This window comes from Scyliorhinus torazame, chromosome 8, assembly GCF_047496885.1.
Source record: "Scyliorhinus torazame isolate Kashiwa2021f chromosome 8, sScyTor2.1, whole genome shotgun sequence".
Classification (NCBI taxonomy): Eukaryota; Metazoa; Chordata; class Chondrichthyes; order Carcharhiniformes; family Scyliorhinidae; genus Scyliorhinus; species Scyliorhinus torazame.
The window spans coordinates 252,778,771-252,893,059 of record NC_092714.1 but is presented as its reverse complement, the minus strand read 5'-3'; the positions used below and the strand labels follow the sequence as shown (position 1 = coordinate 252,893,059).

The window sequence follows — 114,289 nt, the reverse complement described above, 5'->3', positions numbered from 1 at the left end:
CCCACAAGTCCCAAAAGATGCGCTGTTGGGTAATTTGGACATTCTGAATTCTCCCTCTGTGCACCCGAACAGGCGCCGGAATGTGGAAACTGGGGACTTTTCACAGTAACTTCATTGCAGTGTTAATGTAAGCCTACTTGTGACAATAAAGATTATTATTATTAAAAGGAAGAACCAAACCACCTGCTTGTGTCACAGAATCTTTTACATTCACCTAGGACAGATAGAGCTTTTTCCATCCAGAAGACAGTACCCCCCACAGTGTACTTACTGGTCCTCTGTACTGAAGTGACAGCTGAGATAATATCCTCATTGGAGCGTTGATCAGGACAGGAAATCCTAATTGCAACGACAACCACTCCCTCCCCCTCCCAAGCCCACAGTTCTTTAGTTGCCCTTTAAATGCAGTGCAGTGTTCGATTTCAAGTATACCATAAATAACAATAGAGTAATTTACTTAGAGCAGGAAGGAGGAACCAAGATAAGAACTTTCACAGAGGGATCCTCAAATCCTTTCAACAGAAGAAAAAAATTGAACTGGAGGGCAAAGTATATATGGCTTTTCATTTATAGTAAGGGTGACCTTGGACAAAAGTTTTTAGATATTTGTTTTTACCCATATACAGTAGCTTTTTGCAGTAAGAATTATCCAAAGAAAAGTCATACTGGTCTCCAAAACGTTAACTGTTTCTCCACTGATACAGCCAGAATAGAGTTTTTTCAGCGCTTTATTAATTTTAGAATTATCTTGGAATTTCACAACAATGAACCAACAGTTAAAATCTCTTATGGCAAGGTTTCTTCCAAAGCAAATAGACCAATCTAAGACTCTGATAATTCTGCAGGGAGTTCAAAATTATATTACTGCAACATTATAAAATCAGTCATAGAAAAAAATGGAGATGCCATCAAAGCTCCACAAAGTTGTCATAATCAGGCTGTCTTTAACGATCTGGGTCAAAAAAAGATACTTCAGCACAACAAATGTAAAGATGCCTCAAGTTAGAGCAATACTACAAGCAATGCACAAATTCTACATCTTGATTGCAAATGGTTAGTCTCCACAACTGTTGCATTAACGCAAGCGGACTGTCCACCTATCAAGAACCGCAACATTTAAATTGTGACCCATCTCCAAATCAATTCTGCATCACTGGAAAATCTTCTTTACAACAAAATCTGAACACCTGATATATGGCTTGGTCTCAAATATTGTGCAGCAATTCTGTGAAGCTCCTTGGAATGTTTTACTATTTTAAAGGTGCTACATAAATGCATATTGTTGTCCCTGAAGAAATTGATTTCGTTACCATTCAAGGTAACCGGAACTGGAAAAATTGCCAATTGTGTCTTTCGGATGATTATTGTAACGTTCAGGCAACAGCTCAGAAAAACAAAAAATAGCAAACTGCGGGCACCTCAGTTCAATGCCTGGCATAGATTTCTTGCACAGGGAAATGCAATTGTAGTTCAGAGCTGATTACACATTTTGTCAGTATTTCCATCAGTGACTGTGCAGCTCTGCAGGTTGGATTACTGCACCTACATTTATCTGCAAATTATGTGTATTGAATATGTCTGTACATAACATGTATTTGTCTGTGTTGTATGTCATTGTAGACAAGATCGGTTTGTCAAAAATGTAGTTTTCCTTCAAAAGAAATCACTTAATTGAACCATCCAGTCTGCAAAGTAGACAGAGCACCTTTAGCCTTTCAAATATCAAATTATCAAAGATTATCAGCAATTTAAAATGTCACAGATGAGGCAACAATTTTATTTTCCAGATTACAGAAAAAGTGGCTTTATAACATCAGATTTAAAACGTATGTTGAACTTACAAGACCCTGGCACCAAACATATACTTACACAAGAGGTTGGCATGTGAAGGTATGTTTGGAGTAGCAACTCAAAAGCACGGTACTGTGTTCTACAACCCACAACTGAATATAATAAAATGACAAACAAAGTTAAATAAAAGTCACCTTGAACTATCTTCTGTTGTACCAGTAGAGGAATTTTAAAAAGGCTCCAACTGCCCTGACCACAAATTCATCAGAACACAAAAGCAAATGGAGTGGGAACAAGAAGCTGTTACAGTTACATTGATTCACAAAATATATTAGAAAAACAAATGAACTACATTTACATGAATGAGTTTGAAAGGCTTCTGACATTCAGGGCTATTCTCATTTTAACTGTAATCGGCTAAGTGGTTATGTCTCACGTCATAACAAAGTTTACGCTGTTCACCTAGTCCTCTTTTAAAAAACACAATCAAATTTATTTATACATGTCAGAAAATAGACTGGGAAATTACTGCTTTTTGATATCTCATTGGAGTTTAAGCATTTCCTCATGGATAAGATCAATATTCTGGTCAGCTCTGCCCCCCTGTCAGTCACACAGGATGTCCTGTCTCCCTATAGTACTGATTAAGCACTGCAGCAGTCCTATTTTACCAGTCTAAATGCAACAAATATCTGCATACAAATTGCTCCAACATAAACAATAAGATAGCCCCCTATAACATTGTCCATTGTCACAGAGCTGGGCTACTACAATTAGACTGAAAACAGTGGTGCAACTGTCAGAATGTGAAATTTTATCCTCCACCAAACACAAGAGCATGAGATAGTCTAACAGCATTTTATCAAGTATTTTACCTCCCTGTATGTTGATTCTACATGCAACATTCACAGCAGCAGACAGGGATGAGTGAAGCTTGGACTATGCTCCAATTTAGGCACCAACACATTGTGTTAATCAGTATGTAATAGTGGGATTCACCTCAAACTTTGTTTTAAGAAACAATTCATGGAATTGTCCATAGAAATTTACAAGAACCATACAGCTTCCTATTTGCATAGAAAGACAAAACAGTTAAGTTTATTCTACTCAGTGGTTCATTATACAAGTGTGTACACAGTTAATTCTGTATAAATAAATGGTCGTGTACAGGGTGATTCAATAAAGATAGGTGGTAGCGTGTAGAAGTTTACTTGGTGCATGTTTGTTCACATACATACCCAGTAATATAGCACATGGTCAACACGTCTGTACACACCAGGTGTTTTAATAAAATCATACGAAGTGTATATACACTGATTCAGTACAAATGAATCAGCATCGGCTTGTATATAAGGCGATTCAATGTGTGAGGATGTTTACATGTGGTGATTTGGTACAGGTAGATGGGAAAGTAAGCCTTTTATGTGTACATGCTCATTTGGTAGATTTGGTACACAAATACACGGAATGTTTCCAAATGGATGTACACAAGGGATTCTGAGAAAGGCAAATGGGTAACATACAAGGCTCTGTTTAGTAGGTGTATAACATTTTTCATAATGGGATTAGCTTGACCAAGATTTGTTTGGAGCATATGGTAGAAACAAAGCACAAGCTAATAGGAGATATCATCCCATTGCACAGCTTTGTCACAGAGTGGGGAATTAGTAAGAGTAATTTTTGAAAATGCACATAACTTGAACAGGAGCAGTCAGCCAAAAACATATTCTGTAAAGAATTCTTTAGTTATGAAACACGATGAAGATATTCCAAAGTAACGATTTGTTAGATTTCCCTAAATAAGGAATTTAACTTAGGAGAATGCTCAGAACCAGCCTGTAAAACCATTTAATTGCCTCACCGTAGGAAATACGGGGAAAAGCACAGCAAGTGTGTTTTGAAGATAATCAGGTTTAAAATATTTAACTGTCGTGAAAAATACTATTGTTGACAAATGTCATTTAAGACAAGTTGGTTCCAGAACCACTTCATAAAACAGAAAAACAATTTCTTCATTGATTAAAATAAACAATGTTTAAAAACGCTCGAAAGTCATGCGTTTGAGATGAAAACAAAAATCAACAGTGAAATGGACTAGGTATAAATGGTTAACATCTGATGCCTTTTCATGTTAAAACTACAGAAGTAGACAACATTTATCAAAGTTAAGGCACAGTCCCCATCATGCATCTATGGGCAAAGCACTACGCTGACTTAGGCTTGAAGCAACTAAACTGATCGAGAAAGCACAAACACAGGCAGGAAAGGACTGATATTCTCATTTAACATGAACCTTTTGAAAAACCTCCCCTTGAAAAGACATTTCGCTGGCTTACTGTATAATTGTAACATGTTTGTTTTTGGCTCATCATTTTATACATTTCACATCAAGGACACTTGAATAAAGGGGGCGGAGTAAAGGTTGGAGGTCAAACAAAAATGCACACACTTTCTCTTAAAGTCACAAGAATAAAACAAAACCCCATATCGAAGTTTGGAGTATAAATGGCAGCATTTAACAATCCTTCTTGGGGGGGGGGGGGGGCAGAAACAAATCTTTTTTTAAATTCTCACCCTACGGTTTGAAAAAGCTGTCGGAACTCTACAGCAAGCTATCAATTACATGTTTAACCAACCTATCAAAAATCATATTGGAGCCAAAGCCTGTATTTATGGTGTGGACATCAGTCCAATGATGTGCCATTGTTATCTGCAGGGACATAATAATTAATTCAGGTCAATATATATTTAGTGCAACAATGGAGATTGGAACACATTCACCAGCCAGGGTGAAGTGGAGTTATCTCTCAGGAGTTTAGGGAAATGTAGCATGAAGAACTAAGTCACATGTTACATTTGAACTTGTATTCACATGCAGGGTGGATCTGGGGGGGGGGGGGGGGGGGGGGGGGTCATGTATTTCTTGAAATCTAAACATCACAAAAAACTCACTGCAAGGGGCAAAGACAATGCAAGAATAAATCAGTTTAGCTGCGATAGGCCCAGTCTCCAGGTAACAAGACAAATTTCATATTTGATTCTGAACATTGTTAGGAACTCCAAAATTCATGCCTATTGCACTGGTAACAGGGCCCACAACAGCCTTTGGTGAAGGCATCCGACAGGCTGATTTTTATCTCATCCCAAATACCACAGCCACCTTTCCATCATATAGGTTTCTTCTAGCTTCCATCCAAATCTGACCAGAGCAAAAAAACTGCAGACATGCACCCCATCAGAGATAAGCATTTACCACTCTTGTATGGCTACAGTTTTTCCAAATCTCACATTCATAAGACTGCAAGGAGAGCCTCTCAAAAGGGTCAGCCACAACCTTTTTTGCTCAACTCTGATCAGTAGATAGTGATGAGAGTAGAGTGGTTTAGGGGTGAGAATAGATTTGTGATTTTCACAGTTTTTTTTCTCCTCGGAGATTTCCCAATTTTTCAAATCCAGCTTCATGAAGCTTTTGCTTTCCTCGCACGTGGTGAGGTTCCACTTTCTGTCTTCACTGTTCCATTTGATGTATTAGCTGTAAACACACATTATAAAAATAGACACGCATTAGATCCATATTTATTTAGAGATGGAATGGGCTAGAGACCTAGCACCCTTTACTTGTCCTCGCAACCCAAGATCTTATTTTCCTCCATTTGATCGCTTAGTTGATTTGACTCAGTACACTGGAACTTCCATCCATGAAAAACAGGAAGTCATGCTGCACCTCGACAGGAAAACCCCTCAACAGCCTAGAGGCAGTCATTTTCACATAATTGTTACGCCGCACGAGACCATTTGGCCCACTGTCTTCGCACCGGCATTCCAAACAAGCATCATGATTTAGTCCTATTCCCCTACCTTTTCCCCGTAATACTGCATATTGTTTCTATTCAAGTAGACATGTAATTCCCTCTTGAATGCTTTGATTGAACCTGCCTCCACCACACTTGCAGGCAGTGGTTTCCAGACCCAAACCACTCGTGTGAAAAAGTTTTTTTTCCACAACACATTTACTTCTTTTGCAAATTGCCTTAAATCTATGCCTTCTCGTTCTTCATCCCTTTATGAGCAAGAACAGTTTCTCCTTATCTACTCTGTCCAGCCTAATGATTTTGAACATCTCTATCAAATTTCCTCTTAGCTGCCTTCTCGCCAAGGAAACACTCCCAATCTCTCCAATCTATCCTCAAAATGAATATGTCTCATCCATGGAAGCATTCTTATAAACTTCTTCTGCACTCTCTCCAATGTGTTCACATCCTTCCTCTAGTGTGGTGCCAAGAACTGTACACAATATTCCAACTGAGATCAAACTAGTCTCTTGTATAAGTTCAGCATAACCTCCTTGCTCTTGTAATCTATTATCCTATTAATAAAGCCTAGAGAATATTAACTGTTCTCTCCACTTGCCCTGCTACATTCAATGATCATTGCACATTTACACCCAGGTCCCTCTGTTCCTGCACCCGTTTAAGAATTTTACTCCTCATTTTATATTGTCTCTCCATGTTATTCCGACCAAAATGCATCCTTCTCCACCAACTTGTCTATGTCCTTAAGTTCTACACTGTCCTCCTCACAGGTTCCAATACTTCCAAGCTTTGTGTCTTCCGCTCACTTTGAAACTGTCCCCTGATCACCAAGATCTAGATCATTAATGTGTATCAGGAAAAGTAATATCAACCTCGGGAATACTACTACAAATCATCCTCCAGCCCGAAAAATACCCATTGACCATTACTCTCTGCTTCCTAGTATTCGCCAATTTTATTATACTTTATGTAAGCTTCAAAAACATAACAAGAGTGACTGAAAAGTATCAAGTCCATAGGAACTGTTTTTCATTAGAGAAACCCATCTAGGGATGTGCTAAAATACCATTTGGTATAGGCACATCATTCGGAAGCATAGCATTGTCACACAACAGCTGCAAATTTAGAGACAGAATGCAACAAAATCCCTCCGAGTTTAGATGTGAGTAATGAAGGATTCTAAATCTACAGTAATATTAAACGCAGATAGACAAAGAGAACTGGAGTCAACTGGTGCAAATACAAGTTAATATTTTTCACAAGCATTTGATATTTGCTTCATAATAGTCAACTATTTGTAAGAATCAAGGTGAGTTATTGGACTGGTTTCGCTTTTAAACCATACTTTCTAACTGGCATAAATCATTTAGTTATTACAGATTGGGTATAACACATTCTAATCACTTCACTAAACAGAAAATATAACTCTGCTGAACAGTAGTGATAGGTTAAGCAGTTGAAAAATGATTATTGGAAGACATTTGTGACCACAAAAAAATGGAGCAAATTGAAAAGGAGTTGTGGAGTAGTTATTCGTTAAAATCACTTCATAAGTTTGGCAAATTAAATTATGGAGGTGATCATTTCTTCACTTAGCACTGCTGTACTAAACAAGACTACTTCAGTTCCTCAGGCAGCCCTGGTGGTAACCTTCAATGATAGGAGGTATTATGCACAAACTGCACAAGTGGTTGTCCACAGCACTGTCTGCCCTGGGGAATTGACACAAGTCTACATATGCAAATAACTTTCCCCCTCTAGATCTTCAATGGCACCACTCATAGTAAACCATTTTTAAAAAAATTTTTTAAAGTAAGGGACAGGAGATTTAACACAAATGATTCTGGTAATGAGCAGATATATTCTTTCACGACATTAGACTGTAAAAGTCAGGAACTGAACAGAGTATCATATTACTCAGCGGTGGATGCAATGTGATCCAAACGTACCAAAGTACATAAAAGGACACTGTGGCCTGAGACCAACTCTATTACTGATGCATACTGTGCGTGCCTACAAAATGAGGTACCACATAACATGATAGAGGCTTGTACACAGACAATGAAGAAGGCTCATTTGAGTGGATTTATTTTGTGTAAAGTTTAAATGGAACTACTCCACATAATGTGGCTCAAGCAGCATTACACACACTTCAGGAGACATCATAGAATTTACAGTGCAGAAGGAGGCCATTCGGCCCATCGGGTCTGTACTGGCTGGCTAAGTGAAGCCTTCCTACTCCTGCCTGGTTCTTACTCAATAGATCACCTTTTGGTATTTCATTCCTCTTTACTTGTTCTTTAAAAGGTAGCTGTTGAAATAAAGTTGTTGTTCCTCAGATCATTATTGGCCTCAAAATTATTGTCAGCTACAATAGCTGTAATAAAGCCTGGTCTGTGGCGTCTTATGAATGGCAACATAAGATCTGCAACGCATTTTAGATGCAGGCTATGAATTTCTAGAGTATCCTGACAGAAACAATCATATGTGCTGTATTTTCTGGGATTACTGCAAACTCAGCAATCTTGGCAGAAATTCAGGGTCTGAGAATCATGTTTAAATTTAACAAAATGCTCAAAGTGTCTCTGGTTTAGAAGGTTAAGTCGTGGAATGCAGGCTGTAGGAAAGAGGAAAAAGTAACAAATACTGACCCTTGCACTCCTTTTTTGAAGGCTTGTTCTTGGTATTAGCTACTTTCTTTCTGGGAATCTGATTCTGAGTGTGTTCCCTCCACTTCTTCAGCTGGAAGTTAATAAACTTCCACATCATCCACGCTTGTGTCAGGCAAATAGCTGCTAAGCAACTGATCCTATTCAAACATAAAAATAAATCCGTAGGTCAGTCAACTAAATATTTGTTCAAACTGAAACACTTGCACACAAACAAATGTAATCTAGAAAGTCGTATCATAACCATGTCATAATTGTTAGTACAACAGAATTTATCATTTGCGACATTCTATTTCAGCACCAAATTCATCTAGAAAGGGTCATTTCAGCAAAGCATCTTTTAATTTAAAAACAATATCGTTTTGGGTGCGTTGGTTGTGAAATGTATTTTGCGATGGAGTGCAGGGCCATTCTCCACAGTGACTGCCTAATTGCCAGGGCAATTGAGAACAGCGATACTCCTTTCCTGCAGAGAAACGTTTGTAAAGTTCCGAGGAAGAGCAACACCAGACAGTCATCATGTATCTCTTGGCGGCCAGTAACAGGTGAGCATTTTCTGAGGCTATTCAGTCAGCCACCTGCCTGCTATCCTGACTAGAAGATGATGGGAGACAGTGAATTCTCAAGGAGGAGGACATACAACAAAAGCTTTGGCTGTCCATTTAAAAAAACATTTTTTTAAAGCTCAGATCTATTGCCATGCATTTTACATTTGTTGCAGCTTTTAGGTCCTATATGAAAAACTAAAGCTAAATAAAAGGATAGACAAAATTACTGCTGACCTTTGTACATTGTTTCAATAACTTGCATTTTTGCACAGTGCCTTATCACATTTCTCAGAATCAGTCCAAAATTCCTTGCCTAGAATACGGAATTATTCTGAAATGCAGTTACTTCCATTATGTGGGTCAGTCGTGTACTAGACTTTGCAAACCGGAGGTTTCGTCAAAACATTCTGGGATCCTCAAAATAATGTATTGTGTTTACATAGGTAGCCAGAGGCAGGCTTGGAGAAAGCCAAGAGGAGCAGAGCGTGACAGCCACATGGCACAGAATGGGCTGTCTCACGAGGAGGGGTGCGTGCTTGGAAGTGCTAGACTAAGATTGCCATATCTGTAGGTAATCTGGCATCAAATACCTATTTTCTTTTAAAAAAGCATTATTAAACCATTCGTTACATGGAGCACATTGAAACTATGAGCATTATATAGCATTTTAATTTAGATTGTATGAGATACGGTAGAATATTGGATTAGTAATCCAGAGGCTTGAAGTAATGACCTGGAGTCACAAGCTCAAATCTCACCATGGCAGCTGGAAAATCCAAATTCATTTAATGAAATAAATCTGGAGTTTTAAAAAAAAGCTATAATCAATAATGCTGACTATGAAACAATCAGACGGTTCTAAAAATCTATCTGGTTCACTAATATACCTTCCAGAAGGAAAACAGCTGGCCTTAGCTACACACAACTTGTCACCGTAATGTGATTGACTCTCAACTGCCTTCTGATATCGAGATTCAATGGTAAAGCGATGAGCAATATATGCAGGCCTTTCCATGCATGCCCACATTCCATAAATTAGTAAGAAAAAGATGAATGGATTCTTCAACCAAAAAAGTTTGAGAACCACTGATACAGCCAACAATGGTTATTATGCACATAGCAAGAGGCTATGCACAAACAGCAAGGAGGCAAATGACCAATCGAGGAGCGTTAGCCAGGTGATAAACTTGTTCTCTCTGGATCCATGTCTGACACCAACAACAGTGCTGCACTCCTTCAATACTGCTGTGAAGCGTCAGTCTAGATTATGCGTTCTTCCGATCCCCGGATGGCAAATTTTATTTTCGCCAGCCTGAGAAATTCCACTAGATCGGACAGCCAATCTGCAGCGTTGGGCGGTGCTGCTGATCGCTAGCCGAGCAGGATTCTCCAGCGGGCGATCAAGGAGGCAACGGCCAGGGCAACCCCCCTCCCTGGCAGTTCACATTGGTTTTCCACTTCCAGAAAGAACCTGTTCATTTGAGTTCAGGTTAGGTGTGCTCAATGCACCACCTTTAACTATGTTAGGCTCAGCTGGGCAGCACATTCATTTTGATCGTCTGTATCCACCGTGAGAGGGAGAGTGAGAGTGGGCTCCGCCTCTGCAGGTCCTTTTTAACTTCCTCCACCAGACGTGTCAGCTTCCATTTATGGATCTGTGTCCATCATGGGCTATTTGGATCCCCAGGTAGCAGAATTTGGTCTGGGCCAATTTAAACAGCAGTCCCACCAGCTCTACCCCTCCCTCCTATGGGTTCACAGAGAAGATCTTGCTCTTACACGGGTGAAGCTTATTGCTGAGAAGGTGCCAAACACCTTTAAAAGTTTCATTTTATCCCTTCTATGCTGGTCCAGGGGTTTGAGATGTAGAGGGGCATCTCATCAACATGGAGTGAGACTCAATGCTCTCTGTCTCCACTTTGGATACTTTTCCACCCTTTGCCACTTTGAAGTCGACTGCCAGTTGCTCGTTTGCCAGAGCAAACAATAGCGGGGACAGAGGACATCCCTGCCTTGTGCCTCTGTGCAGCCGGATGTATTAGAAGTGGTGGTCTTTGTCCGTACACTCATCATGGGAGCACTGTACATCAGTTTCATCCAGAGGCGAATCCTAGCCCAAACCGTTCCAGTAGCTCTATGGGATACTTCCATTCGACTTGTCGAAGGACTTTTCTGCATCCAGGAAAATGATCACTTCTGGTGTTCTCTCCCCAGATGGGGTTATTACCACGTTCAGCAGGCGCCTGATGTTAGATGTTAGCCGTCTACCCTTGACAAAGCATGTCTGAACCTCCGTGACTATCTCTTGCACACAGCTCTCCAGCTGCCAAGATCTTTGCAACCGCTTAAGGAGTGAGATGGGCCTGTAGAACCTGCACTCCATCGGATCTTTGTCCTTTTTGGTTATCAGCAATATTGAGGCTTGGGCCAGTGTTGGGGGCAGGGTGCCCCTTACCAGCGAGTCTGTGAACATCTCCCGCAGGTGCTGATGCAAATTTTTTGTAGAAGTCCACCGGGAATCCATCTGGTCCCAGCGCCTTCCCTGTCTTCATGGAGTTGATACTCTCCATGACTTGCCCAGTTCTAGTGGCCCCGTCTCTTATCTTCCTCCACATCCGGCATTTCCAGTCTGTCGAGGTACTGCTTCATGTCAGAGTCCCCGTCCGGGAGTTCGACCGTGTACATCCCTCAGTAGAAGTTTGCGACGGCTTTGTTGATCTTTTCTGGCGCAGCAACTAGCCTGCCGCTTCGGTCTTTAACTTGAGCTATTTCCTTCATTGCTGTCTGCTTTCTCAGCTGCATCACAGTTTGGTATGGCAACTGCTCGGCCCAAGACTGTAAGAGACTACAGTGAGTCATGAACACATCAGAGTCCATCGTGCGAATCCGCCTCCCATCCACTGACTCTGTCTACACCTCCCGCTGCCTTGGGAAAGCAGGCAGCATAATCAAAGACCCCTCCCACCCGGGTTATTCTCTTTTCCAACCTCTCATCAAGCAGAAGACTAACAGATTAAAAAACAGCTTCTTCCCCGCATCTTCTCTACTGTTGTAGCTCTATACGCTGTACGCTTCACCCGATTTCTATGTATTTACATTGTGTATTTATCATACGCCCTATGATTTTCATGTATGGAATGAACTGCCTGGCCTGTACGCAGAACAATACTTCTCACTGTACCTTGGTACACGTGACAATAAATCTAATTTAAGGCACTGATTTTTTTCACAGAGTCGTTAAGTCACCTGACATTCCAGATGACAATCCTGATGGTGGTGGGGGGGGTTCCTCCCTTCCCCCCCTCCCACCCCCACCCCCCCTGCTGATTCAACCATATTTACCTTGTGGATGCGACCCTGTACTCCAGATTTTTCCTTTGTTTGGGGGCCATCCAAAATTGCTGTGATCACTGTACTTTCCATGTGGCAGTGTCCCTGCGCTCCAGTGTTTCCCTTTGTTGAGGGGCCATCAAAAATGACCACTGTTGATGTCAATGTTTTCGCTGCCAACATGTGCGACGTGTAGCCAGCATTTTAGCCATACACCCCCAGCTCCCCTTCTTGCCGCCGCCCCTCTCTTTCCCCCCCCCCCCCCCCCCCCCCCCCCCCAGGTCCCCTTCTTGCTGTCCCGTTCCCCCCCCCAAAAACCACCATATGCTCCCTTCCCTGTCGGGGGCGGTGCCACGACCTCCCCTTCACCCATGTTTCTCCTCACTGGCTTGCCAGCATCCCCTGGCATCAATCCCAGCCGTCCCCAACATGTGTTCTTTCTCTCCACTCTCCACCCTTCCTAAGCCTGTTTCAACATCTCTCCACTGAAACCCCCCCCCCTTTCCTGGTACTTGAAGCAAAGTTGAAAGCTAGGCAGTTCTGTCCCGCGCAAGTGTTGTTTTAACTTTAAAACAAGTGTGGCATCACTGTTGTTGCTGCTTTCCCAGCTCATGTTGACATTCCCCTTTAGTGTCCCTTGCGTTGCCACCAACATTGCCACTTCTGTTTCCGCAAAGGTGATTCGGTCACTAGGTCCCGACTGTTGCCTCTTGTGCTTCCAGTCAGCGCTCTTTTGTTCTCCAACGCCACCGTGAAGGGGGCCAGGGCATCTGTGATCACAGCCTTGACTGTCGCCAACATAATACAGCTTGCTGGCATCTCGGTGTTTCTAAAGCTCCTGAGTCATGATGTCCATCCACTCCCTTATCGGTGGATAGCCCAGCGTGGGTCCTGGCGGGCTAGCTCGTTTGGGTATGGTCAACTCCGACTCGCTCCTCATGTTCGCCGTCATCCCGTTCCTCCACTGCAGGCTTTGGCTGACTTTGCCAACCCTTCAGATCATTAGACCATGAGACATTGGAGCAGAATCAGGCAGTTTGCTTCTCCATTCAAACATGACTGATATGATTTGGTCCTGAGCTATTGCCAGTCATTTCTCGGCTGTTGCATTCTTTTACACCGCGTTCTCCGCGATCCCCTTCGCAGTTGTGGTGATCAAGCCGACTTCTCCCAAGATCCTCTTCAGTCACTGCTAACTGTTGTCCTCTGTTGGATGCCCCAATGTCCGGTAAAGTTGGGCACGGTATTGTCACCCGACTCAGAAGTTCCTCGAGCCTCAGCAGGGGGGAAACATTGTGAAGGCTTCTGCGGTGACGTTGGCCCCTTAGTGGTGGACCGAGACATTGGTTAGCTTTTTGACCAACAAATTGGTTAGCTTTTTTGGCCAACAAATTTAAGAGCAGTGGCAGGTGATTGCTGAGGATTTGGAGAAGGCAATGGAGGGGGGCTTTGGCCCCAATTCGGGCAGCCATGGATAAGATGGATCGGCGGATAGAGGTACAAGTGGCGACAATATAGAAAGTGGAGGTGGCGCACTCCCTCTGACCTTAGCGGGATGGTGAAGTTGAATATTCTCCTGAGATTTTTGTTTTTGTTCCAGTGTCTCCCAGTCTTTCTTCCCAAGTCTTTCTGTTGAAGGGTCAATAAATTTGGTATCTGTTTTTGTTTGGGCTGTTTGGGTTGGTAAGATTCCTCTGGTTCGTAGGACATTTTTGCAAATGGACAGGATTAGGTGCCACCTAAAACAGGTTAGGTTGGCACTACCTAATCTGTTATGTTACCACTGGGTGGCAAATATTGATACAGTGAAGAGGTGGTTCAAGGATCCAGATTCTATATGGGAGCGGATGGAGAAGGTTTTGTGCATAGGGTCGAGTCGCAGTGCCCGGGTTACTGCACATTTCCCGTTTTCCCCTGCCAGATTCTCTTCGAGCCCAGTGGTGATAGCGACTTTGAGGATTTGGAAACAGTTTAGGCAATACTTTAAACTGGGTTCTATATCACTGCTGGCTCCGATTTGCAGGAACCATAGTTGTGTGCCGTCTGGATTAGAGTCATCATTTAGCGAATGGGAAAGGGAGGGTTTGGAGAGGTTTAGGGACCTGATTTTGGAGGGTAGGTTCACAAGCCTAAATGAGTTGCTAGAGAGGTTCCTGCTTCTGAGGGGGAAATGTATTCAGTTACATGATTTTTTATTATTTTTTTTAAATGAAAGGAGCTTCTTTCACTCGCCCTAGTACCACTGCATTGACTTATGGATAGGGTCCTATCGTTAGCCAAGTTAGGGGAGGGTAAGATTTTGGATGGTCATGGGAAAAATGTTGGCCATGGAGCAGGCATCGTTGGAGGAAGTAAAGAGGAAGCGGGATGGTGAGCTGGGTTTGGTTTTTGAGGGGGGAAGTGTGGAGTGAGGCTCTTCACAGGGTCAACTTCACCTCCTCATGTGCGTGGTTAAGCCTGATCCAATTCAAGGTGGTGCACAGGACGCACCTGACTAGGGCGGGTATGAACGGGTTCCTCCCAGGAGTGGAGGACAGGTGTGAGTGGTGCTCCAAAGGGCTGACTAATCACACGCACATGTTTTGGTCTTGCCCAAAGCTTGTTAGTTTCTGAGACTCCTTTTTTTGATACAATGTCAGCCATTTTGGGCATTCAGCTGGAGCCATGCCCATTTTTAGAGTATCGAACTCACCGGTGCTGCAGACAGGGCCAAGGGCAAATGTCCTAGCCTTCGCCTCATTAATAGATCTGAGGCGAGTTCTGCTTGATTGGGGGAACCTGATGGAATTTTTCCACCTGGAAAAGATCAAATATACCATGAGGTGATCGGTGGAAGGGTTCTACCCAAGGTGGCAGCACTTCTTTTCCTTTTTCAGGGAACTGATGATCATCAGCTGTTAGTCAGGAGGGGGTTTGTCTTTTTATTTTTTAATTGAGGTTCTGCCTTCTCTATGGGGGTCAGAGAGGGGAGAGGGAGATTGGATAGTACAGGGTTGGGATTTGTCGTATTTTTTTGTTATGAAAATCTTGTTTGAATAAAAAAAAAAAATTTCAAATCTTTGCTAAAGACAAAGGAACATAATGGCTATCAGATCCAAAGACCATAAGTATAATTGCCTAGACCAGGTTTTGCAAACTCGGGGTCACGACCCGCAGGTAGGTCACGGGCAGGTGCCGGGAGGGTTGCAGACCAATCCATTGTGGCGTTCCCAAATGGAGGAAGAAGTCCCCAACCTTTTAAGAATGCCAGCCGCGGGGAGGCAGCTGCACGTTGGAGGGCTCCCGTTCGGGAACGGCAGTGTCGGGGGTTTACGCCCGGTCCTGGGGCCAGCGAAGGCAGTAAAAGTCGGGAGACAGCACAGAGGAGGGGAATGTCGAAGACCAGCAAACAAAACAGCCGTGAAAAAAGCAGCTGAAAGTCCGTCGGAGAGGGGAAAGGTCACCGCGGGGTCAGTAAAGAAAATGGAGGCTGGAGCACCAGGGGAGGCCGCATTGCTTACGGCTGAAGAAATAACTACGGTGATGGCTGCGGAATTCGAAAGGCAGTTTGCAAAATGCATGGAGACGGTGAGGAAGGAGATGAGGGAGGTTTTGAGTGCGCCGGTGGAGGAGGCGATTTCCCCGGTGATGAGGGCGGTGACGAGCGCAGTGGCGGAGGTGTGAGAGCAAGGGGAGGCGCTGAAGGAAGTGGAGGAGACGTTATTGCAGCACGGTGATCAACTTGCCTCGTTGGGGAAGGAGATGCGGAAGTTGATGGACGTTAACAAGGATCTTCGAGGAAAAATGGAAGACCTGGAAAACAGATCTAGGCGACAGAATTTGAGGATTGTGGGGCTGCCCGAAGGAGTTGGAAGGACCGAAGCAGACTGAGTATTTTGCCGCGATGCTGGCAAAACTATTGGGGGAGGGGGAGGATCCCTCCTGATATGAACTGGATCGGGCTCACGTGGAGGCCTGTAGCAAAGGCGAGTGAGCCGCCAAGGGCAGTGACTCTGTGCTTCCGTAGGTACAGTGTGAAGGAGAAGGTCCTGAGCTGGGCCAAGCAGAAGCGGGTGGTGCAGTGGGCTGGAGCTGGTATACCAGGACTTTACGGTGGAGCTGGCGAGGAGGCGGGCTGCCTTCAACCGGGTGAAGAGGGTACATTAGCAAGGTGCAGTGCGGCATTGTATATCCAGTGAAGCTGAGGGTGACTTATAAGCTCAGGGACTTTTATTTTGGAACGGCGGAAGCAGCGGAGGAGTTTGCGAAGGCAGAAGGACTGTGGCAGAACTGACAAATTGAGAAATGGCCATGTGCTGATGTAACCTCATGACTGTATTTTCTTCTTTTTTGTTTCACTGCGTGCGGGTGTAGGGGCTAAAGGAGCCAATGTTGTATATATTTGGACAAGGGAAGGCATGGGAATTTCAATCGAAATGAGGGCTCTTTGGGATGTAGGTGGATATGCGGGGTGTGTGCGCTAGAAGGGGATCTCTGGGCTTTCCTAGGGCCGGGCAAGGGGGAAAGGGACCCGGGTGGGGGCCTCCGCGCTGGCCGGTTTAAGCCGGCCAGTGAACGGGAGTGAGGTGGGGGGAGGGGCTGCGGCCATCGGAGCCTGGCAGAACAGGGTCCGAGTGGTCTAGACGGGTTGGAAAGTTGGGGGGAAGGAACCGAGGTTGGGAGAGTGAGTTTTATAGAGGCAGTGGACCGGAGGAGTTGGAGACTGGGGGGGGGGGGGGGGGGGGTGTACAACTCTTGAGTATCATGTACGGTACTCTTTCAGAGGCTGGATGGCGTTGAGTGTGTGTGTGTGTGGGGGGGGGGGGGGGGGGGGGGGGGGGGAGTGGACTCTATAGGTCAATGGTGACCATGGGCGGTCCCGGACTCCTTTTTCTCCTATGTTTTTTGTTTCCACCGTGGGAGGATTTGGTTTATTGGATGCATATATTGACAGGTGGGCCGTTGTTTGGGGTGGTGGGAGGATGGGATCATTGGTATTGTTAAGGGGATTGATTTTGTATTTGTTACCATTTACTGTCTGTGGGTGGGGTGTACATTTTTGAAGGAAAATGTGAAAATGGAGAATAAAATATATATATATTTTTTTTAAAAAGAATGCCGGCCGCGGGCAGTCAGTGATTGGTTGCAGCATTTGAGGGGGCAGGCGGCACGAGGCTGGGCTGTGTGGTCACCACGTACGTGCGCGCAGGGGGACTAGGGGATGATGGGCATTCACATGGATGTACGATGCTAACAGTGGTGGCCCCAGTTTGGAGCTGCACTCTGGTGCTCATCCTCTGCACGATGCTCGGCTCGTCCCCTGCCACCGATCGGCAGTATGCAACCTGCTGCCCCGTGGTCAAGCTGTTCAACGTCCGGCACAATGGTCGCTTGCACTCCCACAATGCGAAGTACTGGTCGGGAAGTGGTCAGCAGTATGTGACTGGGATGGACGCAGCTACTGGAGAGTGAGAGGGAAGCCAGGACACGTTTGTCAACGAGGAATATCGAACATACGAGGCCAGTCAATGCGGCTGACACATGTGAACACTGGAAAAACCTACATAGTCATCACTTTGTGTCGCCACTGTCTGGAAACCAGGAAGTAAGTGTTTTTGGTGAGAATGGGGAAGTAGATGACTTGGATGTTTGGTTACTGCAATGCAGTGGAACCAGTAAGAAATATTGTGACATTGTACGTGTTTGACAAGTTACTTCATCTCGTATAAAGTCATAGTTTGTAAAGTAAAAACAAGATTTTACTTTTTTCTATACTTGTTTAAATTTCTAATGGGAATATATTTAAAACAGTGTGTGTAAATGTAAAGATGCACATGTTCAACTGAAATGATTTTAGGTTTTAATTTTCAGTAGTAAAACGTCATAAACTTGGTGAAATCAGGTATTGGAAATAAAGTTTCAAAGTAAAAAAAGAATGCCGGCCGCTCCAGCCTTTAATTATGAAAGATGGAGTCGTTCCACTAGAGGCAGCGGCAGAGAGGTGGTCACATGCCCAGCACGTACACTGATGGCATGCACCCTGTATGTCCGTACTTTGGGCGCAAAATCATGGGAGGACTGATTCCTCCATTTTGCAGCTGCCAGCAAGCAAACAGGATTGCGTGAAGAACTGAAGATGGATTATTTTGTAATAAGGTAGAGAGAGCCAGAGACACAAACAGGCCAGGATCCAACAATTGAATCTGATGGCGAGAGCTTCTCAGGAGAGTCCACGGCAGAACAAAGCAGCGTTGGTGTGAGCAGTATCCAGGGCTCCAGGGTCTCTGGTGAACAAATTAGAAGAAACTGAAATCGGGACTAAAGCAGTATAAAGATGATTTCTTGAGGTGTGGCTTTAATTGTGCCAATGCAAATTAGGATGCAAAGCCCATGTGTGTTATGTGCAGAGAAGTACTGGTAAAAGAAAGTTTAAAACCTTGAAATCTTCAAAGGCATAGCAAGTTCGAGGACAAACCTCTTGATGTTTTTTCTAAGGATGCAGCAAAAGCTTAACACCAAAGGTCCTTCGCAGAAATGTAACACTGAATGCCAAAGCAAGTGAGGTCATGAGGACCAGCAGCTCACCTGCCGCCTTAGAGGTAAGCAATAATGTTATGTCGTGAAGGTCAGCCGGCTGGTAAAAGTGTGTCCCGGAAAAGAAGTTTGAAAGACACTGGCAAAGACTGACCAGTGAACTCCAGTTCAATTACACAAAGGCAGGGGTTCTAAGTTAGCCAAGGGAGCTGCCCAACATGCGTTTGTCTGTCGGTTTGCGCGAGTGTGCTTTGAGAAACAGCTTCTGAAGTTTCCCCGCACTGAAGGTGATACAGTAACCCAGGCAGAGCCCCTGCAAAATAGCCCATCTTGACTGGGAATGTCGCTCAGGCAACAGAAGGATCGCAGCCAGAAAAAGATCTGACATCTCTCTACCCAACACCTAAACAGAAAAATCAGTGACTGAAACCAACGTGCATCGGCCGCAATGCTCATCGGCTACTCCTCGCAATTCAAGGACTGTACCATATAACTTTTGTTAATATTTACTTAATATTGGACTCAATTCTTACTTCTAATCCATACAAGTATAGATGCGTGGGTTTTACCATCTCTCCTTACCTTTTTAGTCATTAATAAACTTACTCTAACTTAACCCAAAAAAGCCTGGTTAAATTGGCTCCTTTTTAAACTTAATTATTGGGTCTGAAAAAGATATCGACTGGAAAGGGTACCTTGTCAGATTACCTTTGTTTCGACCAACAGGGGATTGGTTGAATAAAGACGTGGAGCCAGTCATCCCCCCTCACGGATTTGTACAATTTGGGAGTATTCCAGTGGTACGGTGACAAATCAAGAGGTCTTGCCTGGGCCAACCACCTTTGGGGGACCTCACCCAGGGCTGTTGTCGCACAAGGTATCAAATAGAACTCACGAGTAAGTAGGTTATAGAAAGGTTTGGCTAGAATTAAGAGGTGAATAAAAATTCTTCACCTTTCCAAAAATTGGCAGAGGATAATGATTGTTTTCTCAACATTAAGAAAGCATCTGATATTGTATATTAACTGACTTGAGACATAATAGATTGAGAAATGTTGAAAACATGTTCAGATGGTAGTGTCAGAAATGAGGGACATTAAAGGGATCAACAGTGAATAAGGTTAAAAACAAAACAGGGCGGCACGGTGGCGCAGTGGTTAGCATTGTTGCCTCACAGCGCCAAGGACCAGGTTTGATCCAAGCCCCAGGTCACTGTCCATGTGGAGTTTGCACTTTCTCCCAGTGTCTGCCTGAGTCTCACCCCCACAACCCAAAAAATGTGCAGGGTAGGTGGATTGGCCGTGCTAAATTGCCCCTTAATTCAGTAAGAAAATAATTGGGTACTCTAAATATATATTTTTTAAATAAATAAATAAAGCACAACACTAGCAGGCACCTGGAAGAATAATGAGATGCGATTTGCCCAGTAACAAAATTAGTAGGAGTCTAAAGACATTGAGGTGCGAATGGCCATATCAGACATATTGTTTACCAGAGATCAATGAGGCTATACAAATGATAACTTCTAAAGGCAAGGAATTTGAACAAGGTAGACAGCAGAATCCACAGAGGGGAATATCAAAGAAATTGAAACAGGATAATTGCTAGCACACTCGCTGGGAAGGAAGCTAGTCCTCCATCCAACAGCCACGCAGGCCAGTTCCACCTGGGATCCAATCCACGGAGGTCTGTTCTCGCTAACATTTAGAGCCACGGCACATTGCAAATATGCTCCACTAAAAGACACAGTTTTGTGCCTTTGCTGAACAAGGAACTGACGTTTTCCCAGTTTTGACCACCTCACCCATATTGTGTGGTAACTATTAAATGGATTTGACTAATAGAGTTACTAAAACTGGAAGTTGCTTGGGAAACGGGGCGACTCAGTGAGTTAAGGAAGCGTGGGTACATTTTGGGAACAAGAGGTAACTTCAGATGACTGTGTTTAGTTATGCATATATTTAAGTCTTTTGTTGAGTGCTTTTTCTTTTACTTTAATAAATATTCTTTCTTAATCGGCTACACAACAGCTGGACTGCTTCCTCACTGGGTTGTACAATGTTCCTCACAGACTTCCCAACAAAAATATATCACCAACAGTGTTGCAAGTTAACTTTCGGGACTTTGAAATACTTGGTACATAATATCAGCGGGGTTCTTAAAATAGAGAACAAAATGTAACAGAAGAAATTCTAATTTGATCAGGCCCCAGGAATAATCTTCTTCACTATTTTTCTGTATGGCCTAGAGCATTGAATGGCAACCTAGACTAGTGAATGGGCTGCATGAACGTCCTTCCTTCATCTCAGTGGGACACAGGATTAAAAATTGGGCATGTTCACTAATTATCACTCTTGAATAAGATGGAAAACATTTAATACACATTGAATATTTCTTAACAAGTTATAGATAATGTTGAATTATTTATAAGTGTCAAGTGGTTAAAAACAAAAATATTCACGCTTGATTGGACAAAGAGGGAGCACACGGCTCTCTGTCAATAGTGTGTGCAATCAGCCCGCACCTCACGCGTCCTTGCTTTACATGCGTTATCAATTCAGTTATACCAGTAGAAAAAAGCCACAGGAGTGGAAACGTGTGGAATGTGGCAACTCCGCAAGTGGGCAACAATCAACAAAATATCTTGTGGGCTGCACTCAGAACTCTGATGGGCCGCATGTGGCCCCCAGGCTCAGGGTTGCCCACCACTGTTTAAGATTATGGATGGTACCAAACTGGGAGAAAGCACGATTTTGCAATTAGAAGTTTTTGACAGCACATGGCAGGAGCTGTAAACACAAGTGTGCTGTGGTTTAAACTTAGATCTGTATACTAGGAGAGTAAGGAATTTAATATTGATACCATTAAACTTAAGGTAACAATTGTGCTCACAGCTATACTTGCAAAAAGATAGTATGGCAATGGAATGGATTGAAGAAGGGTTTTAAAGATTAGTAATAGGGCGCTAATTATGCTAAACCTATTTACACTGGATGAAAATATGGTCTGATGACAAACCTATTTTAAATTAATTTATTTGAATTAAAGAGGGCAACCCCAGTGATATGCCACTCACAACACAGGATTTGCTCTCACTAAAAGGAAACAAATTACACAAAAGTATGTCCAGAAACAGTGTCCAGAGTGGTAGTGGAGAAAGAGGACATCAAGGCATGTAATGCCCTTGGGCAATAGGTTGACAAAATTGGATTTCTTGAAATCAAGGAAGCATAGTTAAAGCTGAATTTGCAATGTTTCTGTACCATGAATAAAAACTAGCAGATTATCAATGGCAATTTTTGTGCACAATTACCAGCAGATAAGAGTTACCAATAACAGCAATGTTATTTTGGAAAGCTCCTCAGCACAAAGAAATACTTAATGTCAAAAGGAGGAAAAATGAAATGTCACCTGGGTTGCCCTTTCACAAAAGCTACCAACTAGTTAGAAAATAAGTAGTCATCTTAACCAAAGGGGATGAAAAACACCGAGGCATGAACAAAATTGAAAGAGGGCCAAATGCAAGAGTGAAATTTTCCCGGTGAACCCACAAGGCAGAGGGGCAGAGCTGGAGGGTCTGCCGTTCAAACAAACCCAAAACAAATCCCGCTACCTGGGGATCCAAATTGCTCATGACGGGACACAGAGCCACAAATGGAACCCGAGAAGTCTGATGGAGGAAGTAAAAGACCTACAGAGGTGGGGCACATCCACTCTTCCTGGCGGGGAGAGTGCAGACAATCAAGATAAACGGGGGTCCTACAAAGAAAAAGAAACATGGGAGGCCTGGCTCTCTCAAACGTACAATACTTCCACTGGGCAGCTACAGCAGAAAAAGTGACGGCGTGGGTTCATGTCAGCCACAATGGACGCAATCATTAAAAAGTGGAGACAGGAAGGGGGGGACGGTTGATAGTTAGTGACTTGTACATGGACAGTAGACTAATGATGCTAGACGAACTGAGGGTGAGCTTTCAACTGCCCAAAGGAAACGAGCTACAACACAGAGATCAAAAAGTTCCTCACGGACGCCAGAACACTCACTGATAGACAAGTGTTGGTTGCGGGCCACTAAGGGAGGGGGGACTGCAAGGGCGACTGTCGGAAGAGGTACACTCCCTGCTGACAAGACAAGGGAAAATGTAAGGAAGACCTAGGGATAGCAGTAGGGTGGGGACTCTGGAGTGAAGCACTGAACAGGGCAAACTTCACCTCCACGGGTAGAAGGCTAAGCCTACTGCAACGAAAGGTGACGCACAGAGTGCACCCAACCAAAACCCAAATAAACAGGTTCTTCCCAGAGGTGGAGGACAAATGTGAACAGTGCTAGGGGGTTCGGGCCAACCACACCCACATGTTATGGGCCACCCAAGACTTGTCGGGCTCTGGACAACCTTCTTTGAGTCAATGTCCAAGATTGTGGGGGTGAGGGTGGGGCCATGCTCAGGTGGCGGTCTTTGGGGTCTCAAACCAGCCAGAACTCTATTTGGGGAGGAGGGTCAACGCCTTCGCCTCCCGAGTCCCCCGCCAAAAAGTCCTGCTCAGCTGGTGATCAGCAGCACCACTATTACTATTGAGCTATTCTGCTGGTAGGGACAGCTGGTTTTCAAACAGTCGTGCCAGATTGGCTTCAGCAGTCACAGGATATGGAATTTTACGCTCGTTGAGGAGTTGGTAGTGGAGAAAGAGGGCATCAAGGCATGCAATGCCCTTGGTCAATAGGTTGGCAAAATTAGATTTCTTGAAATCAAGGAAACATAGTTAAAGCTGAATTTGCAATGTTTCTGTAACATGAATAAAAACTAGCAGATCATCAATGGCAATTTTTGTGCACAATTGCCAGCAGATAAGAGTTACCAATAACAGCAATGTTATTTTGGAAAGCTCCTCAGCACAAAGAAATACTTTTTTATTATACATTTAGAGTACCCAATTATTATTTTTTCCAATCAAGGGGCAATTTAGCATTGCCAATCCACCTAACCAGCACATCTTTTGGGTTGTGGGGGTGAAACCCACGCAGACACAGGGAGAATGTGCAATCTCCACACGGACAGTGACCCAGGGCCGGGATTCGAACCCGGCTCCTCAGCGCTGTAGGCAGCAATGCTAACCACTATGCCACATGCCGCCCAAGAAATACTTAATGTCGAAAGGAGGAAAAATGAAATGTCACCTGGGTTGCCCTTTCACAAAAACTACCAACTAGTTTGCAAAATACGTGGTCATCTGGCGGAATTCTTCCCAACTGAAGAAAATAAAATTCACCATCCGTGCATCGGCGGGAGCTTCCACAAGACGTGGAAGCCGTTCACCAACTTGTTCCAAGACCTGTTCTTAGCCAGCAGTCAACAAAGCGGGCGCGGCGACGGCAGAGATGCGCCACAAAAACGTAAAGGAAAGAGTGGGAGGATGGGGAAGGGGCAGAAAGGGGAGATGAGTGGGCAGAAGCTGGCGAGACAGAAGGTAAGCGGCAGAGCCACAGAGGAGAGGGCCCGAAAACAGGGCCAGAGAGTGCCAGATCACAACACAGCTAAAAATACACATGTTGCACGCTGTACCGGGGGGGAGATATCAACCAACACCACCCCCCCCCCCACCCCCAAGATATAAAATGACTTCTTTTTTTTTTATAAAGTCTCACCCTGAAAGATAAACATAACCAAGACAGATGCTTAACACTAAAACATCAGCAATTCATAACTTGAGAACTAATCTTAAGATTCCATACCTTTAATGTTAAAATAACATTGCAAACATATCCTCACTGACAACAATAGGTACAATGTTTATTAAATGTTATACTTCAGTTGCTTACCGGACAGTCAATGTGTTGAAATTTCCATTTGCTACTGAGAAGTCTTGATTCTCTGCCCTCGCAAGTCCAAAGCCAAATGTGAGGACAGACAGAGTCAAAGTGAGGAGGCGAGCCATTACGAAAAGTAGAGCCCAAAGAGTGAAGCTAAGGAGAACACAACACATAGAACATAGAACATAGAACAATACAGCGCAGTACAGGCCCTTCGGCCCACGATGTTGCACCGAAACAAAAGCCATCTAACCTACACTATGCCATTATCATCCATATGTTTATCCAATAAACTTTTAAATGCCCTCAATGTTGGCGAGTTCACTACTGTAGCAGGTAGGGCATTCCACGGCCTCACTACTCTTTGCGTAAAGAACCTACCTCTGACCTCTGTCCTATATCTATTACCCCTCAGTTTAAAGTTATGTCCCCTCATGCCAGCCATATCCATCCGCGGGAGAAGGCTCTCACTGTCCACCCTATCCAACCCCCTGATCATTTTGTATGCCTCTATTAAGTCTCCTCTTAACCTTCTTCTCTCCAACAAAAACAACCTCAAGTCCATCAGCCTTTCCTCATAAGATTTTCCCTCCATACCAGGCAACATCCTGGTAAATCTCCTCTGCACCCGCTCCAAAGCCTCCACGTCCTTCCTATAATGCGGTGACCAGAACTGTACGCAATACTCCAAATGCGGCCGTACCAGAGTTCTGTACAGCTGCAACATGACCTCCCGACTCCGGAACTCAATCCCTCTACCAATAAAGGCCAACACTCCATAGGCCTTCTTCACAACCCTATCAACCTGGGTGGCAACTTTCAGGGATCTATGTACATGAACACCTAGATCCCTCTGCTCATCCACACTTTCAAGAACTTTACCATTAGCCAAATATTCCGCATTCCTGTTATTCCTTCCAAAGTGAATCACCTCACACTTCTCTACATTAAACTCCATTTGCCACCTCTCAGCCCAGCTCTGCAGCTTATCTATATCCCTCTGTAACCTGCTACATCCTTCCACACTATCGACAACACCACCGACTTTAGTATCGTCTGCAAATTTACTCACCCACCCTTCTGCGCCTTCCTCTAGGTCATTGATAAAAATGACAAACAGCAACGGCCCCAGAACAGATCCTTGTGGTACTCCACTTGTGACTGAACTCCATTCTGAACATTTCCCATCAACCACCACCCTCTGTCTTCTTTCAGCTAGCCAATTTCTGATCCACATCTCTAAATCACCCTCAATCCCCAGCCTCCGTATTTTTTGCAATAGCCTACCATGGGGAACCTTATCAAACGCTTTGCTGAAATCCATATACACCACATCAACTGCTCTACCCTGGTCTACCTGTTCAGTCACCTTCTCAAAGAACTCAATAAGGTTTGTGAGGCATGACCTACCCTTCACAAAGCCATGCTGACTATCCCTGATCATATTATTCCTATCTAGATGATTATAAATCTTGTCTCTTATAATCCCCTCCAAGACTTTACCCACTACAGACGTGAGGCTCACCAGTCTATAGTTGCCGGGGTTGTCTCTGCTCCCCTTTTTGAACAAAGGGACCACATTTGCTGTGCTCCAGTCCTCTGGCACTATTCCTGTAGCCAATGATGAAATAAAAATCAAAGCCAAAGGTCGAGCAATCTCTTCCCTGGCCTCCCAGAGAATCCTAGGATAAATCCCATCAGGTCCCGGGGACTTATCTATTTTCAGCCTGTCCAGAATTGCCAACACCTCTTCCCTACGTACCTCAATGCCATCTATTCTATGAGCCTGGGGCTCAGCATTCTCCTCCACAACATTATCTTTTTCCTGAGTGAATACTGACGAAAAATATTCATTTAGTATCTCGCCCATCTCTTCAGACTCCACACACAATTTCCCATCCCTGTCCTTGACTGGTCCTACTCTTTCCCTAGTCATTCGCTTATTCCTGACATACCTATAGAAAGCTTTTGGGTTTTCCTTGATCCTTCCTGCCAAATACTTCTCATGTCCCCTCCTTGCTCATCTTAGCTCTCTCTTTAGATCCTTCCTCGCTACCTTGTAACTATCCATCGCCCCAACCGAAACTTCACACTTCATCTTCACATAGGCCTCCTTCTTCCTCTTAACAAGAGATTCCACTTCCTTGGTAAACCACGGTTCCCTCGCTCGATGCCTTCCTCCCTGTCTGACCGGTACATACTTATCAAGAACACGCAGTAGCTGATCCTTGAACAAGCCCCACTTATCCAGTGTGCCCAACACTTGCAGCCTACTTCTCCACCTTATCCCCCCCAAGTCACGTCTAATGGCATCATAATTGCCCTTCCCCCAGCTATAACTCTTGCCCTGCGGTGTATACTTATCCCTTTCCATCATTAACGTAAACGTCACCGAATTGTGGTCACTGTCCCCAAAGTGCTCTCCTACCTCCAAATCCAACACCTGGCCTGGTTCATTACCCAAAACAAAATCCAACGTGGCCTCGCCTCTTGTTGGCCTGTCAACATATTGTTTCAGGAAACCCTCCTGCACACACTGTACAAAAAACGACCCATCTAATGTACTCAAACTATATCTTTTCCAGTCAATATTTGGAAAGTTAAAGTCTCCCATAATAACTACCCTGTTACTTTCGCTCTTATCCAGAATCATCTTCGCCATCCTTTCCTCTACATCCCTAGAACTATTAGGAGGCCTATAAAAAAACTCCCAACAGGGTGACCTCTCCTTTCCTGTTTCTAACTTCAGCCCATACTACCTCGGAAGATGAGTCCCCATCTAGCATCCTCTCCGCCACCGTAATACTGCTCTTGACTAGCAGCGCCACACCTCCCCCTCTTTTGCCTCCTTCTCTGAGCTTACTAAAACACCTAAACCCCGGAACCTGCAACATCCATTCCTGTCCCTGCTCTATCCATGTCTCCGAAATGGCCACAACATCGAAGTCCCAGGTACCAACCCATGCTGCCAGTTCCCCTACCTTGTTTCGTATACTCCTGGCATTGAAGTAGACACACTTCAAACCACCTACCTGAACACTGGCCCCCTCCTGCGACGTCAAATCTGTGCTCCTGACCTCTATACTCTCATTCTCCCTTACCCTAAAACTACAATCCAGGTTCCCATGCCCCTGCTGCATTAGTTTAAACCCCCCCAAAGAGCACTAACAAATCTCCCCCCCAGGATATTTGTGCCCCTCAGGTTCAGATGTAGACCATCCTGTCTGTAGAGGTCCCACCTTCCCCAGAAAGAGCCCCAGTTATCCAGAAATCTGAATCCCTCCCGCCCGCACCATCCCTGTAGCCACGTGTTTAAATGCTCTCTCTCCCTATTCCTCATCTCACTATCACGTGGCACGGGCAACAACCCAGAGATAACAACTCTGTTTGTTCTAGTTCTGAGCTTCCATCCTAGCTCCCTGAAAGCCTGCCTGACATCCTTGTCCCCTTTCCTACCTTTGTCGTTAGTGCCAATGTGTGCCATCATTTTGTAATAACTGTAAAACCTTACTGACAAACGTGATGCTTATGCTACAAAGGGTCATCTGGACTCGAAACATTAGCTCTTTTCTCTTCCTATAGATGCTGCCAGACCTGTTGAGATTATCCAGCATTTTCTCTTCTGGATGCTTCTGTTACCTTTTTCCGGTATTTATTCAGCATATTGTTATATGAGATATATCCTAAAGTTCCAGTTATCATTGGTGACTTGTAGCATACAAACCAAAAAGATGCATAAAGTATTTGAGTACTTTACTTTTCAGTCTCAGCTGTTAACAGCAAAGCACCTCACCCTCCAACAAGTAAAATATTTTTCTCTTTACTTCACTCCTCACTCTCAATTATAATTGATGACTTTTCACTGACTTTCCAAGCAATGAAAAGTTTCCCTTTATTTATGAGATTTAAATCTGTCGTGACTGTCAATATCTGCAATGAACCTGCTCTCAAGCTTTATCTTCTTCAGCGATAATAGTTCCAAGTATATCAAGACCCCCTTCATAACTTGGCACTCCATCCTCGGCATCAGCTTGGTGAATTTACATTAGATGCGATTTATGGCTTTGCACTCTTTCACTCGTGGAGCATCTAAAATTGCATGAAATACTTTTACCTAAAAATGTAGGCAACAAATTGATCATTATTGCTTTGTTCTTGTACCTTGTCCGAATTATAAAACCCAAATCGCGATTGGCCTTTCGTGGCTTTGTTGAACCACACTCAATTTCAAGAAATTTATATTCATACCCCCACCCCCTGTTCATCCGCAGGCTTCATGCTGAATCTGTATTCCTATTCTTTATTTCCCCTTCCAAAATGTATGATCACACACCCTTCCAATTACATTTCATCCACTGCAAGGTTGTTTAATGCGAACTTAACCTACTGAAGCTAGAGTCTTTATCAATTTTCACATCTCTGACTTTTGCGACATCAGCAAACATTTGGCCAATTCAAATAATTCTCTAAACTAGGGATCCCTAAAACCCCAGGGATCTGTGAAGGGTCTCCAGGGGGTCCGCTAAATGGCAGCCATCACATGATTGGTAAAAACTGGTTCAAACGCTTGAAATTTAAAAATGAGAGAAATATACCACAGCAAGATTTCCTGGAGCACTGGAAGCTGATGGCCTGTTCGGGCCTCAGAGAGGCAATTGTGCTGTTTGTGAGGGCGCGGGAGAGGGAGCGAGGGGCGGGGGAGAAAACGGGCGCAGGAGAGGGAACGAGGGGGGGGATGGGAGAGGGAACGAGGGGGGACGGGCGCGGGAGAGGGAGCGAGGGAGGGGACGGGCGCAGGAGAGGTAGCGGGGGGTGGGGTTGGGAGAGTGGGCGGGGGGGGGATGACGGGAGAGGGAGCCAGAGGAGGGGACGGGACGGGAGAGGGAGCCAGAGGAGGGGACGGGACGGGAGAGGGAGCCAGAGGAGGGGACGGGACGGGAGAGGGAGCCAGAGGAGGGGACGGGACGGGAGAGGGAGCCAGAGGAGGGGACGGGACGGGAGAGGGAGCCAGAGGAGGGGACGGGACGGGAGAGGGAGCCAGAGGAGGGGACGGGGCGGGAGAGGGAGCCAGAGGAGGGGACGGGGCGGGAGAGGGAGCCAGAGGAGGGGACGGGGCGGGAGAGGGAGCCAGAGGAGGGGACGGGGCGGGAGAGGGAGCCAGAGGAGGGGACGGGGCGGGAGAGGGAGCCAGAGGAGGGGACGGGGCGGGAGAGGGAGCCAGAGGAGGGGACGGGGCGGGAGAGGGAGCCAGAGGAGGGGACGGGGCGGGAGAGGGAGCCAGAGGAGGGGACGGGGCGGGAGAGGGAGCCAGAGGAGGGGACGGGGCGGGAGAGGGAGCCAGAGGAGGGGACGGGGCGGGAGAGGGAGCCAGAGGAGGGGACGGGGCGGGAGAGGGAGCCAGAGGAGGGGACGGGGCGGGAGAGGGAGCCAGAGGAGGGGACGGGGCGGGAGAGGGAGCCAGAGGAGGGGACGGGGCGGGAGAGGGAGCCAGAGGAGGGGACGGGGCGGGAGAGGGAGCCAGAGGAGGGGACGGGGCGGGAGAGGGAGCCAGAGGAGGGGACGGGGCGGGAGAGGGAGCCAGAGGAGGGGACGGGGCGGGAGAGGGAGCCAGAGGAGGGGACGGGGCGGGAGAGGGAGCCAGAGCCAGAGGAGGGGACGGGGCGGGAGAGGGAGCCAGAGCCAGAGGAGGGGACGGGGCGGGAGAGGGAGCCAGAGCCAGAGGAGGGGACGGGGCGGTAGAGGGAGCCAGAGGAGGGGACGGGGCGGTAGAGGGAGCCAGAGGAGGGGACGGGGCGGGAGAGGGAGCCAGAGCCAGAGGAGGGGACGGGGCGGGAGAGGGAGCCAGAGCCAGAGGAGGGGACGGGGCGGGAGAGGGAGCCAGAGCCAGAGGAGGGGACGGGGCGGTAGAGGGAGCCAGAGGAGGGGACGGGGCGGTAGAGGGAGCCAGAGGAGGGGGCGGGGCGGGAGAGGGAGCCAGAGGAGGGGACGGGGCGGGAGAGGGAGCCAGAGCCAGAGGAGGGGACGGGGCGGGAGAGGGAGCCAGAGCCAGAGGAGGGGACGGGGCGGGAGAGGGGGCCAGAGCCAGAGGAGGGGACGGGGCGGGAGAGGGAGCCAGAGCCAGAGGAGGGGACGGGGCGGGAGAGGGAGCCAGAGCCAGAGGAGGGGACGGGGCGGGAGAGGGAGCCAGAGCCAGAGGAGGGGACGGGGCGGGAGAGGGAGCCAGAGCCAGAGGAGGGGACGGGGCAGGAGAGGGAGCCAGAGCCAGAGGAGGGGACGGGGCGGGAGAGGGAGCCAGAGCCAGAGCCAGAGGAGGGGACGGGGCGGGAGAGGGAGCCAGAGCCAGAGGAGGGGACGGGGCGAGAGAGGGAGCCAGAGGAGGGGACGGGGCGGGAGAGGGAGCCAGAGGAGGGGACGGGGCGGGAGAGGGAGCCAGAGGAGGGGACGGGGCGGGAGAGGGAGCCAGAGGAGGGGACGGGGCGGGAGAGGGAGCCAGAGGAGGGGACGGGGCGGGAGAGGGAGCCAGAGGGGACGGGGCGGGAGAGGGAGCCAGGGGGGATGGGGCGGGAGAGGGAGCCAGAGGGGACGGGGCGGGAGAGGGAGCCAGAGGGGACGGGGCGGGAGAGGGGGCCAGCGAGGGGGGGGCGCGTGCGAGAGAGGTGGTGGGTGCGTGCGAGAGGGGGGGTGCGTGCGAGAGGGGGTGGTGGGTGCGAGAGGGAGGGGTGTGCGTTCGAGAGAGAGGGGTGTGCGTGCGAGAGAGAGGGGTGTGCGTGCGAGAGAGAGGGGTGTGCGTGCGAGAGAGAGAGGATGCGTGCGAGAAAGGGGGGGATGCGTGCGAGAGAGGGGGGGATGCGTGCGAGAGAGGGGGGGATGCGTGCGAGAGAGGGGGGGATGCGTGCGAGAGAGAGAGAGAGAGAGGGATGCGTGCAAGAGAGAGGAGGGGTGCATGCGAGAGAGGATGCGTGCGAGAGAGAGAGGATGCGTGCAAGAGAGGGGGGGATGCGTGCGAGAGAGGGGGGGATGCGTGCGAGAGAGAGAGAGAGAGAGGGATGCGTGCGAGAGAGAGGAGGGGTGCGTGCGAGAGAGAGGGGTGCGTGCGAGAGAGAGGGGGTGCGTTCGAGAGAGAGGGGGTGCGTTCGAGAGAGAATGCGTGCGAGAGAGGGGGGGGATGCGTGCGTGAGAGAGAGAGAGATAGAGATGCGTGCGAGAGAGAGAGAGAGAGAGAGATGCGTGCGAGAGAGAGGGAGATGTGTGCGAAAGCAAAGCTGGAAATACATAGCTTGTCAGTCAACATCTGTAACGACAACAGGCTGGTTATGTTATTACAGTTACATTATATTAATTAGTCCGCTTATTATTTGTCCTTTCTTGAACAGAAGTGGTTTATTCCCCCTGCACAATTTGCATACCCACGGAGACTTGGAAAAAATGTACCAAATCTTCTCACGTGTAACAGCAAAGGGTGCATACTATCAGGATCCAGTGGTTTTCTACCACCTTTTACAGTCCTAATTGCTTTTGTTACTTACCTTTTGTTCCACATCCTCTAGTGCCTGCATTCCTACTTCTATTATTTAAAAAACAGAAATAAATATCTCCCATTATACAGTCTTGCTGCACAATTAGATTTTCCTCCATCTTTAAGCATTCGCACCTCTCTAACTACACTTCTTTTTGTTAAAACAGTCATTATTTCATTTTATATTTTCTGCTAGCGTTGTCATATTTCCTTCAAATCGCTCTTGTTCTCTTGTCACTACTTTAGCCTTTACTGTGATTAGCTAACTTGGATTGAAGGAGGGGCCCAATAACTTTTCTGGATAAATTTGCTGTTTCATGGTGCGAACACATACATGCATGGCAAAATGAGAAAAATATCTGGTGTACTCCAAACGGTTCATACTCCTAGAAGTATGTCTACAAAACTACACTTACCCTTTCTGTTTGTTTTCATCACTGAAGTAGAATAGTCGTGATGCATGAAACAAGAGCTCCACCAGATAATGCGGCACTAAAAGAATCAAGCCCAGTCGGTGAAGGCTGTAAAAAAAAACAAAATCTCAAAACCAAACTTAAATAAGATACAAGAATGCTGCAATGTAACTTTTAATCTAAAGCGAATACCCACAGTGGAACAGTCACATCCATATAATGTATTTCATTCCACCGATCATCACAGGCATCAGTCACTTAAACAAACGTTGTCGTAAGCACTTTACATGTGTGAAAATCTATTGCAACATTGGACATTGTAAAGTTTGCACTCAAGAAATACAGTACGGGCGATACAGGTAGTGCATGAAATATTACAAAAAGGGTGCAATTGTTTAAAAACCCTCACTGTCCATTTGTTCAATGTCATCAATAACATCACATAAAAAAACACGACTGATCTGTTAGCTAGCACTGCCAGTAAGTGGATTGCCAGCATCTAACAAGTGTCATAAGTATGATTTCTTACAATGTAAGGCTCCTAGTTGACTATGTTTGATCAAGCAAATGTCAAACATTGATCACATTATATCCTAGAAACTAGTTAAAAGAAAATTCTTTACTACGTCCCGGCTGAATGATTTGGCATTTGGCTCAATATTCTAAGCAAAAATTGATCATGCAAATACATTGTACTGTATCTTAGCAAGCAAGCAATGTTTTATAAAGTTAACAGGGGAAAACCCATCTCCTTAATCCGAGGTGATTTTCAAAACTAGAGTATACCTTCCAATTGACAAATTTATTGTATTTTTTAGACCGACTCTGAAACAAAAAGATTGGAGAATGCGAAACTTTGTCAGTGATCCACGTTGGACCAAAGCAACAATCAGTATGGTCAGATGCAAGTTAAAATAGTAAGGCCCAGCCTGTAGGCTGCAAAGTAATCCATTTATTATTTTATTCTAATTTAATACAATGAAATTTCAATTGTACCTGTTCATATTATCTACACAAGTTTTCAAATGTAAATATTAGTAGGCCAAAGGGAGCAATGAAAGGTTAACAATGAATAGCGTGCACAATGGTCTGATTAGCCGCTTTCATTGTATACCGGTGTACCATTTGTCTTGAAATCTTTTAAGTTGGTTATATTCTTTAGCATCAAAAATTTGAATAGAAATAGAATGCAAGGAGAACAATGTGTAAAAGGAAGCAGAGACTTAGTGGTAACAGTTATGAGAGATCACTAGAGGAAAGGGATGCATGAGCAGTGCACTGATCAACAGGCCTTACGTTCTGCTTCCTTTCAAAAAAAGATTTTGGTGAGCTTAAGAACAACTCCAGAAAGTTCTGAAAAGGAACAACGAGGGTCATAAACAAGGGGGCTTCTTGCACTCCTGAACAGTGGATCAATGTGCTCCATGTTCAAGGGAACCCCAACTACCTATTACACTTTCCATTAGGGTGGAGGAGAGATTTCTTCGGCAAATAATCTGAGTTCCGCTAGACAGAAATAATAACAAAATTTGATGATTGTATTAAATTTTAAAATAAATGCGTCAGGCACATGCTAAAAACTTACTTTAATATATAGGCACCAGTGACATGGAATATGTAAAGGCAAATGTAGTACAGCTGTCGAGCGATATCCTCCTGCAAGATTCAACAATTTGAGACATATGAGGAACAGGAATTAAGAAATTGAAAAGACACCATATGTGCCATGAAGCAGGTACAGATTTGCCTCAATTCCCTAGAGGGTTTGTTCCCAATACCAGCCTCGTCATCAGAAGATGAAGCTGAAAAGGACTCAGTTGCTTTCCTAGAGGCAGGGTGAAGTCAGGGGCTTCACCTCAACCACTCTTGCACACCTTGCAGTAAAAATAAAAAACTGGATTAGCAGAGGCTTTGGAGCAGATCGCCGAGCCATTTGTCTGCTTTCTTACATGAGGAATAGTAAAGGAATTCAGAAAAGATACACAAAAATCAAAACATAATTTAGCAGCAAAATAAATTATACATTAACGATGCAATAAAAAGGAGCCCACACATCATTTCCTTGCATTCAAAATCATTCTATATAATCCTGCTTAAAACCAATTAACTTTAAACCACAATTTTTAAAAATGGTTATTTAATTCCTTTCTCAGAATTACAAAGTCAATGCACAGAGGACAGGACAAGACCTTAATCCATCTCCTTGCTGGTTTCAAATTAAATCCAATTCATGGCCCCCACAAAAAGGAAGTAGTAGATCCAATCTGAAAGAACAGACATTACACCTGATCTCAGGCTTGATCATACGCTTGATCTTTCAGTCATTATTTAATATCAATGTATTGTTCTCCATATTCTGGAAGCATTCACAAATGTCGGCAGATCAAGTCAACAACACTTTTTAAAAGGAGTGCAGAAAAGATAGTCAGCAGAATATTTCTGTTCAACTCATTTATTACAAGTTCAAATGCACACAATATATTAGTGGGTTATATTTCCACACAAATTACAAGAGAAAAATGTGAAATGTATATGCAAATTAATTTCAAACCAGTGCCTATTGTTTTTCTTGATCGGTTTGGGCATCTGACAGATAGGGAAAACCAGTCTTGTTCAGCATCTCCAAACTAAATGGCTGAAATATCAAATTAGGCAGCTTCAGTTTGCTTTCCATGCAGTGCATCACATTCTTGCCATAGGGACATATTCTACACACCAAAGTCAGAGCTTGGGTGCAAAGGCTTAGAGATCGCCAATTGTGCACAGCAGTAGTTTAACTCGTTAAATTCACATTAGATTGTCACCATAAAACTCTGGTAAAGGCTGGAACACTCTGCCCATGATAGTATTGGCCTTTTCTGGAGTCACAGTCCCTAGAGATCCACCTCCTTATCCAACAATCAAAGGAACCTATATAGCTGATTATTAACAGTAGCCTTTGAGTACTGCAGACTTGCCTGGGTCAAGGAATGTGGTAGCTGATCTGCCAAAATAGATTGACTGTTCCACTGACAGTCAGCCAGCTTGGACTCAACTCTAACTCACTTACCTCCTGCACAGGAATCTGTGTCACTAATTATTCATTAGACAATCAGTAAATATGGTTACCAGGAGCTGTATAACGAATGATAAATAAACACCATGAAACATCTAGCTCATTGCCACTATCCTCTGGACCTCAGCATAGATATACAACATAACTTGCAGAATGGTGGTATCATAAGATGGAAGCTGAACTGCACAGCAACTTTTGGCATCAATGCAATCCAGCTGTAGCAAATAGTAAATCCTGGATAAATGAGCATTCAAATAATTGTTTCCAGTCACTGCAGTGCCAAGCTTCTGTTTCTTCATCAGCTATGTCTGCCTTCTGTGTTTTGTAAACTAAGCCCATCAAATGTCAGACTTAGGCCATTGAGAGGTATGTTGCACAACAGTGCAAACACTAATGATAAATCTCACATGCCCCAAAGAAAGAAATGGTCACCGTTGCATTGCTCCTGCATTTCCATGGCGAGCTTGTTCTGTTGCACAACATTATTTACACTCTATGACATTATTTACAGTCTATGACAAAGTTAAATTAAAACAGAAACAACATTTCTCCATAGAAAAATGACCCAAACTTCAGAAAGGATAGGCACCAAGCCATTGCTTAAAGCTGAGAAGTGACTGAGAGCTTGGTTAAAGATGGCGAGGGTGATAGAGGGGATTGGGAAGGAGTTTCATGGAACAGAATCAAGGTAACTGAATATTTTAACTACTGAAAAAGGAAAAGTGCAAACAAGAGCTCAGAGTGAGATCATTAGAGAGCATGGTAAGAGCACAAGGCAGGAGAAGGTTGCAGAGGTATGATGGGGTATGAACGCAGCAGGGAGGATGGAAATGCCAGATAGGATGCAGGCAGTCAGGATGCTAGAAATTTTGACTTTGTGGAAAAAGAAAAGTGGGATACGTGCAAGAAAGAAGCACCAACAGCTGATGAAGGCATAAGAGTGGAGTAATGGAAGTATATAAATGGGCATGGTTGGTAGCTAATAGAATCAGATGCTGAAGCTCACTACTGAATCAAACAAAGCAGAGGTAAAGCTGTATGTCATCAGACTACATGTGAAACCTGACACTGGCAAGTGTCTTGAGCAGGAAAAAGGTATTGAAGGCAGAAGTGAAAGCATATTTTACAGATGAACAGCGGCATTGATTGTTGAAAGACAGAGGAGGGAGTCATAGGAGTTTGGAGATCAAATTAATGACAGGTTTGGGAAAATAATTTTGCTTTACTGTGAAGTTAACCATAGTGGAGTATAAAACAAGCAGGGAGACAGGGGTGATAATGGAGATAACGTGGGATTAAATATTCACAGCAGTGCATAAAATGGCGAGGTCAAGGGACTGGCTATGAGCTCAGGAGTTGATGTGATAGGTGAAGATAAAGGCAAGAAATTAAATGGATTGAGAGTCGACAGGAAGTAAATTAATAAGGTGAAACGATCAAGAATGGATCATCACTTGGTGCACAGAATGAGGGAGGTAGACTTGCCAAAAAAGAGAGTAGTGTTAAAATCTCTGGATGAGCAGCAAAATAGTGGGACGACTTCAGAAGCAGTCACACCACTGATAGTCATTTTTAAAATACACTTGTGGGTTCTACAATATTTGTCATGAAGGAACACGTTTACGCACCAGCAATGAACTAGGCGGAGAGTTCAGTAGAATTTACATACAATTCAACATTCCTTTTGAATATTGAGAATCAGTTCCTCAGATATCCAACACTGATTGTAAAGCCACTCCAAAATTGACTTTCAACTTACGGCGTGCTTTTCTTATACTATATTAAAATTCCATTGATGAATTTGGCTTTACATGTTTAGATCATTTTTGATAGTGTAAATAACAAATGGGTATACAATTACCTTTCTAACTTTCTGAAAATAGAGCTCTGGTAACGCGTGGAGCCAATAGGCAATCTGGCAAATGTAGAAAAATTTCACCTGAAAGCTGGACCAAATAATATATTGAGTACAGTATAGCAGTTATATAATCAATTATACATATTTCACAGAATCATAGAATCCCTACAGTGCGGCACGGTAGCCTTGTGGATAGCACAATTGCTTCACAGCTCCAGGGTCCCAGGTTCGATTCTGGCTTGGGTCACTGTCTGTGCGGAGTCTGCACATCCTCCCCGTGTGCGTGGGTTTCCTCCGGGTGCTCCGGTTTCCTCCCACAGTCCAAAGATGTGCGGGTTAGGTGGATTGGCCATGATAAATTGCCCTTAGTGTCCAAAATTGCCCTTAGTGTTGTGTGGGGTTACTGGGTTATGGGGATAGGGTGGCGGTGTTGACCTTGGGTAGGGTGCTCTTTCCAAGAGCCGGTGCAGACTCGATGGGCTGAATGGCCTCCTTCTGCACTGTAAATTCTATGTAAATTCTATCTATCTATGCAGAAGGAAGCCATTTGGCCCATTGGGTCTACACTAACCCTCTGAAAAAGCACCCTAGGCAGGCCCACCACACTGCCCTATCCCTATAACCCCATAACTCCACCTAACCTTTTGAACACTAAGGGGGCAATTTAGCATGGCCAATCCACTTCACCTGCACAACTTTGGACTGTGGGAGGAAACTAGAGTACCCGGAGGAAACCCACACAGAGGGGGAGAACATGCAAACTCCACACAGTCACCCAAGGCCGGATTTGAGCCCAAGTTTCTGGCCCTGTGAGGCAGCAGTGCTAACCACTGTGCTGTCTTATTTCAGTTTTGCAAAATATGGATTTGGTTTTAAAACAAATAATTCTATGCCCATGATCCTCCACAGACTGAGTTACTATGACTTAAAATGAATGATCAGTCAGAAGTCATTTAAATGAAAATCTATTTTGTGGCATCACATTTTCAAATAGAATGTGTACACAATCTGGTTGTTATTAACGTATTATATTCTCGCACACACGCCCTGCCAAGTTTGTTTTCTCATTCCCTCTCTTAAAAGCCTCGATTATTGCACTCAAACAGGAGTAGGCAATTCAGTTTCTTCAGTAAGCTCCAACAATCAACTGGATCATGCATGATCTCTATTTCAACCCCATTTAGCCAACTTTGCTCCACAACCCTCAATACTCTAACCTAATAAAAATCGATATAGCTTAGTCTTGATCATCTACAGCTGTTTAACACCACACTGGTATCTCATCCAAGTGTTCACTCTCCAAATAAGCCTAAGTAATTATTCAGTCATGTGGGATTCTATTTAACCCAAAATTGTCCTCAACAAATTTGCCCACATGCACACATTCTACCTGAAACGCTGGCCCAATACACTCATTCCAGGTTAAGCAGCGTTTCACTTGCACCTTTCAATTTGGTCTATTGCATTCGCTGCTCTCAATGTGGTCTCCTCTATATCGTAGACTGGGTGATCGCTTTGCTGAGCACCTTCGGTTGGTGCGCATTCAGGACCCTGATCTCCCCAGTTGCTTGCCATTTTAACACAAGACCCTGCTCCCATGCCCACATGTCTGTCCTTGGGCTGCTGCAATGTTCCAGTGAAGCTCAACGCAAACTGGAGGAACAGCATCCCATCTTCCGGTTAGACACGCTTTCCGGTCTCAACATCAAATTCAACAACTTCAGATGATTAACTCTACCCCACCTCGACCCCTTGGATTTCATCCCATTTCATTTTAACTGTCTTTTACATTTTATTTCTTTCTCGTCTTTCTTTATATATATTTCCCCCCCACCCCCTTCCCCCCTATCTTCTCACCCTTTCCTTACCGTTTCTCCCCATTGCTTCCTCCTTCCACCTCTCTCCCACCCATGTCCCCCTCCCCCACATCTACATCTGGCAGCTTTTAGCGGACAGGGGGTTCTGCGAAAAGGTGCTGTCGGTGAGTAAAGACTACGTGGAGCTGAACCACAATGAGGCGGTATCGGCAGCCACATTCTGGGAGGCATTGAAGGCGGTGGTTCCGTGGGGGAGGGGGTGGGATTATCTCATTCCAAGGTGCACGGTGAGGAGCGTGGACGATTATTGGATGAGATAGTCAAAGTTGACAGGGAATATTCGAGGGCCCCCACCGTGGAGGGATTGGCGAAGAGAAAGGTGGTACAGGGGCAGTTTGACAGCTGGCGACGTGAAAGGCTATTGGGCAGCGACGGAGGGTGAGGTGAGGTGCAGTACGAATATGGAGATAAGACGAGCCACATGCTGGCCCATTAGTTGCAGAGGCAGGCCGCATCCGGAGAAATCCTCAGAGTACGGATAGGGAAGGGGAGGTAGTGTCAGAGCTGGGAAGATAAATGAGGCGTTCAGGGACTGCTATGAGAAAATGTATAGGGCCGATCCAGGAGTGGGTGAGGAAGGGAATATGAGGCAGTTTCTGGATGAGCTGGAATTCCCACAGCTGGATGAGGAAAAGAGGCAGGCGCTGGAGGTGCCATTAGAGTTGAGAGGGTGATGGAGAGCATAAAAGGATGAAGTAGGAAGGCCCTGGGCCGGACGGTTACCCGCCAGAGTTCTACAAGGAGTTTGCAATGGAGTTGGCACCACATTTACTGGGGGCATTTAACGAGGTGCTGGAGCAGGGGGAGGTGCCAGAGACACTGGCGGCGATCACGTTAATTCCAAAGAAAGGGAAGGATCCGCTCGAGTGGAGGTCATATAGGCCCATATCACTGTTGAATACATTTGTGAAAGTGTTGGCTAAGTTAGTAGCGGGGAGGATAGAAGGGTGCGTCCCAGGGGTGGTTTCAGAGGACCAATTGGGCTTTGTGAAGGGTAGACAACTTTCCAGTAATATTAGGCGGTTATTAAATGTGATCATGACCCCGTCGTGGGAACAGGTACTAGAGGTAGTGGTATCTATGGATGCGGAGAAGGCTTTCGACTGGGTGGAGTGGCGGTACCTGTTTGAGGTTCTGGGAAGGTTTGGGCCGAAGTTTGTGGTGTGCGTGCATCTGCTGTAAGTGGTCCCGGTGGCGAGTGTACGGACAAACGAAATGGGTTCATGGAGTTTCGGTTTGCATAAAGGAAGGAGGTAGACGCACCCGTTGTCGCCACTGCTGTTTGCACTGGCGATAGAGCTCTTGGCGATTTGGATTTGTTTATTGTCACGTGTACGAGGTACAGTGAAAAGTATTGTTCTGCGTACTGTCCAGACATGAAAATAAAACATCGGGCGACATAAATACAGAATGTAAATACATAGATACAGGCATCGGATGAAATATACAGGAGTGTAGTACTGCTCAGTAAAGAAGATGTGGAAGAGAACAGATCAGTCCATAAGAGGGTCCTTCAGAAGTCTGGTAACAGCAGGGGAGAAGCTGTTTTTGAATCTGTCAGTGTGTGTTCTAAAACTTTTCGATCTCCTGCCCGTAAAATGAAGCTGGAAGAGAGAATAACCCAGGTGGTAGGTGTCAATGATTATTCTGCCCGCTTTCCCAAGGCAGCGAGAGGTGTAGACAGAGTCAATGGATGGGAGGCGGGTTCGCGTGATGGACTGGGCTGTGTTCACGACTCTGCAGTTTCTTACGGACTTGGGCTGAGCAGTTGCCATACCAAGCTGTGATGCAGCTAGATAGGGGCAGGTGAAGTGTTCAACACTCCAGAGTTGGATAGGGCCCACTGAGCCGCCACGGTCAGTGATAATCTGTTTCCATAGCTTTCAGAGGAAGGAGCAAGTCCTGGATTTGACCAAGAAGAATCCTAACATAGAGTGCAAGGGAAACACAGTTTGAATTTACCAGGACATTGGGGCCAAACTAGCAAAGTGGCATGCAGACTTTAACAAGGCGAAGTCTGCGCTACACAAGAGGTGCAGTTCGGGGTGGTGCACCCAGCAAGACTGGGAGTCACAATGTTTTTGTTTCCTGTTTCCCTGTGGGTGATGAGGGGAGATCTTATTGAAACTTACAGGATACTGCAAGGCTTGGATAGTGAGGACATGAAGAGGATGTTTCCACTTGTCGGAAAAACTAGAAGCAGTGGACGCAATCTCAGACTAAAGGGATAATCCTTTAAAACAGACATGAGGAGAAATTTCTTCAGTCAGAGGGTGGTGAATTTGTGGAAATCACGGAGTGTCTTTAAGACAGAGATAGATAAGTTCTTGAATAGTAAGGGGATCAAGGGTTATGTGGGGGGGGGGGGGGGGGGGGGGGGGGGGGGGAGGCAGGAGAATACAAATGAGAAAGATATCAGCCATGATTGAATGGCAGAGCAGATTTGATGGGCCAAGTGGCTTAATTCCACTCCTATGTCTTATGGTTCTATGGGTGTGGACCCTATGAGGGCTCTCACCAGCAAGAAGGTGCAGGCTAGTGAACGGGAGCAGGGTGGGGAAGGCCTGCGATTTGTTGGACCTGGTTAGACGAGGTTCAATGAGTCTAGCTTGTATTTGTTTTGTGGCCGAGGGGTTGGGGGAAGAGAGAGAGACAGAGAGAGAAGAGAGCTATCAGTGATCTGGGGTTTTCTTTGTCCTGTCCTTTGGAGGGGGCTGGTGGCAACCTTAGGTGGGCCTGGAACCTAGAAATTCATCATGGTGGAAATGGCTGATTTAAGGGCTAAGAGAGACCCCTAACAAGACTAGTTACCTGGAATGTGCAGGGCTGGAAGACCTGATGACTGGTAGATATGTGATGGTCACAGGTACGTTGGAGGGCAAGTCGGTGGTCTTTGTAAATGTGTATGTCCCAAATTGGGATGATCTGACATTTATGAGGCAGTTGCAAGATGGCGCCAGAGCATGGTGACTCTCTGTGAGCTCTTCCCCCACAGATCCTCTTCCTACAAGTATTAGAACCGTACTAACCTTTTAAAACTTAATTCCAACACTAACATTATCTCTAACCATGCTATTTTATGTTTATGTACTTACATTATATACTATCGTATGTCCTATGTTTTTCATATATGGAACAATCTGCCTGGACTGTACACAGAACACTTTTTCACTGTACCTCGCTATACGTGACAATAAATCTAAATCTAAGGTTGTTGGTCGCAATACTGGATCTAGATACTCATGAACTGATTCTGACATTTAAACTGTGTTTTAGACCTATGACTCCTTCACATATAACAAAAGATCATCTGCATACGGGGCGGCAAGTTGGTGCAGTGGTTAGCACTGCTGCCTAGGGCACTGAGGACCCAGGTTCGTTCCCGGGTCAGTGTGTGGAGTTTGCACATTCTCGCCGTGTCTGCGTGGGTTTCACCCCCACAACCCAAAGATGTGCAGGTCAGGTGGATTGGCCACTCTAATTGTCCCTTAATTGGGATTACAAATTGCCCCTAAAAAAATAATTGGGGGCCAGCTAATTGGTCCTGTCCCAAATTGGTGGCTTTGGGTCTCGCTTTTCAACACCATATTGGCAATTCTGAACACAAGAGTTGGAGCCCGGTCCCGTAGTAGCCATATTCCGGGTATAGGACGTGCCAAAGCTGTAGACAGGTGCAAGGGACAGGTGTTCTTTCCTTTGTCTTGTCTCGCTGATTGCTCTGAGGCGAATCCTGCTGAATACAGGTTGGCAACTTCGTCCAGTCCCTCTGCTTGGCTAGGTGACTTTAATACACCGGGAGAAGGTCAAATACACCATGAGGGGGGGTCGAGTGAAGGCTTCTACTGGAGTTGAATTTTACTATGACCCAAGGATGTGATACAGTACTGTAAGCACAAGTTCCATCTTCCTTACTCCTTTTAACTTAGTACATGTAAACACTTTTCTTCTTCAATTAAACTTACTGCTACATAAACAAAAGAGCCTTGGACTGGATTTCACACGCAAGGGTGAGGTTAAATCAACCACTTGTCTCGTATGTGTATGGATTTCTCCCCCACATCCCAAAGATGTGTAAGTTGGCTGGATTGGCCATGCTAAATTGTCCCCGAATAGGGCAGCACGGTGGTGCACTGGTTAGCACTGCAGTCTCACGGCGCCGAGGTCCCACGTTCGATCCCGGCTCTGGGACACTGTCCATGTGGAGTTTGCACATTCTCCCCGTGTTTGCATGGGTTTCACAACTCAAAAATGTGCAGGGTAGGTGGATTGGACACACTAAATAGCCCATTAATTGAAAAAAATGAATTGGGTAATTTATAATAATTTTTAAAAATCAATCACTTGTAGGGTGGCACGGTGGCGCAGTGGTTAGCACTGTTGCTTTACAGCACCGAGGAGCAGGGTGCCGATCCCGGCCCTCTGTCCGTGTGGAGTTTCCACATTCTCCCCCTGCCTGCGTGGGTCTCACCCCCACAAACCAAAAAGATATGCAGGGCAGGGTAGGCAAATTTAACATGCTAAATATTCCCTTAATTGGAAAACAAAAAGAATGTAAAATGTAAATTGTTAATTGTCACAAGTAGGCTTCAAATGAAGTTACTGTGAAAAGCCCCTAGTCACCACATTCCGGCGCCTGTTCGGGGAGGCTGTTACGGGAATTGGGTACACTAAACCTTTTTAAGAAATAAAATAACATCTCAACATTTCAGTTTTTCTAAAAACATTCTTCCTACCAAAATGAACAATTTTACTCTTTCCCACATTATACTTCAGATCTTTGCCCTCTCATTTAAAAAAAATCAATCACTTGCCCTACATTGTAAAATCAATCACTTGTCCTACATTGTAAGAGTCAGCTGGCAGGCGACAGACCTAAAAAAAGCCCGCCCCACAGGTACAACATACTGCTGGCAGACTAAACAGGCAGAAGGTGGGACCTCCACATCTCTGCCCACAAGTCCTGCCAGCCAATCAGATTGGCCGGCAACTTAGCAGTCCAGCAGCACCAGATCTCAGTAGTGGGTGCTGCCGGGAGTTCAAGCAGGCTCACAAAGAACTCCACACTAAAATAAAAGCAAAAATACTGCGGATGCTGGAGACTTGAAATCAAAACAAAAAAGTGTCGGGAAAATGCAGCACATCTGGCAGCATCTGTGGAGGGAGAAACAAAGCTAACGTTTCCAGTCCAATGTAACTCTTCTTTGAAATGCTTCTCAGTTAGGATGAGACAACTGATTTTGCAACCCCCCTCCCACCACCCTTAGATTAAAATCCGCCCAAGTTCATTTTTAAAAAAATCATTAACCAGCTAGAAAAGCACACTGACAGATGATTTTAGATTGAGTTCATCTGTCACGCCTCGTAGTTGAACAGTTTGCCAACAGTCCCTCATTGAAGCCTACACATGAAAAATGGCTACTTTTGTGCTGGTGCCCATGGAAGCATATGTCAGGAAAGTGGAAAGTTAATGAGATTAACAGTGAATTTTGAGATGAAAATAAAAGAAGAGAAAAGTAACAAAAGTAGCAGGTACCTAGAGGAATAATGAAAAATTATTTTCATTGCAATTTGCTGTGTAACAAGATTAGCAGGAGTGTAGACACATTGAAAACTTCTGAAGGCAGGCAAGTTGAACAAGGTAGATAGCAGAATTCACAGAGTGAAACAGCAAAGAGATTGGACATTATAACTGCAACTCATTGGGAAGGAAGCTAGATCTCCATCCAACAGTCAGATAGGTTTGTTCCGTCTGGGGTCCAAGCCCCAGTGGCCTGTTCCAGCTAATATTTAGAGCTACGACAGATTGCAGATATTCTCCTCTAAAAGATACAGTTTTGTGCCTTCACTGACCAGGAAGAGATATTTTCCCAGACTTGGTCACCGAAGCAGCATTGTAAGGAACTATTAATGGATTTGGCTTATAGTGTTACTGAAATTGAATGTTGCTTGGAAAACGGGGTATCTCAGTGAATTCAAGGAATGTGTATATATATTTTGGAAACAAGAGGTAAATTCAGATAACACGGTGTGTTTAGTTAGTCATATACTTAAGTATCATAGTGTATATTGGTCTTTGTTGTGTGTTTTTTCCTTTCTTTTATTTTAATAAATATTCTTTATTCATTATTTACGTAACAACTAGACTGGTTCCTCACTCGGTTGTGCACTGCTCCTCACATTATTCCAATCAAAAATAAACCACTAAAAAAGTGTTTCAAGTTATCCTTTGGTCACACTCTCGCAGGTAACATCAGTGGGGTTCTTAGCAATAGCACGGTCAATGCTTTCAGAAGAAGATGAAGAGGAAGAATAGGAGGGGGATCTGGGGTCTCCTCGTTACCCAACCTTAAAGAAAACAAGTGTAAGTGGAAACAAGAGTGAATGGAAAGTTAAAAGTGAGTGAAATGGCAGTGGAGCAAGGTGGTGGAGAGAATACAGGGAGTAAATAGGCAATTCAAAAAGGAAGAGAGTGGGTGGGGATGGATTGGTAAAAAGGGAAATGGATAGTGGAAATGTGGAGTTGTAATGGAAATGCGAGACTGATAAGAACAAAGAGGTTAGGGATGCACAAAAGTGACAGAGGAAATAGGAAGAGTTCCTCTGACAACGACATGCTCCGTGCAACTCAAAACAAAGAGGGAGAAATGGAAGAAGACAAGGAGACACAAAAAAAAGTTGAGGGAGTCAAACAGCAGTAGAGAGCCTTGAAAAAAAAAATCAATAACATGAAAGTATTAGTGGCGGGTAATTGTAACCATATTCTTGGAATTGTCACGGACAGATAGATCAATATTAGTACATTTTCTCACTGCTCAGTAGCCAGTTGAGATTAAAAAGATATTTATACAGGAAGTTCTGGACAACCATTACAATTTCATTTTCAAAACAGGAACATGCAATTTTCTTTCGTTCCTTCACAGGATGTGAGTGTCATTGGCTAGGCCTGCATTTATTGCCCATTATCTCACGGCCCTTGAAAAGTGAATATTAACTGGGGGAAGGGAAGGCAGGAGAAAATTCCTGAATATAATTATGACGACTACATGTTAAATTTATCGGATTTGGGGAGATAATACCTGTACATACCAATAAGTAGCTCAAACTGTCTCGACAATTTGCTACTACACAAGTAATTCTTGTTCAGGGTACCAACCACTCAAGTTATGCTGTATGTCTATCCCACTGCATGTTATGACTATGTCACAGAACTACATTCAACGCTATTGGGTTTGATGGCTTTTTACACTCTTCTTTTTCAAATGTAATTGTCTTATTCCCCTTTTATGAAAAAAATACTTCTTCCACCCAGCAGATTCCACCCCCCTCCTCTTCGGTCACTCAAGTCTTCACAAAACCACTTCCTTTGTCAAACAGGAAGGGCTCCATTCAGTAAGAAACTGCAACAAATTCTCCAGCAGACCAAATTCTCTTCCCCCATTGGTTAAGGTGTTTTAAATTAAGTCCAGCTGAATTATATTAAGCCAAAATTTTCAAAAGATTAATTTCCTCTTAGTTGAAACACCTGTTATATTGTGTCCATGAGTCCTTCATCCAAATAGTATCAAATGGAATAAGTAATGACTTGTTCTAGTTTACACACTATTTTCTTATTTACTTTTATTAGCACTGTCAAATGTTAATCCTTTCCTTACTTTCTTTATCCTCCCCTCCTAAAAATGCAAGCACTCACTGACGTGCAATTCTATTGGCAACCATTGCCGTCCAGCATTTCATCCATGCTCATGTATTCACCAAGACTACGAGGAATCAACAGGCTATTTAGCTGTAGGTAGTATCATTGCTATGGTTGGTGCATTTAATGTCCATGCATGCACTTTTGAGCAAAAATCACGAGATGAACAACATGCAGTGTAAAATTCCTCTCTAAATTAAAAACTGTACGCTTATTTTTACTGTTAATTTAGGACAGAATAACAAATGAAAGGCAGGGGGGACGGGGGGGAATAGATATTCACCAATTACTCAATAAAAGAAAATGTGCACACCCAGAAGTAGGAACTGCTCCATCATGGGTAATCCAGCTGTTGCTCCAGTTTAGATCACCTTGAATATTACAATCACACTATAAAGGTTGGTGTTTCTAAACCTGACCTAAATAACTTAAGTGGTACAAATGGCCTCAACATTTACAAGGCCAGAGTTTCCCCAAACCTTTCCAGCCACTGAACTCTTTTGACCTGCCAAACGTATTGACAGAACCACGAGGAACAATCGTATTATGCGTATGAGTTAAACCATAAAACATTGTTTGTGTAATAAACATATAAAAACAGTTAGAAGGCATTTCTATTTCTTGTAAGTATATGTTTATAATTAAAATGGTATCTTATTTAAGTGTTATACCCAAGTCATGCCTTGTTTTTTTGACTTTTTTTTTTAAATGGGAGGTGTGCGACTGCCTCTTTGCTCACAAATTCATTTAATATTAGCAGTGTTGCTGGAGAGGGGCGACACAGTGGTTAGCACTGCTGCCTCACAGCGCAGAGGACCCGGGTTCGATCCTGGCCCCGGGTCACTGTCCGTGTGGAGTTTGCACAATCTCCCCATGTCTGCGTGGGTCTCACCCCCACAACCCAACGATTTTTCTTACAGATGTGTGCAGGCTGACCACAACTGGTCGGTCTTTATTAATATGTGTGGATAGATTAAATTCAATGCAGAAAGTGATGCACTTTGGTAGGAAGAACCATGGATGAATATAAAATTGGGGTAGAATATGCATAGATCATTGAAGGTGGCTGGATAAGTGGAGCAGTTTATGGCTAATAAAACTCCATTGGAATTTCGAAGATGGGGGGTGTGGGGGGGGGGGGGTGTGGAGGATCTTATAATAGAAACATATAAAATTATGAAACAAACAGATGAGATAGAAGCAGGGAAGTTGTTTCCACTGGCGGGTGAAACTAGAACTAGGTGGCATAGCCTCAAAATAAAGGGAGCAGATTTAGGACTGAGTTGAGAAGGAACTTCTTCACCCAAAGGGAATTCATTGCCCAGTGAAACAGTTGAGGCTGCTTTGTTGAATGTTGAAAGATAAATTGATTTTTGAACAGTAAAAGAATTGAGGGTTATGATGAGCGTGTGGGTAAGTGGAGCTGAGTCCACACAGCCATGATCTTACTGAATGGCAGAGCAGGCTCGAATGCCAGATGAGCTACTCTTGCTGCTAGGTTTTTTTGTGTTCTTATGTGCAGGGTACGTGGATTGGCCACGCTAAACTGCCCCTTAATTGGAAAAAGAATTGGGCACTCTAACCTTCAGAAAAGAGAGTGTTGCTGGAGAGATGGATTTGGGTATCACACTCACACACCTTTCCCACCCTCTCCCTCTGCTTCTTCTCTATCGTGCTATCGGGTTGACTTTGCCCTCGGCCGCACTCGCCCGTTATTTCCAGCTCACCCAGTCAGAGACCAGCTTTTCAGTGAATTGGCTGCTGTTAGTTGGCTACCGATAAGCGCACTAAGTGAAAAACCGCCTTGATTAGACAAACTGGAAGGCAGTTTTTCTCAAACTTAAAAATGGCCGGATGTACTGCGGAACCCTTGGATGGTTCCACGGAACCTAGTTTCGGAAACACTGTACTAATTGACCAGGGAAGTCGTATATGATGCATTTTGGTAGCACATAGTGGAGACAGAAGTGTTCACCAATCGGGGCTTTAGCATGTGGATATGCTGCAACAAGACCCAGCATAAAACAGCATCAACCAGCGTCAGTCGCTCTATTAGAATGGTTGAATACCGCTTTAGAGTTAAGCATGGAATAAAATTCTGAGTAACTTCTCCAATACGATTCTTCTTTCAGAATACAATAGCAATTTTAAAAATATATGAAATATTTGCTTTCCATTTATAGATTAGAAAAATGTGCTTACAACATGTGAGAGTGTGGATATCTTTCCCATAAAAGAGTAGGATCTGTTGTAAATTTTTCCTGGGATGGAAAAGACAAAGAAAAAGAAAAATCAGTAAATTAGAGCCTTTATAATTTAGTATAAACTTTAGAATGAAATATTTGGTATATTCTTACTCCAGTCAGGATGCTTCCTCCCCAGATAAAGGAGAACAAATAGAAGAAAGCCAGTTGGCCAGATTCATTGAATTTACTGTGCTTCGTTTTGGACAAATGCAGCCGTCTGTTTATTTTCTGTAAAAATTAAAAAGGTTGAAATTTAAGAGATTTATCCTACAACCTGAAGTCAAAAACGTAAACCTGGTTGGTTAAGATGCAGGTTAAAAACAATGATTGCCCCCAAATTGGTGCTAAAAACGAAAAAGATACATTCCAAATAACTACAATTCTTGTACTTTTGATTACATGACCAGAGAATGCTACTGCATCAGAGCCAATCCAGCTCAGGTTTGTGCATTTAATGTACAGTTCAGAGAGGGTCTTCTTCACAGTTCCCCTTTGTATCAATCCACCGGCAGCTAATCAAAATTGTGCTCCTCTCATTTGGAAGCAATTCAGCAATATCTACTTCACCTTTGTTTGGATTTTTTGTTTTGTAGTAGCAACAGCTAGGTGGTTGCACATCGCAGATCTACAATGGCTAAGCCTAAACAATTGTATACGTCACGTAAATTAATAATCCTATAATTGATGCCTGATCTGATCATTATGAATGGCAGCTAAGGAAAATAAATTTGTTGCAGAAGTCTTTCTTTTTGAAATATCTTCAAGTAATTCACAACCTTCCGGCATAGAAGAGGGAATCAATTTGGGATAATGTTGCTTTGGTTGACAGCTCATTTGGAGGAATGGATTTGGGCCAGGTGTATTTTTGACAGACAATTCAATGGCTGGAGTTTAAAGCACACGCTTAGATTGTGCTACATACATTTGGCTCATGAGCCTGTGGCCCAACACAAGAGCTGTGCTAATTTGATTCCATTGATGTGGTTTGCCATGCAATAAGTAAACATCTGTTTTCAAGGGTCAATATATAAGTACGGTCCAGGGGAAGTGATTTTAGAAGAGAAGAATCGGAAAATTAGCAATTACTGACACTGAACAATGGTGTGTCTCATTCTCAGAAGAACTTTAATCTCGTTGAGACAGTGGCGAACTGGTTTGAAAGCATCAATGGGGGAAGTAGAAATCGGGTACAGAGCATCAAGTGAGAGATGGATGTCTGTGGCAAGTAGGAAACTGTTTGTCAGGAGAGTGGGGGTTTGGACAGCATGGAGGCGAAGAGAAAATATGAATTTTAAAATAAAACTCTATTGAAAATTTTCATTTGTATCCAACACATCAAACAGCCCAGAAAATGAATATTACATAGTACATTGTCGCAAAAATAAAAAAAGGGGGTGAGGGAAGACACATAACCGATCATATAAATTCCACCCAACGAAAAACAAAAATAACCTGCCCCAATAATAATAGTCACCATTAGCTATGGGGGTGGGTGGTTAACTCTTTTAAAGAAGGAAATTAATGGCTGTCACCTCGGGTAGAACCCACCCACCGACCCCCTAATGGTGCACTTGACCTTTTCCAGATACAAAAACTCCATACGATCACCCAATCAGACAGAGGGAAAGATCAACATTCCAGCAGAATTAGTTCCCAAGTTATCAATGAGGCAAAGGCCAGAAGATCCAGCTCGGTTTGTAGCCGGTGAGTCTGACACCCTGCAAATGGCCACCAACAGACAAGGCCCCAGATCAACATTAAGAATCGCTGAAATAGGGGCGACACAGTGGCATGGACTGCTGCCTCACGGCGCCAAGGACCCGGGTTCGATCCCAGTCCAGGTCATTGTCCGTGTGGAGTTTTCACATTCTCCCAGTGTCTGCATGGGTCACACCCCCACAACCCAAAGATGTGCAGGATAGGTGGATTGGCTACATTAAATTGCCCCCTAATTGGAAAAAGAGAATTGGGTACTCTAAATTTATGAAAAATATATAAAAGATTTTTTTTTTAAATAAAATCACTGACGTGGTGCTAAAGAAGGAGACCCAAAAGCTTGCCATCCTTGGGCACGACCAGAACATGTGGGTGTGGTTAGCACACCCACATGTTCTGGTCGTGCCCAAGGATGGCAAGCTTTTGGGTCTCCTTCTTTAGCACCACGTCAGTGATTTTATTATTTTTTTTAATCTTTTATTTATTTTTCATAAATTTAGAGTACCCAATTCTCTTTTTCCCCTATTTCAGCGATTCTCAATGTTGATCTGGGGCCTTGATTTGATTTATTATTATTGTCAGATGTATTAGTATACAGTGAAAAGTATTGTTTCTTCCATGCTGTACAAACAATGCATACCGTTCATAGGGAAAGGAGAGACTGTAGAATATAATGTTAGTCATAAAAGAGTTAGAATGAAGTTTTAGAAGAATAGAACGAGAGTAAAAGATAGAATTAGAGGGTATGCTGGGCACAGCTTGCACGAAGTCACCTCGCACTGGCGCCATCTTATCCCAGATGGACATGCTTTGCGGATTCAGGAGGTGAGTTACTCACCGCAGGATTCCTAGTTTCTGACCTGCCCTTGTAGACTCAGTATTCATCTGGCTTGTCCAGTTCAGTTTCTGGTCAATGTTACTACAGTAATGCAATTAAATGTTATGAGGCGATACTTAGGATAGTTGGATTCTCTCTTTTGTTGGAGAAGGTGACTGTCTGGTACTTTTGAGGCATGAATGTTACTTACGACTTGTCAGGCCAAGCCTGGATATTGCCCAGGTGCTGCATTAGGATATGGGTTACGGGAATAGGGTGGAAGTGAGGGCTTAAGTGGGTCGGTGCAGACTCGATGGGCTGAATGGTCTCCTCCTGCACTGTATGTTCTATGTTCTGAAGCTCATTGAAGAAGCAGCTGAAGGTGGTTGGGCCAAGGACACTACCTTGAGGAATTCCTGCAGTGATGTCCCTGGACTGAGATAACTGACTTCCAACAACCACAACCATCTTCCTCTGTGCCAGGTGACTCCAACCAGCGGAGGATTTTCCCACTGACTCATTTTGTTAGGGCTCCTTGATCAAGTCAAGTGCTGTATTGATGTCAAGGGCAGTCATTCGCACCTCACCTCTGGAGTTTAGCTCTTTTTTCCATGTTTGAACCAAGACTGTAATGAGGTCAGGAGCTGAGTGGCCCTGGCAGAACCCAAGCTGAGCGTCAGTGAGCAGGTTGTTGCTCAGCATGTGCGCGTGATAGATCTGTTGATGATCCTTTCCATCACTTTACTGATAATCAAGAGTACACCAATGAGGTGATAATTGGCCAGGTTGGATTTTTCCTGCTTTGTGTGTACAGGACACATAGGAGCAATTTAATGAATTGTTCATTATTATACACATATATAAAGAAACGGCTGTTGAAAAAAAAATGAAAATCGCTTATTGTCACAAGTAGGCTTCAATGAAGTTACTGTGAAAAGCCCCTAGTCGCCACATTCCGGCTCCTGTTCGGGGAGGCTGGTACATTTACAGGTCGACATCCAATCCAGAAGTCATTATTGACAATGGGAGCACAAACAAGAGAATGAAATAGATTTGCAGACGCATGTTATTTTTGTTGTGATGTGCACAGTTTAAGATTGGGAGAATTCATTAAAATATTTAAAAATTGGAAAAAACACTTCCAAGTATTATGGGTCAGGATAGTTTATGCTTATTTACAGGTGGAGTTTGGGCATAAGTTGTCATTCATTAAGATGTTAGCATCCTGTGCACTATTTATATATTGACATAACCCACAGGGAACAGAAGCAATGGAGTTTCTTTTTTGTTCTTTCATGGTATGGGGGGTGTCGATAACAAGGCCAGCATTTGTTGCCTTTGCACCGAGTCAACCACATTTCTGTAGGTATGGAGTCACACGTAGACCAAACTGGGTAAGGATGGCAGATTTCTCTTCCTAAAGGACATGTGTGAACCAGATAGGATTTTTGCAACAACTCAACGACAGTTTCAAGGTGACCATCACTGAGACTAGCTTTCAGTTCCAGATTTTTTATTAGTTGAATTGGAATTCCACAGCTGCCACTGTGGCAACTGAACCAGCTACCACTTCAGGATCTGCACCCATGTCCCCAGAGTAACTTGCCTGGGTCTCTGGATTACCAGATTTTCACAAGTCACTGTCTTCTCCAAAATGATATTTCAAGTCCAAAGATGTGCAGGTTAGGTAGATTGGCCAAGATAAATTTCCCCCTAGTGTCCAAGAATGTGCAGATTAGGTTACGGGGATAGGGCGGGGTGGACAGGAGAGTGAACCTGGGTAGAGTGCTCTTTCGGAGGATCAGTGCTGCCACGATGGGCCGAATGTCCTCCTTGTGCACTGTAACAATTCTATGATTCAGAATGTACATTTAAAATCGATTTCTCATAATTTAAAATTATTGAATCAAAATTAATTTTAGCAATCTACTTTCTCAAATTACTGCATTGCTGTAAATGGCAGGAAAATTTAATCTTTTTGCTCCAAAAACATTATTAGTAGGCTGCCCTATTTTTGGTCAGTGTGTAAATCAATGTCACAGGATTCTTATATACAGATTGGGTTCAGGAGAATTCATTTTTATTCCAGATTATGCTTTTATGGCCATGGTCCAACACATCATTTACTTAACGTTGAGATGGCTGTCAGGAAGGATAGCACTGGAATTAAATACATTTATAGAGCTGCACATTATAGTTCAAATTGTCCTTGTAGTAAGAGTCTCAGATAGATTAGTGTTAGGTGGATGTACCTTTAAGAAATTGGTGTTTATCAAATAGCTGCAGTGATGTCAGTGCGTGGGTGGAGCGGAGCTGTCTGTCTTTTTACTTTCGTTTTGAGCTGAAATGCTGCTTTGTGGCTCTGCTTTTGGTTTGGTTTTCAGAATTGGAGAGCTGCATTCAAACAAGAAGCTGTATCTCTCTCTCTAAATATGTCTCCAGATCACTTGATGATTTCAAATTAATACCTGTTTCTGTAGAGAATTTAAACCCGCTGTCTTTGTAAAAACGGGTATAACGTATGGATGTTGCTCGGAAAGGTATTACGGGTTACCTATAGAGTATTGTATCTGTGGGGTTATCTGTGTTGGTAGTTAATAAGATGTGTTTATAAAATGTTAACTGGGTTCATAGAATAAACATTGTTTTGTTTTAAAAATACTCTGCAACAGAGACCTTAAGTATTTGGGAGTGGTGTTCAACTCCTTGAAGTTATCTCCCTGATACCGACATTACCAAGGAGGCTACGGCATGACAGGCCTGAGCACCTCACATTAGAATAGCGGGCTCCAGTTCCAAGACTTAATACTGTTAGGTCCAGTCTTAAATTGTCCCATTTTAAATCATTCCACTTTAAGTCAGGTAAGATACCCAAATTCATATTTCACATAGCAAGTTTTGTTTCAAGTATTTTTGCACTGGGTCTGGATGTAGAGCGGAGAGACCTGGGCCATTTAATGCTCCCTGACAATGCTCTCACCTCCAAGTCTCTGGTTTGTGGCCTCTGCCACTCTCATGCCAAATAACAGCACCTCCAACAATGAAGTACTTCCTCAGTACTGCAGTGGAGTGCAAGTCACCCGCATCAATTTTTTGCCAACGAACTAAAAACAAATATGCAAAGAAAAGCTTTTTACTTACATCCAGAATATACTCTTGTATCACAGCATGTAGAATTATAGCGATCAACATATAAAAGAATATGGTGGCCAAGTCTTTAAAGCCATACTCATAGAAGCTGATGGATTCAGTTCCCTCATCTGTCGAAAATAAAATAAATATCAAGCACACACAAATACATTTTGCTACAAATATTATAAATGCAAAAATGCAAGTCTCTGTTCCCGGCACAGGTGGCAGGAGAACAAAGTGGCATGTCGAGCACAGAGGTCAGGGTGTCAATTTAGAGCATAGTTAATTTGACAGTTATTAAGTCAGAGTCATAGAATCATACAGCACAGAAAAGGTCCCTCAGCCCAACAAGTCTGCACCGGTCAAAAACAACCTAGCCATTCCAATCCCACTTTCCAATACTTAGCCCATTGCCTTGGGATCGCAATTACATGTCTAAATACAAATGATATGAGGGTCTCTATCTCCATCACCCTTTCAGGCAGTGGGTTCCACACTCCTTTTTTTAAAAAAATATGTATTATTGAAATTTTTTCGATCAAAAATCTTTTCCCCTTACAGAACAAACATAACAGTAAAGAAAGTTTAACAATAAACAAATGGCTAATCAACATGGTAATCTAATCAGTTAACATAAACTAAAACTTCCACCCTCCCCCCACCCCCCGGGTTGCTGCTGCTGGTCATCTGTCTTCCCTCCAACGTTCCTCTAGGTAGTCGAGGAATGGCTGCCACCGCCTGGTGAACCCTTGAGCCGATCCTCTCAGGGCAAACTTTAACTGCTCCAGTTTTATGAACCCCGCCATATCGTTTACCCAGGCCTCCAGTCCGGGGGGTTTCGCCTCCTTCCACATGAGTAGAATCCTACGCCGGGCTACTAGGGACGCAAAGGCCACAACGTCGGCCTCTTTCGCCTCCTGCACTCCCGGCTCATCCTCAACTCCAAATAGAGCTAGCCCCCAGCCTGGTTTGACCCGGGCCTTCACCACCTTAGAAATCACTCCTGTCACTCCCTTCCAATACCCCTCCAGTGCCGGGCACGACCAAAACATATGTGCGTGGTTAGCCGGGCTTCCGCCGCACCTCCCACACTTGTCCTCCACTCCAAAGAACCTGCTCAGTCTTGCTCCCGTTATGTGTGCTCTATGTAGCACCTTAAATTGAATCAGGCTAAGCCTGGCGCATGAGGAAGAGGAATTTACCCTGCTTAGGGCATCAGCCCACATACCCTCCTCTAGCTCCTCCCCTAGTTCTTCTTCCCACTTTCCTTTTAGTTCGCCCACCAACTCCTCCCCCTCTTCCCTCATCTCTCGGTATATCTCGGACACCTTGCCCTCTCCGACCCACACCCCCGAAAGCACTCTGTCCTGAATCCCCTGTACCGGGAGCAGCGGAAATTCCCTCACCTGTTGTCTAGTGAACGCCCTCACCTGCATATATCTAAGGAAGTTTCCCCGGGGCAACTTATACTTTTCCTCCAATGCTCCCAAGCTCGCAAACGTCCCATCTATAAATAAGTCTCCCACCCTCCTAATTCCCAACTGGTGCCAGCTCTGAAATCCTCCATCCATTCTTCCTGGGGCAAACCTATGGTTGTTCCTGATTGGGGACCCCACCAGGGCTCCCCGCACACCTCTCTGTCGCCTCCATTGTCCCCAGATATTCAATGTTGCCGCCACCACCGGGTTCGTGGTAAACTTTTTTGGTGAGAACGGTAGCAGCGCCGTCACCAGCGCCTCTAAGCTCGTCCCTTTACAGGACTTTCTCTCCAGTCTTTTCCACGCCGCTCCCTCTCCCTCCATCATCCATTTACGAATCATCGCCACATTGGCGGCCCAATAGTAGTCGCCCAAATTCGGTAGCGCCAATCCTCCTCTGTCCCTGCTACGTTGTAGGAACCCCCTCCTTACCCTCGGGACTTTCCCTGCCCACACGAAGCTCGTGATGCTCCTGTCTATTTTTTTGAAAAAGGTCTTAGTGATTAGTATAGGGAGACATTGAAATACAAATAAGAACCTCGGGAGGACCATCATCTTAATTGCCTGCACTCTGCCCGCCAACGACAGAGGCTGCATGTCCCACCTCTTGAAGTCCTCCTCCATTTGTTCTACCAATCGTGTCAGATTAAGTCTGTGAAAGGTTCCCCAGCTCCTAGCGATCTGAATCCCCAGGTATCGGAAGTTTCTTTCCACTTTCCTTAGAGGCAGGCCTTCTATCTCTCTACTCTGGTCCCCTGGGTGTATCACAAATAGTTCACTCTTCCCCATGTTGAGCCTATATCCCGAGAAATCTCCGAACTCCCTCAACATCCGCATAACCTCTATCATCCCCCCCCCCCCCGGCTGGTTCCGACACATACAACAGTAGGTCATCCGCGTATAGCGAGACTCGGTGTTCTTCTCCCCCTCTAATCACCCCTCTCCATTTCCTGGAGTCTCTCAACGCCATGGCCAGAGGTTCAATTGCCAACGTGAACAACAGTGGAGACAGCGGGCATCCCTGTCTTGTTCCCCTATATAATCGGAAATACTCCGATCTTTGCCGACCCGTGACTACACTTGCCGTTGGGGCCCCATAAAGACGTTTGACCCAGCTAATAAACCCATTCCCGAACCCAAACCTCCTTAACACCTCCCATAAATACTCCCACTCCACCCTATCAAATGCCTTCTCTGCATCCATTGCCGCCACTATCTCTGCCTCCCCCTCCACTGGGAGCATCATTATCACCCCTAATAGTCGTCGCACGTTAACATTCAGTTGTCTCCCTTTACGAACCCTGTCTGGTCTTCGTGCACCACCCCCGGGACACAGTCCTCTATCCTCAATGCCAGTACCTTTGCCAGCAATTTGGCGTCCACATTCAATAATGAAATAGGTCTATAGGACCCGCACTGCAATGGATCTTTATCCCTTTTCAAAATTAGCGATATCGTCGCCTCCGACATTGTCGGGGGTAAAGTCCCTCCTTCCCTGGCCTCATTGAACGTCCTCACCAACAACGGGGCCAACAAGTCCACATATTTTCTATAAAATTCCACCGGGAACCCGTCTGGTCCCGGAGCCTTCCCTGCTTGCATGTTCCCCAGCCCCTTAATAACCTCGTCCACCCCAATCGGTGCCCCCAGGCCTTCCACCTCCTGCTCCTCCACCCTCGGGAACCTCAATTGATCCAGGAACTGCCGCATCCGCTCCTCTCCCTCTGGGGGTTGGGACCTATACAGTCCCTCATAAAAGGTCTTGAACACCTCATTTATCTTCCCTGCTCTTCGCACCGTGGCTCCCTTTTCGTCTCTAATTCCCCCCATCTCCCTCGCCGCTGTCCTCTTTCGCAACTGATGAGCCAGCAGGCGACTAGCCTTTTCCCCATATTCATACCTCCTCCCCTGTGCCTTCCTCCACAGCACCTCCGCCTTTCTGGTGGTCAGAAGGTCAAACTCCGTCTGGAGTCGTCTCCTCTCCCTGTACAGTCCTTCCTCCGGGGTCTCTGCAAATTCCCTATCCACCCTTAAAATCTCCCCTAGTAATCTTTCCCTTTCCTTGGCCTGTTTTCCCTTTGTGGGCCCCAATGGAGATCAGCTCTCCTCTGACCACCGCTTTTAGTGCTTCCCATACCACTCCCACACGGACCTCCCCGTCGTCATTGACCTCCAGGTATCGCTCAATACACCCCCGCACTCTGCCACACACTCCCTCGTCCGCCATCAATCCCACATCTAATCGCCAGAGTGCTCTCTGCTCCCTTTCCTCTCCTAGTTCCAGGTCCACCCAGTGTGGGGCATGGTCCGAAACCGCTATGGCTGAATACTGAGCTTCTTCCACCCTTGAGATCAACGACCTTCCCAAAACAAAAAATCTATCCGGGAGTACACTTTATGGACATGGGAGAAGAAGGAGAACTCCCTGGCCCTCGGTCTAAGAAATCGCCATGGATCCACTTCCCCATTTGGTCCATAAACCCCTTGAGCACCTTGGCCACTGCCGGCCTTCTTCCGGTCTTTGAGCTGGATCTATCTAGCCCTGGGTTCCAGCACGGTATTGAAGTCCCCTCCCAATATCAAGTTTCCTACCTCCAGGTCCGGTATACGACCCAGCATCCGTCTCATAAATCCCGCATCGTCCCAATTCGGGGCATATACATTAACCAACACGACCTCCATTCCCTCCAGCCTGCCACTCACCATTACATATCTACCTCCCCTATCTGCTACGCTGTTCTTTGCTTTCAAATGCTACCTGTTTCCCCACCAATATGGCCACCCCTCTATTCTTTGCATCTAGTCCTGAGTGGAACACCTGTCCCACCCATCCTTTCCTTAACCTAACTTGGTCCGCCACCTTTCAGGTGCGTCTCTTGGAGCATAGCCACGTCTGCCCTTAGTCCTTTCAAATGCGCGAGCACTCGGGCCCCTTTTAATCGGTCGCGTTCGGGCCTCTCACGTTCCACGTGATCAGCCTCACTAGGGGGCTACCTGCCCCCCTCCCGTGTCGACTTGACATCACCTTCTCTAGGCCAGTCCCATATCCCGCCTCCGCGCTCCCACTCGCTCCCGAGGCGTCGCATTCCATCCCCGTCCACCCACTCTTTAGCCATTTCCTTTTTGATTTCCGCAGGCAGCAACCCAGTTGTCGTCTCTCTCCCCCTCCTCCCCCCCCCCCCCCCCCCCCCCCCCCCCGGGCTAGGTCCCTTTCTAGCGTGATTGCTCCCCCCATATTACTTCCGCACGTCAGCTGACTTCAACTGACCCCGGCTACTCCTGCTCACTCCTTGACCCCCCCCGTGTGGGGAACTCCCATCCGCCTTGCGCCTGTCTTCCCGCCATAATCTTTCTGGCGCGGGAACATCCCTTTATCTGACCCGCCTCTTGTGGCGCAGCTCCCTTTCCTCTCCCCCTCCCATTCCTCATTCTCCGCCCATGTCCCTTCTTTCCCCCCTCACCGGCGCCCACATTTCCTAGTGTCTCCCCCCATCCCAATTTACTTCTCTATTTACATCAACCATAACAATAATAACATTCCCTACAGCATCAGTCCCTCAGTTCCGATCCAATTTCTCCTCTTTAATAAAGGTCCATGCTTCTTCCGCCGTATCGAAATAATGGTGTCTCTCCTGGTACGTGACCCATAGTCGTGCCGGCTGCAGCATCCCGAACTTCACCTTTTTGTGTAACACCTCCTTGGCTCGGTTAAAACTCGCCCTCCTTCTCGCCACCTCCGCACTCCAATCCTGGTACACCCGTACCACTGCATTCTCCCATCTGCTACTCCGCACCTTTTTAGCCCATCTCAGGACCTCTTCTCTATCTTTAAGGCGGTGAAATCGCACGATTGTCGCCCTGGGTGGTTCTCCCGCTTTTGGTCTTCTCGCCGGGATCCGATGTGCCCATTCCACCTCCAAGGGTCCCGCAGGGGCCTCAGCACCCATCAATGAGCTTAGCATCGTACTTACATAAGCTCCACAGTCCGCTCCTTCCACTCCCTCAGGGAGACCCAGTATCCGAAGGTTCTTCCTTCGCGCTCTGTTTTCTAGTGCCTCGATCCTTTCAATACACTTTTTATGGAGTGCCTCGTGCGTCTGTGTTTTGACCGCCAGGCCCAGGATCTCGTCCTCATTATCCGTCACCTTCTGCTCCACCACGCGGAGCTCTGTCTCCTGGGTCCTTTGTGCCTCCTTGAGCCCCTAAATTGCCTGTAGCATCGGGGTCAGCACCTCCCTCTTTAGTAGCTCCACACACCGTCTCAAAAATTTGTCTTGCTCGGGCCCCCATGTCGCCTGAGCTTTCTCCGCCGCCATCTTGTGTCTTCTCCCTTTCTGTCCCTTTCGTCGACGATTCCTTGCGCTGCAGCCGCCGCCGATATTTTCCTCCTTCGTTGGGGGCGGGGGGGGGGGGGGGGGGGGGGGGGGGGGGGAGACTCCCTACTCACTCACCCCACACCGGGTTGCGTCGCCCAAAAATTTCCAGTTGGGGCTCTTAAAAGAGCCCGAAGGTCCGTCGGAGCTGGAGCCGCCGAAACGTGCGGCTAGCAAGGCATCGCTGCAACCGGAAGTCCGGGTTCCACACTCCTACGCCCCTTTTGATAAAAATATTTTTCCTCACATGCCCTGTAAACCTCCTGCCCCCTACCTTAAATCTATGCCCCTGGTCATTGATCCCTCCACCAAGGGGAAAGGTTCCTTCCTGTCTACTCTATCTAGGCCCCTCATAATTTTATACATCTCAATCATGCCCTCCCCGCCCCCCTCTCAGTCTACAAGGAAAACAATCCAAGTCTATCCAATCACTCGACACAACTAAAGCTATCCAGCTCAGGCAACATTCTGGTAAATCTCCTCTCCACCCTTTCCAGTGCTATCATATCCCTCCTATAATTTGGATTCCAGAACTGCACACAATTCTCTAACTGGCCACTCACCGTTTTATACAGTTCCAGCATAACCTCCCTGCTCTTAAACTCTATGCCTCGGCTAATAATGGCATGTATACCATATACCTTCTTAACCACTGTATCCGCCAGCTCTGCGACGTTAAGGGAAGGTGTACATGTACACCAAGGTCCCTCTGAACCTCGGTGCTTCCCAGGGTCCTGCCATTTATCATGTATTTATTTTCTTGACTTTAGTAATCAGAAAATCAGTAGTGCCATGAATTAGGTGCACTCACTCCTATACCGAACTCTCTCAATATATGAAATGGGAGGAGTCTCAGTATTTAGTAAAAGATCAGAAATTAGATTAGCAGCAATATACTAACTTGTTGCATCAGTGCTTCGTTGGAAAACAATATCTACTGTAGCTGAACTAAATGACATGATGGGAAATTGAGACAGGTAAAGAAATATTCAGACTCCAGCTACAAAAAGTGCATAATGATGGAAACCACAAGTGCCCAGGTACAACACCTACCGTGGTGAACCACAAGAAAGTTCATAAGCAAAAGATAGGAACTTTGTAGCGAAAAGGAGGAAGAGATATTAAAATCAGACAATCATTCCTTCACTGTAACTGGGGCAAAATCCTGGAACTCCCTCCCTAACAGCACAGTGGGTGTACCTACACTTCAAGGCCTGCAGCGGATCAAGGCGGCAACTCACCACCTTCTGAAGGGCAACTAGGGGTGGGCAATAAATTGATTATTTGTTGAATGTACCGAAGTACAGTCAAGTACAGTAAATGCTGGCCTAACCATCGACGCCCACATACCGTGAATGAATTTTTAAAAACTTGACATCAGTCAACAGGTTGCAAACAAAATATTCAATGGAAGAAATTAAAGATTGGATCTTTATTTCTGATTCAATGAGAGTCTTCAACCAATAGTAAAGCATTGCAAGGACAGAACCAATTTAGACTTCAAACAATGTGGAATCGATCCAAGATTAAGTTGATTCCAAGTTGAATCAGGTTTACAACCTTGGACTTGATGAACACGGTTTCTCAGATCCGCATCATCATGTATGCTATGCCCAAAAGCAGGTCCTTCGCTCATAAAAGACTTTCCATATCTCTCGATTATATTCTTTTAATTTGCCAATAACATCCTTCATTTTAAACCATCCAGTATTGATATTCTCTTCCTTCCTCTTTTTCTCAAATTTTCCTTCCATATTCTCGTCCATTTCCTCTTACAATGCCCTCCATCCAGTCTCTCTGCCTTTTCCGAATTATATTCAGTCACTTTCTTCGTTCGTTCACTTACTTCAGCATTTCATGTTACTTTTTCTGTTCAGTAGATCCTTTCCATTCTCCGCCAAACCAAGTTAGTCTCCCTCTTCTGTAAGGTCCACATCTCACATCAGAAAACACTCCAAATCAAGCTTTTACAATGAGTTGTTTATTTGGTATTTTGATTCTCTTGCTTCCAGAAATCCAAAGCACCTTCCCACTCATTGTCACAACCCTCAACACAACTTTGATGCATGGGCAATCTGACTAATTGTACGAATGTCAAACTATCAGCTCTTTGGTTCTTGCACAGATGAGTAAATCAATATTTAAGTTCTTCCCCATGTTTTTAATTAACTCTAGGTATTTTATCTGTTCCATCGCTTTTCCAGTTCTCATTTCTTGCTGCTTTTCACTCATTCTCTAGTATTTCTGGTCCAATTAAATCTTTTCAAGCTCAATCATTTCAGGATTTTTTTTGCATTCAGTTCTTCAATATGTTCCTTCCATCTTTTCCCTATTTCATCAGGTTTAGCAAATAAAACAACTTCCTTTCTCTTTGCTGCTCTGGTTTTCAGTCCTTTATGCGGAGTGCCAGTAGTCCCTTTTGCACAAGGTTTACCCTTCCAAATCAACTTGGAGCATAATACACTGCTCTTTTAACCATTGTTATCTTGAGGATTATACAAAGTGGGTTCAATTATTGTATCATACCTGCAGCAGCAGTGCTTCAAACGTTGGGCTTCAGAGATGACTAGGCAGGGCTGCCCTCTGTCCCTCTCGTTTGCACTTGCCATCGAGCCACCGATGGAGGTCATTAGGTTGGATCCCCTTGATATCAGGGTTGGAATATGGGATGATGCAGCACCAGATCACGCTTTATGCAGATGACATGCCACTGTTAGTGTCAAACCCTGGTGTTTCGGTCCCTACCATTATTGGAGTGGTGGATAGTTTTAGTTCCTTTTCTGATTACACGATTAACTTTACTAAGTCTGAGGCTATGCTTTTGTGTGTGTGAGATTTAAGTATCTTGGGGTTTCCATTACCCTTTCCTTTAGAAAGTTATATGGGGCCAACTTACCCCCAATTGACCACAGCTATGAGATGGGATTTTGCTCAGGGGTCAGCACTCCCTATTTCATGGTTCGGGAGGATTGTCCGAATTAAAATGAACGTATTGCCGAGATGATTATATGTTTTGCAAATGCTTCCCATTTTGTTGTCAGCTAAAGTAGTTAAAGATATTAATAATATGATTAGCACATTTATTTAGAGCAAAAAGCTATCTCACCTATAGTTTGGCGGAGGGTGGATTGAGTCTCCTAAATATTAGGCCACTATCAGCTGGCCTCTCATCTAAGATTCATTAGAGACTGTGTTAGGATGGATACAGCATCAACATTCAGACAGTAGTAAATTTTCTCTGGACGGGTCCTGTTGTTTTCTGGTGACTTGAAAGCTGGCTCAGCTAAATGGGATAATCCTATTAATTACCTTTGGAGCATGGAGGTTGTTCCGCCAAATAGAAGGGGAATCTAAACTGACTTCCACTCTGTCTCCTATCTCGGGCAGTCCAGACTTTTCGTCTAGTCTAATCGACCATGGATTTGATACCTGGCGAGATAGAGGCATTTGTAGGCTGGGAGACATGTTCAGAGATGTTTTTTTGTCAGCCTTTGAGCAGCTCGGTCAGCAATTAGGAACCCCAAGACACTCCTTTTTAAAATATTTACAACTTAAGATACTTTTTCCTTAACAAGACTTCCCCGGACTGTACAGGGAAAGACAAAGGCTGCATGTGGAATTTGACCTGCTGACCAGAGGCACAGTGGAGGAGGGCACAGGGTGTACAGTATGAGTAGGGAGAGAAGGCGAGTCGGCTACTGGCCCACCAATTGAGGAAGAGGGGGGCAGCGAGGGAGATAGGTGGGGTGAGAGATGAGGAGGGAGAGATGGAACGGGGAGCGGAGAGAGTGAACGGGGTGTTCAAGGCATTTTATATGAGAGGTTATATAAGGCTCAGCCCCCGGAAGGGAAGGAAGGAATGATGTGTTTCTTGGATCAGCTGGAATTCCCCAAGGTGGAAGAGCAGGAGAGGGCGGGACTGGGAGCACAGATTGAGATGGAGGTGGTGGTAAAAGGGATTGGGAGCATGCAGGCGGGGAAGGCCCCGGGACCGGACGGATTCCCGGTGGAATTTTACAGGAAGTATATGGACTTACTGGCCCCGCTTTTGACGAGAACCATTAATGAGGCTAGGGAAAGGGGGCAGCTGCCCCCGACTATGTCGGAGGCAACGATATCGCTCCTTTTGAAGAAGGAAAAAGACCCGCTGCAGTGTGGGTCCTACAGGCCCATTTCCCTTTTAAATGTAGATGCTAAGCTCCTGGCCAACGTGATGGCGACGAGGATAGAGGACTGTGTCCCGGGGGTGGTCCACGAGGATCAAACTGGGTTCGTTAAGGGGAGACAGCTGAACACGAACATACGGAGGTTGCTAGGGGTAATGATGATGCCCCCACCAGAGGGGGAGGCGGAGATAGTGGTGGCGATGGACGCCGAGAAAGCATTTGACAGAGTGGAGTGGGATTATCTGTGGGAGGTGCTGAGGAGATTTGGTTTTGGAGACGGGTATATTGGATGGGTACAGCTGCTGTATAGGCCCCCGGTGGCGAGCGTGGCCACGAACAGACAGAGGTCTGATTACTTCCATCTTCATAGAGGGACGAGGCAGGGGTGTCCCCTGTCTCCGTTACTGTTTGCATTGACGATTGAGCCCCTGGCCATAGCACTGAGGGGCTCCAGGAAGTGGAGGGGAGTGCTCAGGGGAGGAGAAGAACACCGGGTATCCTTGTATGCAGATGATTTATCGCTGTATGTTGCGGACCCAGTGGAGGGGATGCCTGAAATAATGCAGACACTCAGGGAGTTTGGGGAATTTTCGGGGTATAAACTGAATACGGGTAAGAGTGTGTTGTTTGTGGTGCATCCAGGGGAACAGAGCAGGGGAATAGATGACTTACCGCTGAGGAAGGTAACAAGAGATTTCCGGTACTTAGGGATTCAGATAGCCAGCAGTTGGGGAACCTTACACCGGCTTAATTTAACAAGATTGGTGGAACAGATGGAGGAGGATTTTAAGAGATGGGACATGGTGCCCCTGTCACTGGTGGGTAGGGTGCAGGCGGTCAAAATGGTAGTCCTCCCGAGATTCCTCTTTGTGTTTCAGTGCCTTCCGGTGATGGTCACGAAGGCTTTTTTCAAGAGAATTGAGAAAAGTGTCATGAGCTTTGTGTGGGCCGGGAAGACCCCGAGAGTGAGGAGGGGGTTCTTGCAGCGTAGCAGGGATAGGGGGGGGGGGGGGGGGGGACTGGCACTACCGAGCCTAATACTACTGGGCCGCAAATATCTCAATGGTGTGTAAGTGGATGGGAGAAGGGGAGGGAGCGGCGTGGAAGAGATTGGAGACGGCGTCCTGCAAGGGTACCAGCCTACAAGCAATGGTGACGGCGCCGTTGCCGTTCTCCCCGAAGAAATACACCACAAGTCCAGTGGTGGTGGCAACACTAAAAATTTGGGGGCAGTGGAGACGACATAGGGGAAGGACAGGAGCCTCGGTGTGGTCCCCGATAAGAAATAACCATAGGTTTGTCCCGGGGAGAATGGATGAGGGATTTAGAGCATGGCAGAGAGCGGGGGTTGTGCAACTGAGAGATCTGTTCGTAGACGGGACGTTTGCGAGTCTGGGAGCGCTGACGGAAAAATATGGGTTGCCCCAAGGGAATGCGTGTCTGTACATGCAACTGAGGGCTTTTGCGAGGCAACAGGTGAGGGAATTCCCGCAGCTCCCGACGCAGGAGGTTCAGGATAGAGTGATCTCAGGGACATGGGTGGGGGATGGTAGGGTGTCGGATATATACAGGGAAATGAGGGACGAGGGGGAGATCATGGTGGATGAGCTGAAGGGAAAATGGGAAGAAGAGCTGGGGGAAGAGATTGAAGAGGGGCTGTGGGCAGATGCCCTACGTAGGGTAAACTCTTCGTCCTCGTGCGCCAGGCTAAGCCTGATACAATTCACGGTTTTGCACAGGGCGCATATGAACGGAGCAAGGCTCAGTAAATTCTTCGGGGTAGAGGATAGGTGTGGGAGATGCTCGAGAAGCCCAACAAACCACACACAAATGTTTTGGTCGTGTCCAGCACTGCAGGGGTTCTGGGTGGGGGTGGCAAAGGTGCTTTCGAAGGTGGTGGGGGTCCAGGCCGAGCCAGGCTGGGGGTTGGCTATATTCGGGGTTGCAGAAGAGCCGGGAGTGCAGGAGGCGAAAGAGGCTGATGTCTTGGCCTTTGCGTCCCTAGTAGCCCAGCGAAGGATATTGCTTATGTGGAAGGAAGCCAAACCCCCGGGCGTGGAGACCTGGATAAATGACATGGCAGGGTTTATAAAACTAGAACGGATAAAGTTCGCACTAAGGGGTTCGGCTCAAGGGTTCACCAGGCGGTGGCAACCGTTCATTGACTACCTCGCAGAACGATAAAGGAAATGGGAAGGTAGCAGCAGCAACCCGGGGGGGGGGGGGGGAAAAGAGAGCCCAGGCGGGTCCTCAGGGATGTTTGTGTATAGATATTTGTACCAGGTTATGTATACTGGATTGCTCGATTTTATTTTTGGAGAGTTATTATTTTTGATATGGCAGTTGCCATTTAGTTTACATATTATTTATTTATTTGTTAAAATGGCCGCTGTTATTTATACTGTTTCATGTCAAAAAAGGAAAACCTTTGTATTGTTTTGTTTGGCCAAAAAAGTTTGAATAAAATATATTTTTTTAAAAAACAAGACTTCCCTGCGGACTTCCGGTGACGGCGGGCGGGAGACGGCCGCACAATGGAGGGCTCCCGTTCGGGAACGGCATTTTCGGGACTTTAAGCCCGGTCCCAGGGTCCGCGGAGGCGGCAGAAGCAGCGAGAAGGCACGGAGGCACAGTGAAGACATGAGGAAAAAAAGAACAAAGAGAAAAAAAGAACAAAGTAAAATGTCGAGGGTGAGCAAGAAAACGGCCGGAAAAAAAACAGCTGGAGGTCTGTAGGGGAGTGGAAAGGCCACCGCGGGGTCACCAGGAAAAATGGAGGCTGGAGCACCAGGGAAGGCCGCACTGCTTACGGCTGAAGAAATAACCAAGGTGATGGCTGCGGAATTTGAAAAGCAGTTGGCGCAGATTGCAAAATGCATGGAGACGGTGAGGAAGGAGATGAGGGAGGTTTTGAGTGTGCTGGTGGAGGAGGCGGTTTCCCCGGTGAGGAAGGAGGTGGCGAGCGCAGTGGCGGAGGTGCGAGAGCAAGGGGAGGCGCTGAAGGAAGTGGAGGAGACGTTATTGCAGTACGGCGATCAACTTGCCTCGATGGGGAAAGAGATGCGGAAGGTGATGGATACTAACAAGGATCTGCGAGGAAAAATGGAAGACCTGGAAAACAGATCCAGGCGACAGAATTTGAGGATTGTGGGGCTGCCCGAATGAGTTGAAGGACCGAAGCCGACTGAGTATTTTGCCGCGATGCTGGCAAAACTATTAGGGGAGGGGGAGGATCCCTCCCGATATGAACTGGATCGGGCTCATCGGTCGTGGAGGCCTGTACCAAAGTCGAGTGAGCAGCCAAGGGCAGTGACTCTGTGCTTCCGTAGGTACAAGGTGAAGGAGAAGGTCCTGAGCTGGGCCAAGCAGAAGCGGGTGGTGCAGTGGGCTGGAGCTGGTATACGTGTATACCAGGACTTTACAGTGGAACTGGCAAGGAGGCGGGCTGCCTTCAACCGGGTGAAGAGGGCACTGTACATTAGCAAGGTGCGGTGCGGCATTGTATATCTAGCAAAGGTGAGGGTGACTTACAAGCTCAGGGACTTTTATTTTGGAACGGCGGAAGCAGCGGAGGAGTTTGCGAAAGCAGAAGGACTGTGGCAGAAGTGACAAATTGAGGAATGGCCATGTAACCTCATGACTGTATTTTCTTCTTTTTTGTATCACTGCGCGCGGGTGTAGAGATTAAAGGAGCCAATGTGGTATATATTTGGACAAGGGAAGGGACGGAACTTTCACTCGAAATGAGAGTTCTTTGGGGTGTAGGTGGATATGCGGGGTTTGTGTGCTAAAAGGGGATCTTTGGGCTTTCCTAGGGCCGGGCAAGTGGGAAAGGGACCCGGGCGGGGGCCTTCACGCTGGCCGGTTTAAGCCGGCCAGTGAACGGGAGTGAGGTGGGGGGGGGGGGGGGGGAGGGGCTGCGGCCATCGGAGCCTGGCAGAACAGGGTCCGAGTGGTCTAGCCGGGGTGGAAAGTTGGGGGGAAGGAACCGAGGTTGGGAGGAGGAGTTTTACAAGAGGCAGTGGACGGGAGGAGCTGGAGACCTGGGGTTTGGGCCGGGGGGGGGGGGGGGGGGGGGGGGAGGGGGGGGGGGGGGGCTGAGTACGATTAAGGGTGACTATGGGTAATCCCTGATTCCTTTTTATCATTTGTTTATGTAGAGGTTTGGAGGTTGGTGGGTAAATGGGATCGTTGTTATTATGGGGACTGACATATCTTGCTGATTATTGTTTATTGTTGATGGATGTAAATGTGGGAGAAAATGTGAAAAAGGAGAATTAAAAAAAATAAAAAATAAAAGACTTCCCTGCATCTTGACTCCTCAATTTCCCAAATTGAAAGAATCTTTAATTTTGTGGAGCCTAAATAATTGATCGACAAGTTCGATGATGTTTTGAACTCCAGGGCCAGTATCACCATTTTGAATGCCTTGCAGGCGTGGGAAAAGGACTTGGCTGTCATGATTGATGAGGAAACATGGGGTAACATATGGGACTATGTCGGTAAAATTTTGGTTTGCAATAAAGATGAAAGAGGCCCAGTTGAACATTCTACACAGTATTCATATTATGCCTAGTGCCAGACACAGGTTTGATTTTGCTTTATCAGTGATGTGCCTAAAGTGCCAGGTAGCTGAATGCAACAATATATTGTCTATGGGCCTAGTTCAAGATCAAGTTCTATTGGTCAGGTGTGGTCAGCAAATGGAGAGAATTTTTGAGAGCGCCTCGAGTCTAATCCTGTATTTTTCATTTTGGGTATCCCAGGTGAGAGAATCACAAATTCTAATGAAAAAAGGCTGTATAACCTAAAAATATCCTATGCTCCTGGATTAGTGACAAATATCCCTCTATCCAAAACTGGCACAACATAGGCGGATTATGGAAATTCATTCCCCATGGAATTTATGACATCTGTTCTCAATTCCATAAAGTATCGGACTCCAATCTTAAATTTATAGGCTGCACTTTGGCTGACTTGCTTTTGCTGGGTTTTCCATGAGTGAACTCATCTTATTTCAACTCAATTCAACTCATCTCAAGTTGTTAGTCTGAATCGCTATACTTTGGGGTGTGCAACCGGTGTTGTTATCCTTCAGTATTAACATAACCTTGCCCTCTTTTTCCGACTCACCGTGGTATCTCGTTGGATTGATCCGGCATTTAGGCTGAGGGCTCTGGTTCCTCAACTGACCCGTTTGGCTTGTATTTATGCTGGTAATAACTCTTGTTCTGTCTGTACCCATTTTACATCAACTTTGTTATTTGTAGAACTTCCGGTGACGGCGGGCGGGAGGCGGCCGCACAATGGAGGGCTCCCGTTCGGGAACGGCATTTTCGGGGCTTTAAGCCAGGTCCCAGGGTCCACGGAGGCGGCAAAAGCAGGAAGAAACAGTAAAGGCACAGTGAAGAAGATTGTCGAGGGTAAGCAAAAAATCATCCGTAAAGAAAACAGCTGAAGGTCCGTCGGGGAGTGGAAAGGTCACCGCGGGGTCACCAAGGAAAATGGAGGCTGAAGCACCAGTGGAGACCACATTGCTTACGGCTGAAGAAATAACTACGGTGATGTCTGCGGAATTCGAAAGACAGTTTACAAGATACATGGAGACAATGAGGAAGATGAGTGAGGTTTTGAGTGCGCTGGTGGAGGAGGTGATTTCCCCGGTGATGACGGCGGTGGCGAGCGCAGTGGCGGAGGTGCGAGAGCAAGGGGAGGCGCTGAAGGAAGTGGAGGAGACATTATTGCAGCACGGTGATCAACTTGCCTCGATGGGGAAGGAGATGCGGAAGGTGATGGGCATTAACAAGGATCTACGAGGAAAAATGGAAATCCTGGAAAACAGATCTAGGCGACAGAATTTGAGGATTGTGGGGCTGCCCGAAGGAGTTGGAAGGACCGAAGCAGACTGAGTATTTTGCCGCGATGCTGGCAAAACTATTGGGGGAGGGGGAGGATCCCTCCCGATATGAACTGGATCGGGCTCATCGGTCGTGGAGGCCTGTACCAATGGCGAGTGAGCCGCCAAGGGTAGTGACTCTGTGCTTCCGTAGGTACAGTGTGAAGGAGAAGGTCCTGAGCTGGGCCAAGCAGAAGCGGGTGGTGCTGTGGGCTGGAGCTGGTATACCAGGACTTTACGGTGGAGCTGGCGAGGAGGTGGGCTGCCTTCAACCGGGTGAAGAGGGCACTGTACATTAGCAAGGTGCAGTGCGGCATTGTATATCCAGCGAAGCTGAGGGTGACTTACAAGCTCAGGGACTTGTATTTTGGAACGGCGGAAGCAGCGGAGGAGTTTGCGAAGGCAGAAGGACTGTGGCAGAACTGAGAAATGGCCATGTGCCGATGTGACCTCTTAACTGACTGTATTGTCTTCTTTTTTGGTTTCACTGCGTGCGGGTGTATGGGCTAAAGGAGCCAATGTTGTATATATTTGGACAAGGGATGTGATGGGACTTTCACTCGAAATGAGGGCTCTTTGGGGTGTAGGTGGACATGCGGGGTTTGTCTGCTAAAAGGGGATTTCTGGGCTTTTCCTAGGGCCCGGCGAGGGGGAAAGGGACCCAGGCGGGGGCCTCCACGCTGGCCAGTTTAAGCCGGCCAGTGAACGGGAGTGAGGTTGGGGAGAGGGGCTGCGGCCATCGGAGCCTGGCAGAACAGGGTCCGAGTGGTCTAGCCGGGGTGGAAAGTTGGGGGGGGGGGGGGGGGGGGAGGAACCGAGGTTGGGGGGAGGAGTTTTACAAGAGGCAGCGGACGGGAGGAGTTGGAGACTGGGGGGTGGGGTGTACAAATCTTGGGTATCATGTACGGTACTCTTTCAGAGGTTGGATGGCATTGAGTGTAAGGGGGGGGGGGGGTTGACTCTATAGGTCAATGGTGACCATGGGCAGTCCCGGACTCCTTTTTCTTTTTCTCCATTGTTTTTTGTTGCCACCGTGGGAGGGTTTGTTTTATTGGATGCATATATTGACAGGTGGGCCGTTGTTTGGGGTGGTGGGAGGATGGGATCTGTGGGTGGGCTGTAAATTTTGAAGGAAAATGTGAAAACGGAGAATAAAAACATTTTTTTTTTAAACCTTTGTTATGTGTCACATTTATTGTTAATAAATGGGAAAAAAATTAAAAATATTTTTTTAAAACATCGATCGCATTCCTTTTCAGTTTCTCTTAACTTATTAAGTGTCTTTATTGCAGCAGCCTTCAGTTTTTTAACAAGTAATTTTGTGCAGGATGCTAGCAACACTGGCTAGGCCAGCATTTATTGCTCATCCTTAAATGCCATCAGGAGGTGGGTGACTTCTTGAATTGCTGCAGTCTGAGTTACACCCACTGGGGGTTCCAGCACTGTGACCCAGCAAGTGAACGAACAACGGTATATTTCCAAGTCACAACGGCACTTCCTGGTGCCAGGAGGGGAACTTTCAAGTGGTGGTGTTCTCATGCGTCTGTAGATGGTGGATAGGGTTGGAGTCAGGAGGTGGGTTACTCACCAAAATATTCCTAGCCTCGAACCTGCTCTTGCAGTCACAATATTTATATGGCTAGTCCAATTCTTCTTCTGGTCAATGGTAACCACCAGGATGTTGATAGTGGGGGATGCAGCAATTATAATGCCATTGAATGTCAAAGAACAAATAACAACACAGGAACAGGCCCTTCGGCTTTCCAAGCCTGCTCCGATCACGATACTTGGCTGCACTAAAACCTTATGCACCTCCGGGGTCCATATCCCTCTATTCCCATCCTAGTTATGTATTTGTCAAGGTGCATCTTAAACATCGCTGTCGTATCTGCTTCCACCACCTCCCCTGGGAATGCGTTCCAGGCACTCACCACCCACTGTATACAAAACTTGCCTCCTCTAAACTTTCTCTCTTGCACCTTAAACCTATGTCCCTCGTAAATGACTTTTTCACCCTGGGAAAAAGCTTCTGACCATCCAAGGAGCAATGGTTCGTTCCTCTCTTATTGGAGATGGTCATTGCTGGCACTTCTGTGGACCAAATGTTACTTGCCACTTGGCATCCCAAGCCTGGATATTATCCAGGTCTTACTACATTTGCACGTGGACTGCTCCAGTATCTGAGGAGTTACGAATGGTGCTGAACATTGTGTAATCATCAGTGAGCATACTCACCACTGATTTCATGTTGGAAGATAGGTCATTGATGAAGGACCTGAAGATAGTTGGGCCTAGGAAACTACCCTGATGAACTCCTGCAATGATCTCCAACAACCACAGCCATCTTGTGCTAGGTATGATTCTAATCAGTGGAAAGTTTTCCCACTAATTCCAACTGACTTCAGTTTTGCTAGGTTTCCTTGATGCCATACTCGATGAAATGCTGTCTTGATGTCAAGGGCAATCACCCTTTCCTCATCTAAACCTATCGGGTTTAGCTCTTTATTTCCATATTTGAACCAAAGTTGTAAAGGAGCCAGGAGCTGAGTGACCGTAGAAGATTCTAAACAGATAGTCAGTGAGAAGATTCTTGCTAAGCAACTGCTGCTTGATTACACTGTTGACAACCCCTTCCATCACTTTGCTGATGATCGAGAGTAGATTAACCAGGCGGTGACTGGCCAGGTTGGATTTGTCCTGCTTTTTGTGCACAGGACATACCTAGGCAATTTTCCACATTGCTGGGTCGATGCCAGTGTTGTAGCTGTACTGGAACAGCTTGGCTAAGGGCAAAGCACGTTCTGGAGCACAAGACTCGCGTACTATTGCCGGGATATTGTCAGGGTCATACCCTTTGCAATATCCAGTGCCTTCAGCAGTTTCTTCATATTATGTGAGTGTTGAATTGAATGAAGATGAAGACAGTGATGCTGGCAACTTCAGGAGGTGGAGATGGATCATCCGCTCTGCACTTTTTTTTTTTAAAATTTAGATTACCCAATTATTTTTTCCAATTAAGGGGCAATTTAGTGTGGCCAATCTACCTACTCTGCACATTTTTGGGTTGTGGGGGCGAAACCCACGCAGACACGGGGAGAATGTGCAAACTCCACACGGACAGTGACCTAGAGCCGGGATCGAACCTGGGACCTCAGCGCCGTGAGGCAGCTGTCCTAACCACTAGGCCACCGTGCTGCCCTGCTCTGCACTTCTGACTGGAGACTGTTCCGAATGAGTGCTCGTTTTGGCCGCACACCACAATGGAGGGCATCCTCAATGTACATCTCCACAAGGACTGTGTAGTGGTTGCTCCTACCAATACTGTTATGGACAGATGCATTTGTGGCAGGCAGGTTGCTCAGGATAAGGTGTAGTATGTTTTTACTTCAGGTTATTTCCCTCAACACTTGCCCCAGTCTAGCAGGCTTTGTCCTTTAGGACCCGGCTAGTTCAGTTAGTTGTGGGACTATCGAGCCACTTGGTGATGGACATTGAAGTACCCCAACCACAGTTCATTCTGCACCATTGTCATCCTCAGTGCTTCCTCCAAGTGGTGTTCAACATGGAGGAGTACGGATTCTGCCACCTCTGCTGCGTCTGTCCTGCCGGCAGGACAGGACATACTAAGGAATGGTGATGTATGGGGCATTATCTGTCAGGTATGATTTCGTGAGTATGTGTCAGGCTGTTGCTCAACTAGTCTGGGAGACTTGGCGGGTATATGCCAGTGCTGCAGCTGTACTGGAATAGCTTGGCTTGGAGTACAGCAAGATCCAGAGCACAAGTCTTGTATTATTGCAAGAATATTGCCTTTTCAGTATCCAACACCTTCAACCGTTTCCTGATGTAGTGTGGAGTGAATCGAATTGGCTGAAGTCTGTGATAATAAGGCCCTCCAGAGGAGGCACAGATGAATTATCCACTCAGCACATCTGGCTAAGATTGTACTACAAAACATGCCGTGTCCCTAGCCAAGCTGTCCCACTACAACTCCAACACGAGCATCTACTCCGCAATATGGAAAATTGCCTGGGTATGTATCCTAGCACTGATGTGCTAGGCTGCCCCTTCATAGAGGATGGGGATATTTGTGGAGTTTCCTCATCCAGTGAGTTGTTTCATTGTCAACCACCATTCACAACTGGATGTGGCAGGACTGCAGTGCTTAGTTCTGATCCGCTGGAATTGATTAGCTCTGCCAACCGCTTGTTGATCATGCTGTTTGGCACACAAGTAGTCCTGTGTTGTAGCTTCACCAGTTTGATACCTCATGTTCAGATATGCCTGGTTCTATTCTTCATTGAACCAGGATTGATCCCCATCAGTCTTGGTATTCTACCATTGTCTTCTATCGATTACAAGATTGCAGCCATAACCCATGGTTTCTTGATCCTTTTTCATCTTAAAAAAAATCTGCACCTGCATTCCAAGGCAACATTTACACCTCAGCCAACAACACAAAACATTATCTGGAGAGCATCATATTGTTGTTTGTGGGTTCTTGCTGTGCACATATTGGCTGCCATGTTTCCTATATTACAACAATGACTGCACTTCAAAAGTACTTCATTGGCTGTAAAGTGCTTTTGAGATATCAGGTGGTCACCAAAAGCACTATAATAAGAATATTAATTTCTAATAGTGATCTCAGTAAGAGAAACAAAAGGATGGTTGCACTTAGAAATGGAAAAGTGATTTGATGGACTCAAATGTATAAAATAACACATTAAATTATGGAAAATGGTCTTGAAATGAATTGGCTTTTTTATGATTAAATAAACAGCTGCCTGTGGTGTTGACTGTGGTGCAGCAAAGGATATACCGTTGTTATACATCAGGATTGTTAATGAACATAGATCATAATAGTCAGGGAACCCACGTACTTAGCACCAACTCTTGAAATCAAAAATGCGTAACAATTTCAAGCTACGTCTCAAAGGTTTGGAATTAAATGTAGTTTCTGGTAACTTTCAAACTTAAAAATAAATGGAAAATATACTCTTGAACAATCACTGCAAGCATAAACAAAATGTCCAGTATTATAATCCATATGGGGTATCCATGAAGGGGTTGGATTACCAGGAGAGGTTGAGTAGACTGGGACTCGTTGGAATTTAGAAGGATGAGGGGGGATCTTATAAAAACATATAAAATTATGAAGGGATTAGATAGGATTGATGCGGGCAGGTTGTTTCCACTGGCGGGTGAAAGCAGAACTAGGGGGCATAGCCTCAAAATAAGTGGAAGTAGATTTAGGACTGAGTTTAGGAGGAACTTCTTCACCCAAAAGGGTTGTGAATCTATGGAATCCCTTGCCCAGTGAAGCAGTAGAGGCTCCTTCATTAAATGTTTTTAAGATAAAGATAGATAGTTTTTTGAAGGATTAAGGGATTAAGGGTTATTTATGGTGTTCGGGCCGGAAAGTGGAGCTGAGTCCACAAAAGATCAGCCATGATCTCATTGAATGGTGGAGCAGGCTCGAGGGGCCAGATGGCCTACTCCTGCTCCTAGTTCTTATGTTCTTATATGCAAGCCTCAAGTAACCCATCTGAGGAACTGTAAATGCTTAATTTAGAATTAAACTTTAGCCGTATATTAACAAACCAATGCACAACCGATAGGGAATCTACCAAATAACATGTGGCAAACAGAAATACTAACTCCAAGCAGCAGCAGTAGGTTGCTCCAAAGAGTCATCATATTGGACACAAAACGATAATTGTATTCCTCTCACCAGATACTGCCAGACCTGCTGTGTTTTTCTAGCACTTTGTTTTAATAATAATAATCCTTATTGTCACACGTAGGCTTACATTTACACTGCAATGAAGTTACTGTGAAAAGTGCAGAGTCGCCACATTCCGGCACCTGTTCAGGTACACAGAGAGAGAATTCAGAATATCCAATTCACCTAACAAGCACGTCATTCGGGACTTGTGGGAGGAAACCGGAGCACCCGGAGGAAACCCACACAGACACAGGGAGAACATGCAGACTCCACACAGACAGTGACCCAAGCCGGCAATCGAACCTGGGACCCTGGAGCTGTGAAGCAACAGTGCTGCCCACTGTGCTACCGTGCTGCATTTTGGATCTCCAGCATCCACAGTATTTTGCTTTTATTTCAAGGATTTCTCAGTCGGCAGTTGACTGCAGAATGATACTTCCATTTGTACCAGAAGCACACACAAATTGTTCCTTGAGCATTCCTGGAATTCAGTCACCCATTACTCTTGTTTCAGTTAGGCCTTCTGCACTAACGGCCAGATTTGCTGAAAGAAGTTACACCCTCATTCCGCTGCCTTTAACCCTTCCATCGTGTTGACACCCGAGTCCACCACCTGGACCATTTCAAAATCTGTCCTATTCTGCATCATCACAGAATGTCCTATTTGTTGCATGAAGACTGAAAGAGATCCCCCAAGAATTTTAAGGCAGCGGGCAGCCGATTTAATAGGGTCTCCATCTCCGAGATCTGAACACCTGTTTGGACCAAGAGCCTGTCCATATGCGACACCTTAGCACCACATTTTGTTTTTCAAAAATCGATCAAACTCTGTCATGAGCATTTTCTTGAAAATTTCATCCAAGAACTAATAAGGGCCCAAATCTTCTCAACTATCCGACTAACGAGCATGTAGCTTACAAAATCTTCCTGATAGGAAGTAACACCACCAAGATGACATTGCATTTCCTTTTTGGTAGGACGTATTATTCGATTCTTCCACCGGTCACACGGTTTCGAATGCAAGAATATCAGAGGGAAATCATATCCTAACAATTTGCACATGCTGTCTTCTGGGATTTTTTTTTTTTTTTTAAACAATGGATACTGTGACAGTAATTTTCTCTAAAAATCTTTCTTCACTTCCACCCTTCACCTTTAGCCAATCATCATCTGCTGCCAAACCACGTTCTAGAAAACCAGTTGATGAAGGATATAACTGGAGTCAATGTTTTACATACTTTCATCAGCATTTGTTTAAAAGGAATTACAGATTATAAGCAAGCAACTCCTAACCTCACAATCATAGTTGAAGTCCCTATTTTTATGGACATACGTGAATCCCCAGTTCAAGTCCACTATCTGCCTAAAAATGTATATGTATATATAAAAAATACATTAAATATATATAAAATTAACATAAAGATGTCTTATATTAAACACAATGCCTCCATCACACTCACCCTCCCTCCACACAATATTGCTCTCATTCTCCCACAGAGACCTGTTCAGTTTCCAAGTAACATGACACCAACTTTACTCCATGCTTGCTTGAACATGGGCTATGTGTTTTTTTCCATTCCACTGCAGCTGCCAACTGCTCTGCTCCCTGGCCTCACATTCCACATTCAAACAGGCCTCGCCCCTAATACCACTCCCAACTTGACTGACCTACTCGAACTTATATCCATAAACATCTTGAAAATCTACTTTGAAATGATTTGGAAATTTCCAGAGCTGAATAGTGAAATCTGCGAACACGTCACAATCAAAAGAAAATTTCTTAAAAGTGTTAAAATAAACAAATACAAGCTGCAGTCAGGATACTAATAACCAAGTTGAACAGCTCGGTAAAGCTAACATATCAAATTCTTGCATGTATCACTGTCATGCACTTCCTATAACATTTTGGTTTAAATGTTTTCTTCCTAATCTTGGTCAATTTATTTTGCTACATCTAAAATTCTTTCCTGATTGACTAACAGCACTAGATTCTCCAGCCCCAGTTCAGTTTACTTTAAATAAGGGGTTCTTTAGTGCAGCAAGGCAAAGCGCAGCTGAGGGACTGAGTGTATATCCAAGAGTTTATAAAATTATGAACATTAGTCCAATATTTCGAATTTAAATAGGGCAATGATGAGGGTATGAAAGTAGAGCTGGCAAAAGTGAACTGGTAATTTAGGTTACGGGATAGGTCAACAGGAATGCAGTGCAGATACTTAAGGGGCTATTTCAGAACACACAGAATAGATACATTCCCACTGCCTCACGGCGCCGAGGATCCGGGTACGATCCCGGCCCCGGGTCACTGTCCGTGTGGAGGTTGTACATTCTCAGTGTTTGCGTGGGTCTCACCCCCACAAATCCAAAGCTGTGTAGGGTAGATGGATTGGTCACGCTAAAATGCCCCTTCATTAAAGAATAGATACATTCCAATAAGAAAGTAAAATTCCAAGGGGCGGATCATCATCCATGGTTAACCAAAAAAGTTAACGATAGTATCAAACTAAATAAAAAGCATACAATTGCACAAAGATGAGTGGCAGGTCAGAAGATTGGACAGAAAATTAAAAACGAAGAATGACTCGAGGAAGAAATTAGCGAGTACGAAAGAAAGCTAGCTAGAAATAGAAAGGCAGATTGTAATTTCCATCAATATTTAAGCTAGAAATATAATGGCAGACAGTAAGAGTTTCAATAGATATTTTAAAAAGATAAAATTGACAAAATGAGCACTGGTCCTACAGAAAATGAATCTGGGAAGCTACTAATGGAATATAAAGAGATGGCAGATGAATTGAGTAAGTATTCTGCATCAGTCTTCAGTATGCAGAATACAAATAACATCCCAGAATTAGCTGTAAATCAGAAAATGAAAGGGGGGGAAACTTTAAAAATTACAAATCGCCAGGGGAGTGATACTTAGCGAATTGGTGGAACTGCAAATTGACAAGTTGCCGGGTCCTGATAGATTGCATCCCCAGGTCTTAAAAGTGGCTACTGAGATAGCTGATGCATTGGTTTTAATTTTCTGAAACTCACTAAATTTGGGACGGTTCCATTAGATTGGAAAATAGCTAATGTAACTCCTTTATTCCAACAGGTTGGGAGACAGAAAACAGGCAATGCTAGGCGAGTTAGCTTGCTACCTGTCTAAAGGAAAATGATGGAAGCTATTTTTTAAATTTTATGCTAGGGCACTTCGAAATGGTAATCAGCAGAGTCAACACGGTCCCAAAAGATGTGCTTGTTAAGTGAATTGGGCATTCTGAATTCTCCCTTAGTGTATCCGAACAGGCGCCATAGTGTGGCAACTAGGGGATTTTCACAATAACCTCATTACAGTGTTAATGTAAGCCTACTTGTGACATTAATAAAGAATATAATTAAAGGTTTTGTGAAAGGGAAATCATGTTTAACCTATTTATTAGAGTTCTTTGCAGAGTAACAGGTGCTGTGGATGATGAGATTGAGTTGATGTACTGTATTTAGATTTTCAGAACCCATTAATAAGGTGCCTCAGCAAAGGTTACTGCAGAAAATAAAAGCTCACGGTGTCAGGGGTAACATTATCATAGAATTTACAGTGCAGAAGGAGGCCACCCGGCCCATCGAGTCTGCACCGGCTCTTGGAAAGAGCACCCTACCCAAGGTCAACACCGCCACCCTATCCCCATAACCCCATAAATAACCCAGTTAACCCACCCAACACTAAGGGCAATTTTGGACACTAAGGGCAATTTATCATGGCCAATCCACCTAACCTGCACATCTTTGGACTGTGGGAGGAAACCGGAGCACCCGGAGGAAACCCACGCACACACAGGGAGGATGTGCAGACTCCACACAGACAGTGACCCAAGCCGGAATCGAACCTGGGACCCTGGAGCTGTGAAGCAATTGTGCTATCCACAAGGCTACCGTGCTGCCCCAAAATTGGCACGGGTTGAAGATTCACTAGCTAACAGGAAACAGCAGGCATAAATGGGTCTTTTTCTGGTTGGCAGCGTGTGACGACTAGTGTGCAACAAGAACTAATGCAGGGGCCTCAACTCTTTACCAAAGCAATGGCTGTTAATTTGCTGATGACCATTACGAGGATATAAAAGGATATAGATAGGTTAGATGAATGGGGAAAATGGTACATAATGTGGAAAAATGTCAGGTTATCCATTTTGGCAGGACAAATTTTTTTAAAGCAGCATATTATCTTATGATGTGGAGATGCCGGCGTTGAACTGGGGTGAGCACAGTAAGAAGTCTTACAACACCAGGTTAAAATCCAACAGGTTTGTTTCAAACACTAGTTTTCGGAGCACTGCTCCTGAAAGCTAGTGTTTGAAACAAACCTGTTGGACTTAACCTGGTGTTGTAAGACTTCTTACTATTATCTTATTGGGAGAAAGATTGTAGAGCTCTGCAATCCAGAGGGATCTGGGTGCCTGGGCGCAATCACAAAAGGTGCAGCAAGTAATTAGCAATGCTATTGTTTATTGGGTGGGAAATTGAATCCAAAAGTAAGGAGGTAATACTTCACTTATACAGGAATTGGTGAGGCCCCATCTGGAGTACTGTGTACAGTATTAGTCTCCTTATTTAAGGAAGTATGTAAATATATTGGAAACAGTTCAAAGGTTTACTAGACTAATACCTGGAATGGCTGCGTTGTCTTATGGGGAAAGACTGGACAAACTGGGCTTGTATTCACTCGAGTTTAGGAGAGTAACAGGCGACTTTATTGAAACAAACATGATCCGGAGAGATATTGACAGGGTGGATGTGAAATGGTTGTTTGCTCTTGTGGAAGAATCTAGAACTAAGGGCCACAGTTTAAAAGTATAACGGTCACCCATTTAAGACAGAGACAAAGACATTGTTTTCCACTGGAGTTGAGACTGCAATTCTCTTCCTCGAAAAATGGCTGAGACATATCTTTAAGGCAGAAGGAGATAGATTCTTGATTAGTAAGATGAAAGTTCATTGGGATAGGCAAGAATGTGGAGCTGAGGTTAAAATTAGATCAGCCATGGTCTGATTGAGTGGCAGAGCAGGCTCAAGGAGCTGAGTGGCCTGCTCCTGCTCCGAATTCGTTATCTTTGATTTACAATTTCTACAACAGCTGCAGTAGGCCAAGTTTAATACAACTTAAAAGTATAGAACAGTCCAAGTGCAAATCTCAGAATAGTTGAAACTTCAAATATTATTTGTATGGTACAAGCAATTATTACTTGCATTACATTTGGCCCTCTTTCCCACAGATGCAAAAAGGTTTTTAAAATGCTGATTTTGTTTCACACACTCTCTCTTGCATCTTGTTCCAAACTCTCTCAAACTTATTAACAGACCTGTCAATCAAATAAATGCACTCTACTGCAAGCTGACCTGTTACATTAATTTCAAGAACAAGACAATTGCACTTTCTAGCTTTAAAAAAGAATGTGCATCTTCGGTTTACATGATATGGGGCGGCATGGTGGCAAAGTGGTTAGCACTGCTGCCTCACAGCACGAGGGACCAGGATTCAATTCTGGCCTCAAGTGACAGTGGCTGTGTGGAGTTTGCACTTTCTCCCAGTGTCTGCGTGGGTTTTCTCCGGGTACTCTGGTTTCCTCCCACAGTCCAAAGATGTGTCAGGTTAGGTGGATTGGCCACGCTAAATTGTCCCTTAATAGCAAAGATGAGGAGAGAGGGACCAGGACCGAGGGTGTCAGCCCCCTCCCGAGTCGGGAAAACAAATGTCGTGGCTCCAACCCGGGGACATCGACTCCCCTTCCCTTCATCGCCCGCTCTCCCCCTTCCCTTCATCGCCTGCATGGTAGCACAGTGGTTAGTACAGTTGCATCACAGCTCCAGGATCCCAGGTTCGATTCCCGGCTTGGGTCACTGTCTGTGTTGAGTCTGCACCTTCTCCCAGTGTCTGCGTGGGTTTCCTCAGAGTGCTCCGGTTTTCTCCCACAGTCCAAAGCTGTGTAGGTTAGGTGGATTGGCGATGATAAATTGTCCTTGTTGTCCAAAAAAAGGTTAGGTGGGGTTACTGGGATGGGGTGGGCTTAAGTGGGATGCTCTTTCCAAGGGCTGCTGCAGACTTGAATGGCCTCCTTCTGCACTGTAAATTCCGTAACTGCAGGAGTGAGATTTATCATTTTAATGCAAGTTATTTAAGTTTTATATGTTTACATCGTCATGAGCATGAACTGGGTTAGCTCAAAAATTATGACAGCTCAAAACATTTTTTTTTTAAATTCTTTGAATGGTTTGATTTCTTTTCTAGTCCTTACTGGTTGCAGTTTCATCCAATTAAGTTCGTTAACTTAATAGTTGCTGCTGATTACTTCTGAATTTTGCCATTTTGAGATGCAGAAAACAAATCCAAACGTATTTGGTTTCTCTACACTCAGTTTAACACCAAATTACTTTCTCTTACCTATATTGATGTATGTAACATTGTACTGTACGGTGATGAACATGATGGCAAACTTGGCTGTGACCTGTAGGCAAATGCAAATAGTTTAGATGCTACCCAATCTTCGTGCATTCAAAACGAAACATATAATAGAACAATGAAACCGAAGGACTCCACAACATATTTTTCATTTTGTGTTCTAAAGCCATTTTCTTTTTCCAAAAAAACTTCAGTAACAAACATATGGATTAGTAACAAACTAATGGATTTCTTATTTTCAAGTGACCACATTTGCCTCTTCATATACATACACAGAAAGATACTCTACAAATGATTCGGAGTCCATTCAGTGAGCAGCGAAGCAAAAATAATATTCAGCCAAGGAGGAAGAAAGAGAAAAAAAGAGAGGGTCTTCAAAAAGGAGATAAATTCAAGGTTTAGCTCAGTTGGCCACCGGACAGTTTTTAGGATTACGGTTGAGGAACTTTGGAAATCTTACATTTCTTTGTTTGATTTGGGCAGAAACGTTCCTCCTATATTTCCTTGGTTACATTTTCAGTCCTGAATCATGTTCCAGTTCAGTTACATTGCCAGTCTACTGAACAGGAATGGGCACATTCTGGGTATTTCCTCCAATAGTTAAACTACATATTGTAATAAGTCCACGGAGGCAGAGGTCCCTTCGCCAGAATCCCTTTAATTAACAAGACCAAAAGCAGTACAACCATGTGCATTCAGCTTGCTATCTATATTGGGAGAGCAGAGGGTCTGACACACCCTGTTATATACAAAGAAGAGGTTCCCTGATTGGCCCACTAATCAGGGAACTCGTATCCCAATTGGCCAATCGCAAAGGTCTGGTCTAAGTTATTACACATACTGAACCTGCTTTAGATTCACAGGTGCAGACAAAAATAAAACAAACCAACTGCATTTAGTTTTGCAAACAACAAAGGATGAGAGACAGTTAATTTCAGGTATTTAAGAATAGCTTTTAGAATAAAAATGACAGCTATTTAGAAAGGCCAATGGTGAGACCACTGAATTGCATTGGGTATATACATATAATTGAGTATTTTATACATATTTTCAAAAATAGTTGATTCACCACTTTTGAGGACTGGATTGATTACTGGCAGAGCATATGGAGGCATTACATAGTAGACAATTTTTTGCACCACATGTTTTCCTTTGTGGAGGCATCTGGATCAGAAAGTGAGGAAAGGAAAGCCTGGGTGAAAATGACAGGAGAAAGAGATATAGGTAATGAGGGTTGAAGCCGACCACAACTAACACTAGTCAACTCATTTTTCAGTCAGGAATGCGAAGGTCGATCTACAAAGGTGATTTCTGAAAGAAAGAAAGAAAGAAATTGGGCTGACACTATGTGGTTAGAAGAATGGAGGAGGCGGTAGGTTTTCAAATCAACAGAGTATTACAACGAATTTTGAAACACATGGTGACCATTACGGTGGGGTGGATTCAGCCAGGACCAATTGGCAGCAACATCATGGTACCAAGAATAGACACAATACAAGTGTGGGTAGCAAGCTTAGGTGGAAAGATTTGGCATGACAAAGGATTTGGATGACGTTTTGGCTTTAAAATGGTCAAAAGTAAGCAGCGAAGATGCAAAGCAAACTAAATTAATTCACTTGAGATGGAGCACATGTAGAGAAATGCAAATCTTTCTGACTCCTACATATATTAAGGGTCTAATTACTGCTAGGTCAAAGAAACATACGGTTTAGCATTGTGGGAACATCACCACCAAAAGGTCTGCAGAAATGCAAGGAGACAGCAACCTACCCCTTCAACAGCAACTAGGAACTGGCAATAAATGTATTACGATCCGGATTAGAACATAGAACATACAGTGCAGAAGGAGGCCATTTGGCCCATCGAGTCTGCACCAACCCACTTAAACCCTCGCTTCCACCTTATCCCCGTAACCCAATGACCCCTCCTAACCTTTTTTTGGACACCAAGGACAATTTATCATGGCCAATCCACCTAACCTGCACGTCATTGGACTGTGGGAGGAAACCGGAGCACCCGGAGGAAACCCACGCAGACACGGGGAGAACATGCAGACTCCGCACAGACAGTGACCCAGCAGTGAATCGAACCTGGGACCCTGGCGCTGGGAAGCCACAGTGCTAATCATTTGTGCTACTGTGCTGGACCAGACCCCACAGTGGCTTGGATACTTAATTTTATATGGCTGTGAGGAAACTATACCTCGCTCCAGAAGTAATTTCATGAAGAAATAGGAATATGGAGGAAAGGATCTCTTGCTCCAGAAATGATTTCATGAAGAAATAGGGATATGGTATATTAAAACAAGCTTTATTACTAACACAGTATTAAAATATCTTTAACATCACACCAGAAAATGGCTTACAATTATCCCTTAAACAATGCTAATCAATGTGGTGAATACAGTAACCCTTAACTGCTATCCATGCAAACAAAAATAAATCGCAGCTCGCGATCCATTGTTAAAATACAGTTAGGCTTCAGGAATACCTGCTTTAGAGATGTTCTTTGAGGAAAAAATATTTTTACATTGCTTTAAAGAAAAGATCTGAACCCTGTCAGAACCATGTAGAAATTCTGGCTGTATTTCTTCCGAAGCTGCTTCAGCTTGTTTCAGCTCACCTTCTAAAGACATTCTTCTGAACTGCTTGTGGGAAAAAACTGCTAATCTAACTACAAACATATCATTTAACTGAACTGAAATGCTTGACTTCTGCTCACATCTCCAACCCAAAACACAACTAACACTGCTTTTCTGCAAAATGCCTGATATCTTGGCTCCTCCCAGTATTTACATAGTCTTACCAAGATGAAATCAATTTCATCAAGAATGCCCTTAATCCAAACAACATTCCATGACCTTTTCTGTGCCAAATATGTACAATAAAATTCCCACATAATCACAAATGCTAGCCTCACTTGTGACATCTGTATCCCAAGAGCTATTTTTGTTTTATTTTCAACAAATCAATGGGTATCCTAACCAGTTTTTACTGTACATATACTTGACTAGAAATTATGACATTCCACAAACCTTTATATCTTCCAAGTTCAGATTCTGAATATTAGTTTAAAAAATATATGTGTTTCAGAGTAAGGGAATTGGTCTTAATTTTCTCCTTGGCCTCACACAGGTAAGGAATTTGTGAATAGGACTGGTTTAACAACCTATTGTAGACTCTCGACAGGGTGATTTACACAACATATAACATCTACTCTATTTTATCAACAGCAACCAAATAATCATTCGTTTTGTGCATCACACTTCAGCTGGTACCGACCCTCAGATGTTGAAAGGCTGCTGCAGACTAAACATGAATCAGTTAGCCGTGATGCACAAATTATTTGGTACAAGAAAAATATTGCCCTTTACTTTAAAGCAGTTTTATAAATAGTTCAAACAACATCATAAATAGCCATGGTGAATTAAGTTTGAACGAGACACTTACTCCCATGCAAACTATTCATAAATATTAGACAAAATGTGGTATTGTGAGAATGCCTCCACAAAGGAATCGACAATTCACTGTTATTACTACAAATATCAGCTGTTAGTGGTCACCAAGAAATACACGTTTATAGATATGATCAAGAGATTTAATTAATGGTTAAGGTGTTCTCTTAGATTAGTTACAAGTTGAATAAGATGCAATTTAGACAACCTGTGCTGTTTGCTATTATATAATGAGTGATATTTTAATAAAATGCTCAACAATAACAAAAGTGGCTCCTCCAATTGTTCAATAGTCACCGAAACCACAAAACTAACTTTTGATGAGAATTGCTAAATTAGCCATGTTCAGTTGGAAAACTATGGGCTATTGCAACTGGTTTCAACACTCCCAGATAAGAAAGCGAAATGCAATACAGGTTGGTGTGGGTGTCCTGTGCGTAGCTGGGTCTAGGTGTTTACTGTTAAGAAAAGAATCCACTTCCTCTATTACACCAGAGTTAGAAGTTGTTTATTCCCTTCTAACTCTTTCATAAATTCATAGAATTTACAGTGCAGAAGGAGGCCATTCGGCCCATCGAGTCTGCACCGGCTCTTGGAAAGAGCACCCTACCCAAGGTCAACACCGCCACCCTATCCCCATAACCCAGTAACCCCACCCAACATTAAGGGCAATTTTGGACACTAAGGGCAATTTATCTTGGCCAATCCACCTAACCTGCACATCTTTGGACTGTGGGAGGAAACCGGAGCACCCGGAGGAAACCCACGCACACACGGGGAGGATGTGCAGACTCCGCACAGACAGTGACCCAAGCCGGAATCGAACCTGGGACCCTGGAGCTGTGAAGCAATTGTGCTATCCACAAGGCTACCGTGCTGCCCGAGTTTATAGATATGATCTATAGATCTTCAGAGTAACATCATGGTAAAACTGGAAGAATGATCCAAAGTTGGCGATTTAAATCACTTGTGTCAGATGGTTCAAAGCCATGTGCAATTGTCCAGAGGAAGTGACTTCCACTGGCAGTATGTTGGGGGAAGAGGTACACAAGGTGGCTCCCACTAAGGTACTAAATTTTTAGCCCTTTTTGCTCAATTTCTGGGGATATTTTTGCTCACAATCACACTTGAGTGATGGCATAAGGAACCAGGGCAAAGAAAGGACCAGAGACTCAGGGCAAAGAAACTGGAAGGCGAAGTTAATTGATGGAATCAGAGGCTTCTCGGGGCTATTCGGTGGAGAAAATGACGGAGGCCGCTGCAGAGACTCCGGCCACTCCACTTGCGGCCGAGGTGCTGACCGGCATCTTGCCGGCAGAATTTGAGAAGCAATGCCAGAGACCTCTGTGTCAATGCAAAATGCCTTGGCTCCCTTTCAGTTGGCGGAAAACCTCTCTCTCTCGGCAGAGCGGCCAGATTGCCTCTGCGAAAGCTGCAATGTTCTGATGGTCGGTGTGAATAATGCACTGAAGGCGAAAGTGGATGATTTTGAGAATCGTTCCAGTAGACAGAATATTCAAATCGTGAATAGAACACCTTTTGGGAAAATGGTGGCGGAGGGTGGATTCACAACCCCTCCAGATTTGGATCGAGCCCACCGGACACTCCAACAGAAGACTCGTCCCAAAGAACCACCATGAGCTGTTATTGTGACGTTCCACAGCTTCCAGTAAAAGGAAAGGGTCCCGAGATGGATGGAGGAATATCTAGACTATAAATGGAAAGGCCACGCCATCAGGCTTTATCAAGATGTTGGTGTGGAGCTGGCATGGAATCGGGTGGCATTTAACAAGGCTGAATCCATCCTATATAAAAGAGTGGAGTTCAATTTGGGGTGGTGTAATAGAGGAAGTGGATTCTTTTGTTCAAAAAAAAAAAAAGAGCCAGGTGCGAGTTGATTGAGGTTTCTGGAATTGGCAGTGGGCATGTGGATCTGGGGAGGGAGTTGTTGGGGTTCATTGTACATGTTTGCATTTCTGTTTTTCATTGTTCTTGCGTGGGATAAGTGTTTCGAAAGTTGGATTTGGATAGGGGTGTTATAGTTATGGGTGCTTTTGTTCTTCATGCTATAACGGTTATGGGAAATATATAGCTCCCTGTTAGAGTGTGATGTTTTACAGGGTTTTTTTTTTAATACTCTGTCTTTTTTCAGTTAGTATTTTTCTTCACATTAGGGCAGGGGCCGCCCTGTTAGCCGAAGAGTTAGCTAACGGGAGCGGAGCAGTGGGGTAAGCTGCAGCTCATTATATTAGTTGAGTTTTAGATAATGAGCTTAGTGTTTTCATTCTGTTTGTGGTTGGGTTAGAAGGAGGGTTTAGTGGTTTTTGTTCCCTTCACTGTTATTTGTATGTACATTTGTGTGTGGTATTGTTTCGGGATGGGGAGGTAGAGGGGCAGAAATAGTTTGCTAATGGTGACTACAGATTTTCTTTGTTTTGTCTTGGTGAGTTTGGCAGCAATCTTGGGTGAGCCTGCTGAGTGCCTGTTATATGACCCCCTTGGAGGAAGGAGGGGCAGGGGAAGAAAGATATTTCTTACAAAGCTCACACGGAAAGGACTGCGAGGATGAAGCATCGGAGGCTGGTGGACTTTGCCCTTGAGGTAGGCCATCAGTACTCGTTTGCCCCTACCCCCGGTGATGCTTGGGAGTAGGAAAAAAACTGCAGACGCAATTTGAATTAAGATCAACAGCTAAGGCGGTGAGCCAGTTGCAACGTTTGAGGGCACAGTTTATGAACACAGGGAGAAGGCTAGTCACCTTTTGGCATTTCCCGGGAGATTGGGTGGGTAAGGGACTCAAGTGGCAATTTGGTTTCCACCCCGTCCAAGGTCAAACCAGCTTTTGAAGCATTCTATCGGGATCTCTGTAGGTCGGAGCCCCCCCTCCCCCCCGGGAGAGTTCGGCCATGACGGAGGTTTTAGTTATCCTTCCCATTGGCAGATAGACGGAAGGAGTTGGAATACCCGTTGGGCCCCGAGTAAATTATGAAAAGCATTGGGTTAATGCAGACAGGCAAAACACCCGGTCCTAATGAATTCCACGTAGAGTTCTAAAAGAAGTTTGAGCTGATCCCTTCAATATTAGTTTTGTTCAAGGACTCCTTGTCCTGAGTTCATTGCCTATTTACACTTGCGCAGGCCTCCATTTCCCTGATCCTGAAAAGGACAAGGACCCTACGGAACGTGGGTCATTGCGACCCATCTCGCTTCGGAATGCTAAATTACTCACAAATGTGCAGGCACAGCGGTTGGAGCCCTCCCTCCCAGAGGTGATCTCGGAGACCAGACAGGCTTCGTCAAGTTCGGCAATTGTTAGCCAATATACGTCGGCTGTTAAATATTGTCCTTTTCCTTTTGCCCTTTTCATTGACTCCCCACTTTTCTCCCCAAATCCTTCTTTGTCAGAGTTAACAAATCAGTGTCCTCTATTATTTGGGTGGGCAAGCCCTCAAGGATCCATAGGGTGCTCCTCCGGAGAGATAGACTGTTAGGTGGTTAGCTTTATCCAATTTGTTATTTTATTATTGGGCTGCCAATACTGAGAAAGTGCTGGGGTGGCTTAGTGATCCGAGTCCCGTATGGGGGCAAATGGAGGAGAGTTCTTGTATGGGCTCTAGTCTGGGGGCTTTAGTAATTGCCGCGCTTCTGTTCTCTCCTGCAAGAGTGGTGTCCACCCTGAGAATCTGGAAGCAGTTCAGACAGCATTTTAAATTTAGCTCGATGTCATTGTTAGCTCCTATCTGCAATAATCATCTTTGTGCCAGTGGGTTTAGACTTGGCATTTAGGTGATGGGAGGACGAGCGTTTGTAAAAGGTTGGGGACCTGTGCATTGAGGAAAGGTTTGCCAGCTTTGAGGATCATTGGGACCAATTGGTTTAGATATTTCCAGCTTTGCGATTTTTTGCTGAAGGCTTTTCTTTCTTTTCCCTTGGCACTGCCATCCTCCCTGTTGGAGAGGATTTTATATTTGGCCAGTTCTGGCAGGGGGAGTATTTTGGGTTTTACAGTCAGATCCTATCAGCGGAGTCGGCTCCGTTGAATGAGGTGAAGGTGAAATGGGAGAATGAACTGGGTCCTATTCTGGATGAGAAGAGGTGAAGCGAGGTTCTTTGCATGGTCAACTCTACGTCCGCCTGTGCTCAGCTTAGTTTGATCAGTTTCCAGGTGGTGCACTGGGCTCATTGGAGCAAGATGAGGATGAATGTTTCTTTTGGGAGTTAGAGGACAGGTTTGAACGGTGCACTCGGCTGCCATACTCATTCTGTTCTGGTTGTATCCCAAGTTATTGAGCTTTTGGATCTCCTTCTTCAGCACTATGTCAGGGAATCTTAACGTTGAACTACAGCCTTGTTCGCTGGTGGCCATTTTTGGGGTATTGCAGGTGGGCGTTCTCGCCTTTGCCTCATTAATAGCCCAGAGGCAGACTTTACTTGGGTGGAGGTCTCCTACTCTGCCCAGTGCCTCGGCCTGGTTGGGTGATCTCATGAAGTTCCTAAATTTGGAGATGGTCAAATACACCATTACGGGGTCAATAGCAGGGTTCTATGAGGTCGCAGCCATTCATTTCCTTTTTTTAAAAAAAAGAGTTAGTCACTGTCAGTTAAGGGGGTTTTTAGTTGTGTTGGGGGGGTTAAAATTGGATGTGTTCTTGATTGTACTCTTGTTACATTGAAACTTGAAGCATCGGTTTTATATTATTTTGTTATAATGAAAAGATTTTCTATAAAAATGGGTATATTTTTTTTAAATTGTCCAGAGGAAGTTAGCTCTTCTGGGCAATTGCCAGGTAAACCCTTGCTGGGAACCTCCAAGAGGGATTCCCACCATGTCATAGGGGTACTCCCTAAATGAGAAGCTGGTGAACCCAGAATACGGACCCAGGAAGTGTAGAAGATTGTAGTTTAGTCGGGCAGCATGGTCGGCACGGGCTTGGAGGGCCGAAGGGCCTGTTCCTGTGCTGTACATTTTTGTTCTTTGAAGTTATGGGCCATTATGAAGAACACAGCACTATTAAGGTTCAGAAGAACTATGGCTGATTTGCGCGCCCCCCCCCCCCCCCCTGTAACTAGTCGTAACACTGCAGTTGCTGTCTCATTTAAGACAGAGTCAAACATGGGACCAATAACCTTGTAACTAACAAGTGTCTATCAAGTCACATGGGGAACTATAACAAACGGTTTTCAATTTTTCTTCAAGTGCTCAGGGGAGGGAAGAAAATTTACAAGAGGAACAATACATGTATTGCAAGAACATATTAGTTTGAGAGACTTGTGGGTGGAGGGGTTTATAGCACCAGGAGAAATAGCAGAAAAATAGTCTACAGCCGGTCTACAAATATAAAATAAAACTGCAGATAGTGTAAATTTGAAATTTAAAACTACAAAAAAGTTGACAATACACCAAGTCAGTCAACAACCATAAAAGATAAGCTCATGTTTCAGTGCAAATATATGTTTGCGTTTTACACGACATACTCGAGTTCAGCATCACTGGTCACTCCTGTAAGTTAACCTCTCATTCTCTTCAAACCGGAGTGTCTTTACTGCCTGATATCTGGAGTAATGATAGCATTACCAAGGAGTCAAAGAGGAAGCATACTTTGGCTTGCTGATATGCGGCACACGCTACCTGGAGACGATCATCTGCTGGCTGCAGAATTTAACACTTAGGAATTCCAGGCACAAATTATCAAATGCAATGCCACCTCCATATTTTACAGATATTCAAATCCAACTGTCACAAAATTACTTCAGTAATTAAGTATTTGAATTCTTTTTCATTGAAGATATGTTTGCACACCCATCCCTGGGACATCAACAAATGTAGTTCTCTTTCATCAGTAATGAAGCATCAAATCTATCCAAGGTTCGAGCAACAATCGGACATTAATGGTTGAGTCTTGCATATAAGCTTCAATATTGCTGGCTCTATACAGTCATTCTATTCATATTTCAAACTGACAAAGTACCTGCAGCTCTTGGGGTAAATCATACATTCCCACTATTCTGTGTAGAAAATATGCTTCTCTACTTCACCCTTAAATTGCCCAACTCCAGTTTTTAGATTACAGCTCCAAGATTACAAAACTGGAGGAAACTTTATATATATTCACCCAATCAAATATCTTGGGTCATTTTAAACATCTCAAAGCAAATCATTGGTCAACTATCTAAACTCAAGGGAATTAGTTAAGATTGTGCAGTCTATCCTTAGAACATATTGCCCTAAACTCTGGTATAATTCTGGCAAATCTACTCTACACTCCTTCTAAAGTAAATTTACCTTACCCCAGATGCTGTTGCTAAAATTGAACTCTGCTCAAGATAGGGTACAATGGAAACATAACTCACCCCTGTATTTCAGCCCTATTGTGATAACGGCCAATGTTCCAATAGCCTTTTTCATTACTTTTTATACCTAGCAAATGAGAAAACTGATCTCATTCTTTTAACCACCAGGTATCCACACATTTAGACTACAGTATCATCTCACCGAAATGAACAGATAAGAGTTTACAACAGAAAGTTGCCCACTGAGGAAATACACTACAAAGATCCCAAATACAGATTCAGACGGTTAAACAGTATCTTTACTTTAAAAACTTGAAAACAACCGTGTCCAAGTACTTTTTTTTGTTATTCATTACATTCAAATCCACGTGTTTCTCTGTTGCTAATTCACAATAGTTAAGGAACCACAATGTATCACAGTTGTGGAAACCTGCATATCCTTTACACACAAAAGATCAAACACTAATGCAGAGGAAAAATGTGCAGGTTCCTCCAAAAGCTAGCCTACAATATCCCGTGGCGATTTCTCTATGAAGCTAGCCCTGTTGGAATCATTCTAATGAAAAAGACACAGCACTAATGACTAGCAAAATCAGAATGTCAGCCAACACACGAAACAAGGTTACCAGGAGCCAAAAGCTTTCTCTCTACAGGAGGAAACAGTATAGTACTTTAATAGGATCCTTGATTGTATCAAAAGTAAAGCCACCAAAGAAAATGAAAGAAAACTCAGATTAATGCTCCAACATTTATATAGTGGAGCTTTTTGAAACTGATAAGCAGAATAGCACATTTGACCTTCGACTGCAAGAAAATGTGTAAAAGGACCAACTTTGATGGAAATGTAGGTATAACCTGTGCTATGAAAGTTATTGTAGATTAACTTGGACTTTTACCAATACTAGAATATCTACAATAATTGCAAAAAAGAAGTCTTTCATAGCCATAGCTTAAGAAATGTTTCATAAGCTTGGGATGTAGTAACTTTGACAGGACCTTGAATTTAATGGGCACTGTCAACATGCCAAGATCTTTTTTTTTTTAAAAAAGGACTGTGTGGCAAATGCTACACAACAAAATTACCATTCTCCAGAGATCAGCTCCTTCAATCGGTGACAAATATAGAAATTTGAACTGGTAGATGGGTTAAGTAATGATTCCATGCAGGTCTTTAAATTTAAAAGGACTACTCAAGAGATAGACTGAAGTCACACACCCTTTTGATTCAAGAGTGATTTGAAAGGTGAGCAGAGCTCTGCCAGTGGTTCGCAAACCTTTTCGATTGCAAGATCCCACTTCAATTGGATTAGTGATGGATCTCCAATATGAAATATACTATGATAAATGCATTGTGCATTTACATTTCTGAATGTTTTATGAAAGGAATTCACCTGAAATCCACAAAAGTGAACATTGATCAATTTGATGCGAAAACATTTCACTTTCCTTCAGCTGAAAGAGAATCCTACAGGCTCAGCAGAAGATCTGTTGAATACTTCACCACACACCTCCCTGCTCTTCTTCGAGTGGCTCTTATTGGAAACACTGGCACCATTTCAAATGTAACCCTGCATTGCCTATCTATTCACTATACAGCTGCTGAGTGTTTAGTTATTTTTCTTCCCTCCAATCTGTCTGTCAGCCTGTCTATGTTGTAATACTGCTGACACACAACCTATAGTGTGGCATTTGTCATCTGGACACTGGCAATAAATGGAATGGTTAATAATGTGTGCCAAATCCTCTCCACTGCAGCAATAGGTCCCGTTCAAGTTATTTTGCAGATCCCCTGGAAAATCTCAACTGAAGTCCAGGTGCCTGTGGACCCCAGTTTTGAGAACCACTTAGCTATAAAACCAGAATATCAGTAGGGATCGTAATCATATCATCGTTATCTTGGCTGCTTGATGACCCACTCTGTTCATACGAAAGAACAGAGCCATGTTATTGATAATAATAATCTTTATTTTCACAAGTAGGCTTACATTAACACTGCAATGAAGTTACTGTGAAATGCCCCTAGTCACCACATTCCGGCTCCTTTGATATGCAACTAACCTCCTACTAACGGACAAAGAGACTCTGTAATGGGCTAATAGCTGGTCAGACAGGAGTGTCCCGAAGAACGATAGATCTAGGGCATTCCCACTAATGGGTTTGAGAGAGACTGGGACAATCTGACTCCATACAAACATTTTTTTCTCCCCCCAGTATGTTTAACCCCTAAACTGTCTGCTACATCTCCATCTCATTTCTGCATCCAATTTCCTAATATCATCCTCATGTAACATTGGTTAAAATATTGATTGTCCTGCTCAGATTCTCTATTTCAGTCAGTACTTTTTCGGTCACTTCCAGCAACATGCAATAGAAAGTAGTCAGGTTTAAATGGGCAAGAGCACATCAATTTCATAGCAGACGCCACTGGATTCATTTTTACAGAAAATCATGGTCCATTATATATAGATTTTTTTCAAAAGGGTGATAGTTTAATCTTTGTATTAAGCCAATTCGATATCGGTACTGTCATTTCTATCATTCTTCTGGATAAATTAAGTGGATCTAAAATCTACCTGAACAGTTCAGCTGGAATCTGACATGATGATGCAGTGGCCTTCGAGAGTTAATCAAACTAGTCACTGTTTGTACTTCAACTCTTCGATCCAGCTAAACAAATAATTGATTATCTTTCAACAAAAGATTACCCACATCACATCTGCAGTACATCCTCCACGTGAAGAAACAGATCTGTACACTTATTGTTCTCCTAGTATTGTGTCAGATCGTGGCAGTGCAAATAAAACCAGGAGTTATTTTTTAATGCATTATTTTAGGAGATGAGGAAATTACTGCCTCGGCCAGCATTTATGACCCATCCCTAATTATCCTTGAGACGGTGGCGGTGAGCCTTCTTGAACCTCTGCAATCCACATGGCATAGATACACCCACAGTGCTGTTAGGGAGGGAGTTCCAGGATTTTGACCTAGTTATAATAAAGGAACAGCAATATCTATCTGGTATCAGGCCTGGATTTTAGGCCTGATAAAATTAGACACACATTAAATTAAGAATTGGGCATTTTAAATTAAACCGCAGTTAACTACAAAACCTGTCCACCATCTACAAAGGCACAAGTCAGGAGTGTGAAGGAATATGGTCCACTTAGCTGGATGATACTAACCACACTCAAGAAGCTGAACACCATAACAGGACAAAGCAGCCCACTTGATAGGTGTCCCGTCCATTCCATAAAGATTAATTCCCACCACCACCAGTACCATTTAAAGATGCACTGCAGCAACTCACCAAGATTCCTTTGATAGGAGCTTGCAAACCTGTGACCTCTACCAGAAGGGCAAAGGCAGAGAAACATGGGCAGCCAATTCTTCTCCAAGTTACACATCATCCTGACTTGGAATATCAGCAGTCCATAAGTGTTGCTGGGTCAAAATGCTAGAAGTTCCACCGTAATAGCACTGTGGTCTAACTGTACTCCCATGGTTGGAAGCAATTCAAGAAGGCAGCTCACCACCACAAGCTGCGCAAGAGAATGCTGCCTTTCCGATGAGGATGCGTGTATCCCTAGATCCCAATGTCAATAGAACCTACATAAGAAAAGACTCAAGAGACGAGTCACCTACATCTTTTAAAATGTTTGCCCAGTGGGTAGCTGAGGAATACAACCAGGGGACAGCACGGTGGCACAGTGTTTAGCACTGCTGCCTCAGTGCCAGGGACTCGGGCTTGATTCCAACCTTGGGCGACTGTGTGGAGTTTGCACATTCTTCCCGTGTCTGCGTGGGTTTCCTCCGGGTGCTCCAATTTCCTCCCGCAGTCTAAAGATGTGCAAGTTATTAATAATAATAATAATAATAATAATAATAATAATAATAATAATCTTTATTAGTGTCACAGGTAGGCTTATGTTAACACTGCAATCAAGTTACTGTGAAAATCCCCTAATCGCCACACTCCTGCGCCTATTCGGGTACACAGAGGGAGAATTCAGATTGCCCAATTCACCTAACAAGCATGTCTTTCAGGACTTGTGGCAGGAAACTGGAGTGCCCAGAGGAAACCCATGCAGACACGGGGGAGAACGTGCAGGGTCCGCACAGACAGTGACCCAAGCCAGGAATCAAACCAGAGTCCCCGGCACTGTGAAGCAACAGTACTAACCACTGTGCTACTCTACCGCCTATTAAATTCTGATTGGTCATTTTTTGTTCCCACCTCTTACGCAGATGTCAGGATTCCCCTACCATGGTGCATGATCTGTTGTGCATGAAAGTTAAGGTCATCAGGTTTATGTATGATGCAGGAATTTGTAGGATTGAAATTAAATATGCGCAGTACTAGATGCATAATATACACAACACACACACAATTGCAAAAAAGCTTATGGCCAGATAAATTGCAATAGTTGGACTATCCTTTACAATTTACCTGGTACTGTAGCACATTTAGAACATAGAACATACAGTGCAGGAGGAGGCCATTCGGCCCATCGAGTCTGCACCGACCCACTTAAGCCCTCACTTCCACCCTATCCCCGGAACCCAATACGCCTCCTAACCTTTTTGGACACCAAGGGCAATTTAGCATGGCCAATCCACCTAACCTGCACGTCTTTGGACTGTGGGAGGAAACCGGAGCTCCCGGAGGAAACCCACACAGACATGGGGAGAAGGTGCAGACTCCTCACAGACAGTGACCCAGCAGGGAATTGAACCTGGGACCCTGGCACTGTGAAGCCACAGTGCTCTCCACTTGTGCTACCATGCTGCCCATTGATGCATCCAATGCATCATAACCCTTGTATGATCTCACCATCAGAACTACAATGACTAAGTAACGATCATTTGATTCTCAACATTCCCAAGAACGAAGAAGTTTTCATTTGGTTTAAAACATATAGTTAACAGGACAGGAATTATATTATTCCAGAACTTAAGCTTGCCAAATAACTAAAGTGTCACATATGGACAATTCCATAAGCACAAGAATTTGCACTTCGTGCTGAAATATAGGAAACAAAAACACAGAATGGTGCCATTTAGTACATTTTGTCTGTGCCAACCAATCGGAGAGCAATCCAAAACTAATCCTTCAGTGTTTCAAATCAATTCATACACAAACTATTCGGAAGTGCAGTGTTATGTAGGCAGAAGTAGTGCAAGGTATTCAACACTGAATCAAATAACCACTTAAACGATTTGTGGTCGTCTTTGGATGCAATTTATACATTAGGAAAATTCCTACTCTTTATTGTGCCATGTGATCTTTCACAGTAGAAACTGGCTTTCTTTAACATCTCTTTCAAAGAACAGCAACTCGGTAGCCTTGTGGATAGCACAATTGCTTCACAGCTCCAGGGTCCCAGGTTCGATTCCGGCTTGGGTCACTGTCTGTGCGGAGTCTGCACATCCTCCCCGTGTCTGCGTGGGTTTCCTCCGGGTGCTCCGGTTTCCTCCCACAGTCCAAAGATGTGCAGGTTAGGTGGATTGGCCATGATAAATTGCCCTTAGTGTCCAAAATTGCCCTTAGAGTTGGGTGGGGTTACTGGGTTATGGTGATAGGGTGGAGGTGTTGACCTTGGGTAGGGTGCTCTTTCCAAGAGCCGGTGCAGACTCGATGGGCCGAATGGCCTCCTTCTGCACTGTAAATTCTATGATAATCTATGATAATCTAACTCCCACAATGGAAAACTTCAATACTGTGCTGGAGTGTCAACCTAGATTATGTGAAGTACGACTTGAGTTCACAATCTTTTAAAACAGAAGCTGAACTACTACCACCTGAGCCAAATGGACATTACTATTTATCTGTAATTTATCTGTCTTTGTTTAAATACATGGTCATCCTCATAGCTGCAATTGGGGAGGGAGATATTACTGTCTGGAAGGGAACAAAGAAAAAAGCAATGAACTGGATATCCTCAGGAACAGGGCATTCAGTCCCATACCCTTTTCTGACTTTGTAATGTTAATAAAGACACAAAAACAAGAATCACAGGTAGCACTTATTTTCCAAATCTATTTAAATGGTGTACACATGTTCATAAGTGTGACAACTGCTGAATCCTGCCACTCATATTCAGTTACACACCAACTTCATTTCTACATTATTTCAAGCCTGACAGAAGAAATTTGGAAAAGCACTGGCACAATCACACAGGTTAAAGAAAATCATTTTACAATATCTAGTCCTTAACGTTAAAGTAGAAAACTGGATAGCTGGGAGAGAGTCACAAGCCTATAAACTTAATAGGGAGAGTCAAACTATATCAAACTACCAAGCAAGACTTGGGTTATTTATACCCATCACCCGAGCCCGAGATTTGATTACAGCATGTGTTCTGCACCCACGGCCCTTTGCTTTCAATGTTTATTTATGGAACTTCAATTAATTAATCATCTTTGAGGATATCAATTATTTTGTGATTTGTAACCAGTATGTTAGTCCCATGAGGTTCAGATTCCGCAAAGTATCAAAACCATGATTTCACACTAATGGGGGCTTACCTACATACAGTATTCTGTTCCTTCAAAAGTACGTTATAGAAAGCATGTAATGAGGCAAGACTGTAATTGAAATACAGGACTCAAGCACTTTTGTGATCTGGGCATGACTGTTTTTGAATCCCAAATATAGTTTGTGACTTTGCAATTCACTGGTTGCCTTTAGTCCTTTAGACAAGTTACATACAAACCCTTTGATGCAATTATGTAGCGACTTGTTACCAGTGAACAATTAGAACATGAGACTTCATCAACATAAAGCATAAGGGCAAAGGTTAAAGCGGTTTCTCACACAAACAAGGAAGGGATTACTTTTATTTAAAAATAGATTACGAATAGACTAAAAGCATTGTTCTTTTCTCATAGGGGGTGTCAGAGGAACATGATACTGATGCATCATGGCAATCCCCTTAGATGGTGGGTGATGTTTTCACTGTGGAATAAAAGGAAGGCAAAAAATAACCAAAACAAGTACTCCAGAAAGACCCAGGAATTTTAGCAAGCTGAACACTCAACACATCCAACCAAAGTACAGCAGCTAAAAACAAAGCCAACAGTGCGGAGTTACAAGGAAAAGATTGGAAAAACTTCTTCAAGAGGTGATCTTAAAGACAGAAGACGGCACTGTTGTATAGTTAATCTATGTAAAGATTTATACACTGGATTTGCCCCACCAGAAGAGGAGTAATGATGGCTCAATTTCCTTAGGATCCATACAACCCAGTGATAAAGACTTCAAGCTTTTCAGACTTGGCTGGATTTTAATCCAAATAACAAAGGTGAAAGAACAGAGTTCTAATATTAATAATAATATTAATTAATAATTCTAATAATAATAATAACTGCAGTCCATATTACAAAAGCTGTCGAAATTTATAAAATATTAAAATTAAAAGAAACAAATTAGTAAATTTGTTGTTATAAACCAATGGTGCACTCTTGCACACAAAAATAAATGATTGCGATTAAGAAAAATGAGCTACAGTAAGCAAACAAAACTATTTCTTGAAATTTTGGTTTTATGAATAAAGAGGATAGAACACTCCATAAATAGTTAGAAAAAAAAATTCAAGACCACGACGAGGGCAGAAGAAGGCATGACTATGAATATTATTTCTGCAGTTCATTTATTTACCTTACATAAAATTACTCATTTTTGGAACAAAGTACCAAACTGGAATGCAATAAAAATATAGTTTAAAAATTGTCGCAAAAATAGGAATATTGTTTAAAAAAAAAAGAGAAATGCTGTTGAAGCTTTTCATCTTGCACTCATCAGGACAAATCCGCAAGAATACCAGTAGTAAAGGGAACAATAACTTGTACTGCACGAGAAAAAAGTGCTCATTGGGTGACAAATGGACTCTGATAGAGACATTGCCAAGGAGAATGCACCAGGGAACAGTTAATTGCCAGGTGTTTGTTTAAATTCAAATCAGGTGTGGGGAATGAACCAAGGAATGGCTGTCCCAAACTTTTGTTCAGTTGGAACAGGCGCAATGCGTAGCCCTGCGGAGGATGTTGTGTGCGAGAATAAGCCTCATCCAGTTTAAGGTGGTGCACAGGGCCCACATGACGATTGTGAGGATGACCCGGTTCTTTGCAGGGGTGGGGGGGGGTAGGTGTGGGTGATGTGCGGGCGGGCCCATGAATCACGTTCACTTCTTCTGGGCATGTCAAAAGTTGAGGGAGTTCTGGCAGATTTCCTGCACATGGAGACGGTCAAGTTTGCCTTTTTTGGGGGGGGCGGGGGGATGTTTTTGGCCTATGTTCTTTGTTCCTGTTAATGTTTGGTCTTCTGATATTTTCAAAAAATGTAAAGTTTACAATGCATGAACATTCTCTTTCTGTCTGCGAATGACAGGGCCGTATGTTTGAATAGATGTACCTTCTAGCACAAGTGAGACACACTGCAAACCTGATAATCTTAAATTGGTTGTCAAATGTTAATCGTAGTACAACCACCCACTGTGGTCGAAAGAGCTCTCAATCGTGCCCGACACAGCCTGCACTTCGGCCCTTTTCCCCCCTCTCCTCCCTAGCAAAACCAGGATAGGGTCCCTTTTGTCCTCACTTTTCATCCCACCAGCCTCCACATTCATTCAAAGAATCATCCTCCACCAGTTCCGCCAACTCCAGCATGATTCCACCACTAAACACATATTCCACTCACTCCCAGACAGCACTGGGAGGAAACCCACGCAGACATGGGGAGAACATGCAGACTCCGCGCAGATAGTAACCCAAGCCGAAAATCGAACCTGGGAGCCTGGAGCTGTGAAGCAACTGTGCTACCGTGCTGCCCTCCCGCTTCCCATGGCACCTTCCCATGCAATCACAGACTGAATAATAAATGCCCCTTACCTCCTCCCTGCTCACCATCCCAGGCCCTAAACACTCTTTTCAAGTGAGGCAGTGCTTCCAAGTGCACCCTCCTTCAACCTGGTCTATTGCATTTGCTGCTTCCAATGCAGTCTACTCTACATTGGAGAGACTAAACACAGACTGGGTGACAGCTTTGCAGATCACCTCCGGTCCGTCCACAAGCAGGACCCAGACCTTCCTATCACTGCCATTTCAACTCACAATCCTGCTCTCACGCCCACATGTCCATTCTTGGTCTGCTGCAATGTTCCACTGAAGCCCAGCGCAAACTGGAGGAACAACACCTCACCTTCTGATTATGCGCGTTACAGCCTTCCGGACTTAACATAGGAGTTCAACAACTTCAGACTGTGAATTCTCTCCTCCACCTTCACCCCCATTTTATTTGTCAATTTATTTTCATTTCTTCTATTGATGTGTTTTCCCCTCACCATTGTTCCCCCTTACCCCACTTAGGCTATCTGTTCCTAGTTGCCCTTTAACAGTGTTCACTGCCATTCACACATTCGAATCTCCTTAGGAGCCACTATCAGCAGCCTTCTTAACCTTAATCACCTCATTAATATTCATTTTTTCTTTCTGCACTAGACATCTTTGTCAATCTCCACCTATCGCTGGTCCCCTATCCAGCCCCACCGCTCATTTCGCGCTCCTTATTAATAGCCAAGTTGGGGCTGGTTTAGCACAGTGTGCTAAATATAGCTGGCTTGTAATGCAGAACAAGGCAGCAGCGCGGGTTCAATTCCCGTACTGGCCTCCCCAAACAGGTGTCGGAATATGGCGACTAGGGGCTTTTCACAGTAACTTCATTGAAGCCTACTTGTGACAATAAGCAATTATTATTATTAAGTTTTTAAATCCTGTCCAAACTTCCACTAATCTTTGCAGAACTGTACATTTTCTTCCAATTTGACATTACCTTTAACTTCTTTAATTAGCCATGGATGATGCATCCTTCCCTTAATCCTAACTGGAATGCATCTTTGCTCACTGGAATACATCTCTGCTGAGTGTTATGAAAAATCTTCATGAATGTCTGCCTTTAACACTATTTCCCGCCTGCGTGGGTCTCACCTCCACAACCCAAAGATGTGCAGGGTAGGTGGATTGGCCACACTAAATTGCCCCTTAATTGGAAAAATAAAAGCAACCCAATTTCCAAGTTCACTTTAACCAGCCTGTCTCCATACCCTCAATCGACAGAATTGTGGGACAATCACGTACAGTTTTAGCACAAAGTTTCTAGATAATGACAAGAAGTGAAACACCAGAAGAAATGTCCTCTCCCAGGAGACACAAGATCAAATGAAGAAACTTCTGAAATGAAATGAAAATCGCTTGTCACAAGTAGGCTTCAAATGAAGTTACTGTGAAAAGCCCCTAGTCACCACATTCCGGCGCCTGTTCGGGAAGGCTGTTACGGGCTGTCCCAAATAATCACCGATCAGACCTATGATTCAACAGTGTACCTTTCAACCCTCCATGACTCAACACCATATCACCAAGTGATTGTGCAATTAAATCATTAGAGGTGCTATGTTTTTTTAAGAAAAAATTTCCCTCAGCAGACCCCTATAACTCAAATGACCTTCTGTCTTTCTTGGCCGCAAGGGACACAATATGGAGTCTTGTATTGCATCTGTCAGTGTCCCGGACATAGTTTAGGGAAGCATCACTCGGCACACAGACACAGGGTGGCAGCTGCAGTCTCATATTAAATCCAGGCCAGTTGGTTAAAAATTGCAGAAATAGTCTTCCTGATTCTTTGAAACTGTAAGCTTTGATGTTGAAGTCGAAATTGCAAGAAAAACATTTTTAAAAAGTACTTTACAAGAACTTCTGGACTGTTCATGAAATACATAGAACATACAGTGCAGAAGGAGGACATTCGGCTCACCGAGTCTGCACCTACCCACTTAAGCCCTCACTTCCACCCTATCCCCGTAACCCAATAACCCCTCCTAACCGTTTTGGTCACTAAGGGCAATTTATCATGGCCAATCCACCTAACCTGCCCGTCATTGGACTGTGGGAGGAAACCGGAGCACCCGGAGGAAACCCACGCAGACACGGGGAGAACGTGCAAGCTCCGCACAGATAGTGACCCAGCGGGGAATCGAACCTGGGACGCTGGCGCTGTGAAGTCATAGTGCTATCCACTTGTGCTACCATGCTGCCCATACCATAAACAATATGGTCTCAATATCTGAAACTATCTTTTAACGTCAGTAAGAATTTAAAAAACATTTAATGGGATGTGGGCTTCGCTGGCTAATCACAGACTCCTTAGTGCAGAAGGAGGCCATTCGGCCCATTGAGTCTACACCGACCCCCCCCACCCCCTCCGAAAGAGCACACCACCCAGGCCCATTCCGCCACCCCATCCACATAACCCCATAACACCGCCTAACATTTTTAGACACTAAAGGAACACTTTAGAATGGCCAATTCACTAGGCCTGCACAACTTTGGGCTGTGGGAGGAAACTGGAGCACCCAGAGGAAACCCACGCAGACACAGGGAGAACATTCAAACTCCACAGTCACCCAAGGCTGGAATTGAACCCGGGTCTCTGGAGCTGTGATGCAGCAGTGCTAACCAGTGAGCCACAGTGCCACCCCAAATCTAGCATTTGTCAATCCCGAACCGCCCGTGAGATGGTGGTGGTGAGCTGCCTTCTTGATCTGCTTCAGTCCATGTGTTGTAGGACACCCATAGTGTTGATGTTAGGAAGGCAATGTAATGTGTCTTAAACTCTTGCACTGAAGGTTAAGGGAAAAGGGTAAAGCAGATATTGGGCAAAACTGCCCATAAATGTGGCATCAGCTGGCAATCTCACTAGAAAAGAGGCAATATAAATGGCTAATATGGGAGAAATTATGCCGTTTCAGTAGGCATGGCAGAATGTGGAGCTGGCTTTGTTTGTGACTTGGAAACATCTGATGCCAACATTGGGTACTCAATAGTGCAAAACGTTACACCGAATGCGGGTTTGTCAAGAGACAAGCAAAGTATGAGTCACCATTTGCATCAGATTTGTTTCCTCATTTTTAACTATTCACAATTTAACAGATAGGAAACGCACAAATCAACCACAAGCCAGGGGAGAGGTGATACTTCCAATCACGACTAACTGAGCACAAACAAGATAAATCAAGGAAGGGTAGTATGCAAATCTACCAATAAAAAGACTAGCAAATTACTCAAATAGTTTGAAACCCCTTTTGGCTGCCATCCTGGTTTCGCCAGTAGGTTGAACACTGCAAATAAGGTCATCATAAAGCACTAAAAATTCAAAACTTTACAAGATTATTATATTTCCCTGTACAATTACATTGGTGTTTCAAATACTTCTAACAACATTTTCAGTCAGTAGCCGGTTATTCCCAAAGAGTCCTGAGGCTGGAGTTCAGAAAGTTTTCTCAAGCTAACAGTACCTCAGCTCAAACTATAGTTCGGTGACTTGCTATAGCCCCCTGCATGGAGCAATGTGTCTGCGTACATCATATGTGGAAGCAGCATGCACCAAGGCAGAATTCTAGTTCATTAAACTATCTAACTTCAAAATAAGGAAGCTTTTCTTTAAATAATTAAGGAAATCTGCATGCTCCAGTCCTTTCAGCAATGGTGGACCATTAATGAAATGAAAATCGCTTGTCACAAGTAGTCTTCAAATGAAGTTACTGTGAAAAGTCCCTAGTCGCCACATTCCAGCGCCTGTACGGGGAGGCTGGTACGGGAATTGAACCGTGCTGCTGGCCTGCCTTGGTCCGCTTTCAAAGCCAGCGATTTTGCCTTGTGCTAAAACACCAACAACTTTTAAGCTCTTTCAGGTAACACGACTCAAGACAATGTTTGTTAACACAACTACAACGTCATGTGCAGTGATATATTCAGTACCAGTAATGAGAAGGGAACATATTTATCTACCTGCAGTGGATAAGAGAAAACACAATTTGCACAAAACACACACTTTACTGTTTCTCAAATGGCAATCTTCCCTGAACTTCTCAGAAAATGTAACATTTATATGTGAAGCCAGCATAGAAACACCAAAGTAACAGAGCAACTCTTTCCTCATTTTCTGGACTACTGGAGAAAAAGACTTAATAATTAATACTCAAAATACTTAGTATTTTAATTTATATCAGGGGGATGTTATCAAAGACTCAAAAGAAAATGTCCCAGAGCTTTCTCACGAATCTGGATAATGTCCTACACATTAACAGATGCAAATTGAGTACCCGAGAGCCAAAGATCTCACCTCAATATTCAAAAGCAATTTTAAAATATGCTTGAGTTGAAATTGCAGTAACATCAATTAAACTGCGAGCAAAATGCCCAAAATGGAGCCTGCAGCATCACTACACAATGCAGCAGGTAACTTGCTGGTCATTTAAGACACTAAAAGATTTGATTCTATGGGGTCGGTTTGCAGGATTGAAGGAGCTGGAAGCAAAGTATGGGCTGGAGCAGGGGGAAATGTTTAGATACATGTAGATTCGAGATTTTGCCAGAAAGGAGATACAGAGCTTCCCGGTGGAGCCGGCCTCCACATTGCTGAAGGAGGTGCTGTCAACAGGGGGACTGGAGAAGGGGGTATTGTCAGTGGTTTACGGAGCTATTTTGGAAGAGGAGAAGGCACCACTGGATGGGATCAAAGCAAAGTGGGAGTAAGAGTTGGTAGAGGATATGGAGGAGGGGAGGGGTTCTGGTGTGAGGTGCTCTGGAGAGTGAATGCCTCCACCTCATGCGCAAGGTTGGGACTGATACAGCTGAAGGTGGTATACATAGCACACCTCACGAGGGCGAGGATGAGCCGATTCTTTGAAGGAGTAGACGTGTGTGAACATTGCGGGGGGGGCGGCCCCACTAATCACGTTCATATGTTTTGGTCCTGTCCAAAGCTGGGAGGACTGGAAGGAGGTTTTTAGGATAATTTCTAAAGTGGTGCACGTGAAACTGGACCCGGGCCCCCGGGAGGCCATATTCGGGGTGTCGGACCAGCCAGGGGTTGGAAAAGGGTGCGGAGGCAGATGTCTCGTTGCCTCATTGATCACCCGAAGGCGGATCCTGATGTGTTGGAGAGCAGCCTCTCCACCCTGTGCCCTGGCGTGGCGGGGGGGGGGGGGGGGGGGGGGGGGTCTGTTGGAATTCTTGACTCTTGAGAAGGTTAAGTTTGAACTGAGAGGAAGGACGGAGGGGTTCTACAATTCATGGGCATTATTCATTATGCACTTTCAAGAACTGGATAACATTGAACATTAGTTGGGGCGTGTGGGTGGGAGAGTTGGGGGAGGGAGGGCTGTGTGTATTAATGGCGACTGTGGGTGATCCCTAATTCCTTTTTGTCATTTGTTTGTGTGAACATGCGGGCTAATGTTTGGGGTTTGGTGGGAGTATGGGATCGTTGTTATTGATATGGGGATTGACATATTTGTTACTGATTATTGTTTATTGTTGGTGGGTGTAAATTTGGGAGAAAATGTGAAAAAGGAGAATAAAAATATATATTTTTAAATCTTACTGGTCATATTTTCACCACCATCCTCAACCTCGCACTGCAAACCACCACCACCACCACCCACCCACTCCCAATGCCAGAATGCCACTGCAAACTTTGGCGACCTTCTTAACCGTATAATCATAGAATTTACAGTGGAGAAGGAGGCCATTCAGCCCATCGAGTCTGCACCGGCCCTTGGAAAGAGCACTCTATGTGCAAGCCCACACCTCAACTCTATCCCCGCAACCTAGTAACCCCAACTATCCATTTTGGAAGGGCAATTTAGCACAGCCAATCCACCCAACTTGCACATCTCTGGACTGTGGGAGGAAACCAGAGCACCTGGAAGGAACCCAAGCAAACATGGCGAGAAAGTGCAACTCCACTCAGTCACCAAATCGGAAATCAAACCTGGGACCCTGGAGCTGTGAAGCAACAGTGCTAACTACTGTGCCATCCAGACACTCAAAGCACAGACACACATTTTCCAGCAGAGATCACCAACCATCATTACAGGAGAACAAACCCTGGCTGAGGTCTCCCTGCACAGCAAGAACTCGCATATCTTCTAATTTGCTCTTTTGTATGGTCACTAAGACAAGTCTAAAAAGTTTCCTGAAATATATTTCTACTCCCATCATTACGGTTGCACAAGGTGTTCAAAAGAAAATGCAAAATAGGTCAACTTTCCAGAATAAATAAGACAATCTGCTATAACCTACATTTTGCCCTTCTTAGTGGATTCAGTTGGGAATATTCAAAATCTTTCCATACAAACAACAGATTCACAAAAGTCTTTTATCTAGAGTTACTGATACATATCTCAATTGCCCACTGAAAATTCCATGACAATTTTGAGAGGCAATATCTTTAATTTGTAAAACATCAATACGTATAGTCAGTTAGACAGGTGTTTTAAATATGATCCATAAAATCATTCTCTGGTTTAAATTGTAAAGTAGATGAAAGAATGAATAATCAGGGGTTAGCTTAATTCTGCCGAGAGTATTAGAATACATGAATATGATTATGTTACTCAAGCAGTTTGTTTTCTAATCAAAACTTGCAAGCTAATATGCACAGCCAAAAAGTAGACTAAGGTCCCTACATCTAATATGAATTTACTAACTTCACATATCCAACCCAAATGTTTCCAAAATGCTTGTACAATATAAATATTGGGTCAGTGAAGAGAATCATAGAATCCCTGCACCACAGGAAGCCATCCTGCCCATAGAGTCCGCAATGGCCCTCCAAAAGGCAGCACGGTAGCCTTGTGGATAGCACAATTTCTTCACAGCTCCAGGGTCCCAGGTTCGATTCCGGCTTGGGTCACTGTCTGTGCGGAGTCTGCACATCCTCCCAGTGTGTGCGTGGGTTTCCTCCGGGTGCTCCAGTTTCCTCCCACAGTCCAAAGATGTGCAGGTTAGGTGGATTGGCCATGATAAATTGCCCTTAGGTGTCCAAAATTCCCCTTAGTGTTGGGTGGGGTTACTGGGTTATGGGGATAGGGTGGCGGTGTTGACCTTGTGTAGGGTGCTCTTTCCAAGAGCCGGTGCAGACTCGATGGGCCGAATGGCCTCCTTCTGCACTGTAAATTCTATGAAAAGCGGATCCCACCCAGGCCCACTCCCCTGCCCTATCCCCATAACCCCACCTTACCCTTTGACACTAAATTTAGCATGGCCAATCCACCTAACCTGCACTCCTTTGGACTGTGGGAGCAAACTGGAGCAACCAGAGGAAACCCACGCAGACACAGGGAGAACATGCAAACCCCACACATACAGTCACTCAAGCTCAAAATTGAACCCGGGTCCCTTGCGCTGTGAGGCAGCAGTGCTAACCATTGTGCCACTATACTCTCAGCATTTCCAGTTACTAAATCACAATCGTAAATACCATTTGTATCAGTATTCTTTCCTTTACAGTATGTGAATTGTGAATCATTAAAGTTTGAACACCGTAAATACAAGCGAATCCCACACGGTCCTGTTACAATTGGTTGTACAGGTTAAGCCCAACATACAACATGTACTGTGGTCGATTATGTCGAGACAGGTTCATGAGTTCGGGAACCATAGTGACATCCTAGACAATTCCCATTATACAACGGTCTATTTTTGTTGACATGAGTAAGTATTTTTAATTGTAAAAACAGGTTCTTATGCTGTGGAAGATAATTCAATGACAAATCTCAGGGGGAAAAAAAACAAATGGGCTAAAAAAGTAGGAACTTGAAGGAAATCAAACAGAATGGAGTAAACTGAAAAAAAACTAACAAGTAACAGGAGAAAGTGAAAAGAGAAGGGGAAATCAGAATAGGCAGGAGGAGGGAGCAACAGCCAGAAACTTAACAGGTTTCATTGGCATTTTGAGCAAAGTCACCCTCCTATGCTTCAAAATTACTTTTCACTAATTTCTCCTTGAAAATAATATACTTCAATCTTATTGGCTCCATTCTTAAATTGAAATGTTGAACTAACATATTTCATAAATTATGCCCTTTACACATGATCATGCAGAACCTGCACCATCCCCAATCTCAGGATGTCTTATTGTACAGTGACCACATTGAACACACTAAATATGGTCTGACCAATACACTGTCCGAATGCTTTTAATTAAGTGAGTCACCATGAACATGTTACACACGAAAAGCAACTATCTCCAACAAGATAACCTAACCACCTCCCCTTGATTTTCAGTGATGTTGCCATCACTGCATCTCCCACCATCAATATCCTCAGATCACCACTGAGCAGAATCTCACTGGACCAACCACAAAAATGCTATTACCGGTGACAAAGACTAGGTATTCTGCAGTGAATGTTCTACTTTCAGACTCCCCGAAGGCCTGTGACCATCTACAAGGTACTAGTCGGAAATGTAGTGGAATATTTTCAACAAACAGCTGCAACAAGTCAAAACATACATTACTAGGCAGCACAGCAGAGCAGTGGTTAGCATGCTTCCTCATGGCACCGAGGTCCCAGGTTTGATCCCGGCTCTGGGTCACTATCCGTGTGGAGTTTGCACATTCTCCCCGTGTTTGCGTGGGTTTCGCCCCCACAACCCAAAGATGTGCAGGCTAGGTTGATTGGCCATACTAAGTAGCCCCTTAATTGGAAAAACTGAATTGGGTACTCTGAAAAAATCTTTTTAATACATTAACATCCACTAGCCCTAAATTACCACTGGCATTCTCATTATCATCCACTAGCCCTAAATTACCACTGGCATTCTGAGGCTACAGTGTGTACTACCTACAAGATGCACTGCAACAACCTACCACAGTATCTTTAGCACCCCCCAACCTCCATATAGGCTATGTGCAGCTGATATCATAATTCCAAAGTTCCCCAAGTAACACATCATCGCGACTTCGACAAACATCACTATTCTTTCATTACCCTACTCAACAGTATTATGACAGCAAAAGGAAGTCCATCAAAACGCTTTCCAAAAGGCAATTATAGATGGACATAAAATGCTGGCTATGCCAGCAATGCCTAAAGCCGAAGAATAAACTAAGTCCTCAAAAGCTAATTATGGCACACACAACCAACATTGTCTGTAGCTATCATGGAAAATGGGTTTAAGTGAAGCAACAGTGATAACCACCATGCTACCGTGCCGCCCCAAATATTGTCTGTAGCTATCATGGAAAACAGGCAGTATGTGATTCTAAAACATCAGTAAAAGAAGAAGATCTAGCCGAACTGAATTTGAATGTAGGTCTTGGTCACCCCTCATCGCTTGTGTCCAATGTTTCAGTCAATGTATTTAATATTTATCAATGTTACATTTCATATACAACTACTTGTTTAACCCATTGTGACGTTAATCCAAATCTTTTCATACATCATTGACTCCATACTTTGTGTCATCAACAAATTTTATTATCTCAGTATCCAAGCAATCTTTGACCGACATGGGTTCAAGCTAGACTTCACTTAACATGTATACATTCCCCAAGTAAACTACAGTTTTCAGGTGTACCAGGATTAATCTAGTCCCATAGTTCATGTTATTTGGGAGTTTTCACATGGGCTTCATCAAAAGCGACATCATTGGAAATGCCATTATTTTATCTTCCAACATCCTCAAAAGAAGTTTGAATGTTAATAACTTCCTGTGCTACGTTGTTACAGAGAACACTTCCTCCATCCTGTCCCTTAGAATAGACTATTATTCAACTTCCTATTGATTTTAAACCCAAAGGGGCTAAACACAAATAAGGTGCATTCATTAACCAGACAGTTAGTACCTCAAAAAAATCTGGAACTCAAAACCCCCTTGACAAACAAAAAAATGAATCTGCATTTATGCAGACCATTTATACGAATGCTGTGCGAAGCATTTTACAGTCAGTGAATTCTTCAAATGTTTTGTAGGCAATCACAACAGCTGGTGTGCGCACAATAAAGGTTCCAGAAAAAGCAAAGGAATGAAATGACCTGCTAATTTGTTTTGGTAGAGGGCAACATGGTGGCACAGTGGGTTAGCCCTTCTGCCTCATGGTGCCGAGGTCCCAGGTTCGATCCCGGCACTGGATCACTGTCCGTGTGGAGTTTGCACATTCTCCCTGTGTTTGCGTGGGTTTCGCCCCCATAACCCAAAGATGTGCAGGCTCGGTGGATTGGCCACGCTAAATTGCCCTTTAATTGGAAAAAATTAATTGGGTACTCTAAAAAAAATTTTTTTTTTTTTTGGTCATGTTAACTCACGGGTGTTAAATATTGGGAGGACTCCTTGCTCTTCATAGTAAATGTACCACACAGTCAGTCATTTACATTTACTTGTTAGCACATTCACAACCTCAGTTTAACCCCTCATCTGAAAAGATGGACAGCACCTTGAACAATGCGGTACCATTGGCTATTGCAGTGAATTGTCATGATGATTACATGTTAAAGCTCTCAGGATCATGACCTGATTCAGAGGCAATTCAATCACTGAACCACTGACAATCAGCATTCAGCTGCAGCCACCCCAGAACCCAAGTGATAGATGAGAAGTGAGAAAAGCAAGAACATGACATATTTCCTCGTTTTATTAAAGCTTTGTGCTTTTTATTTCTTTTAATTGTTCTTGAGATGCAAGTATCACTGGCAAAACCACATTTATTGCCATGCCCATAAGCAGTTGATGGTGAGCTGCCTTCTGTGTAGAAGATTTTAGTTTAGACGGGCAGCATGTCGGTGCAGGCTTGGAGGGCAGAAGGGCCTGCTCCTGTGCTGTACTTTTCTTTGTTCTTTGAACAGCTGTAATGTCAGTGCATCAACAGTTCCTTGACTATGACCCACTATATCAAACAATTCCTAACATACATTGCCACCTCAAAAAAAGGTAGTAATGGCATAGCTTTGCAAGATAGTTCATCTATCATCAAGGTTAATTTGTAAACTAGGATTTGCATTGCATGCCGAATTGCCCGGTTAGGATACAATTCTAGTCTATTCAAATCCTCAGTTACTGCAACAAAAAATTCAAAGGTTCACCCATCTAGGGAGCTTTGCAAAAATTCAATGGTGGAACAGGAGACAAAGGCCCTCAGAAGAGCAAACATGCCAACGACAGAGGCATAGATAGTAATGTCACAGCAAAGGTGGGCTAGATACTGAAGCTAAACGCCTGATACAATACTACTCTGGGAAATATATTAAGAACTAAATCCTGGAAAATGTTCCTGTGATGGAAGTTCAAATGACAAATGCCTAAAGACAAATATTTAAAAGTCTGGCATCTTAACTGATACACTGGGGTCATGACTCACATGACAAAATATGACTCACGATGGCACAGTATAATAGTTTGAAGCAATTCCTATCAAGCTTGTTCAAGAGAGCATAATTCAAGAGTTGCCGACTAATATGTTGGCACTTGTGTTGTAAATATTCTCACCAAAATGAGGCTTGCAGTCATAAACTATCAACAACGATTGGCAAATCCGATTATAACAACATAACTTCAAAGGCAACCAAGCACAATTAGCCTACCCATTTGCTTCGCTATAAGAGTATCTACTTTTGTAAGTAAAAACGCACAAGCTCATCATAATAGAGCATTCTTCAGTGCTCACTGAACCGCTTATGGTGAGAACGTTCTGAATTACATCCGAAGTGAAATTTGAAGATGCTGAAATGCCAGTAAGAATATTTACGATGAAACAAGCAACCTGTAACGCACCAGTTTTCATTTTCAAAATGCGAAGTTCAATGAGTGCAGCCAGCACTTGGTGGAAAAGCAGCAGCAGGTTACAAGATATGATGATCAGACGGCTGGATGTGTACAACCGGCCCTCACCTCCCACTCCGCCAAACCCCTCCAGATGCGTAGACTTGAGTGGCAACGCCGACCACTTCTGCCTTCACCTGGCCCATTCCAGTCGAGGTGACCACCCACCTCAATCCCGCTATTCAAATTCTGGGCCCCTGCACGCCCTTTGCCCCGGGTGATCAACCCTCCTTTACCTCGAACATCAGCCCCAGCAGAATCACCATTGCGATGCACGACACGATATCCGCATGGTTCTGGATCACGAACTCATGACTGAAGACGGCAGGGTTTTTGCTTTTCTTCCTGAGGCCCATGATGGCTGACGACCTAAAACTACTTCCCTTCCCCCCCCCTCACAAACTCAAACGTAAACAAGTTACAACTTTGGGAGGGGGGGGGCTAATTGGTGTGGTGGGGGAAGGGCTCAGAATGATAAACACAAAATTTAAAAAGCCCTCCCCCTCAAGCTCCTCCGAACGTAAGCCGAGCCCAGCCGCCACCTTTGCTGCCCGACTCTCCCACAAAACTGCACGGCGCCGGCGCCCCGGCCGACCATTCCTGACGCCTACGCACTTCGATGGACAGCCGGTCCGGCCAATCCAAGCACCGCCCGCCCTCAGCCCAACGGCCGTCCCCGCCCGTTGGCCGCTCGCCGATTGACAAGCGGCTGAGCCAACCGGATCGGTCTGAGGGGGGCGGGACTCCTCCGCCGGCTGACGTCGCCACACCAATCGGGTATGAGGACGAGCGCAAGGAGGGGGCTTGGACGGGTTAACCGCTCGTTATTCTGCGCATGCGCGAACGGCTTCGACAGCGGAGCATCAGGTAGTGCCAACTGTCAAACAAGGAAAGGTGTTCCCTGTGAGTCTCTGGCTGCTGATATGCCTATTCATTTAGGAGGTATTTATGGCATACATCGTACCACGCTATCAATGTAAAGCAATGAGTTTATGCCAATAGCTTTTATTTTTGTA

At 44.6% G+C, this 114,289-nt stretch overlaps 1 protein-coding gene across 5 annotated transcripts; it reads right to left on the bottom strand.

The window, feature by feature from the left end:
* Window positions 1-1,747: 1,747 nt before the first annotated feature.
* Window positions 1,748-113,857, bottom strand: LOC140428542 (translocating chain-associated membrane protein 1-like 1). Of its 5 annotated transcripts, none has more exons than XM_072515131.1 (11): window positions 113,510-113,855; window positions 82,858-82,921; window positions 54,805-54,923; window positions 49,242-49,358; window positions 49,087-49,145; window positions 37,318-37,402; window positions 33,987-34,057; window positions 32,405-32,509; window positions 24,482-24,625; window positions 8,255-8,412; window positions 1,748-5,323 (listed from the first exon to the last, which is right to left on the bottom strand). In XM_072515131.1, exons 1-11 carry the CDS (start codon window positions 113,627-113,629, stop codon window positions 5,250-5,252), a joined length of 1,116 nt encoding a protein of 371 aa, XP_072371232.1. In that variant the 5' UTR covers window positions 113,630-113,855; the 3' UTR covers window positions 1,748-5,249. The 5 variants fall into 5 exon arrangements, with proteins under 5 accessions (XP_072371232.1, XP_072371234.1, XP_072371235.1 ...); XM_072515133.1 differs by lacking the exon at window positions 113,510-113,855 and adding an exon at window positions 113,226-113,443; XM_072515134.1 differs by lacking the exon at window positions 24,482-24,625 and having other exon boundaries at window positions 113,510-113,857.
* Between the last annotated feature and the right edge of the window lie 432 nt (window positions 113,858-114,289).

What these genes read in the sequence shown, in the direction of transcription:
- LOC140428542 (XM_072515131.1), bottom strand. Translation starts at nt 113,629, where the DNA reads ATGGGCCTCAGGAAGAAAAGCAAAAACCCTGCCGTCTTCAGTCATGAG. An exon ending in TACAAGAGTATATTCTGGAT is followed by an intron (nt 49,359 to 54,804) that starts GTAAGTAAAAAG and finishes TAATTTTTACAG; the next exon opens with AAAATAAACAGACGGCTGCA. An exon ending in TATCCACACTCTCACATGTT is followed by an intron (nt 37,403 to 49,086) that starts GTAAGCACATTT and finishes TATTTGGTCCAG; the next exon opens with CTTTCAGGTGAAATTTTTCT.